Source organism: Python bivittatus, unplaced genomic scaffold (assembly GCF_059951505.1).
Source record: "Python bivittatus isolate LINGU-HERP-01145 unplaced genomic scaffold, Pbiv_v1 ctg000590_np1212, whole genome shotgun sequence".
Lineage (NCBI taxonomy): Eukaryota > Metazoa > Chordata > Lepidosauria > Squamata > Pythonidae > Python > Python bivittatus.
The window spans coordinates 15,935,274-16,079,452 of record NW_028277086.1 but is presented as its reverse complement, the minus strand read 5'-3'; the positions used below and the strand labels follow the sequence as shown (position 1 = coordinate 16,079,452).

The 144,179-nt window shown below is 38.1% G+C and overlaps 1 pseudogene; it reads left to right on the top strand.

Moving 5' to 3' along the window:
• Window positions 1–50,342: 50,342 nt before the first annotated feature.
• On the top strand, window positions 50,343–113,809 carry LOC148214750 (uncharacterized; annotated as a pseudogene).
• The last annotated feature ends 30,370 nt before the right edge of the window (window positions 113,810–144,179 follow it).

The window sequence follows — 144,179 nt, the reverse complement described above, 5'->3', positions numbered from 1 at the left end:
CAGCCATTCAAATAAACTTCTGCCAGAACTAAGACTGACACTCTTTCAAGAAGCTACAAACAAACAGAGCAGGCAAACTACATTTGGTTTACCTCCACTTGCAGTCAGTAGAGGGAGCATTTTCTTTGAAAAGGGTCTGGTCAGGATGCGGAGGGTGACGGTGTGTGATTCACAGGTTGCAATAACATTGACCACACATGATAGGTAAAAAAAGAAAATGCATTTTTCAAAAAGAAGACAAAAGAGGGCACTGCTTTACATAAAAATTGCCTGAAGTGCACATCAGTTTATAATTAATGATTATATAAATATAATACAGAATAAAGAAAACTATGACCATATAGGGGATGGGAATTTGACTATTGATATACATAGTTGGGAATAATGTTATAGGTTGAAATCCCATGCATATGGGAGAAGCCACAATGACTTCAGTATGACACCATAGTTACCATGATGTCATTGTACAAGCAACATACAAGATGCACGATACAGAGTGATGCAAGTATGTAATTCATGTCATTTGCACAATTACCTCATTATGCTCATGACATTACTTGCAGATGACCATGGTTGGAATTCATGGTAACCCATATTGTGGTAGCCATCATTTGTTTTAGCATTGTATGTCTTGGGTTGGGTTGGGTTGGGTTGGGTTTTTTTTTGGAGAAGTCACAGCTGGCATAAAGACATCTGACTCTATATGCCTCAGTGGAGTTATGTGTTTGGATTTTTGGAATTTTTTGTAACAGTTCCCTCCTTGTTTGGAAAACAGAGAAATCCCACTACATTTTCCTAGAACAATATTTAATGTAGAGAGAAGTTTTTGGAGGGATAGTGGAATGGACTAATTAACTGGCATGTAGTCTGATGCACTAGTTTATTATTTATTTGTTATTAGAGTTACATTTTTCTACCCATTGTTAGATTTAAATTTTTCTACCCATTTGATAAGCCAGCTCACTACAATAGCAATTAAAATTTTAAAAAAGTAAAAAGAGTGACATTAATGCAATTAAAATCCATTTTTAAAAAAAGCATTAAAATGAATGGTAAAGAATATGATTTGATAACTAGAAATTGGATAAGCCAGCAATTTTTATATACCTCTGAATTCAGCCTGATGGGAACGTCCATATTTAGTTTGGCCTGTAGTTTGTGCAGCAAACTATCTTGTCAAACCAAGTGACTATTTTTGTAGAACAGAAACCATGTTCATGCATGCATGAAGCCTAAATGCTTTGCATGAAGTCTTGACATATTCAACCTCTCAGATCAATGTACTTTCAAGTGACTGATGGTGATATTCTTTCACCTAAGATTTAATGGCTTCTCTTGTTCATGTCTTCTAGTAAACAATAATTCATTCATACATGGACGTAAGGATGGATAATGTATATAAAATCATGTGCTGGCAATTATTTCAGTGATATGAGAAAACTGTTCATTCAGTTAACATAAACATATGTTATGGAAACCTGCATTTGGTATGTCAAAAGAAATCTAACAGGGGAAGGAATCAGATTTACATATCTAATTACATACCTATATAAAAATGCTTGTCTATCTGATCTAATCATGAAAAGTCACTAATCATGATGCTAATAAATGGCTACACAACTGAACAAATGATAAATAAGCTGAACTATAATATTTTGGTGACATTGCCTGGCATTGCAACTGAATTTTCATTTCACATTCTGAGATTCTGCCTTGGATGGTCATACTCTAACACTCCAAGCCTTTTGTGTGTGTGTGTGTGTGTGTGTGTGAGAGAGAGAGAGAGAGAGAGAGAGAGATCACCTGACTTCCAATTGATTTCTTTTGTGTGTGTTTTCTAAACAATGTTTAGAAAATGAACTATTTCAGCAATCAATACTGGCATAATATACCAACCATAGAACATCTTGCAATTCTTTTCTCTAAGTATAAATATAATATATAATAAATATAATATTTGATGAATATTTAATATTCTTCTTCTGTTGAAATTCCCATTGTTGGAAGTTGTAATTCCATTTCAACCTGAGATATTTCTATTAAATTTCACTAAACCGTATCTTCTTCAAAATTCACTGAACCAGCACTGTACATGATAAAAGCTGCAAGAATTGTATACACTTTTTATTGGAAAAGGTTTTTGATTCCTTCTTTAGAAGAATGGCTGATCTAATTGTGGGGGTATGCTTCAATGTCAAGAATACCTTCCTATATAAAACGTAAAACTGATGCAGAATTAATTCTGATTGGAAATCATTCTTGGATTATAATGTTATATACAGTTTTCTTCCACATTAGAGATTTGTTTTTCTTTTCCATAAAATCATATTTCTACTTGATCTGTAATTATCAGTATTAAAGGCCTGTTGTGTCCTTTCCTAGATGGGGGGATCTTCAGACAGTCACTCATGCCCCAGTCACCTTGCAGGTTGATTATGGCAATGAATTCTACATGGGGCTGCCCTTGAAGACCACCCAGAAGCTTCAGCTGGTCCAGAATGAGGCAGTGTGAGCAGTAATGGGCATGCCTCAGTATGCCAATGTAATACCTTTGTTTTATGAGTTGCACTGGTTACAACTGGTTGCTGGTTTGCTTATGGGTGTGATTCAAGGTGCTGCTTGTTACCCATAAACCCTACATGACATAGGGCCTGGTTAATTGAGGGACCATCTGTCTCCTAAAATATCTACTGGGCTGATTCTATCCTGCAGATTTGGTGCGCTCTGAGTTCTTTTGATTAAACAATGTCACCTATTGGGACCCCAGAAGTATGCCTTCTCTGTAGCCACACCTGCCCCCTGGAACAAGGTTTCCCCTGAGATCCAGATGGCCCCAACTCTGTTGCGGTTTAGAAGAGTTGTGAAGACCTGACTCTTCACGCAGGCCTTTGGTAAGGAACAGTGAGATCCCTCTCTTCATTGCATTTGCCATCTTTTACTGATTTGATTTTAACTTCTTGTTCTTTGGTGGGCAGCATACAAGTTTAACAACTCCCTCCTCCTCCTCCTCCTCCTCCTCCTCCTCCTTCTGTATTGCTTATCATTAATAGTTTTGTTAGTGATTTCTACTGTATTAACCAAGTATGTTCAATTTAAAGTTCAATACAGATAACTATCTGGATCTTATCTTTTGTTTTCTTCTCATGGAAGAAAAACTCCAGCTGCTGATGTGACTTTTCCTTCCTTGTGGTTTTGTGTTCTCTGGAACTTTTAGAAGGTAAAGGACCACACCTATACTGCAGGGAGAAATGCTGAAGGGACGGGGTGTGGGTGTTGATGGAACAAAGAAAGTTGGAGCACTAAAGAAGAAGCCAGTTGTGCATGGAGGAGGTGAAACTAAAAACATTTTGGTGGCATGAGCAATGAGATTCTGAAATTACCATAGCTGAGTAAGGAGTAACAGAGCCTTAAGCCTCATAAGCCTTCCAAAGATGCACACCAGCTACAACCAGCCAGCAACAAGTAATTGTTTTCTCTCTCCTAAAAACTGATAAGGACTGAGAGGCAGAGAAGCAACTGGTAAAAGGGAGCAATTACCAGGCTACTTCAACTTATAGCAGGACCTACGAAACTGAAGGGTGTAGGATAATATAGGATTAAGAGTAAGATAAAAGGACGTTACATCCTGGGTAAAAGGAAGAGAATTCCCCCTCCTTAAAGGGGAGGGATAGGGAAAGAACTGTAGTAATACTGTTATTGCTAGGAACAATGGGCAGTTAAGAACAGAGGGAGAAAGGGAAACTTAATTTTTACACATTGTCCTCATTTACTGACTGCCTTGTACAGTGACCATTCGCAAAGGTGATGAAAAAGTAACTGCAACCAATCCTCGCATTTATGACCTTTGGCCAGTATCTCTTTCTCAGCCCAAACTGAGGAAGGTGGAAAGGTGTGGATAAAAGGAGGATATATTTTCTAGGCTAGTTTGTATGAAAAGTACTAATCTAATCAATAAAATGAGGGAGACAGGAAAGTGTAATGGATGGCATAGAAAAGATTATTGGAATCAAGGCCAGAACTTGTATTCAAAGTGATCAATTCATTTGATTCTCATAATTTCAATTGTGGCATATCAATTATTACACCTAAATTCTGGCTCTGTTTAATCATATAGTTTTGAAAGACACTGGGAGACACTGAGCTAATGTTGGACTAGAATATGTGTCTCCCAGTGCCAGTCCAATATCATGACCAGTACACCACACGGGCTCTCACTCTTCCTTACCTTGAGTAGGTAGGTGCTGGAAGATTTTATGAGAAAGGGTCTGTGAAAGTGGTGAAACACACAGAAATGAACTAAACAAATTCACCTGATTTTCAACAGTGTGGCTTCCCTTTTCAGAAACCAATACTCTGTGGTTTGTATTGCAGAATGATGAGAAATGCATGACTACAAGCAAAACCCAACAGCATCATCTTCTATGTTACCAAAAAATAAAAAAAAAAAAGTAAATTTCCAAAATATAATTTAAAGACGTTTGAAAGAAAATGAAAATTATGTTGAAAATATGCTGTAGTGCAAGAAAAATTCATGGAACAGAAGACAAATAAAAGCATTGTATTGATACTGGCAGAATATTCAGATTTGGTACTTTCAGTGAGTGCTGTGGAGTGATTTAGATTTGATGAGGAACAGCTCTGAAGGAGTTCCCATATTTACTGAAGGTAAATATGGGAACATAAACACAAAACCTATCTTCAACTCTTTAAAATAGCCATTAAAATATATATTGTACAGAGCAGTTGTGAGATCCTGGAAAAAAAAATGTGGCTACTTTAATGAGCTACAGGTAAGTTTGGGGTTCCAAAGCCCTTCTTGGGAATCAGATCTGAAGCATTGCAGAACCTTATTTGGAACCCCGTGCCTAGCACTTTCCTCACCACTGAATCTTTATAGCCATTCAGGAGACTGATGTCTAGCCATGCGTATACTTTGACATGTCTCTTTCCCAAACCGGCTACTAATTTAAAGCATTTGTGCAAACTGCCCAAGATGTTTTGCCTCTAAGAATGAGTCCAAAAGTCTAGTTACCAATAAATGCATGATTCATATCCATGCTGCAGAATCACTGAATGTCTTCATTTGCTGGTGCACCAAAATGAAAAATTAGGCTTTACGTTCCAAGACGGTAAACATTTGCTGCAAACTGATTATATTTTTTTATGGAACAGCTTAAGAAATTCCACAAAGCTGCAAATTCAGGCACTGTATTAACATTCATTACCATTAAAAATATCATTACTCCTGTCCTTGCTTTATGGTAATTCTCAAATGCAGGCTGTCACATTACAGGTAAACACTTAAGTGTTTATTACAGTATGATTAATTGGGCAACACAAGACACAGGCCAAGAGAAAATAGCCAGGGATCCAAGAAATGTGGTCCCTGAAAGTATTTTTCTTAACACTTTTCTTTTAACACTTCCCCCATGTCCTCCTTTATCATCACCATGGAACTACTCCTATACAATTATATATTAAGGGGAGATACTTTTATGTTGGGATCTTGGCGTCCACAGAGCTAGCTTTTCTTCTTGTAAGATGTTTCATTATCAGCCTAGGTAACATCATCAGTGCAGGAAGAATGGAGCTTGCTGGCTGTTTATACATAGCTTGCTCTGCCAGTCTTGGTTGGGATATGGTTTCTTCCTTGCTGGTACCTTGATTAGGGTCTTGTTTCTTCCTTGATCGTTCATCTGGTGCTGCTTCCGGCTTCTCTGGGTGTTGGCTGTTAAGGAAGATGTGCTCTGGACTCTTTGCTTCTGTCCTTGACTTTTGGTTGTTGCTGATCTTGTTTTAATGGTGTGTGGGTGGGTTTCTTCTCTATGAGCCTGATTTGTCTGAATGCCAATACCTTTACCTATCTATTTTTATTTATTAGATTTACCCCCACCACCTCAATCAAGCAAACTGTGGATATAGTGTATTGTTCTTTTAATGTAGAAATGAGTTATCCATATGATAGGGATTCTCATTGATTTCTCTAATCTCTATAAGCAAATGACTCAGGGATGAGCTTTTAAAAGGCATTATTTCACCACGGTTATCCTTTCTGTGTTTAGCAGAGCCTGGTCTCTTTTGTTTAAGCTAGGAAACCAAGCAGAACAGGCCTGGTTAGTTCCTGGGAGGGAGACCTCCAGAGAATACAAGGGTTGTGATCTGTACTGGAAAAGTATTGTGGATACAACATGGATGTATCCACAAACTCATTTTCATCCTTTCTGAAAGGAAGCCAGCCAGGCTGCATCAGTGAGCTGGGGGCTGTAGGGCACATATGGCATTATCTAACCATAAGACCATTCCCTTCCAGTGACAGGGTGCAAAGTGAAGAGAAACTCTTTTATACAGGGACACTGTGTGTATGATAATTTGATGGGGATAGTATGGGGACCATGCTTTCAGGGAACCTGGGCAAATAAAGCATTTATGCTAGAATATCAGGTGTTACTCCAATTTCCCTTGTTTTGCCTTAGGATCTGGCATCTGCTTGCTTCTTCCATGGTTAAGACATGCCTCCTGTTCAAACAAGGCCACAAAGATCAATAACAAATGTCCTATATAACAAGAAGAATCTGGTAAAATGCATATTTACTCACCAAATATCCAAGACAATCTTGTTTAAAATCCCTTTAGAAAAAAAAGTTAGACTTCCTGCCTCCCCAGGCCTCTAAATAAATATACACTTTTTTTTTTTCTTTTTTGACAAATAATGTTTGGATCGCCACATTTCTGGGAGCATACAATAAACATTGCAGGATTTCCCCCTCCCCTCATATGCTCAATGTCATAGTTTGCTAAATCTTTCCCTGACTGCTGATGTGACTTCAGTGAGAAATCTCATTATGTGAATGTCACAGTAACTTACTGGACCTTTTTATAACACTGATGACTGATGGTGAAACATGTACCCATTGCCCAGCTATAGCTATAAATTCTTCTAATATCCCCCTACACACACCTCTAAATTTAATGGAGAATAGTGACATAAAGTAAGCGGGTGTGTGCTTCTGTAGACGTTTCCTTACAGTCCTTCAAAATGTAGACTCCGCTCTCTCTGTGGCCTTTTGAGATTTTTTTCCAGCCTTGATACATGTTATACTTTGGACCATGGACCTCTTTTGCTTCATAATTGAAGGAGTCTTCTTGCCTAATGATTTCTGTTGAGAGATTGAAATTAAAGTTTTCCTGCATGAGTTGCAGGGACCATCCTCAGAAGAGAATCATTCTGAGGAGTCTAGTACAGTGGTACCTTGGGATACGAATGCCTCTACTAACGAACTTTTCGGGTTACGACCAGCTCCGCCCGCAAAAATTTACCTCGATGTGCGAACTCTGCCTCGGGGTACGGTCATTTTTCCACCCTGACACGTGGTCCGCGGCCATTTTTCCGCCCCTGACACGTGGTCCGCGGCCATTTTCCAACTGCGCCGCGCCGCGCCTGGCTGTTTTCCCACCACGGCGCACCGTGCCCGGCCATTTTCCCGCCCCTGACGTGTGGTCTGCGGACGCCAGAACAGATTAATGGTAATTACATTGAACCTTATGGGAAAATTTGCTTCGGGGTGCAACCAAATTCGGAGGGCGGAACGGATTAACCGGACTTACATTGAACCCTATGGGGAAATTTGCGTCGGGTTACAACCAACTCGGGTTACACCCAGAGTCACAAAACGGATTAAGTTCGTATCCCGAGGTACCACTGTATTTCAGGTACACAGGAACTATACTTCAGTAACTAGGTCTGTCAGATCTTCAGAATTCCAGACTACCATTAGGTGGCAGTAACTTTGTTTGTGCATGTATGTGTAAGAAGCTGCAATGCTCAGTTCCCAACGAAAGCAACTCCCACTGAAACCAATGCAGATTCAAATAAAAGTTCATCTGTTGAGAAGTAGTGTACAGTTCTACAGCATTGTTGAAACTAAAAGCCTGCATGCACCAAACTGAATTTTAACCCCTTTCACCTCCCCCCCCTCCATCTCAAAATCCTTCTTGTGCATGTCATCGGGTCTCTCCTGGTCTCACGCTGGTACGGCCTTGGGCATTCCTGAGAAACAGATAACAGTCCATCTGTGCCTAAAGGTTCATCTTCTAACTCCTCTCCCCCCCCCCCCCCGCTTTCTTGTAATGGCAGAAACAAAGTAAGCAAACTAGCAAGATGGTTAATTGATTGCGAGGCTTCTGACAGTATGTCTCTGTGTACATACATATACATACTCATATATACACACACCTAGTTGTACCATTACCATTGTATTATGTTTATTTCTGATTGTTATATTCTACCATTAAAAACAAAAGCAAAAAACCAAAATTAGATGGCAGCAAAGAGCTACAGGAAATTATAGTTGCTGCCATCTAGTGGTCATTCAGATTTTTGTAGCCCAGGTGCAGGATTCCCTGTTCCTCTGTCTGATGTTGAGCAGTCAGATCTAGAATTAGAGGCAAATCCTCTCAGCTTTCAAGAATACAGGAGATAATGGGTAGAGAGCCAGAAGATGTATGCTGGAGGAATGGATGCCTACTGCAACAGATTTATAGTAAGAGTTTAATCTTTGGAATATCACAGCCCAGCAAAAACAAGGCTTTGAAACTTCAGCTATAGCTGGATAGGGTGACCAAGGGACAAGCATTTCAGTCTGCTCAGAAGTCTGATCCCTTGCTGGGAAAAATTTGGCAATAGCTGATCTCAGTTGCAGAGAAATTCTTGCTGCTTATATGATTCCTTGATCTCTGGTCTACATTGGATCACTGACTGTGTCTTACCTTCTGAAAACCTGATGTCAGACTGAAGGAACTCTGAATGCTGTGATTGCCCAACTCCCTGCAACATTGATGAAGGACTATGGTCTGATTTACAATTTTATAAGCTGGTTTGGTAGTAACTGAACTGATTTATGGATGCTTTGCTTAACTCTGCATTAGTCTTCATTAGGCTATGAAAATAGAGACAGCAACCTTCTAGAATTCCTTCTAGAATTAACTACATTGCTTAATTCAGTTTTTTCTTCCACCAATGAAAAACATTGTTATCTCTGGTGAGTACTCACTTGCAAACAATTTGTACTTTTTTCTGTTGTTGTTTTTTTTAACAATGAGGATCAAATAATAATGTATTTGTGATTTTGTACTGAATGTCATAACACTTTATTGGATTTCAAAAGAAACCTTAAGTAATAAGAAATTAATATTAGCATGGGATCGATAGGCTATTTTTCCTCTGTGTCATTTTTTCCCCCTTTCCATCTGTAATCACATTAGCATGCATTTGTAAAATAGAAAAAAGTCTTTAAATATGTATATAAATACATTTGGGACTTTTTTGTACAATAAGTACAAATTTATTATCTTTGAAAAGATATCTTTATATCTGCCCTTAAATGTGATTTGGAAACTGCATTCCAAAATATAGAGAAGTGAGAATTGTGATATTTTATTACATGATGATTTGCCTATTAGTCTGAAAGGGCCACATCAGGTTAATTCATACTGGACATTGAAATGATTGAATTCCTGAAACATCTCCTAGTGATGAATGAGTGAGTCCATAAAATAATTGAAGAAGTGCTGATAGGACAGCCATGCTTTTAATAACCCCTGCTCTGCACTATATATGTAATCTATATTTTAGTGGAAATTTATTCCAGAAATTATGCATTTTCTAAAAAAAGAAGTGTAGATACAGTACAATGCATATTAACTCAACAATAGGGGCCTGCACTCAGTGACATATCCAGGTAAGTATGTTTAGAACTGTATCCTTAGTTATTACAAGTAAACATAAACTTCATTAACTAAAATTTATTGGATATCAACATTTATCAGGAACCTTACTTTGAGGACATTTATAAAATTATTTCATTGGCCATTGTACTCCACTTGAGGATAAAGCAGATTCAACCTCTGCTTTTCTAAGATGGCTGGAAGGTCCTTTCAAGAAAGGAAACTCAAACTGACCTGTCAGGACATGAAGTAACCCAGTCAGGTATCTCCAAAATGATACCTATAGTACTTACTTAGTTAAGGTGAGTTATAGAAAAATCAGCCTAAGTCCCAATACTGTACGATTTCTACCCCAATCATCCTTACAGAGCGAGTTGTTTACTAGATGGTTGGCTGTTAGCCAACTGATTCCTCCCATTAGATACAGCTACTGTCATAAGAATCCAGAGTCCAATTTTAATGCCTCATATAACTTGTGAATGGTAGTTATAAATCGTGTTCCTATGACCTTTTTAATATTCTGACAGTTGACTTGACAACTTTCTTCAGTCTTTCCAATTCAGAACATCAGTTTTAAAGAAGACTGGCAAAATGTAATAGTTGCAGACCATCTAAATAAAAATATTGAAACCTAAGAGATTGATTGATTCTTTCTGGCCTGATTCCCTGAATAGCCATGTGAACACCAATCAGAAATAAAAGATCTCACAAAGGAATTTACTTGGCCAGCTTGTCACTGGTCCTATTAGTCCCCATTTTAGTTCTGAGAATATTAATTATTCAATAAAGCATGTAATAAATAAGTAAATTGAAAGCTTTGCATAATAAAATTATAAATATCAACAATCAAAAACAACCACATAGTAAAAAATGAATTGATTTACAATCACCAAAGCCAGTTGAAGATACAGCCTTATCCCCTAGCAAACATTGTGAATAAATACATTAAATTAAATTAAATTAAATTAAATTAAATTAAATTAAATTAAATTAAAAATACACAATAAATTTTAGATGTTGACATGTTACTTGTGGTCAGGTACTTTCACTAAACCCTGGACTAAAATAAATATATATATATTTTATAGGAACACGATTTATAACTACCATTCACAAGTTATATGAGGCATTAAAATTAAAACTTTTCTTAAATATATTAAAACACACTGTCAAAAAATATTAGGGAACTAATTCCACAGCCAAGGGAACATATCCTGAAATATTTAATGTGACAAAATGCTTACCCATGAAGAAACTGGGGATGAGGGAAGAAGGCACAGCCAACATTTCCTCTGAGAATGCAAGAATCATCCAAGGAGAAGACAGGTGTGATGGGATGTTGTACCCCAGGACTCTAAAAATAAAAACAAAATGCTTCAAGTGATCCTTGGGGGGTCTTGTGGTCCACAGAGGTATGGGAAAAGTGGATAGGACAGGACAGTGTGAACAACACTGCTGTGGTCCCAGATGAAGAAAGAACAGATCAAAGTGGTAAGACCTGCCAATAAACTACTGCAGTACACCAAGTGTGAACCAATCAGAGCCTACACTAGGAGCTTCGCTGCATTTATTCTCAGGAAGCAGTAGATCTGGCAAATATTCATAAAATGGAAATTATACGCTTTAGCCATTGCTGCTACAGATGGCTGCAAAAACAGCTTGTTATTCACTAGATGATAATTGGGGGCTCCCACTTAGGCTTCTTGTTACTAGGGTAAATATGGCATTTCATTTAGACTTAAATTTTGCTTATATCATTGGTAAGGAGATTGCTTGAAGACACTTTGGTTGCTTCTCAATAAAATGGTTTTGTGTTCAAAACTGTGACCAAAAGCTCCTGAAGCATCTATTACAAGGTGCACAATCTGAAGATCCATGAGTGAGCCCTCCTCAGAGCCTTTGATTCAGCTTCTAAAGCACTTCAAAATGATGCCACTAAATTCTAAGTTTCAATGTGATAAAAGTGGATAATTTGTAAAACCCTTGGAGAGAAAAAAAATTATAACTGTATCTTAAAGATAAAATCCCTCTCAAATTGAATTCCACTCTACAGGCCAGCCTGGGAAGTCAAAAACATACTGGTAGAAGGCAGTGGTAAAGCATTTCTGTATCATCCTGAAACATCTTGCTCTTACTGTGGTCTGAAGAAGATCGTGACAAGCCACTTCCCTATTATTGTAAAGTACACCACATGGATATGCCAATGTAGTCATTAGAAATCAGACTTGAGCTTTTAGCTTTTCCTGCTACAGGATATCAATAACATTCTAAAGCATTCTAGATCTACGGAAGTTTTCAAATATTTTTTTCAGATGTGTTCCTACATAAGTGTTTTGTACTTGGAACGTAAGTAAGGTCTTGCCATTATTACTGGATCTTCTAGAGGAGGGCCAGTTTAAATGTACTCTTGGCTTCTGTTGTGGCGATCAAGTCTCCTGACAGATACAAACTATAATCCCCAGTCTTCTGTAGGAGTTTCAACTGACCAGCAGCTCTTCTGTCTTCTCTGCATTAAATCTACAATTTTGTTGTTGCCTCAACTTACCGCCCCCCCCCCCACATTCCCTTATCAAAATGTATAAATTGACCAGGTTCCATGGATTTACTTTTTTAAAGAAAAATACACTATACTCAATGTTTCCTAGCAATAAATGTTCCAATCATGCTTAAAACTGAAGAAGCTATGTTTACAAAGTGAATTTCACCTTTATGAGGCACTTCTGTTGGAGATAGGAGGTAAACAGTCAGTGCACATCTGAACATGATGGATGAAAGCAAAAATAAACCATAATGTTCACATTTAAGATTCAACTAAGTCATATTTTTTTCTACTTAAGGATATTCATCTCATTTACATCTATCATAGAAGACATATTAAAAAGAGTTGACAAAGATGATATATGCCTTCTTCATATCATTCTACTTATTCCACTATGATTCTATTAAAAACTCTTTAAGTAGCACAACAAAACTGTAAGGATCATAAAAATGGAGTCCAGAAAAAATTCCCCCTGCAGCTTGATCAAAGTAGCTCTTTGGGTTTTCTGAGCCCCGTTGAGATAATAATTGCAACAGACCCTCTGCTGTGTGATGTAGAAAGAACAGTTCTCTACTGCACAATGGTGAAGAAATTAAGGTATACTTGGATGCCAGAGACCCCTGTTCAAAATCTGAATCCAACTACCATATGGGTTCTTTGATTATCAAGCATGCAAAGCTGATAAATGGTGGAAACTTAAAATTCCAAAAGTGAACAGTTAAATCTTTAAAGTGTGCCATCTAAAATATCTGGGAGAAAAGAAATGTCTGTCTTGCTCCCAAAAGCTAATAACAGTGACATCAGATAAGACTCCTTGGGTGCCATACCCAGAAAGCACTTTATGTTCTACTTTTTTACTAACTTCACTGCTGATATTGTAGATTCAGAGCACTGGTAAATGTTCTACATGTATATTTTTATTTATTTATATTTTATTTATATTTCAAATTTGGTCACTGCCCATCTCACTAGGAAGTGAGATATAAAATACCTTTTGTAACTGAAGTGTTTGAAATGAACTGTAATTGAAATAAGTTAAGGGAATACATTTATTAGGGCTCGCAGATTTTCAGTGTTTTTGGTTTCATCAAGCCTTTGGTTGAAACAACTCTTGAAAACAAAGTTTTGAAGCAACGTGATGTCTTCCTTGTCTCTGTAAAAACAAAGCAGCAACTTTGCTCTGCAACAGCGGCATCTGCAAATGCATACAGATGTGTGCAGAACCTTGAGGGAGGGAGTGTTCCCAGCCACCTTTAAAGAAGCGCTGGTGCATCCCCTCCTCAAGAAACCATCACTGGATCCCACCATACTGGGCAACTTTCATCCAGTCTACCACCTCCTGTTTTTAGGGAAGGTGGTTGAAAAGGTGGTGGTGTTGCAGCTCCAGAGGATCCTGGAGGGAATGGATTATCTGGACCTTTTCAGTCAGGTTTCAGGCCCGGATTTGGGATGGAAATGGCATTGGTCACACTCATGGATGATCTCTGGTGGAATTGGGATGGGGTAGTACATCCATCCTTCCTCTTCTTGGCGTCTCAGCAGTTTTCAATACCACTGACCATGGTATCCTTTTGGGTCGACTTGGGGAGTTGGGAGCGGGTGGCACAGTTTTGTACTGGTTCTCTTCCTTCCTCCAAGGTCAATCCCAAATTGTGTTGATTGGGAGTGAGAGGTCCAGCCCGCAGCCCCTCCATTGTGGGGTGCTGCAGGGTTCAGTACTGTCTCTGCTCCTTTTTATTGTCTACATGAAACCACTGGGTGAGATCATCCATCACCATGAGATGAGGTAGCATCAATATGCAGATGATACCCAGTTATACATCTCCATCCTGGGTGAGGTAAGTGATGCCATGATCACCCTTTTGCAGTGCCTGGAGGCTGTGGGGGTCTGGATGGGGTGCAACAGGCTTCAGCTGAACCCTGGTAAGATAGAGTGGCTGTGGATTGGAGGCCCCTCTGTATCCAGGAATTTGCCATCTTTGGTTCTGGACAGGGTTGCACTGCCCCAGACAGACCCAGTGTGTAATCTGGGGGTCCTCCTAGACTCACAACTCTTGCTTGAGGAGCAGGTGGTAGTCATGGCCAGGACGGCCTTTGTCCACATTCGTGTGGTGTGCCAGTTATGCCCCTTCCTGGATTAGGAGGCTCTATGGTCAGTCACTCATGCCCTGGTCATCTCTCAGTTAGACTACTGCAACACTCTCTACATGGGGCTACCCTTGAAGAGTATCTGGAAGCTACAGCTGGTTCAAAATGCAGCCGTGTGGGCAATCTTGGGTGCCCCAAGGATGGCACATATAACACCTTTGGTGCAGGAGTTGCACTGGGTACCAGTTTGCTTCCAGGTCCAATTCAAAATGTTGATTATCACCTTTAAAGCCCTACATGGCATGGGGCCAGGTTACCTGAAGGACCATCTCACCCCCATCACATCAACCCATCCCACTCAGTCAGGCAGAGAGGGCATGTTGTGGAGCCCATCAGTGAGAGAATGTCAGCTAGCAGGGCCTAGGAGGAGAGGCTTCTCTGCCATTGCCCCCAGCCTTTGGAATATTCTTCCCGCATAGGTGTGGTAGGCCCCTACCCTCCCAGTTTTCCAGAAAGGACTTAAGACCTGGCTCTGTCAGCTTGCATGGGATGACAAGAGTTGTAATCAATCCTGGGGGTGACTGGCACCCTGATGACAATCCCTGAGCTGTTTGTCAATTTTATCATTCCTTGGAATTTATTACTTATTTAAAATTGTTTTATATTGTATTTTAATTGATTTTATCTCTTCTGTAAACTGCCCAGAGTATCTTTTTAATGAGATGGGTGATGATAAATTTGATATACAAACAAACAATAAAATAAGCCTACTTTTGAAAAGTACAGTGGCTTATCAAAATGGATCATCCATGCCTCAGTTCTTTGGGGAGATAACACAGTGTACTCTGTCAGGTGCTTTTCTACTGTATATCAAGGTGGAGCAATGCACTCTTTCAGGCAACCTACACACCCACAGTCTTTATAGTTATTGTATTTCAGCTGATCCATATGTGAATAACTTTGAGTACAACTTTTTAATTGGAAATTGCATGTGATCAATACATCAACTATGGCTATACCTCCTGAACCTGTGATAAGTCTCAATAAACTCAATGGAGCTCACTTCTGAATAGACATCTATAAAAGTGCACTTTAAGACACCACAAGGAGACAAATGATTATCCTTCAACATTAAACCTAAAGAGTTATAGTAAACCAGAGGAATTTTTCAAGAATTTCACATATCCCTAAGTTAGTTGTGATCATATTAAACACAATCCCATCACGTGGATTGCTTCATTCATTCATTCATTCATTCATTCATTCATTCATTCATTCATTCTGAAGGTCATCAAGCTATATTAAAATCTTGACATGGAAAGCAACACAGACATCAAGTCTACTGAGGCAGGTCTGGAATCTTAATCAACTGCTTAACTTAATCAGTTTTCCATTTCCAATCTATTTGTCTGCTGCTCTGTCATAGCAGTACAGAACTCTCCTCAATGGAGAGGATGTTTTCCTTGCTGTAATTATTGTGTTTTATCTCTCAAGTCAAGAGCTTCACAATAAATAACAATTATGCCACCAAAGAGGAAAAGAAGAAAAGAAAACTTGTTCAGTGAAAGAGAAAATACTCCAGCAAAAGTCAAGGTTAATGGAGAAACCTAGGTGTCTGGAAGTCCGCATTTCAGAATCTAATAAGGAAACTCTCTTCTATGAGAAATATCTAGTGGTCAAACTAGATCTTTTCTTAAATAAATGGCTGGTAGCTAAATGCTTGGGTTCACACAACATCCTAAATCAAGGTACAATGAGACTGGGTGGTGTTGTGGAAATCAGCCATTTCCTTAGCATGGTGTGTGAGTTCAGCCATCATATTAAACCATAAGATATGCTATTTTTGTTTGGGCATAACATGTTATATGGCCCCAAAAAAATGTATTTGGTTAACCTGGGTGTTTTACCTGAGTCCATCCTTTAAAAAAACATAAGCACGGAGGAACAGTTTTGAGCAAGACCATAGCACACATCAACATTGCATAAAATTGCTATCCCAGAGAGTTCAGCAAGAATAGCAATGAATGAAATAAAGCCAACAACGAATTAATAACTTTTTTCCCACAGAAATATGAAAGGCAAGAAAGCACACAGATGCAGTGCAAAATATATGACATTTCAAGTAACAGCATTGTTAGATGAATATAAAGCACAAATACTGAAAGCTTAAACTAATAAACCATAAGCAATTATCTGTGATGGTGTCAGCAAAGAGCAACACAACAGTTCTGTTGGGATGTGTGTACACATTATTTTTTCTTTTCTAGGATTTCAGTGTAACCAGAGAGAGAGGGAGAGAGAGAGAAATGAATAATAAGAAATGTTTCTGAATTAGGTAGAGAGTTTTAAATTATCTTCTTTGACACATTCCACAAAGGTTAATTCCTTTATTTTCCCCATCTATCTACAAGCAAATTACCTTAAATGTTTCGATTTGCAATACGGCTTGCACCTAGCAACAGGCTGAAGGAAAAAATGGTTAGATGTGATCCATTTCTCGGAAGTTAAGTGGATAAAACAATTTGTACTTGTTTGAACTACAATATTCATATTCTAAATCGATTTCTAATAAAGAAGCACAATAAAAAGGTCATAATTTTTGCTATGGTAATCCATGTGTGTGTTTAGCTGTTGATCTTTACTCACAAATCATTGTTCTACCTAGGGCTGAAAGACAGAAATTTTCTTTGTATGCTTCATTTGATATACCATCATATGTACTCCACCAGCAAATTAAAGCACAATTCTCTTTTTCCCCCATGATAGATATTCTATTTACGTTATTTAAAATGTTTGTAGCCCACCCATTATCCAGGGGAAGGTCTAATTTGGCTCTAAATACTGGGAGTCCTGTACCAGAAATATTGACTCGATGGGTGTTAACATGATATGTGAGAGCCAATTTGGTGGAGTAATTAAAGGCTTTGGTCTAGAAACTAGGAGAACATGACTTCTGGTCTGGCCTTAGGTACAAAGCCAGCTGGGTGACTTTGGGCCAGTCAGTCTCTCTTAGCTCTAGGGAGAAGACAATGTGAAAACAATTCCAAAAATGTTGTCAAGAAAACTGCAGGGGTCTTATCCAGGCTGTTGCTAGAAGTCAAGATTGACTTGAGGGCTAAAATAAGCAAAGCAAAACACCATGATACATAAAGAAGAGAAGAAAAAGGTCTCAGGTCAAGCTCAACTTCTGATGACTGCATGGACACATGTATGTAGCTTTGTGTATTGTCGAAGGCTTTCATGGCCGGCATACAATGGCTGGTGTGCATCTTCTGGGCTGTGTGGCCATGTTCTGGAAGTTTTGTTTCCTAACATTTCGCCAGCACCTGTGACCGGCATCTTCAGAGTGCAGGAGCACAGACAGGAGCAGTTCTCTCTGTGCCCAGGGTGATCCTGGGAGAGAACTGCTCCTGTCTGTGCCCCTGCACTCTGAAGATGCCGGTCACAGGTGCTGGCGAAACGTTAGGAAACAAAACTTCAAGAACACGGCCACACAGCCCGGAAGACTCACACCAGCCATCGTATGTAGCTTTCTTGGCAGGAATACATAAGTTATTTGCCTCTGATTTGTTCTAGTCTATTTGGAATTTCCTGGTGATTACCCTCCCCAGTATTAACTAGGTCAAACCCTGCTTAATTTTGGGGGGAACCCAACAAGGTCAATAAAGTTTTGCCACTGACTGTAACATATTAATCCTAGGAAAGGTGCCTACCCAATGAGAGAATATCAAACTTTCATTAACTGTGATCTGACTGGCATCTTCTAAGAGCTTCTAAACTACATTAAGGTTTAGTGTGTTGTACAGACTGTGTCAGTGAGTTTATCAGCTCTGGAAGGAAACAAAGATCACCCTCTATTGCCACATGCACTATTATCTCATCAGAAAAAGAGTTATAGGAATTCTTGCACATTATGGAATTAAAAAATGTCAACAAGATAAGAGTCTGTATGGGACAGGAATGGTTCTCATTGTATAAAGCTGGTATTACTTAGTCAGTTAGCAAGGCAGTAAGGAATGATGAGGCTGAGAATTTTATTTTCTCTCATACTGACATTGATAAGCTCTCTTTGTTGTCCTGTTAATTATATTTGTGGATTTTGGTAAGTTCTTGCCAACTTTAATCTCAGTGGAATTAAACATTAAAGACTGGATCAGGGAATTTTGTACCCTCCCATGTAACTTTTAGAAATGAGAAATATAAAAGAAAGAAATCAACCACAAGTGGAAACTTCAATTCATCACTAGAAACATGGTGAATACAGTGGAAAGCAAGCTAAGACTTTTAAAAATTCAAATATTCTAATACATCTATGTGGTCACTGAGAGTCAACATTGACCTGATGGCATATAATCATCAGCCAGAGTCTCTGAAAATAGGGATTTCTGATTTCATTTTAAAACATTTATAAGGAATCAGCATTTGTAAATGTTGATCAGTTCATATAAAAAAATGAACTGAATGAAATTCTCACTCATCCCTATAAGGCAGGAATACTATTTACCAACAGCCATCAGTATATATCTATATCTATATCTATATCTATATCTATATCTATATCTATATCTATATCTATATCTATATCTATATCTATATCTATATGTTTGCTCTAAGTCCATGATGAACAACTTACAAGCACATTTTCAGTTTATATACACACACACACACACTCTGAATGGTGCAGAACAGATGAACCCATGACATGGTGACATGCCTTATAGGGGTTTATCGCATGGTTTCTTCTCATTTCATTATTATTGCCTTTAATGAAAATAGATGCTGCCATAAATTTAGCACCAAATTTCAGAATCCCAATATCTTTTGGTTTACATAATATGTGCATAAAGTCACACATGTAGCTTAAAGTCCTTCCGGTGAGGAAAAATCCAAAGCAAACCCAGCTCAGCCTGGGAGGTATGCATGTAACTTCATATTTTCAGCAATGCTTGATAATCTCTATTGCTACTTTTCATCCAGCAATGCTCTTTTGATTATCTCTCCTCTCCCACCCACCCCCATCCCTACTGGGTGCTGTCTTCTTTTGATTTGTTTGAAATTGACTCCAATCTGCAGAAATGAGAATGGCCCATTTTTCTTACTGTGTAGGAGACAACTATAAATGACCTATAGTTCCATCTTTTCCAAATATCACAAATGACAACTCCTGGGGAGATAACTATTGCAATAGATTTTCACATTGAGTCTCCTTAAGGATAGATATAATTTCCTCGTACAGTGTGTACAGTGTGATAACCTATTTGTAACAATCCTTTTAGAGTGGGACCATTTCAGTAAGAGAACACAACGATAGACATGTATTTATTTCAGGAGTCCATTCATGGGAACAGCTTTTCCTCTTCTTTCAAAAAACAGTAGCATTTAAATTTAGGGGTGCAGTAATGAATTATTCTGCATTTGAGAAATGTGCAATTAAAAGAACTCATGGAACTTTCCTGACATCCAAATATTACCTCTGTGTGATGATGGAAGCATCAGATTCTTTCTAATCCTCGACTTGGTGTGAATTCAGTCATAAGTTCTGAAAAGACGCAAAGAGGATTGCACTGGATATCTATCTGTAATATTTAAAGCTGCTTTCCTGAACTTTGTACTATCCAGATATAATAGATTTCAATTCCCACAATTCCTCAGCAAGGTCAACGGCTGGAAATTCTGCAAACTGAAGTGCAACTAATATGGAAAGCCTGAGAATGGGAATTTATTTATTTATTCATTTGTTTGAAGATATCCCATGGAGCAGTGGCCTTGATTATAGAATCAGATACTCTTTATGGGTTCTGTCTGCTAATATATAAGCCAGTCTGATATAATTGCTTCTATTTGGGTTTTATTGTTTAAAATGGACCTTCTTTAAGTGCTCTGAAGTTTTGTACAGGAAGGATGGCATTATATTTGAGCAAATGAGTAAACAATTCAATCATCAGTATCTAAGAAGTCTATCACACATGTCTTAGCTACATCTGAATTATATGGTTGTGCGGTTGTGGTTTTTTAAAAAAAATAATTTTGTCTTTCAATTACTCTTGACTCTTGGTGACTGCCTGGACAAGTCCCTGCAGTTTTCTTGGCATTATTTTCAAAAGTGGTTTCTCTTTGCCTTCTTCATTGGGCCAACTGGCCCAAAGTCCTACAGCTGGCTTCATGCTTAAGGCAGGACTATGGTCTCCCAGTTTCTAGCCTGGTGCCTTTAAAAGAAAAGGAGAGGAGAGAGAGGAGAGGAGAGGTCAGCTGTGGTATGATATCAGGTTAATTTGAAAAGTTACAGGTTTGGAAAATGGTTTTCCTGGGATCCTGGAAGCTGGTTTTGCTAGAATCTACACATCTTGTTTTCTAGTTATTGTGCATTTGTATGTTGTTATCAAATCATAATTTTAAATATGATGGCAGAGAAAAAGTGTTAAATGTATCACTGGAGAGTAATCATCATGATTATATTTCATTTTAATTATAAGTAATCCCCAGTTTAAGAACAAGTTCTGTTCCCAAGGTCTGTCCTTAAATTGAATTTGTATGTAAGCTGGAACAGTATTATTGTATAAGACTGTGTAAGTAGTATTGTATAATTAACTTGAACCATTGTTTATTTAACTCGAATCATTGTGTATTTAACTTACATGTTGCTACAATAGGCTCTGTTCTTAACTATGGGCCATCTGTAAACTGGGTGTTCTTAACTCAGGGACTACCTGTAGATATAAATTAAATTTAGTTTTTGCCTCTTATGTTGTAGCCCTGCCAACTACTGTATTTTTAGGAATGCAGTCCATGGATTGCTCCTTTTATTCCAAGACTAGTCCTTTACCTGACTAACGTTGTGCATTTCTCTGTTTTATGGAATAGGAGAGGCCTACTTTTCATGAAGATATAAGTAATTACACACTAAATTAGAGAATCTGCATGGCTAAATTTTAGTTAGTTGCTTTATTACAGTCAGTGATCAGACTGACTAATTTTAAAGTATACCTGCATAATCATTTCTCCAGCATATTTGTGAATTAAATCTACATTTATATACTTATCCTGATTGCCTATTGGTTAAACTTGAATGTCCCAGGCTTTTTTCAGTTTTTAAATGGAATAAAGCTACATCTTTGGTGTGTGGGCAACCCTATATGATCTTTAGGTATTCAGAATAGTTTACATTGCCTATTTCTGCTATGATTGCGAAGGTTTGCTTTGACAAAGTCTTGAGCAAGGCAGCCTCTCAAAACTGATTTCCAAAGCAATGTGGCTTCAGTGCTTCTGAGGGTAAAGTAGTTGAGTTTCTTCTTCATTTTGCTTCTTTTCTGAAACCTCCTCTGGCTGCTCCAATAGCTAAAAGAGGAACCATGATCTATAATAGTGTTTCTGAACTTCAGCAACTTTAAGAGGTGTGGAGTTGAACTCCCAGAAATCCCCAGCCAGCATATGCTGGCTGGGGAATTCTGGGAGTTGAAGTCCACACCTCTTAAAGTTGCTGAGGTTCAGAAACACTGGTCTAAATAACTGCAGAAGATTCTTCCAGCTATTGGAGATGCAAGAGAGAGCCACAAGATAAATGCCAAGTGTTTTGCTGAGGAGAATTATGTGTGGGCCTCACAAAGTGAAATGCCTCACTGAGATGAAGCCAAGTTACCTCAAATTTTTATTTATTTTAAGGGAATCACCTAAAATGTGATTCCCTTAAAGATTCTTATTTGTTAGTGAAAATTTCCTACTAATAGTCCCTAGGCCTTCACAGAGAGCTGCTGCTAGTACTCCCCTTCTTGATGCCACAATGACATAATGATATAGTAAAGGGATTTGGGTTCATGGACAGTGAGATCATTGACACCATACAGAGCACCATATCAGTTCTCTGATACATCTAGCATCAGGCACGATGCTGGTAGTACTTGGTTGGTTTCTATGATTTTTCATTGCCCTCTCCATTCTTAAAGACAGTTGAGTGATACAGACACACACACACAACACAGGGCCCTTACATACTTGTGCCAGACATCAGGTCACAAGTAATTAAGGGTGGGATTTGCATCATGGCATCACCATGTACGTGTCCTCATTTTGATGTAATCTCGGCTCACTGTACACAATTTCAGTTCCTAAAATTTCATGGGGAGAAGAAATAACTATGAAATGAATGTAGCATGGATCAGCCCAACCTGTACATAGCAACATGTATTTTGCTGTTATCTTTCCCATATCTATCCAGGCTACACCTTTCATCTTTCTTTAGTCACCATGACTGCAAATTAAGCGCTGATGGCTGTGACAGCTTTTAAGCTTTTATTATAGCAAATTCACAATTTAATCTGGCAGTCATGCCCAGCTTGTCCATTATGACAATGGAGGAAAATGATGAGTTTCTTTGTCTATCTAATCATTATAGGAATATTAACAGCCAGACACTGAGGGCATCAACAATATAAATCTAATGCTATTGTTCTATAAAGAGGAAACAATCACATGAAAATATGTTTTTTTTCCCCATTATAAACCTTCTAGAATTTTATTTTCCATTGCTGGTTATTCCTCTCTGAGCAGTTCCAATCTGAGGTTTTGGTTTGCTATTTCTAACCACTTTTTGGCCACAAGGATTAATAGTTGAGATCATTTGCAAATCAGGATACAAAGATAAGATAAGATAATAAAAGCCAGATGTGGTATGATATCCAGTTAATCTGAAAAGTTACAGGTGGAAAATGATTTTCCTGGGATCCTGGAGGCTGGTTTTGCCAGAATCTATACATCTTGCTTTCTGGAGATTGTGCATTCAAATGTTGTTACCAAATCATAATTTTAAATACGATGGCGGAGAAATATTATTAAATGTATCACCAGAGAGTAATCATCTTGTTTATATTTCATGTTAATTACATGTTAATTAAATTTAGTTTTTGCCTCTTTTGTTGTATTCCTGCCAAGTATTTTTAGGAATGTAATCCATGGATTGCTCCTTTTATACCATATAAATATAATCTCTTCAAGATGAACTCAACTTTTGATGATTACATGGACATGTCAATTCAGTTTTCTTGGAAACAGTTCAAAAGTGGTTTACAAATGTCTTCTTCCATGATGTTTATTTCCAGCCTAATGATACAGCCATGATATGCTTGGCAGTTACCCATCCAAGTACTGAACAGATCCAACCCTACTTAGATTCCCAGGCAGATGTTGCCTTGGTGTTGCTATCTAATGAGACTGTTTTATACACATTATTAATTGTACAAATCTCTGTATTTGTGTGTATCTTTGTATATCTCTGTACACAAACTAAAACTTTTGGAAGAAAATCTAATAAATAATCAGTTTGTATATACGTTTAATCTTTCACAGAATAAATAAATTGTGCCAAAATATTATATATCTGATGAAGGAGAATGTTATCTGTGAAAACGTATGCAAGAATACATTTTTGGTCTTTCATGATGATGCAAAACTCTTTGTAAAATGGATTATCAACATTTTACCTTGCTGCTTGAGCTTTAAGACAGTTTTCCTAATAATTTGCTTATAAACAAACTGCAAAAAGAGAAGCATTATAATCCCCTTGGATTGGTCTGCTAAATTTCACACTGTTTGTGCTAGAAGTTGAAGAGGAACATGTGGTTTTGCAGAGCATGGGCACGGTACTGCCAAACAAATTATTAGTGCTGTCAGTTTCTTTAGAATGGTGAAGAAATTGGAAAAGGAAACAGAAGACTCAAACTGGTACTCTGATTCTTTCCTTTTATTTTTCAAATTGATTTAACTCATGATTAATTTGTAGAGTTTCATCAGCCCTGGTCTGGATTTATAGTGAAATGACATAGTTCAGATGTGTGCAAACAGTTTAACAAGACAGAAGTAGAATGGAACAATATAGACTAATTCTTCCTTAGTTATGAGAAAAATCAGTTTCAAAAGCAATTTCATTATTGCAGCCTGCTCAGAATAGAAGTCACAGTAGTTCCTTGGCAAGACGACAGTGTGACTCTTGGGAGATTGGGTCATAGGCAGCTTACAGAGCTGGAAAAATCAAGTATGGGAAACATTCATTTTGCAAAATATCAGCCTGAGTGACATCCAGCAGGCAAAAGAACCAAAACGTGTATCCATAGCCAGCCACAACTGCCTGGGCTGCTTGTGGCCTGTTTACACCCTTTGGCTCACATTTATAAAGTAGGCAAACATCCTCACATTAAGGGTTTACAGAATTAATGCATCCATGTTTATCCTTCTGGATGATTTACTAAGAAAATGGAAGCCACCACCAACATAGATGGAACACTGTGTTGTCGGTGGGAATCTGGGATGATGGGTGGAGACGTTGTGGTGCCTGCATAAAGGAATTCTGTAGGGTTAAGGAGGGGAGGGATCTTTTTTGTGGGGGGAACCTTAATTGGGTGGCTAATTGTACAGTGGGGCTGTATAATCAAATCCATTGGAGTTTGAACCATACAACCTTGGGCAACCATCTCTTGAATTTTTCTGCCCTGTTTAGAAGAAGCAAAAGAAGGGTTCCTCTCACCAGGTTTCTTCAAAATCTGGATCTGTGGCCATAGGATGTTTTTTTTTTTTTAATTATTATTCTGTTCCAGAATTGTCAATACTGGTGTGCATGTGTGTTTTGTTTCTGTTAAAAGTGACAGGCAGCCAAAAGCCTGTGGTTGATATCTCTGGTATAGTTTTTAGGAATCAAGGGTTCTTACTTTACATACTGTACTTAGAAATCTGGACTTTTTGTTTGCTTTCTACAAGTTCCAAATATCAGTTCCTCCAGTTTCTCCAACCATTAATCTCAGGCACCTTAAACTCTTCTACTTCTCCAGCAATAGATTCAACTGAGATCACCCAATACCCTGACCTGGTCCTGACATGCATAGGATACTATACTTCTTCCAATCCAGTAATCTCTATAGGTACAGGGCAATAAATCCCTTTATCCTTGAACATTCATGCTGAATGTTTTATTCAACATTGTTGAATATGTATTATTCAAATTAAATGGTAATAAAGTTACTAAGCACCTTATGTAATTAATAGATGAAACATATGAACAGAGACTCACGTGAATCTTACCAAAGAGCCTTTCAGGGCTGCAAACTATGTGGTGCTAAGTTATCATTTGTAATAACTAGTTCCATCACTAGATGCAAAATACTATTTTCTTTAGGACTTTATTCCACACTGGTTTCTCTCTACCCCTACAATTTGTTTACCTCTATCACTGCTCAGTATTTGCCATTCCTCTCCCACCTCCACTGTACATTATGCTTTCCCATTTTTCCTCCTGATTGTGTTATTTCCCCTGGAATTGCTTTGCCACTTGGGGTTGTAAATGAAAGAAAAATCTTCCTCCCAAGCCATTGGTTCAGAAACATTTAAGGCTGTATTTTCAGTATTGATATATGAAATGTTAGCAGAGTGAACAGATGAAAAAGCGATTTCCTAGAGTAGTGTTGTCCAAACTTGGCCACTTTAAGATGAGTGGACTTCAACTCCCAGAATTGCCCAGCCAACCCATGCTGGCTGGGGAATTCTGGGAGTTGAAGTCCACTCATCTTAAAGTGGCCAAGTTTGGACAACACTGTCCTAGAGGATTGGAACCCTTGTAAAGGATTGTTCTCTATACAATAGCAACTTGCATAGGCTTCTGCTATTTTTTACTGTTATTATTAAAACATGAAGAACTCTATAGCAATTTTAACACTTAACAAGATTAACATTCCTCTCAATTATATATTCTCCTATAAAAACAATATTGCTGAGTATACATTGTTCTCTTCCTTAATGACTAAGGTGGCCATATGTCCTAATTCAAAAAGGACAGTCCTCTGTTGAAAAGGCTGTCCTCATAATCTGTGAGCCACCCAGTCTGAATCCCTAGTTAAAGATAAAGAAGCAAAGTAGGGAGATTAGAAACTCTGGAGTTGTCCTTCAGTAGTAAGCACTTGGACCATAGGCTTCAACATTATGGCAAGATGTATTATATTTATTTCAAAATTATACTGGTTATTTCCAAATGTGTATCTATCCTTCTAAATTCGTCTCGGCCAATGCAAAGATTTAAGATGCAGCCCTCTGATTTCTTTAGCATTTTTATTTTATGGTGCTGAATAAAGAGCTACAGTGACAACTGTAGGAAGACGAGAAGAAGTAGTATCCAAAAAGTACAGCACTTGACCACGTACAACCAGTTTATGCAAGTCTAAAAAGGCACCTTTTTAGCCCAAGAAATCATTGTGAGGTTTAATGAACCAAGTTTCCTTCAGAAAAAAAGAAAGCTTTCTTCAGGAAATGAAACTACAGCCCAAATAAAAAGAAAAAAAGGGACACAAACTTCCCTGAAAGAAGTTTATGAAAGAGCTCCAGAAATGGAGCAACATCTATAAATTGAAGGGAAAAAATAATTTCATTTTGTGGAAACTGACCAGCTTCTTCTTTAGCTAAACTTGCACATGAGCAGTTCGTGATCTGTTTCACAGTCAGCACCTGGCTGTGTCTAATGCTCTTCCACCTCCTGCTATTAATAATATAGTCCATTTGATTTCTATATATTCCATCCGGTGATGTTCATATATAGAGATGTCATTTTGTTTGTTTGAAGACAGTGTTAGCTATGAAGAAATCATAGTGGCAGAAATTGATTAGTCAGTCTCCTCCTTCATTTTGTTTTCCCAAGCCATACAGTTCAAATACATTTTCCTCTCTCATGTTTCCAGCTTTGGGATTCTAATCTTCAACCACAAGCAAACATCTTGCCTGTTTTGTTGATTTCAAATTGTACATGATCATAAAACTCATTAACCCCCTGTGCTTCATCAGTTGTTGGAACATAAACTCAGGTAATCATCATCTTAAAGGGTTGTCCAGAAAGGCTAATAGATATTATTCAGTCATTGATTGCATTTTATTCAAATACTTTCCTTGTTATTTCCTTCCTGCCTATGAAAGCCATGCTGTTCCTTCCTTCTTTTTCATGTTCTGAGTAGTAAATAGTGAGATCTTCAGACTGAAAGTGTCCAATCTCAGTCCATCTCAATTTGCTGATGCCTAAGATGTCAACGTATAGTCAATTCATTTTATCTCTCACTGTGTTGAGCTTCCCTGTGTTCATACTTCTTATATTCTGTGATTCCACTGTAATTCTGTCTTTACAGCTTCAGATTTTCTTTTTCTGAATGACAATATCAGCAACTAGATGTCCCAAAGGCTTTAATCTAGCCGTATAACAAACACCGTTAACACTCCAAAAGATCCTCAACTCTTCCATATTAGCATGCTGAATGCTATCCAACCTGAGGGGCCAATCATCCAGTAATACATCATCAATCATTTTATGTTTTCTATCCATGTGGTTTTCTTGGTAAAATACACCATTGCCTTCTCCTGTGCAGTATGAATTAAGCCTTTGCCATTGTAACTAAAGTGATCATATGTCTCCAGAATCTTTCTATATCGCTGCAGTCCAGTGTAGGTTCCTCTTGCTTTAGATAGGCAGCTCGGGTAATTTTTGGGTGATCCTGCTAGGATTAGATAGTCTTTGTAGATTATGTGTTTTGGCCAGAGTATGAAGAAAAAAAATGGAAGAAGGGAATGTTAATAATTTTTATATTGTTGTCAAGAGGACCACATACTGTAGATGTATCCATGAAGTTGCTGGAAACTGAATCTGACCCAAAGAAACTTTATTTTACCCACAGGACTGTATTTTTTAAAAAAAAATTCTTTGTACCACCTTTACTACCTAAACATGCCACTAATGCTTTGACAATATGGAGGTAAGATTCTCCTACCTCAAAATCTTAATTGCACGGAGTAAATAGCTACTTAATAAGGCTTCAATGTTTGCTTAAAATCCAAACAGAATACTGAATTAAAGGATCTTGGTTTATCCTGAGAGCCTGGTATTTTCCTAGAACTGATTAGCTAATTTATTGTTTTCTAAAACAAAATGATTTTCTGCAGCCTTAAAACTGCTATGAACATATGAACTTGTGACCTCAATTTATGTATGTATCCAGATGTGGGGAGGAAGGGGTGCAGTTAATGCATGGATAGCCACGTTCTGGGTTTTTCATCCAAAGGAGGAATTTTAAATAGTCCCTTTGCATCGTGGATTGTGGACTGTCAAGCATTTGATAATCCTGTTTCTGCATTCAGCAAAGCAAGGGGAAAAATGGGTGTGTGTGTGTGGGGGGGGGGGATAATCAAGCCCCTAGGGTACCATCATGCATTGCTAGTGGTTTCCTTTAAACCACAGACTGCACACATCCAATAAATATACATTCTTACAATCCTTACTATTTCTTTATTTCTTTAGCATAGATGGCAAGAACAGTCAAATTTTGACACATTTCTGCTTCATAGTTGAACCAGTAGGTAATGCAGAGGGACTTGCAAACTTTAAACACTTGACTGTAATATGTAGCATTAATTTAGCCCTGGCTCCCCAAATAGAAAATCAACCTGACTTTTGGATTCTACAGAACAAAGGTCATGATAACTTGTCTTAACCATTTCTTCTTTAGTTATCCTTCTGTGGTTTCCCCCAGTTCCAATGTGTACTAAATTGAGATTCAGCAACTGATTGGTGATTCTGTTTGAGACAGATATTCTCAGCTGCAATTCACACAAAATTCATTTAACCTTGGACAAAACAGTTAAGATCTTTCTATGGTTCACAGCAGCTCTGCAATTTTTTTTCTGATGCCCTGTTCACAATGAACAAGGGCATAATCTGAAGGCACAGGATATAATAAATGTTTTGAAGTTTTATGTGCTAAAGTCTAATTAAAGACTAGCTAGGAAACTATTTGGTAAGTGTATTTCCTTGAACTCCATAGAAATAAAGACCTGAATAAGTGAGTCCACTCAGAGCAGCTAAGAACATAATGCAGAAGGCTAAACTAGTAGAGATTTCTAAGATGGTAGGTGGAAAATTTGGTTAGGAACTAACCTCATTATATAATCGAATCTAGATTAAGACTTCATCAGAAGATCTAAAAGACCTTAGTAATCCCAGGAAAAGATGTATTTGCTTTATAGAATTGCAGACAAGTACTATGTTTGCACCCCCATATTCTGATATTCATATTAAATCTAATATTTAAATTTATCCTATTTAATGTTATGTCCTGGTCTTTTCCAGTTTGGGGTGTACAACTTCCAGCATGCTATCCAAAAGCCAACTGTGACCCTCACTCTTCCAAAAATTCCACTTCCCTGATTTAGGATTTTTCAAACTGATAACCAAAACTTTTTAGGCCTGTAAGCTAATTAGGACCTGGCTCTTGTACTTTCAACAGCAGTCAGCAGATTCTCAAGAGATTTCCCCAGCTTTTAATTATCTCATTTGGAATATGAATTTGCCAAGCACAAATTGTGGCACAAATTGCCTTTCATTTCCTAATAAATTCTTCTCCAATTGGGAATGTGAACCAAGAGTTTGCACATGTTCAGCTAGGAAAAAGGGGGGGAAAGGGGGGAGAAGGGGGGAGAGGGGTACCTTGTTACTTTTTGCCTATTCAATAAAGAGATGTTTTGTTTCTTACTGGGACCACAGCCTAGAACCATCTGCAACTTCACCTTTTGAAAAGCTTCTTTTAACTGATAGTTTCTCAATTACAAGGAGCCAAATTTTGAAGTCAAACATTATCCACATGATGTGGCTGAGTAGCAAAGGGGCGACAATAAATGTACTTGCCAGAGATACAAATGCATAACCATCCAGTGAGAAATAACACAGATTTGCTTAAATGAAGTGATCTGAGCCATGGAAATGGTCCAGTTCACTTTGCTGAAACATAGAGGTCACCCACTTTGCCTCCGTGTGATCTGGAATTGCTTTGGCCAGTGATGCAGGAGAAGGCTTCTCCTACAGCATTAGTCAAAGTTTTTCCAGGCTGGGCAATGTCAGGATTGCCCACAGCCTTTGTCTAGGCCACCCAGCCTGGAATACTTTCCATGCATGCTGAGGGACTCCAGGCTGGCACATCAAGAAACCTGGGCAGTCTCCAAATGATCAGTCTATGATCTTATCACAGTCTCATAAACTGAGTCAGTACAGATAGAAACTACCAGGGGCAATTAAATCCAAGAGCACATTTTGGATTCTCTCATAATATAGTAATTGAGGAAGATGTTGTGGAAAATGAGCAATTTGAAAATGAACCATTGCTTCTAGCAGAATGAGGATGTCAGTTCTGCTGCCCTCATTTTCTGAGAATACAGTAAGAGAAGATGCTTTTGAAAGCGGTAAATAGGTAGGGTGAACAAATCATAACAGCGAGTGGTTGAAACAGAGGCAGGAGAGAGGAAGCCTCTGTTGTAATTTCAAAGGGGCCTGGGATGAGTACACCAGCCCTGCCCTCCTTTTATTGGCTTCCATGGTTTTCCTTGTGGAAACCCATGGAAAGCAATAAAATCTATCAACCTATCCGCACAACTCTATCAAGCTATCCACACATTGCAATTAGGATGAAAGAAGCAGCCCAGTGGTTCAAGGATTTTTCTTTTTCTTTTTCTCCACTATAATTTACATAGAATAATCTGGGCTAAACAAATCCATCTACAGCACAAGCAGTAGCCCATATATACGTAACTGGGAATAAAAGCCATTGAAGTCAATTGGACCTAAATCAATAAACATGCATAAGCTTATGCTTGCTGAGTTGAGATTTCTAGTCTCTTCCTCCCAGCATGTGGGAACGTAGTTTATAAAACAGAATGTATGGATATGCAGATGGGGGATCATCAATTTCATAAATGTGATGCCTAATTTTACTGGCAATGAATTTTTATTCATTCATTCAATGATATTTTTGGGGTGTGGTTTTGCTCCTTCTGTAATGTGACCTCTGTTCAGTGCATGTGTGTGTTTCTACATGTGTCTGAGGCTGTACACATCTGCATATATTTACAGTGTCTAGGTACATATATACACAAGGATGTCATATACTTTTTTGTTGGGGAGGGAACTTGGAACTTGGAACTATCTTATTCCAAGATAAGTTTTATTAAGTGTTGGCAACCCTAGTTAGGTAGGGAAGCTGGGCAGTGTACAACATTTTTGTGCATGTTACAATTTTTCTTTAGTCTCCCCCCCCCCCTCCCTGTTTTAGGAGTGTGGGAAGGTGTTTCTCTTAAATTCAGAATCATCTTCCTAACCACTTCCTGTGGTAGAAAACAGAATAAACAATGTTATGAAATTGCACACAGTACAATCTATTTGAAATGGGCAGAGAAGTAGGCCTTGATCTGATGCTGGAAAAATTGCAATATTGGTTCTACTTAAACTAACTTCTTTATGGCATATTCTTTATATAATCTGAAGGGGAAAAAAAGATTTTTATGGCATTCTTGACTATTTAGCTTCTCTCAGAGATGCGAAGTGATATGGCAGATGCAGACATAATGATAAAACTAGTGAGCTTAACTTAAGGAACTATAGATAGAATGTTAGAAAAGATTCTCTCCATCATAAGTATTAATTCTTGTAATACATTTGGGGAACTAAGTTTATTTATTTATTTAAAGGAAACAAAAATGCCACTAAAGCAAAATAAAACAATTAAAAAACAATCAGAATTAAATTACTATTAAGTTATTTTTATATATAATTTTATTAATTTTTAAAGGAAGATAAAAGCTAATACAAACTAATATAAGGTAAGAAGAAGAAAAGAAAAAGAAAGAAATCAAAGAGAAAGCTAAAAGTGTAAGAAAGAAAAAAAAGTAAAAGAAAAATAGAAAAGAAAGAAAAGAAGTAGCTTCTGATCTTCTTTATAGCAATTATGAGAACAATTATAAATTTACCTCTTACTCTATGGTTACAATATAACTCTCTTCTTTCTATAATCTATCCTGTCTAATCATCAAAACCATAAAGTATAAGTTCATTTTTTTTCTGTTTTACACAAAAAGTCTATAAGGGTTCCAGTCAGCAATAAACATTGCTTTTCTCTGATCAAAGAAGTCAGCCATCTCAGCAAGTTCTTCACCAACCATTTCTCCACTGTGGGTAATGCTGAATCTTTCCATCTTTGTGCATACAATAATATCCCTGCAGTTATCATATACAAAAACAAAGTTCCATGACTTTTTTCCAACTCTTTGTCCATCAATCCCAAAAGAAAAACCTCTGGTCTCAATTGTAATTAATCTAAAATTCTCTGAATCAGTGTGTGTATTTGAATCCAAAATTTTCCAGCTTTTTTACATGTTCCCCAAACATGGTAAAATGTCCCTTCTTGTTGTTCACATTTCCAACATATATTTGAGGTGCCTTTATACATTCTAGACAATTTATCTGGTGACATATACCAACGGTACATCACTTTATAAAAATTCTCTATAAGATTATAACATAGAGTACATTTCAATTCTTTCAGCCACATATTTTCCCATTGCTCCATCTGTATATTATAGCCAAAAATTTTAGCCCACATTAACATACTCTCTTTCCCATATTCTTCCTCTGTTTCAAATTTCAATAAAAGTTTATACATTTTAGCAATTACCTGTTCATCATTTGTACACAATTTTATTTCAAATCTTGAAATGAAGACTTGTAAGTCTTGCAATGTTCAAAACCATAAACTCTTTTTTCTACTTTAAATCTTTCTAATAACTGTAGGTAAGAGAACCATTGACAACTATATCTCTCTGCCACCAGTTCTTTTGATTTAGTTTTACATTCCCCTTGACAAAATTCTGGTATCTCACAATAAGTTAGCCAATTTGTATTTGCCTGTTATTTCTCATCTATAATTTTCAACTTGTTGGTCTTTGACAACAGAGTTTGGGAGCTGTTTTTCAGATTTCCAACAACGCCTCTAATGTAACATTATTTTAGGACAAGGCTGGGTATCCTATGGCTGATGGATCAAATTCAACTCTGATCCGGTTTAAACTGTGCATTCAGATAACATTCAGAGTCTAGTTAATTTGGATTAGAACTGGGGTTTATGTACAGCACTGTATAGAATCCAAATACAGAATAAAATCAATATAGACATCTTGAATGTTTTGCATGCAAATCTGATAGCATGTTTGCATCACTTGCTTATTTTGGATTAAGCTGCTCCTTTCTCTTTCATTTCTTACTCTTTGCTTATTATGTTATCTTTGGTTTTTTTTTTTTTTTAAAGAAAGTATATTTGTTCTTCCTAGGCTTTTTTCTTCTTCTCTTTCTTTTCTTGATGTCTCTAGTGCATTTGCTTTTTTGCTTCTCACTTTTTAATAAAATAGGATTTTGTCTCTGTTGCTTCACATTTACATCCAACTGCTGAAATGAAATTCTTTAGTTATGAAGGAGGACAAAGAAGCATTTGGCCAAAGCACAGAGGGATGAGTTGTGGCCATTATCCTAGTCTTTAGATAATTCTTACACTACAAAAGAGAGCAAAATGTAAGATTCAACAATAGTATGGAAGCAAAGAAAGAGGTGAAAAGTTCATTTGGGAAGTTACTGTGTTATCTTTTGTGGATGCTACAGTCGTATTGAAAATATTTCTGCTTTGGATTTTTTTTTTCTATTTATAGTTTCTCATTTAATTTATAAATGTTAGCATAAGGAAAGCATGATTTATGACTTCACATTTTTCATCTGTTCCCTGCTTCTATTATAGATAATTCAGCAGTTTTGACTTCAGTCTGCCACTTTTCCAATAGAGGAATACTTGTTCATCAAAAACATAAGGCTAATCTTTTATCTTCTCTCACCACTTAGCAACACACAGACAATATACAGTGGAATATGCTATTGTCAAAACCGCAAGGTGATCCATTATATTGCCAAGAACATCAGAATTTGGCAGTGTGTACAAATCTGTACAATTCCTCTTACTTTGCATACTTTTATTCTGTTTAAATTAGTGATAGAAACTAAACAATTCAAAGAATTCAAGCTCCCACCCACTCATCTCCCTTCCATCCACTAGATAACTTATTCTTGTACCCCCTCTATGTGACCCTTTGCCTCTTCAGGGTTGTGCAAAATGTCTTCATTGTCACCATGAGTACAAAAGTGCATGTAGGCATAAATGAACTTAACGAATTGCACTAAAAACTACATTCTGTATCATATAACAGTGTAGCATACTCATTGTTCTAACTGTTTTAGAGAAATAAATATAACTCCACTCTGAAGTTTGCAGTTAAAATCCATCCACTTCCTTTGTTCCTTGTTTTGCAGCTCTGGTTCCACTTTTGGACTCAGATCCAGGAGGAATCTATCCTTAATTCTCATCCAACCATCTCAGTTCTGATCTTATCATTAACCAAAGTGATGTAACTACCTCAGGCACCAGATTCTGGGTGATAAAGCTTCATCTATGCAGCCTGCTAAACTTCCCTGATGTCTTCAGATGTGATGGAGACACTGTCCCAAAGTCAGTAATGATGAATGCTGGAACTGCCAGTTAAGTTGGCTAATGTATAAGGAATAGTATGGGAAGCACTATCCTGTAATTTGTCTCAGACATTAAAATGTTTTGGATTGTCCTTGAAGCAACTTACAACCTTCTTTGACTCATCACTTATGGTTAATCATCACAGGTCAGTTCAGTGAATCAAGTGTGAGTCATCACAGTGACAATGGAACCAAGTACTCAGAAAGGTGATGGTTCTCCTGGAAGTAGAGCCATCTAGAAAGCCATCTGCTGGGATGCTTGAATTTGGACCCTTGCACTGAGGAGAGGGTGGACTCAATGGCCTCTTCCAATTTGAAGATTTAATGATCAGGAGGCAATTAACAAAGAGATATAGGATGATCCATATGTGAAGCAAGTCTTTGCTGTCAACTAGCCCTAGGTGATACTACAGGGATTAAATCTTCATGCATCTCCCAGCTAAATATCCAACACTTCTGGTACTGCTAAAATGACTCAACAACAATATCTCTTTTCAGCTATTAAAGCATTAGTCATTTTTATTGGCTGTATGTTAATGCCCTTAATGTTGAAAAATGTCCTCCCCCAGCCTTCATCTCTCTCTCTCTCTCTCTCTCTTTTGTACTGCATATCAACCTCCCACTCATTCCCAGTGAGATAGCTTTGGTTCATAAATGATTGTCTTTCAATTCTCTAATAGGAGGGAAAGTTCAAATTAGAACTTGAAACATTAATAATTCATCCACTGATCTCCATCTAATATTTAAGGGATCAGTAGCATAAACAAGTTTAAGTGAAATATCTGTATAAGATCTTAATTGTCTTATAATGGAAATAACTTTTCCTCTAAACCAGAGAGAAACCTTGCGGCTACTGAATTTCAATAAGAACTGGGCAAGGGGTGTATATAAATGCCCTGTCTTTCATTTGAGAACCACTTCTCCAGCAGTTTGCAGCCTCTTTAGCTTTCTATGCTTCCATTAAATCCCAAGGAATTACAGAATTCCTTCCCTTTGACTTTTTCCAGGTGGGAAGTACAAGAAGTCAGGGAGACTTTAGAGTGATTTTAAAAAAAAAATGTGTCCCCAAAAAACATATTACCAGCAGCCACCCTTCCAAAATAAAGTAAGTTTAGAAAAATGACTAGGGGAATTTCAAGGGGAAAAAAAAAACAAAACCCTTCCATCACCCTGAGAAGGATGTTGAACACAGAAACCTCTTTCACAGAGGAAAAAAATGGCAAGACAAGATTTCAGCACGACATTAAGTTGAAAACAACTCCTCCATTCTCTTAAGAATATATGCTTCTGGAGTATGACATTTACTTCATTTGATGCTTCACTCAATCCTTCTTTGAAGGGAAGGACCCTTTACACCCTTTTAATATGTTCATCCAGCATTAAGACAAATGGATCCATGATCCAGGTTACTAAGACCTAAAGTAAGAGTCCGCACCCCATAGTCTGAATGAGCAAATATGATCAAAACACAGAGGCAAACATCTACCTATGGTTAGAATTCCAGATATTGGACTTTGGATACGTTGGATCAGAGAACCCGGGTAATGACCATGGCACTTTTTCCTGCATTAGAATAGCCTATTTACATAGCAAAATAAATAATAAACCCAGAAATTGCTAATAAGTTTAGAATGTTTGCTGACAAATTCTGGGCATCATCTTCACTTCCCAAAAAATGATTAATTTTATCAGACTGAAACTGGCAGAACTGAATATGCCAAACACCTCTTTCAAAGTAAATACTCTTATATATCTATCTGGAGTTCACTGCAAGATTTGCATTTTATACAACTTTAAGACTACAATTCATGTTTTATTTATTTGTTTGTTTGTTTGTTTGTTTAAATTTATTGGCTACCCATCTCAAATGGACTCCTGTTAGGAATCACATGTATGAGAATTATAATAAAAGTGGACAAGTGACCAAATATAATAGAATTATAGATTATAAAGGATGTATTTTCACATTGGCCTTCATACAAGGTGCACAGCTATTCATATCTGTAAGCACGTAAACTTTATGTCTTAGACACACATACATAAAATACTCTATTCACTTTAACTTATATTCAGAACCCTTCTTCTATCTTCCTAAGCAAGTTTATATTCAATGAAATAAGTGTTTTGCAGAATGAAGGAAAATGCAGAGATCCTTTCAAAGGATTCCATGTGATTCCAAGAATAGTTTACTCACAGGAAAAAAAAATCTATATAATAGCACATAGACATATATTATTTAGTAGAGAGCCACTTGATCTTTTTGGTAATCATTATCCTATCTATGAATACACTCAGCCACCATCATATGAAACATTTCACCCTTTTCATTGAGGCACCTATTTAAAACAGGGGTGAAAAATGTGACCTGGGCGGTCAGATGTAGTTAGCATTTGTGTGTGTGTGTGTTTAAGAAGAATGAGACCTTTAATGGAGAATATTCCATAAAATGGGGACACACAAGTCTTACCCAGCTGACGATATGGAGGAGGCACTTACAGTGGAACCTCGGGTTACGAACACTTCTGTTAACAAACTTTTCGGGTTACGACCAGCTCCAGCCGCAAAATTTTGCTTCGGTTTGCAAACTCCGACTCGGGGTACGAACAGGATACGCGGCCATTTTCCCTCCCATGACATGGACCGGGGCCATTTTCTGCCCCTGACACGTGGTCCGCGGCCATTTTCTGCCCCTGACACGTGGTCCGTGGCCATTTTTCTCCCCCGACATGTGGTCGTAGGGAGGGGGACTCTCCCTCCAAGCAATAGCCGCTTCCCTGTCCTCCATGCCAGAATGGATTAACGGTAATTACATTGAACCTTATGGGGAAATTTGCTTCGGGTTACGACCAATTCGGGCTGCGACCAGAGTCATGGAACGAATTAAGTTCGTAACCCGAGGTACCACTGTACTGTTTTAATCATTTCCTACTGTTGCTGCAGTTTTTTTAAAGTTTTGTGTAGTTTTTTTAAAGTTTTGTGTCACTGGAGGAGGAGGGCCAAATTTGTTGGCCTTTGGAAAGGCCAAAACACAAGCCACAACTGCATTAATCCTGCATCTGTTTTGCTTGCATTTTAAAGAAAATGAGTAGGGGGGCATCCAGTTTTAACATTATGACTCTGGGTACTCTGGAAGACCCCAAAAAAGCCCAGTTTTCTAGAACATCATATTGTGGGAAGTAGATTTATGAGTGGATAAAGAAGCTTTCAGTACATGTGGCATCTTTACTTCTCCAAAATACAGTTCCAGAGTAAGAGAGAAAGCAGGCAAGCTTGCAATTCAGGGCATAGATTTTGAAGAGTATACAGACATAATACTTGCTCTGGGCCTGAGTTATCTGCACCTGGACCCAGGGGCTGACTGTAGGAGTAAATGCAAACTTTTTCCCTGACTGTTGCTCTGCACTGCTGAAAATGATAAAGTGTTACCCTAGTGTGCATTCATAAATTTATCTTGATAACTGCCTTGTTCCTTGTCCTTGACCTCTATTTTTAATAAACATGTTGTTATTTTAAATAAGAAAGAATTGAATAGAAGCTGGCATGCTTAAAAAACAACATGAAACATCATCTTTATTTGCAACAATGTCTTAATCCCTCGCTCAACCACTCCACAATAGTTATCCTAAAGGCATTCTTAGAAAATGTAAATGGACACCTACAATCCATTGTTTTGTTCAAGAATAGGCTCTGTGATCTTTCTAGGAAAAAAAGTGTGTTTGTTGGAGAGTAGTGAGAGAGGCAATGAAAGGGAGGGAAGAACCCCAATACTGTAATCGTTTGACAGATGGGCATTTTATAATCATCAGACATTTTGTGAAAGTGAATCCCCTGATAGCAGTCATTTTGTGCTTCCAACATTCTCTCAAAATTCCAAGTTTGAATGTGACAAAGATTGTTTCTGGTGGAATTTGCAAAGATCAAATTTCCTAAGATCCCTAATACAAACTACAGTGGTACCTTGGGTCACGAACTTAATTCGTTCTGCGACTCTGGTCGCGACCTGAATTGGTCGCGTCCCGAATCAAATTTTCCCATAAGGTTCAATGTAAATACGGTTAATCCATTCTGACCCCTATGAATTTGGTCGCCAACCGATTTTGGTCGTGACCTGAATCAAATTTTCCCATAAGGTTCAACATAAATACAGTTAATCCATTCTGAACCATATGTATTTTTTTTTAAAACCACAAAAATATGACCCAAAGTACAGTACAGTACAGTATGAAGAGAGAGAACACTAACCTTGCTTGGGGCGTGGAGGACAGGAAGGCAGATGGGGAGGCGGTTATTGTTTGGAGGGAGAGTCCCCCTCCCTACAGGAAGCCACAACCATGTGTGTCAGCAGGGAAAATGGCCACGGATCCTGTTTGTCACCCGATGCGGAGTTTGCGAACGGAAGCAAAATTTTGCGAACAGTGCTGTTCGTGACCCGAATTGGTCGTGAACAGAAGCATTCGTGATCCAAGGTACCACTGTAACTGATTAAAAGAACAGCAAGGTATTCAGATTATGTTACGAAAGCATTCCGTTGTTGTTTTTTTCACAGTTGCCACTCTATTTTTCAAAATGCAGAAAGCCAGGTTTAAGTAAGGCATGGCATTAATGCTAGTTACCAATACCTGTAGGAATAGCACCTAAACGTACGTTAATCCTGTGCCTCTACGAGCTGCAAAAATATGGTTCTGTCGGTTGTATTTCATTCTATACAGCAAGGATTGCATTTTTAACAGCTTAGGTGAATTACTGGGTATTATGTTAATGCACAGATGTTTATACAAAGGTATGTTTTCAAAGCTATAATAAGATGATATGGATAATCAAATAATCCAGCAAATGTTGGGGATATGGCTTTTTTCATTTGCTGTATTCATTTTTATGCTTCTGTCTGCATTTATTCTGCTTAATTGGTTTTTGTATTATTTTATGTTCATTTGTTATTTGTATTAAATGCATATGGGCTGTGCAATGCTTTGGACCATGCAGGAAAAGGAACACCACACCCACCTGAAACTCTTTAAAGCAGCTGCATCTTTTCCTGGGATCATGTGACTGCCCAGACATTGCAGCTGTTGTGTGATCCCAAATGAAGAGACAGTAATTTTTAAGAGTTGCAGGCAGGCACTATTTTTACATCCCCATATGCTACATAGCCCTTTTTTTTGGAATCAGATCTGAAGCACTGCATAGCCCTAATATTTATGCATTTCTAAGGATACTTTTATATTTAGTACCATGCAGAATTTCTATCATCTAGTTAAGACAAATATATTTAATATTCTCAGTTAATGCATATATTTAAAAAGCATTGCTATGCTAAAAAGGACTATGAAAAAGAAACTTCAGTTATACAAACTGCAAGACTGTTTCACACCCTGACATTTAACTAGTAAAAAGAAAAGACTTGTTCAAAGTAAGATGAACTTCTAGTTCTTTATGGTCACTTTATGGTCCTAAGAACAATATGGAGGGGATACTGACTTCTTGATTTAGTTGGTAGGACGTTGGTATTTGCTGGATGCCACAAAAGAAAATATCTTAGGCTTAAATGCTCCTAAGGTTTTTTTGCCCTGCCTTATGCAATGTATACCCAGATAGAAAAAGGGTCAGTGCTAGAGACACATTTTGCAGCATTTTGTGGTTCAATATCTGAAGGGAGAAAAAACTTGGAGAGTTTTTCTCAATCAATGTAAATCAGGATTTGGCAAAGTGTATATATTGGACTGTAACTGCTGTAATCCTTGATCTTTGCTCATACTGCCTGGGGCTGATTGGAGTTATAACTCAAATTATTGTGGGAGTGGGCACAAAGTTGTCTACTAAAGTGTAGATGATAGTCATTTCCATTTTATCATCCTGGGTAAGGTTAATGGGTAATGAACTTTAGAAGCCAAGTCAGCTGAAAAAAAATGATGCATCGTTGAATACAAGCATTTATCAAAGAAAGGGGTATCAATAGAAGAGAATATATGTAGCTCAGGGTTGAACCGTGGAGTCCTTGGGGTTCTCTGAGCTTGGTTGTTTCCTTGCAGATGTTTCATTACCTGGTTAGGTAACATCTTCAGCTGAAGATGTAACCTAGCCAGGTAATGAAATATCTGCAAGAAAACAACCAAGCTCAGAGAACCCCAAGGAATCCACAGGAAGGGGTATGTTGAAAGGATAATGTATCAACTTTTATCTCTTTACAACACCCTAAATACAATGTTTTACACCAAGGGGAAAATACCACAGAAACAAAGCCTGTCTGCAAAGAATTATTTGATTTTATCTGCTTTTTAAGCCAAATCTTAAGCACACACACATCCAAATAACATGTGAGTGAGAGAAAGCTAACTGGGGCTGAATCATTGCCGCAAATCAAATCTCTCTTCATTCTGGAGTACATAATGAAGCAATGTTTATTTCAATCAGAACAAAATAACATTTCTACTTGAAATAATATAATAAAGCAATGTCCATTTCAGTTAAAATAAGGTATCTGAAACACAACAGTCCTTTTAAAGTAACAATGGCTATCCAAACCCTGGACCACAGTCTCCAGTACCCCATAACCCACAATTTTTGTTTGTATATGTGCGCTGGTCCCCCATGTCCCACCCACTCTCCAATATTTGCCAGTCAGGGTGCAAAAGCAAGTTGCCTTTCCCAACATCTAGAGTGCAATATTTGTTGTTCTTCAGTCATTAAGTTGTGTCCGACTCTTTGTGACCCCATGAACCATATCACACGAGGCCTTCCTGTCCTTCACTGCCTCCCTGAGTTTGCTCAATTTCATGCTTATTGCTTCAGTGATGCTATCTAACCATCTCATCCTCTGCCGTCCTCTTCTCCTTTTGCCTTCCATTTTTCCCAGCATCAGGATCTTTTCCAAAGAGTCCTCTCTTCGCATTAGGTGGCCAAAGTATCTGAGCTTAAGCTTCAGTATCAATCCTTCCAATGAGCAGTCATGGTTGATTTCCTTTCAGATTGACTGGTTTGACCTTCTAGGACTCCAAGGGACTCCTAAGAGTCTTCTCCAGCACCACAATTCAAAGGTGTTAATTCTTTGGTGCTCAGCCTTCCTTATAGTCCAGCTCTCATAGCCATACATTGCTATTGGAAAAACCATAGCTTTGATTATGCGGATCTTTGTTGGCAAGGTGATGTCTCTGCTTTTTAATATACTGTCTAGGTTTGCCATAGGTTTCCTCCCAAGGAGCAAGCGTCTTTTAATTTCATGGCTGCAGTCTCCGTCTGTGGTGATCTTGGAGCCCAAATAAATAAAGTCTGTTACTGCTTCCATTTCCACTCCTTCTATTTGCCAGGAACTGATGGGTCCAGATGCCATGATCTTAGTTTTTTTAATGCTGAGTTTCAAGCCAGATTTCGCACTCTCCTCTTTCACCCTCATCAAGAGACTCTTTAGTTCTTCTTCACTTTCTGCCATTAGGGTGGTATCATCTGCATATCTAAGGTTGTTGATATTTCTCCCTGAAAGCTTAATTCTGGCTTGTGATTCTTCCAGTCTGGCATTTCTCATGATGTATTTTGCATATAAGTTAAATAAGCAGGGTGACAGTATACAGCCTTGTCGTACTCCTTTCCCTTTTTTGAACCAATCAGTTGTTCCATGACTGGTTCTAACTGTTGTTTCTTGGCCCACATACAGATTTCTCAGGAGACAGCTAAGTTGGTCTGGTACCCTCATCTCTTTAAGAATTTTCTGAAGTTTGTTGTGATCCACACAATGAAAGGCTTTTGCATAGTCAATGAAGCAGAAGTAGATGTTTTTCGGGAACTCTTGTGCTTTCTCCATGACCCAGCGAATGTTGGCAATTTGATCTCTAGTTCCTCTGCCTCTTTGAAACCCAGCTTGTACTTCCAGTAGTTCTCGGTTCACATACTGCTGAAGCCTAGCTTGTAGGATTTTGAGCATAACCTTGGTAGCATGTGAAATGAGCGCAATTGTGCAGTAGTTTGAGCATTCTTTGGGATTGCCATTCTTTGGAATTGGAACATAAACTGACCTTTTCCAATCCCATGGCCACTGTTGAGTTTTCCAAATTTGTTGACATATTGAGTACAGCACTCTAACAGTATCATCTTTTAGTATTTTAAATAGCTCAGCTCAAATACTGTCATCTCCGCTAGCTTTTTGTTAGTAATGCTTCCTAAGGCCCACTTGACTTCGCTCTCTAGGATGTCCGGCTCAAGGTCAGTGACCACACCAGCATGGACATCAGGGACATTAAGATCTTTCTTATATAGTACTTCTGTGTATTCTTGCCACCCCTTCTTAATCTCTTCTGCTTCTGTTAGGTCCCTGCCTTTTTTGTCCTTTATCATGCCCATCTTTGCACAAAACCATATCTTGAAGAAATCTCTAGTCTTCCCCATTCTATTGTTTTCCTCTATTTCTTTGCATTGTTCATTTAAGAAGGCCTTCTTATCTCTCCTTGCTATTCTCTGAAAATCTGCATTCAGTTGGTTATATCTTTCCCTTTCACCTTTGCTTTTTGCATTCCTTCTTTCCACTCCTATTTGTAAAGCCTCATCAGACAGTCATTTTGCTTTCTTGCATTTCTTTTTCTTTGGGATGATTTTAGTTGCTGCCTCCTGTACAATGTTACGGACCTCCATCCATAGTTCTTCAGGCACTCTGTCTACCAGATCTAATCCCCTAAATCTATTCATCACCTTCACTGCGTACTCACAAGGAATATGATTTAAGTCATACCTGAATGGTCTAGTGGTTTTCCCTACGTTCTTCAATTTAAGCCTAAATTTTGCAATAAGAAGCTCATGATCTGAGCCACAGTCAGCTCCCGGTCTTGTTTTTACTAACTGTATAGAGCTTCTCCATCTTTGGATGCAAAGCACATAATCAATCTGGTTTCGGTATTGACCATCTGGTGATGTCCATGTCTAGAGTAATCTCTTGTGTTGTCGGAAAAGAGTGTTTGCTATGACCAGCTTGTTCTCTTGACAAAACTCTATTAGCCTTTGCCCTGCCTCATTTTGTACTCCAAGGCCAAACTTGCCTGTTATTCCGATTATTTCTTGACTTCCTACTTTAGCATTCTAATCCCCTGTGATGAAAAGTACCTCTTTTTTTGGTGTTAGTTCTAGAAGGTGTTGTAGGTCTTCATAGAACCGGTCAACTTCAGCTTCTTCGCTATCAGTGGTTGAGGCATAGACTTGGATTACTGTGATGTTGAATGGTTTGCCTTGGATTCGCACTGAGATCATTCTGTCGTTTTTGAGGTTGTACCCCATTACTGCCTTTCCCACTCTCTTATGAGGGCTACTCCGTTTCTTCTAAGGGTTTCATGACCACAGTAGTAAATATAATGGTCACCTGAATTAAATTCACCCATTCCCATCCATTTTAATTTGCCGGTTCCCAAGATGTCAATGCTGAATCTTGTCATCTCATGTTTGACCACATCCAGCTTGCTTTGATTCATAGATTTTACATTCCAGGTTCCTATGCAATACTGTTCTTTACAGCATCAGACCTTCTTTTCACTTTGAGATACATCCATGACTGTGAGTCCTTTCGGCTTTGGCTCAACCGCTTCACTCTTTCTGGAGCTACTTGGAATTGCCCTCCGCTCTTCCCCAGTAGCATATTGGCCACCTTCGAACCTGAGGGGCTCATTTTCTGGCATCATATCTTTTAGTCTTTTGACATTGTCCATGGGTTTTCTTGACAAGGATACTGGAGTGGGTTGCCATTTCCTTCTCCAGTGGATCACGTTTTGTCAGAACTCTTCTCCATCTTGGGTGGCCCTGCATGGCATAGCTCATGGCTTCATTGAGTTACGCAAGCCCCTTCACCATGACATGGCTGTGATCCATGAAGGGGACTGTGCAATATACAGCCCTGTTTTTTGTGCCCACCATGATGCCATCATAATGGCTATGATTAATAATCTTCCCCTGGTATGAGTTGGGGTGAGGAATCATGTCATACTGGGCTACTGTCACATACCAGAAGTCGTATACACACCACTTGTTGATAAACATTACATTAATGGATTTAATATGCTAATGAAATGCTGATGTCAGAATCAGTTAAAGAATGGAATGTCATTTCATTTTTAGATACAGTTGCATATAAAAAGGTACTAGCTGAGGTAGTTAGACTATCAGAGAAATTTCAGATGAGGGAACTTGAAAGAAAAAAGCAGAGAGGCAAAAGTTATCGGGGGGGAAAATATTGAAATTACTACTGCTAAGAGGAGTGAGGGGGGAAAGAAAAAAACCCAGCTATTTCATTTGAAGGTACCACTACAGCAAGCTGGTTCAGGGTCCACCTAAGGGATATAGTTAGGGTTAGGGTTAGGGAGATCTAACCCTAACCCTAACCCTGTTGGGTAGGCAATAATCAGAAGGGAACAACTATTAGTCTACCCAGCTATTCCTTTGAACAAACTAATCTGTTCTATCAAAAATCTATGTGGAACCAAACTCAGTCAGTTTATGAATCTAGACAGGGAGGAAAAGAGGTTAGAAGGGGAAGGATTTAGTTAAAATTTTAATAAAGCATCAGGGAGGGACATCTGGCCTTTATTTTATTTAGTTGTTCCAGCCTGTTCACTCTTCTTCCTCCCATTTTCTATAACTCCTGCATAGTGTTTGCAGCTATATCTATGGAAGCATGTACAAATAATATCAGAATTTTACTTATTTCTGTCCTTAGTTGTTTTTTTTTAAATAAAGTGATATACTGATCCTTTAATTGCGTCTCTGTGCCATCTGACTCTTATAGCACACTGTTTATGATTTTTTTAAAGTTTGCTTTGCTTTATTTTCCTGAATAATAGTATTGATTTTAAGGATAAAGAAGGAATTCTTCTTGAACAGAAGTTGGAAAAGTGATTGAGTGATTATGTGTGATCAAGTTGTTTTTACTCCTAATGACCAGATAGATAGATATTCTCCATGACGATCTATCCCTAACCTGTTCTTTCAAGTCTCCCAATGGTGCACTCACCACTGGTGTAACTAAGTTTGTCCATCATGCTGCTGGTCACCTCCTTCTTCTCTTTCCTTTCACCTTTCCCAGCATTGCAGCCTTTTCCAGAGAGCTGGGTCTTCACATAATGTGTTCGAAGTAGGATAAGTTGAGCCTGGTCATTTCTGCCTCAGGTGAGAACTCTGGGTTGATTTGTTCAATAAGCAATCAGTTTGTTTCTTAGCTGTCTATGGTATTCTCAGAAGTCTTTTCAACAGCAAAGGATAAAGCAGGAATTCTTCTTGAATAGAAGTTGGGAGAGCTATACTATACCACACTGGCTTACTAGCATTAGGAGCTTTCTGATTTCTGTGATAACATCTGCAAGATCATGAATCTTTCAGATAGATTTCTCACTTTAGCACTTACCACAATATTATGTTATATTAGAATAATGGATTGCTTTGTTGTTGTTCTTGAGCTGAATAACAATAGGTTATTTATTTATTTGTTTGTTTATTTCGAATTGTATAGCCACCCATTTCAAACCAGTGACTCTGGGCGGCGAACATTCATAAAAAACAATCAAAACAGTTAAAACACAATACAAAAAAAAAAATTAAACTTGAGAGTATCTTACCACCATTACATTGGCTTTGGATCTGAGCTAGCCTACTCATGGCAAGAATGGCTAGGAAGAGCGCTGCACCATAGAAATCCTGCTGCTGCTCCTAGGGTCCTGCAGACAGTGATTGGGGGTTTCTATCTGCCTGTTTTTCTGTTGGCTTTGTGTGGAGCTAGTTCTATGAAGGACTTGCTGGCTTGGAGTGGTCAGATGCCTCTGGTGAGACCATCAGGGTTTCACTCTGTTCATCCAGTTGTGGTTTTGCAGTTGTGGTTTTATATGTTGTTGTTGCTTATGGAGTTGCTGTTTGTCCTACCAGAGTGCATTATTCAGTGTATGACTATGTATGCTGGTGTTTCCTGGGGGGGTGGGGGGGAGATAGAAAAGACTGTATAATGAAGTGATCTGAGGCAGGTTAGAATTGGGAATATGAGGAAAACTCAGGTTAGCTGCTTTTGTGTGTGGGGAGGGGGGTCACTTTTCTATGTCTCAAGACTGGACCTGCCAGCCAGGCTGCCTTTTTATAATTCTGCTATTACCTGTCATGTGGTTCCATTATAATATAGGGCCATCTTGATGTGTTATTACTAATATGGGTAGATGGTTTCGATTGTGGACTTGATACCATCCAACTTTGCCTCACTGGGTACTTGGTCTCATATGAGTCTAGACTGGAGCAATGGGGGTGGGGTGATGCTGCTGTCATCTAAAGAGATCCATTCTTCCAATAAATAAATAAATAAATGTTGGAGGTGAATTTCCAATGATAGTGATTCTTCAGCACCTCATGACCTACTGTCCACAGAACTGATTTGTAGATAGAAAGTTAAGGGTTTACTCTGTCTTTCTTCTTTGCCTGTCATCCTGCCCATTCTCTATCTAAGAGACTGCTAATTGTAGGTGACTATCTTCTATCTTTTTCACCAGCACGCATGCATACAGCACATGGTCTTTAATTTGCTTCTCTAATCATTCCTTAGGTCAGATTTCTGTTCTTTGGAAAGCTTGCATGCACACACAGAACAGGAAATCCTTCTATTCCAACATCATGAGGCCTCGGTCTACCAGCATCCTTCAGAGTGATGAAAGCAGCATTGCAGCATCACAATACAATCCTTGCCTCCCCCCCCCCCCCCCATCTGTATCACACTATTGAATGCATGCACCAAAGGGGCAGAATTTCTGTCATGACACCATAAAACATTCTGGTTGAAAACTTTTTTCAATGTTCTGATGAAAGCATTGAAAGCCTCCAGACACCACTGGCTTGGTCTCAGGCCAGAAAGATAGGACAAGGATGTTCAGTTTCTTGAAAGCTATTTTTAATCATCCTCCCAAAGATTATAAGGCAAAATAAGATCTGATATTATCTCTATTGAAATTATGTGATTTCGAAAGCATACTTTCCAGTTTTGAATATCCTTCAAACCCACTTTTAAACTTTAGTCACTCACCATGCCAAAGACATTACTTTTAACAGTGCAGTTAAAGTTGAACATGGCAGATAAGGACAATTGCAAAAAATGCAACTAAAGGTGAGTATGGCAGGGAAGGGCTAAGAGAAAAAAAGCCTCTGTGGTGCCCCCCATCCTGTGGGGCCCTAAGTGTGTGCTTATTTTGCTTCATAATTAATCCACCCCTGGGCTGGTTCATGTATTGTAATACCATAGAATTGGAACAGGGCATTTAGGCCACTGAGTTTAATCCTCTATTCAGGGCTAACATCTAAATTAAAGTATCCTCTATAGATGATTTTACCTCAATTTGAACACATTCAGTGAATAGGAGCATATTCCCTTTGGATATTTAGTTCTACTGTCAAACTGCTTTAATTGATAAGAAGTTTTTTTTTTCCTAATTTTCAATCAAAATCTGCCTTCCTGCAGCTTAAATCCATTATTCAGTCTTTTGCGCTCTAGAATGATAATGAATGGATCTTGACCTTCTGCATGACATCCTTTCCGGTAACACAGAACAGTGCTATCTTATCCTCCCTCCGTCTTCTCAACACTAAACGTTTTCAGGACTTCATTTTTAATCCCTTTATCATTGCTGTCCCTTTTCTGAACCTGTTCCAATTTGTCTGACCCCTTCTTGAAATATAATACCCAGGACCGGACACTGTTGTTAAAGTGGATTTTACAAAAGCCGAATAAAGTTGAAATATACTTCTGATGATTTGGAAATTATACTTCTGCTGATGCAGCCCAAAATGGGGTATGCGTGTGTCTGTCTTTTTTGCAGTCACATAACACTGCTGACTCATATTCAGTTTGCAAGTTGCCTACTGTTGCAAGATATTAATTGAAGTACTACTATCACTAAGCCAAGTACTCTATGCCATACACCTGGGTATACCATACAATTTTCTTTCAGTTCTCTAAGTCAAGATCTTTTCATCTGTCTCTGTTAAATGTCATCCTATTATTTTCAGATTATTTCTCTAATCTGTTGGTATCATTTTTAATTATATTTCTTTCTTCTAGCTATTAACTTTCCCTAGCTCTGTGCCCAATATTTAGTCAAATTTGACGGGCATTGCCCTTACCATTTCATCCAAATCATTAATAAATATGTGAAGGGTATAGGACCCATGACTGAACTTTGCCCATCTTGACTATTCAGATCTGGAAGAGGGAGACTGATGAGGTAGAACTAAAGTGTAATTCTAATCCTACCTCCATGGTCTGCTTTAAAGAGTCTTTTTATGGGATTTCAGTTTGGTCCTGTGGTTGCTAAATAATGGAGTCTTGCAAGGGTCTACTCTGTTAATCTTATTGTTCAAGAACTCAATGAAGCTGCTGATTGAGGTTATCAGAAAATTTGCAGCTAGTGTTGAGTAAAACAATATGTGGATTGGTGACACATAGGTCTGAATTTGAGTGGTCTCCAACTCTAAACCTGATTTTATTTTCCTTGGAGAAGCAAGCTCATAATTTTGATGTACTCCTGAGTTTCTCTGTGCCTCACCTTAGGTGCAGATGACATTAATATTCTGAAGTACAATTGGCTCTAAAACCTCATGGATGGGTATCACCAGACCACAATAGTGTGTGTTCTGGGACCATCTTGTTTAGATTAATGTAACACTTTCTACATGCATCTTCCATTGAAGACAACTCAGCTAGTGCACACTGCAGGTCTGATGGTGTTATCTGGAGCATCCTTCAAAGACTACATAGCACCAATCCTAAAACAATTTCACTGCTTGCCTAAATATTATTTTCAGACTTCATTTTTTTATGATAGATTTACCACTATGAATCTGATAGTGGTAGTTTCTGATCATTGGGAATGCCCTTTCCTTAAAAGCCAAATTGGGACTAGTATTTTCTGCCTTTCAACATTACTTCAGTTTTTCTTTTTTAACTCTTGCATTTGGGATCTGACATTGACAGCCTGACAATGTTTGTTGTCCCTTAAATTGTACTTTCTTGGATTATTATTATACAGTTTATTATTATGTATTTAAAATTAAATTATTATTTATTACACTTGGCTTTATTGCTTTCTCTTGCTTTCTATGGACTCTACCCAGGAGGAAGTTTCTCTGTTCTACTGTACGGTAGAGTAAGTGGAGTGACATAATTATGGATGATATCAGTGGTACCACCATCATTATTCCACTGTTATACTGAGAAGGGTCTTTTTAGCTGCAGCTTTATATGCTGCCTAAAGGAACACTTTGGTACACTTTGATCCTAATAACTGAGGCAACTGTAAGAAAAGCTTCCTGTATTTATTAATATAACTGAAAATAACAAAACCCTTCAAAGCATGGGGCATTATGGCTGTATTTATGCTGGAGATGAATCATCAGTCAGAAATATTGCATTAGCTCCTGTTGGCATGCATCATCTCCAACAGTAATAATTTAGGACCCCACAGGTCAAAAACAGAGAGCCTGTAAGTGGTGAGCTAAATCCTCCTCCTCTTCCTCCTCCTCTTCCTCCTCCTCCTCCTCCTCCTCCTCCTCCTCCTCCTCCTCCTCAGCATCAAGCAGAAGATTTGGGGGAGGGGGGGTAGATTAATGGATTCTTCCTTTTCCAGATTTACTTTCAAGAACCAGTCACGTACTGAATTAAATACACCAGAATATCCAAATAGCTTCTGGGTGATATATTTTGCATTGGAAAATAGGAAAGAGGAGTATCGATCATGGTAAGTTATCTTTTAAATTTAAATGCTTGCAGAAAAGAATTTGTTGTGTAACATTTTAAAGAAGCAAAACAAAATGCCAAGGAGGAACTTTGTTGTCACTTTTCATCTGCCCTAACAAATAGATGTTCAAAGAAAATCTCTTTGGCAATTCCAAAAATTATTCTGCATGTATTTCACTGAATTTTTAATTGCTTGTTAGAAGTTGGTCCATTTATGTTCTCCCTTTCTCACAATAATCTCTTCATCAGCCTTACATTTCCTTTTTTCTTAATATATGAATTAATCATAAATTAATTCAACCAAATACCCTGAATTAGGAGCATGCAACTTCTGTTGGTCTGGAGACTGCACTGAGCTTTGTGCAGGATATCGAGAGTCATACTTCAGTGGATGAGGCTAGCATCCTAATTGGACCCAATTTTGAACTTCATAAGGGGTGTAATGAATGCCTTAAGCCCATGCATCATTCCACTCACACATTTGGCATCTTAAAATCATGACAAACGCAAAACACCGAATTTTCTTTGGAGGATTTTTGAACATGTCCGCTCCAGGATGCTCTAAAGATATCAAAGGGATACTGATGGGCAATCTGTGGCCTGAGAAGTGCATTTATACACTTTGTGCTACTATGTGTATCACTTGGACAGTGTGGAGGAAGGATCAAATATTTCGGTATGTCTCCACCTAATAAAATAACTGAAAATAGAAGCAAAACATTAAATTAGGAACCTTTCCTCCCTACTTTACTTTTTAATGGAAGAGCCAAGAGATTAAAAAAAAAGTTAAGCATTCAATGTGCAGTAAATCATTAAAATTATTTGACACAGCAACAAATGATTATTGAGATGCTGCTAAGTTATGTGCCCCAGCTCTCAGCAACTTTCAACATTTTCTTGTTCCCCATTTTAATTCTGAATATAATTTCAAAGAGTCTATCAAATCTTCCTCTGCCATCTTCTAACTTTGAAAAGCATCCTTGCAGCGAAATCTGATGCAATGTGTTGCTCTTCTCCCCTTTCTTTCTGTTTCAAGACATTTTAATAACAATAAAAAGAAAAATGGATAATGATATACAGATATATATTCCTCTTTTCCAGTAAGTAAGTTAAAATAAGGGATATTTTTCTTTTTGACAATGATTGACAATGAAAAATAAAATTAAGGCATGGTGAGGCAAAACTATAACTTTTGGCCATCTCTACTAGATATTTTTCCAGTCAGATTTGGAACAAAAATTGAAGCCTATTGCAATTCATTTTGTCCTTCCAGCTGAAAATAGAAAAGAAGGAAGGAAGATGCTGTGACTGACACTAAAAGCTGATAACCAACCCAATTGTCACCCAAAATGACACATAACTCCTACAAACTATAAAGGACTTTGTTTCCCACCTCCTTTTTTAAAAAAATTTGGAAGCAATATGTTTTAAATTTGTGGGAAGATTAATGTTTGGGGGGGAAATATACTTACAAGAGTGAAATGCAATTTCTGATGCTTCATAACCTTTGTTAAGTCTACATGCTTTCTTGTCATGCGTGGATGTTAATCAAAGGAGAACATTTCTTGGGATTCCTAGAAAAAATCTACTTCTTATTATTACTGCCTCTGTTTTCCATAGGTGCCCAGTAAGTGTATTGGGAGCAAACCTTCCAGAATTTCCAGTCAAGCATATCTTCTATGAGTTGTTGTCATCATAAAACACTGGAGAAAACTATTCTCATATTCCCTTTCAAATGTACTGTATGCTTATTTTATTTTGTTTTGTTTTGGCTCTGAGGCACTTCATAGCTGGTATTCCATCCTGCAAAGAATGGGTAAAACAGATAGAAAGATGGGTGGATGAATGGGTTGCAGATAGACAGACAAATGCTAAAAGAAAGAGAGAGAGATGAAGGACACTAGTGATTGTTCCAGTCTTTACAAGGGATCTGTATACAGTATATTTCTGTTTCTGGCTGGTATTTCAATGCCATAGCAATAAGAATATTGACCATGTTCCCATGACATGCTTAAACAAATTGTATGTCAAGGGAACACCTAAATGGAGTGTATATGTGGGGAGGGGACATTTAAACCCAGTCAACTGTGGGTCGGGGGGCAATTCTAACCCCAAATCATATATAGTCTTGCTTTGGGTCAAAGCACCCTCTCTTGACCACCTTGGTCACTGGGGAACTCTAGAATCCAGTGAAGTGGGGCAGCATTTCAGCCCTATCTACTTAGTCCCTCAAGAAAAAGATCTGGAATTACAGAATTGTTGGAAAATCTAGGAATGTCTAGTTCTTCTTTCCAGGTTCTAACAGGCACTGAACATTACACTGATTGGCTGAAGAGAACAAGCACTCTGCTGTCACCCCGGTTTGGAGACACTCCTCCTGTTAGCACCTTAAAGACGAAAGCAAAAACATCAGCAGAGCTTTTGTGCCTACCAATGTAAATTGCTTTTTACACAAAGCAATTTGAAAGTGTTGTTTATATGTTCAGAGGTTAGATAATATGGCAGGCCTGCACTGGATGTCCAGGATGTTCCCTGGGTTACTTTTGTGTCTCACTGCATTCTTCATCTCTGAGGTTGCCCTGTGGCACCTTTGAGCTTGTGGCTAAGAAGAAGGATGGCCTTTCTGGTTGGTTCTCTTCCTCTTTCATGGCTTGGTGTCCCTTGCAAGGAGTCAGTGTTGGTCCTCTCATTTTGAGAGGACCAGCCTGACATTTGGGTAATGGCAAAAGGGAAGGAGACTTTTTAGACACTTCTGTGCATCTTCTCTTCTGCCCCATGCTGGGAGAGATGGATGGTGAAGAGAGGATTTTGGGCAAGGACTGTCATAGTGGATGAGTCAGGGGCTCTTGGGAGAGTTTAGATTTTCTTGAACAGAAGGCTGCAGCAAGGGCAGGTAACCTAAGTGACTGGGAGTTGCCCTTTTTATGAATGAATTATGAATTTTGCTAGGCAGTGGCAGTTTCCTTTCCTTATTTCCCGTCTTTCATTTCTTGGCTAACAGAAAAGGACATGATGATATTAGGCCACAATACTTTTCTGATGTAAGATCTCAAGGCCTTCCTTTTTTAAATCTTAATTTTGGTTTATCTATTCCATTCTGTGACAGTTGACCTTTTAAATTTCATTTTAAACATCTGTATGCACATTTTTCCCAATATGCTTATTTTTTGAAGACATGGTTTGATTTCAGAACTACATTTGAAGACTGAATCTTCTGGAGGATATGTGACTCATGGGGTTGGAAGTGTGAATTTAAGTAAATTGAAATTCATTTAAAAGGCAGATTAAACAAGCAAATCCCACTGACCCCAGTGTTCCTTACTTCTGAATAAATACAAGAAGCTTGACCCGTTAATATTTCTAATTTAATATTTTGCAGTGGCAAATAAATACTGAAGACTTGCTAAATTGGTGGTGCACTACACCTAAGTCAACAGCTCTTCAAATAAGATTCCAAAGAAGCTTGATGAAATTTCTTGTATGGCTAACATTCATAAAAATAATTCCCTTTCTTAAAAAAAGGAGAAAAAGACTTCAGTCATGCATATTTCTGCCCAAACCAATTTAACTGGATAGAACAAATATTAGTGAGAATGATAGTTTGAGTTATCTCAAAATGAACCTTTTGGATTAATCACAGCTGAGCTGATTGGCACACATACATTTACTCTTCTGCTTCAACTGGACATAGTCGGTCACCCTCCTGTTTTGTCAGGAGGAAATAATGTTGCTGTTCTGCAGACTAAACTGGAGGTGACACCTCTTTCTCAAAGGGTTAACTGGGCAACTTGGAAGAGAAGAATCAGCTCCATGGAGAAAATTGGATTCTCCTAGGCTACCAGGGCAAGTTCACCACAGGAGTTTGTGGCCAGAAGAGATGCTATTTATAAAAGTAAATTTCTTTAGCTGTTATGTTGAGGGCAGGAGGTGAAAGAGGAACCAATAGAAGTACAGTCTCTGCACTAACAGACAGATCTATATTAACAAGCCAACCACTACCATCAGTCTGACCCAAGGCACTGAAAATACATATGGAAAAAATTAAATAAATAAAAAGAAGACTTGACAGCATTGTTTATTACCCCAGGGAAAAACAAACACGAAATCAAATATCACATGAAAGGAACATATTTCTCCTCAGCAAAAAAGTGCAGAAGAAGGTGAGTAAAATGTATTGAGCTGTAAAATGGGAGTTACTTGGCTTACCGTTTCTGCACTGGCTTTTTTCTTTTTTCTTACAAAAACTATATTATTCTATATTTCTATAATCTGTATTCTATAATATAATGGCAGTTCTCCAGAATTTGCTCTTAATATCTTAAGGCAGGACCTAGAGAAAGGGAAGCCTCTTTTACTATGATTAAAATTAAAAGCCTCTTTTACTATGATTACTATGATTAGGGAAGCCTCTTTTACCATGATTCTTTCATATATACTTTTAAACAAAAAGTTGTAAAATATTCCTTTGGAGAAACTTGTTCAGGTCTTGGAACAGTCTTTTTGTGGCAAGATGAGAGGACCTGATGGACCCAGGCATAACAAAATGGTTTCAAGGTTAACGGATTTTTTGTTTTTGTTTTTCCTTCTTGCTAGCATCAGGCAAACTGTCATAGACATCAAGAAACTTTCTTCATAATTAAGACATGTCTGTTTTTTGATGAAATTATATAAAAGAGCAGAAGTTTTAGGCAAAGGAGGAGATTCTTGGAGATTGCTGGTATGGAATATGTGTTGTGTTTGTTTGTTTATTAAATTTGTATACCGTCCATCTCCCCCAATGGGTGATTCTGGGTGGCTCACAATTAAAACAAAACCCAGAAACAATTAAAAATAAATACCATATTAATTAATTAAACTTAATTAATGAATTAAAAAGTCAAGCTATAAAGCAAACCCTATACATAAAAAACTAAAAACATTCAAGATGACTGGGGAGTAAAATCGATTACCCCACAAGCCACTTCCACTGGTGTGAGCCCCATGCAGCCCTCAAGCCATCTGGCATAGTCAAGATTTCATGCTCTTCCTGAAGGCCATGGGAGTGGGGGCACACCACACCTTGTGGAACCACCGTTCCACAGAGTGGGGGTCATGGCAGAAAAGGCCCTCTTCCTAGAGCCCACCAGTCAAAATTCCTTGACTGGTAGAGTCTGCAACATGCCCTTTCTGCTAGACCGAGTGGGACAGGCTGATATGACAGGGGCAAGACAGCTCCTCAGATAACCTGGTCTTGTGCCATGAAGGGCTTTAAAGGTTATAACCAACACCTTGAATTGAACCCAGAAGCAAACTGGCAACCAATGCAGCTCACGTAACAGTGGTGTTATATGGGCCTCCTGGGGACATTCAGAACTGTCCACGCCACTGCATTCTGTGCCGGCTGTAGCTTCCCGATACTCTTCAAGGGTACCCCATGTAGAGTGCATTGTAGTAATCCAACCAGGAGGTGACCAAGGCATGAGTGACCGTGCAGAGGGCCTCCTGATTGAGGAAGGGGCGTAACTGCTGCACAACAAGAAGTTGTACAAAGGCTCTCCTAGCCACAACTGCCACCTGCTCTTTGAACAGGAGTTGTGAGTTCAGGAGGACCCCCAGATTATGCACCATGTCTGTCTGGGGTAGTGCAACCCCATCAAGAGCCAAAGATGATAAACTCCCAGATCTTGAGGCTTCCCGTACCCACAGCTACTTTGTCTTACCAGGGTTCAGTTGAAGCCTGTTGTCCCCCATCCAGGCCCCTACAGCCTGCAGGCACTGTGAAAGGGTAGCCACAACATCACTTGGGTCACCCAGGATGGAGATATATAATTGAGTATCATCAGTATACTGATGATGCCTCATCCCATGGTGCCGGATGATCTCACCCAACGGTTTCATGTAGATGTTAAATAGGAGCGGCGAGAGCACCAAACCCTGAGGCACCCCACAAAGTAGGAGCTGTGGGTTGGACCTCTCGCTCCCTATCAACACTGACTGGGTTCGGCCTTGGAGAAAGGAGCTGAACCAGCACAGAACTGTGCCATCCAGCCCCAACTCCTGCAGCTGACCCAAAAGGATACCATGATCGATGGTATCGAAAGCCGTGTTAATCAGGAGTCACTTCTAGTGAGATGAGTGGTTATATAAAATAGATAGATAGATAGATAGATAGATAGATAGATAGATAGATAGATAGATAGATAGATAGATAGATAGATGGATGGATGGATGGATGGATGGATGGATGGATGGATGGATGGATGGATGGGCGGGCGGGCGGGCGGGCGGGCAGGCAGGCAGGCAGGCAGGCAGGCAGAACATGCTGTATAAAACTAGGCACAGCTGGAAGAGGAATCTGCAGCTGAGGACACAGCAGAATCAAGGCAATTCTGGAAGAGAGATCTGCAGAGCAGTCAGGCCAATGGAAAAGACTGCAGCACTTCAAAAGGAAACACCAGATGTCACTGAGGACAGTTTAATAAAGGTGTTGGAATTCAAAGAAGCTCAGAAAAGAGTTGTTCTTCCTTCCTTCCATTCTGTTCTCTATGCTTAAGCAAGCCTGAGAAGGGAAGTACTAAAGCTGTCTAATGGAATGGGCATATCAAAGTTGTGATAAGGAACACCTGTGCAAATCCAGGAGGGAGGGAGGCAGGACCTAAAAAAACCTTCCATGTAAAAATGGCTATATAGAAATGTCTATATAGTTTGTTAAGCTATGTCATCAATAGCAAGGGGTAAAATATCCCTTGTACTCTTGATATGAAATGTATCTCTGTTTCAGGTTGACCAAGAGGTGCCATGAAATTCTCTTCCAATGTCTGGTAACTATGGAGGTATGGATGGGGGTGAACAGGCTTTGGCTCAACCCAAGCAAGACTGAGTTGTGGATTTTAGGACTTCCAAGACCTGGGGGAATGGGTATTGGTTCTGGATAGATACGCATTCCCCCAGACAGAACTGGTGCACAATTTGGGTGTCTTTTGGACTCATGATTTCTGCTTGAAGAATAGCTAGTAGTCATGGCCAAGATAGCCTTTGCACAACTCCATTTTGTACCAATTCCTGGATCAGGAGGCCTTAATCACGATCACTCATGCCTTGGTCATCACCCACTTGAACTACTGCAAGACAATTTTCATGGGACTGTCCCTAAAAACAATTTGGAAATTACAATTGTTCCAGATATATTGGCATGGGCAGTTATGAGCTCATCACGTTTGCTCATGTAACCTCACTACTTTGCAACTTCTGAGTGCAATTCAAAATGTGCCCTACACAGCACACAGCCAGGTAATTTGTTGGAATACCTACCTCCAATTACATATACACTCATCTCAGAAGATCCAACAAACTGGGCATCCTTTAGGTTCTTTCTATGAAATAGCATCATCTAATGGGTTCCAAGAGACATGTCTTCTCTGCAACAGTGCCTGCTCTTTGAAATAGCATTCCCCTGAGATTCAGATGGCCTAACATATTATGTCCATTCAATCTATAGGACTGCCTGACAAAGGCATTCTGGAGGATCAAAAAAAGTGAAGATGGTAGCTACAACTGCATGATTGGAGCCTCACAACTCAAGTAAAAAGGAGCAGGGCTTTGATCACTGCCATTCTGAATGTTTTGACACCTTCCCACAGATCCTCCTGGGGCCTGAGTGAGGATTCCTATTTGGAAAAGCTACCAAAAATGAGGGGACGCGGTGGCGCAGCGGCTTAATGATGCTGAAAGTTGCTGACCAGAAATGGTCGACGCTTCAGCGGTTCGAGTCCAGCCTTCGCGTTAACAGGGTGAGCTCCTGTTTCCTCCCCAGTTCCTGTCAACCCAACAGTTCGAAAACTTACGTGAGTAGATAAATGGGGACTCTCACTCCGGTGGGAGGAAAAATGCTGGTGGCGCCTTGCAAAAAAGGAGTTGGGAGCAGTTGCCGGTAAGCGCGAAAAACCGCACCGCCCGAAAAGGGCGCGAAGCAACGGAAACCCCGCCTCCTGCGCTTGCCAGCTGGGCTCTGCCCTAGGAAGGAGGCTCTGGCAAACCACTTCCGAAAAACAGTTGCCTTGAAAACTGCAAGGACTCGTCCAAGCAGTCACTGCAGGGTCAGCAATGACTGAGCGCAGATAAAAAAAAAAAAAAACCAAAAATGATCATGATAAACTACCATCTGAACCTAATGTTAAAAATATCGTCAGTCCAGATATTTGAACTTCCTACTCACTTAAGAGCTTTTGTTTCATACCTCCAAGCCCAAAGAATGCAAAATTCTGCAGAGTGATGTAAATACAGTATCATTCTAGTCCAAGGAGAAGTTTCATAACTGTACAGTCCATAAAAATAGTTGGAGCTAAAAAATACAAAGCAGTAAAATCACACTTATGTTTTCAAGTAAAATGAAAAAGTCAGTTTAATTTAGGTAATTATTTATATAACTGCTTAAGTTTCAAAGGATGTGCAAAGGAGGAAATATTGCCTAAAAGAACATTAGTTTCCTGCAGAACAGTAATAATATGTGTTGTATTCCACAAATAGGTAGGTCCACCTCCCTCTCTTTCATATATAGGATGTCTCATACCTTTTTCTTTGTTTCTGCTGCTGTGATGAGTAGGAAGCTATCCTTGAGGAACAGTTCCTTTAAGCTGTTCTGGGTATGTCGAAGCAACTCACAACCATCTTCCTAAATTAGATGACAAGAACTAGAGATGTTGCAAGTAGTTGGGTCCACTTCATTATTCATACACACAAATACTTTTTTCTTTGCTGCTATTGTTGCAATGAAAAAAAACCCTGCTTCTTGACAAACAAGGTGCTTCAAGGTGCTCCAGGCATGTTGTAGCAATTCACTAGTTTCTCTTTAAATGAGATGGAAAGAACATGAGATATTGAAAACTCAAATGCAGGATAAAACAAAGCAGACAGATTCTTCACCCTTAACTACAAGCAAGCTGCTTTTTTCCAACTCTTTCCTATGGGAAATGAACATGGAGAAACTTGAAGTGGCAGCTGCCAATGAAGGCAGCTCAACTCTGAATTTACTGAAGGACAGATTGTAGGGGAGGGGGAAAGGATGGTATGACTTAGAAAATAGTCCTTAAAGTTTTTGAACTTCCATTCAGAAAATGAAAGGAAGGAAGGAAGGAAGGAAGGAAGGAAGGAAGGAAGGAAGGAAGGAAGGAAGGAAGGAAGGAAGGAAGGAAGGAAGGAGAAAACTAATAAGCTCAGACCAGATCAGGGCCATTCTTCAATATATGGGATTCTCAGCAAGGATTCAGGATCCCACACTCTCTAGAAGTCACCACTGGTCTGAATCTAAACATAAGTGTATGTGTCTGTGTGTTCCCAATGTCCAAGGTAGGGGTAAAGCTTGGGAATCAGGAAGAAGACACTTCATAACAAGGTAAGAGAAATGGAGCACCACTGTATTGGGCTCAGCTTTACAATAGCAAACCCTGCTGTACTATATAAACAAGAACCACTGAGAAGAATATGATTGGAAGGGAAGATTAGAAGCCCACTAGTTGGTTCTGTAGAAGATGCACACATTTAAAGTTAATGGGACCAGAGGGGATAAGATTCCTCTCTGGCTTTCTCTAACCAAACATTCCTTGCCACTCTCTAACTGGTCATGAAAAATAAAAGATGAAGAAATAGCATCAGAATCCCTCTGTATCTGATGCTCCATGCCCCCCCCCCCGAGCACTTTTTCCATTCTTGTCCCTACTTCATACCAACAGATCTCTGTAAGTCTTTAGCCTCTGGAAATGTCCATTCCTCCCCTTCCCACACACACCTAAAAAAGCTCATGTCCAAGTAAAATGACACCTGTTCTTTGCAGTTATTGACCATCAGATGGATGCTGTCATAAAGTAGCAGTGCCTCATCCAGGATGCTCTCTGTCACCCCAGCTTTGTCCCTCCTCCCCCCCCAAGCAGGTGGGCATATGTTCAAACAAAACATTAGCTGCAGCAACTCATTTTTTAAATATATTCTTTTTAAAATGCTTGTGTGATTGATTTCCAGTTTTTAAACAAAAGCTCAGCTGTAGTAGGTAGCCAGGGGGGATCAAGAAAGGTGACAATGGATATACTGATATACATCAACACCATACTAGCTTGCTCTGTTACAGCCCAACATGGAATATTAATCAATAAAGAGAAAAAATATTTGAATACTATGTGTTCTTTCACTCTTTCTACGGCAGAAAAATTACATTGGGTGATGAAAAACTTCTATTTGATTTTTATTTAAATCTTACCTCTGAATGAATGCCCAAATTCTCCAGAACATCTTCATGATTGTGCCCTTGCTTCTATATCCTCCCACAATAGTACGTTGCCATAGAAACAATTGATACCAAAAACTATCAAGTGTTTGTTAAATACATACTAGATGTGTTCGTGCATTAACTTTCTGTACAGAGAGATTTCTACTGGACAGGCATGGAGGATAGGTTTGGAGAGAGATTACACATACTGTAGCAGACAATGACAAATGTGAAAATAAAATTATCTTAAGTTTAATGGCAGGAAACAGAAAACATCTTTTGTTTTCCGAGGTGAATGAAAATGCATGGGTGTCTTTCCCAGGGCTATTTAGCTTGCAAATGAACTCTGTCATTTATTTATGCACGCAGATTTGATATGCATTTCACCAACTGCAGGGGAAGATGTTACCGCTGATCAAAAGCATTGCCTGGGAAACCAACAGCTGTGATGGAGTCTTCTATCTGCAAGCACATTTCTACAGATAAGATTTAAAAAATGTATGCTTTAGGTCCGTAAAATTCATTTTTATTAGTTTGCTTCTTCATGTATCAGAACCATTTGGATATGTGCTGATCCTTCTCTACACATTAAATTTAGCAGCTCTTTTAACCACGGAATAAAAATGGGAAGATTGTGTTTTAAGGAAGTGGGTGGTAATAAACCTAGAAAGAAGAACTTATTCAGCATGTAGAATTTCTTTTCTTTTCCTTTTAAGTTGTACACCTCTGCAGAAGTTTTATAAAATTCTATTACAAGGCTATCAAATGTAATCAGCCGGTTGATTTTCAGCCAGAAAGACCTGTGCACCTAATGTCTTAAACTTGTCATAGTAATATGAAATAGACTCTGGCTGTTTCCATATCAGAAATCTTATTTTGATCACATAAATAAGTAAAGCCAAAGACAGCCTCAAGCCAGCTTTTCTTTCTTCCATCTTACATGCAATCACCTTCCTTTTCACTTCAATACACACATGCTCTCTCTCTCCTTCTTTTTCTACTACATCTTTTGCAGTACAACTACATTAAACATCCACATTAGAAGGATTACAATTTTTATTCTTTTGACTGTTCTTTTTGTATAAGTTTGGGAGAGGATTCTTTGGAGTATGATTTAGGGACAGGTACAGAAAGCAGATACATGTCCCTCACTAGCAATTCCTTAACAATAGGGAAATCATGATGCTATACTGTATTGTATATTGGATTTTTTTTTTTTAATGTTAAGGATTCAAGAATTCATTCAGTGGAATAATCTCAAAAATAGCCCTATCAGCCCCAACAATCTATAGGCTTTTCAAACTGTCTGCAGAAATTCAACCTGCACACACAGGGTTAAAAGCATGATGAATGCGAGGATGCGCACAGTCTCTGCATCCAAGGTGTCCAAGTATTATTGCTAAGATGTGCCACAGGGAGAGCTGAAATACACTTGTTTAAATTGATTTGCACGTATCAGTGAAACTGAAAACCTGTCCATCAGGGCCCCCAGCTGCAGGGAATTTTGTATGCATGTTCAGCTGACTATGCAGCCCCACAGAGACATTATTGCTCGATGCATGAACTCTTTATAGAAGCCAAACTTGTAAGTGTATCCTCCTACTCACTCTACTTTCAAATCTTTTGGTATCCACAGGCATAATGCCTCCAGGGGCATCTACTGACCGACCTACTGAATAAATAAAAATACATTCAAACTACTTTCCTTGACAATCAATCTTCAGTAGGCAAGCATCTGCCAAGACTGTGGGCAGTTATCAGAGAGCCAGACTGCCCAGGACTGAAGCCAGGCTTATAAATAAGTGCTGACCTGAGCACATTGTAATCAAAATGTGGAAAACCTTCTAGAGCTGTGGTCTTTTGCAGAAAAACAAAACAAAACCAAAGTCTTGTGGCACTTTCACATCAAACAGAATTATTGTGTAAGCTTTGGTGGACCCCACACCACTCCGCTGGCCTGTGCCCAACAGAAGCTGATACAATCATATTGCAGGGTGGAGGAAGATGGCCATCAGTGGGCAGGTTTCCTTTCTGTTACACATCTTACTAGCACGCTGATGTTCCCTGGCTTCCCATACTTCTTAGACCCAGATCAGCCCCAAAACAGAGTTCCCTTATGTTGTCTTCCATTTTTAAAAGGTTTAAAGGCATCATGGGAAGCCAAACAGCAGGGGCTGAAAAAGTCAAGATCGTAAGGGCAGCTTTATAATAGAAGCCCCACTCCTTTTTTACCAATGGGCTTTTACCAATGGGGTTCCATTGGGTTGCTGAATTTCAGCAGCATAAGCTCAGATTACTGAGAGGCCACAGGTAACTTGCTGGTTGTCCCCAACCAGCTCTTCCTCATTGTTCCACATATATCTTTATGCAGGGGAGCTCCAAGAAAAAAAAGGAAAGCCCCCTTCCTTTGTAGAAACAGAAGGACAGCCTGGGAGCTGATCCATCTTTAATTGTTGCAGAAATTCTTCAGCTCCTTGCCCCAGTGGTATGTGTGGACTGTGCTCTACCAAGCCAGGACTTGAACCAAAGTTTTGGAGCTAAATGGTGGCCATGAAAGAATGAATTCCATAATCATTACAGCAGATTCCTGAAGACAGGACAAATTCAAATGCTAATGTGTAGACATATATAAATAGGTCAGTTTTGTTTTCTCGCCATTTCCTGCTTCTCCATTGTGGAGTTGGAATTGCCCTGTTTCAATATTAATTTACTTTTTTTAAAAAAAATCACTATAAAAATTTGGATGCATTTTTTCTTTGAATATATAGCATGTTTCTTTGCACAATCTCTTTCAAAAATTTGTAAGCAACTTTGTAAAATGGGCAAGCAATTGTCTTGATGCATGTCTATCAGTCATTTTCTCTTACATAGGTGTGCTTGTGCACACTTTCTCCTATGTTCAGATGTGCAATCTTTTCTTTTTTTATTGGAGAACTGCATCACAAAATCAGGACATGTGAATCTTGAAGAATAACTTCATATGGGTTCATGTATGGGTTCATGTATTGGTTCAAAAGTGATAAACTGGAACTGAAAAATTCAAGACCTTTTACTCTCCTTGTTCCATTTTATTATTGTGTCTTTAGAATATTTGAAACTGCATAAACCAAAGAGTATCTGTAATAGTTCCTTACATAAAACTGAATAGGAATAATTTAGGAAGAATAATTTGGAAAGAAAATTGCTTAGCATTCTATTTCACTATTATACCCTGACTTTATTCTCCCAGTGTAAAAAAAAGGAGAGAGAGAGAGAGAGAGAGAGAGAAATTGCAGTAGGACAGGAGAACTGCATCACAAAATCAGGACATGTGAATTTTGAAGAATAACTTTATATGGGTTCATGTATTGGTTCAGAAGTGATAAACTGGAACTGAAAAATTCAAGACCTTTTACTCTCCTTGTTCCATCTTAATATTGTGTCTTTAGAATATTTGAAACTGCATAAACCAAAGAGTATCTGTAATAGTTCCTTACATAAAATTGAATAGGAATAGTTTGGGAAGAAAATTCCTTAGCGTTCTATTTCACCATTATACTCTGACTTTATTCTCCCAGTGTAAAAAAAAGAAGAGAGAGAGAGAGAAAAAAGTTGCAGTAGGACAGGGAATCAAAATTGGTTAGCTTTAATTGCCCTTTTCTAGTCCCAGTGGATTAAATTTAAAATGAGACATTTTTGAATTAAAGTTCTTTTATAAAAAAAACCTGTATTCTGTCAAAAAGTAATACATGATAAAATTAAATATACATCAAACAAATCTCAAATACTATTGCTAATTTAGGAGAGGAACCATTACTTAACAACAGAAAATTGCTACTTTCTGGGGATAACCATTACTTAGAAATATCTAATTACCTGTTGCAGTGTTTTGAAAAGATGGTTAAGGAAATTTCCATGGCTATCTATTACATTTTCTCATTATCTGAATGTCATTCACTGTTTTGTAAGACTCATTTTCTTTTATGTTCATTCCCTTATGTATGAATCTTGCCAATGAATTATACATAATGGAACAGTAGACCTAGTCTACTAAGTTCAACTTGGGGACAAGAGATAGTACAGAAATTATGGTCCACTGCTTCCTTAACTCTATAGTTTTATGTGCCAAGTGGTTATTCTGGGTCAACTAAGCAAAATGCTTGCACTGCTTCTTAAATTACCATCACCCAAATCCTTTTTATGTCATCTTTTGTCCACTATCAATCAGAACAAATTCATCTTAGCCCCCCTGATAAAGGTTTGTGTGTGCGTGCGTGTGTGTTTGTGTTTGTGTGTATGTTTGTGTATGCACCTTTCAATGTTGACTCCTGGCAACTGCTGGACTAGTCCCTGCAGTTTTCTTGGCAAAATTTCAAAAATGATTTGTCATTGCCTCCTTCCTAGGGCTGAGAGAGAGTGACTGGCCCAAATTACCCAGCTGGTTTTGTGCCTAAAGCGGGACTAGAATTCATGGTCTCTCTGGTTCTAGCCTGGTGCCTTGACCACTACATCAGCCTGGGTCTCAGATAAAGTATTAAGAGTACTCAAAAAAAAAGAAAAAGCAACTTCTTTCTTGGAGGACCCATCAATTCCTAATTTCCTATCACCTTCTTTTAGAATACAATGTGATGCACCCAGAGGTCATTTAAAGTTATTATCAAATTGTAATCTCTAATGTGAAAGAAAAGGAAAAGTGTTTGGAGAATTGATTAATCATTACAGTTAATTAATAGGAATGGAATAAGAGGAGAGGAGAGGAGAGGAGAGGAGAGGAGAGGAGAGGAGAGGAGAGGAGAGGAGAGGAGAGGAGAGGAGAGGAGAGGAGAGATCAAATGTAGCTTTTGACCAGTCCAGATACATCTTACTAGCCTCCAACATATTACTGTGAAGCAGAAGTATGTTACCCCAAAACCTACAGCTTGCCCATCCTCTAGATAATGTGAACTAGCTAGAAGGCCATCATGTCTTTACAGAAACACCAGATTATAGTTCATTTTCACTGAGATGGTAAAGCTGTGTCAAAGTTGTAGAACCTGTCTACAAGTGAGAACTCTTATATTTACTCCTTTGCCAGGGATACCATGTTTAGGAAAGAGTAGACCTATTCTCCATCTTTTTCAACTACTTTGAAAGTTGGATTTTTTAATATGATACCTTTAGTGAAACCTTCAAATATTTTTATGTATTTATTTATTTATTTATTTATCATATTTGTATAGCTGCCCATCTCACAAGAGAGTGACTTGTCACTATTATGTTTCAGATAAATCTTTACTGCATTGCATTTTAAAATTATTTTAACACTTTTTATGTTTCTATAAATGTGATGCCGCCCAGAACCATTCAGCAAATTGGGTGGCCTATAAATCTAATAAATATATATTTTTAATTAATGGTAATTTATATGCAAAAGGGGTTATACTGCAGATCTGAACTGCATGTTCATTTGCTTATTCGATTTTTATACTTCCTACAAAAGTAACAAGGTTAAGAAATTGGGATAAAGCACTCTTTAAACTGGGGCAGCGGGGGATTTAAACATCTATATCCATTTTGGCAAATACCATTTTAAACTATTATTCCATCTTTTCTCTCTATTTAATTTGTTCTTGTATTATTCCAGCCAATCAGGAATGAAATCCATGACAACATATTGGTATGGTATCTATCCTTTATTTGGCATATGTTCAGATATTACTAAGTAGAAATATTAGTCATGTGCGTTCAGGGTTGAGTCTTCTGCTGCTCACATGGGAGCCCCTATCTGTAGAGTTATTTTATGTCCTTCTCAAGCCTGAAAGTACAGCCAGAAAAAGAAAGTCTCCTTCCTTTTTATTTCTACTGGTTTTTATTCAATTCAATGAAAGAATGAATGGTCTGCACAGTTCCTTTTTTTTTTTTTGCTCAGTCTGCAATAGGTCTCTGCAGACTGTGACCCCTATGGTTGCAAAGAGATAAGGAGGTTCAAAATCTTCTTACAAGTCAGACTTGGACTGGGCAACTTCTACCTTATTGCCAATGGTTCCCTCATAGATAGTGAGTCTTTCTGAACTGTGTCCTGACTCTCCTCCTCTGAAAATTAGTCGAGTGATCTTATTACTTTGGGATTTTTTTTTCTTGTAACCCTTAAAAACAGCTTAAAGAGGCTCTTTGACATTAAGAGTCAGTTGGAGTCAAGTAGCATCAACATTCAATTAAGAATAGTAATAGTAAAAACACTAACCCTTAGTGCCACTTTTGTAGTTCTTCCCTCAACTCAAATGACTGGTGATTCAACTATTGATGGCTGCATGGCACATCCATGTAGTTTTCTTGGCAACAACTGTAGTTTTACACTAAATATTGTTTAATTTAGGGCCTACACCTGATAACTCTTGGTGTCTCCCATCACCAGCTTTTTGAGATCAGCCAAGGTCTGTTGGGTTCTTGCGTAAAAATTAGGGCCTTTATCACATGGAATGTGTGAGAAGGAAATGCCTCCAAAAACAAAGATTGGAAGAGGATACCTAGGAAGTACATATTTGTAAAATATTTATTTATTTATTTATTTATTTATTTATTTATTTATTTATATTTCAAATTTGTCACCACCTATCTCACTGCAGAGCGACTCTGGGTGGTTTACAGTAAAAGAATAAATATTAATTAAAATAGAATAAATAGTAATTAAAAACACATTACAAAAGGTTCCTATATGAATAATAAATAGCATCCAAGAAGCTGATGTTAACTAAGAGTAGACTCAGGAAGCATCTTCAGGGGGAGTGTCTTCAAGATGCCAGCCACCCCCAGGGTTGGTTGTATCCCCTCTCTCCCCACACGAGTTGGCAGAGCCAAGTCTTCACCTCTTTCCAAAAGGCTGGGAGCATGGGGGCTCACCTCACCTCTGGGGGAAGAGTATTCCACAGGGTGGGGACAATGGCAGAGAAGGCTCTCCTCCTGGTCCCCGCCAGCCAGCTTTTCTTCATAGATGGGGTCCGCAACATATCTTCTCTGCCTGACTGGGTGGGACAGATCAACGTAATGGGGATGAGACGGTCCCTCAGGTAACCTGATCCCATGCCATATAGGACTTTAAAGGTCCTATATGGACCTTTAGTCCATATAGTTCTGGAATGGATCCAGAAGCAAACTGGCACCCAATGCAGCTCCCAAAAATATGCCAAGGAACAGAAATAACATAATTTTCAGGGACAAATGTAACTTACATTCTCTGGCTATCACAAAAGTACAAATACATTTGCAATTTTAGGTAGTAATGAATTATTTATTTGACATACACACATTTTTAGATTTGGTTGAACATGTATTCTTATAAACACCATCAATAAACTACAGAATATTATCCCACAATAGTTAGTACAATGCTTGGTAATTTTACTTATATGTATATTTTTAAATGCTCTGGGGAAAGTTAAGGCTTCTTCCTATTTAAGGGAAAAAAGTGATTTTTCTTTTAAAAATAACTTAGCAATATAACAATCCATCTACAATTCTTACAGAGAATAGTCATATTGTGACACTCCATCTCCTATTAAGATATGCTTAAAAGTACCTAGGAAAGAACAAGAATTATAAACCAATATTCCAATGAAGTGGTTTTATGCCGTGAAAAAAGTTGTCTCCTTTCACGATTGGTACAAAGATTATGGGTTTTGAGTTCAGTGGGAATCGAATGAATCTTGGAACTTACTCTGAAAATCAAAATGAAGTGAAAATAAAAAGCCTAGAGTGTCTCAGTAGTGCTGCTTATAAGCAGTATATTAAAAAAAAAATCTAGAAAATATATAAATGGCTTAGTAAAAATATTCTTCAAGAAAGTACCAAAATTAAATGAAAAAGAGTTACCCAAGATAAATCATTTAGCTAATTGCCACACCCACAATGAAAAATAAATGGCTATTAATAGCAGGCATTTTCTCATGCCTGAAAGCAATAAAATACCAATTCTGTATCTAAAACTGCTTTAATTGGACTTTTAAACCCAAGTGCTAAAAGATAGTGAGATTATCACTAAAGGTCAAAGGTCTTCATCCCCCTTTATCTACATCTACTGTCATAAAATTCACTGCATATTATAAGTTGGTGAACTATTGCAGGAAAATAATATGCCCGCAGGGACTGAGGTGTAAGTGTCAGAAATCTGAGGTACCAATCCCACTTCTTGAATGTGTATCTCATGTCTTTAAGCTATTAGGGAGTAAGTGTTCATTCAGCAAAACCTTTTTCTTAGCAAATTCTACAAATAAGCTGGAATGAAAATGATCTTCTATAAATTTTAAACATTTTCCACTATCCACCTTGATCCTTCTTGCTAAACATGAGGTTTCTGCATCTAATAACCAAAGTAATTAAATCCTAATATTTGATATTTGACATGGATATCTGATATCAAGACTGGTCATTTCATAGTGTTGGACATACATGATATGCAACAATAGTTAATATATAGCACTGTTTGATAACCACATGATATCATTGTTAATATGTCACAACATTAAGCAGATAGCAAGATATTTGTCAGCTGTCAACTTCTGACATTTAATATCTCAGACTGGGTATTCAAAATTAGCACAGCCTATAACTATTTTCAGTTGTATAATTGTTAAAGAGTGGATTACATCTTTATTAGGATTGTGTAGAGTTCTAAAGGAGTGTTTCATTGATGAAGCTTCAAGTAAAACAACCCTTCAAAGCAAAATGACCCCATATTTCTTATTAGTACAGTTATTTTACTTTTGTTTTATTTGATTTATTTCATTATTTCACAGAAGAAATGGCTTTTGAGCATGCAGACCCATTTAAAGTACTATGTCTAGTTCTAAGCTCTACAGTTCAAGAAGGACGGTGACAAATTACAGCGAGTTCATAGGATGGTTACTCAGATGGTGAAAGGTCTGGAAATCAATCCCCATAGAAACAGTTAAAGGATCTAGGTATGTTTAGTTTAATGAAAAGATGATTCAGGGGAATATGATGGAGCTCTTCAAAATGTGAAGGGCTATCACATGGACAAAGGTCTGGATTTAGTCTCTGTTGTTCCAGAGAGCAGGACCAGAATCAATAGGTTAAAACTACAAGGAACTTCCTGATTGATCCAGCTGTCACCCAGTGAAACAGGCCACCCCATGATGTGGTGAGTTCTTCTTCAGTAGAGATCTTCAGAAAGAGGCTGTTAGAGATGCTCTAGTGGCTCTTGCACTGAGGAAGGGGATGAACTAGATGAAATCTGTGGCTACTTCCAACTGCATGATTCTGTGCTATGCAGAAGTTACTTCCTTGAAGGTGAGGCCAACATTCAGGGCAAACTGGTCTTGCCTAGTGCCACATACGGCCTCTTATTCCTTTTTCATAGTTCCTTACTGTTTCACATGATTATCCTGGATGTGTGGTACATGTATGTACCTATCTCCCTTGTGAATTATTGTTGCACAAACATATCATTCCCAGAGGGTGACCTTACTAATGAGCCATGCCAATAATCCTTCCAGTATGAAAAAAATCAAGTGGACATTTTTAGTAAGAACATAATTTTTTAAAAAAACTAGTTGAAAGTGTCTTTTCTGAAGTTTAAATTAGACCCTTTCTGTATTGGTTCAGCACAATGTTTGTATAAGTTTTTGCTGTCCTTTCCTCACCCTTCCTTGCTGTTGTTGTCTTAAAAAAAAGGACAGGTAGAACATTTCAAAAAATTATTTCTTTAGCAGAAAGTTTCCAGAGATATTGTTCTCTAAGGGGCCTACCGTTTCAGCTATTTTCATCCCATTTCCTGAAATAGAAAAAAGCTTCAGGAGTTTTGCTATTTTCCATTATAGCCTCTGGTTGAATCTTTAATCAAACTGAATCTCAAATCAATTTGAACTGGATCTTTCTGTCTTCAAGTCTCAAATCAAAATTTGGAATGGAATGATGCATCTTCAGATCTCAAATTCAGATTAGGTGTAGGTTGGTTTGGGCTCGCCTAATACTATGTAATACTATCATTTTAAATGAATTGTCCTGAAATCCCTAACATACACTAGAATGTGTCTATTACATCATTCAAACAGAAATGGAATTATTTTACCTTGACACTCTTCCATAACAGCACCAGCTCAATTTGAATACAAAAGTTGCTATCTGAATTGTGAAGAGTTTTTATAACACTAGAAAGATACTTCTGATAGGGTTGCACATACCTCTACCCCAGAGTGGAGACAAGGAGAGACCCTGGCAGCTTTTGCTAGTGAGGGAATTGCAAAGTGGACCTGCTGGGGGAAGACTGAGTCTTGGAGAAATGAAAGGAGCAAAAGCTGATTGGAAATCTAACCCAGAAGGAGGGGTTGAGCAGCCAGAAAGAGAGTGAGAGAAAAGTACCGTATTTTTCCATCAATAAGACGCCCCCATGTACAAGACGACCCCCACTTTTCCAACGCAAAATTAAGAAACCAATATTTTAAAGATAGTGCAGAACACATTTTTATTTAGTAATTAGTTAACATTTACCTGATACACTTGGTGGGAGGAGGTCCAAACCGTCTCTCTGCAGCTCTATTTCCAGGCTCTTTTGCATAACTGATTACATTCAAGCATGAGTGAAACTGCTGATAGCTTGTCTCTGCAAACAGACTTCCTCCAATTGGTTTGTTCAGCATCAGCTGACATCAGTTACATCAGGCTCGTGATTGGAGGAAGTCTGTTTGGGAGACAAGCTATTTCACTCGTGATTGGAGGCTAGCAACAGGAGGAAGCCTCTCTGCAGAAACAAAGTATGGGCAGTTTTGTATGGGCAGTTTTGCAACCATGCAAATTATTCCTTGAATAAGACGCCCTTCAATTTTTAGCGTAAGGGTTTTAGAAAAAAGTATCGTCTTATAGTCGGAAAAATACGGTAACTATTTTAGATTCTATACAGAGACTGTGGGCATTTTGCAAGGGGAAAGGGGAGATCTCTTGTTTAACAACTTACTGTCCTGTTAAGGACAGTGATCAGACTGTTGTCTGACAGCAAGGAAGAACTGCTAGCTCTGAGCAAACCACTTAGGATATAGGGAAGTTTAGGGTATAGCTTAGTGTTGCTTAGTTACATATATAGGTAAAATCCATTAAAAAATTCATAGCTAGAGGTTTAATATTTTTCTGACTGAGTGTCCCAAGACTTGAGGGAGGTGGGGGTGGGACTGGCCCTTAGATCCCACCTTCCCTTTTCTGATAGAAGTTTTGGCAGCAGACTTTTTAAAATATGAAATCTGTTGGAGCTGAAAAGGATCCTGCTTGGGAGACCTTTGGGAGAATTGTTTCTTCCAGCTCAGTTCCAGCTTCTGTGTTATGGCAGAGGCTCCGTATACACTGCGGTGGTTTGATTCGATATTTCCCAAATACAATATCATACCACCACATTCCCCCATTCCTTTCCCCCCTCCAAGAAAACTCTTGGAATGAATTAGACACCCCCCCTTTTTTTTCTGTTCTAAATAATGCTGTAATGAGAATATATTTTGTAATAGATTCAATCCATTCTCATTCAATTTCAGAAAATGGGTTGATTCAGTCATCAAATTAAGAATTCTGCAGAAAAACAACGAAATAGCTGTGAAGTGGTCAAAAGGTGAGTGAGGAGTATGAATGACTTCCCATTCTTTCATTATACAGCATACTTAGCCTTCTTGACTTCCCACGCTTCAGTCTAATCACAAGGACCCTGAGAATTTAGTTAAAAATAAATAAACCAGATTTCAACTCAGTTTTTGTTTGATATCAAAGCTTTCAAAGCTGTATAGTGTCCCTCAAGGCACATTATGTATGAAGAACATGGTCAGCCCTATCACCCTTCCTTATATAGAGAGTTCCCAGTTCCCACAACACAAATGACCCAGTCATCTCCTCTCCCAGTCAACTGATTTCCCTTTGTCATTTGGGAGCACCTGATTTTAGAGTACTCAGCCACTCATTTGGTAGCTATATCTTCATTCCCCCAGCCATTGCAAAGGAGACTCAAAACCTGCACTTCCTTGGTTGTTTTTATTCCACTTAGTTTTCATTATTTTATTTTGCTCCAGGGAGGATTTTTGAGCACCACCGTGGACAAATTTGAGGATACTGTTGATATTCTTGACTTGTTTCTTCTTCTTTTTAGCTCCTTGGCCCAGGCAGCTCTCTTCTCTTCTCTTCTCTTCTCTTCTCTTCTCTTCTCTTCTCTTCTCTTCTCTTCTCTTCTCTTCTCTTCTCTTCTCTTCTCTTCTCTTCTCTTCTCTCCTCTCCTCTCCTCTCCTCTCCTCTCCTCTCCTCTCCTCTCCTCTCCTCTCCTCTCCTCTCCTCTCCTCTCCTCTCCTCTCCTCTCCTCTCTCTCTATGTGTGAACGATACAAGATGGAAAAATTGAAATCCTCCCAGAGATGAACTGCCTACAGAATCCCTATTTTCCTGACATATCTCTAGGAGTTTATTTAAATCATGAACATTAGGGGACAGTTAACCCACCTGAAAGCAATTCACATGACAGGGGAAATTAATGGATTTTCACTCTTGGAGTTCAATGAAAACATGCTCCTCTCATAACACATATACACGATTGACTTAGGCACATGATATAAACAGTAACAAGATCTGAAGATATATTTTTTTCGCCCCAAAACAGGCAATTGAAATCAAAGTTTTGAGGCAAAACCCATTGAAAAGCTAATTATAGGATCAAATTGCTGTTGCTGCTACTACAGCATTTTAACCAAGTTTCTTAAGGCAATGAAGAAAAGACACAGCAAAAAGGAAAGAAAAAAAAATTCATTGCTGCCACAGATGTTGACCACATGGATTGAAAAGAAACTGAAAGAGCAAGTGCAAAAAAATTGCTTACAATTTTCAAAGCTTTCAAACCTCTTAACAGCATTTTTTCCTTAAATGATTTTTTTTTTCACATCCTAAATAGACTCTGGATTTGGAGGCAGCCTTGTTTTGAAGAATTTTCTCCTATTAATGCATCAGTGAAAACTTCTTAGAAAATTTTATAGACATCTCCATCTGCTTGTTTGTTTCTCTTCCCCTCCTCCCCCCCCCCCCCATTCCTTGATGATTTATTTGTTGGTTGCTATTTTGGCAAGTTCTGCACACAAAATATGATGAGAAACCCAACCACAGGGCTGGAAGCAGATGGGCAGGGCAATCCTACCACATGTTGTAGAGAGCTCCAACATCGGAGCTTCCAACAATTTCAAAACCCTGCTGGCAATGGATTAGCATAGCAGAAGGGAGTGGGGAGTGGCATTGCCACTTTTCCTTCTTCCCTTGCTGGATTTTATTTTTTCTTTAGCTGATTTTCTCCAGTTGAAACCAAGGGGAGGGAATTTACTCATACAACATGCAGATTGGCCCAACCAAGATACGCAGAGTTGACATAGATAACATGCTGATATAAAGGAAATGTAGGACACATAGATACCTTTGGACTGAGTGAATCCATAACCTTTTCCGACATTCTGTGCTTCCATCACCAGCTTTCATGTTGTTGGGCCTCTCCAATGTCTGACTGCCATTGTCAGTTGAATCCACAATATCTGAGAGGGCATCAATTTCTCCCTTCCAGTTGGAGCGCTTTTTACCACCTTTTGGTAGATAGGCTTCAAAATATCATATGATTTTTGGGACGCTCTTCCAAGGATCATAGAACTGAAGTTAATCTTGGTTAGATGCTACTGTTGTATATTGCCTCAGTGCAAATCCAAAATCCAGAGCTGAGGATGTGTCTCTAACTTTTCCTGTATCCAATTCAAATCCTTCATGAAATGAAAAATCCTCCATAATAGATGGGAAACTGAACACTACTAGCCAAAAAGAGGGACAGAATACTTTTTTTTCCTGAGTTCTGAAATACTTCAGTGAGGGGTGGTGGGGACAGTATTGGATTGAATGACTGATAGTTTGTCCTTAAATCAGAATGACCTTTCCATTCTATCACCTGCTCCAATCAGGATCTTGTGAAGGTGGGCATGGAGCAGCTCCTCCACTCCTCATAGACAACCACAATAGGGATAGAGAACTTCAGACAGTCTAATCTTTTATTATCTTATTTTCCATATTGATTGATTGATTATGTCACATGAAGTCATTGTTGACTCTTAGCAGCCACATAAATAGCGTTTTTTCCCATGACAATCTGTCCCTAACCTGGTTTTTCAGGTCTTCCAATGGTGCACTCATCTCCACAGTGACCAAGTCCATCTACCTTACTGCCGGTCACCCTCTTCCTCTCTTTCCTTTGACCTTTTCCAGTATTAAAACCTTCCCCAGAAAGCTAAGACTTCACATAATGTGTCCAAAGATAATTTGATATATATGTGTTCAGCCTTGTTTCTTTCCTAAGTATAGAGTAATTCAGCCTTTTTTGCAAAGCCAACTTTCACTCAGAAAATATGGAAAGCAGCAAAAACAGAAAGGCAAGGTAAAATGAAGCAAGAAAACTGAAATTTAACTTTTTCATACTTCAGGTGAAAAACCACATTCCCCCAAGCATGGTATGAAAGAAAGAAAGAAAGAAAGAAAGAAAGAAAGAAAGAAAGAAAGAAAGAAAGAAAGAAAGAAAGAAAGAAAGAAAGAAAGAAAGAAAGAAAGAAGGAAGGAAGGAAGGAAGGAAGGAAGGAAGGAAGGAAGGAAGGAAAGAAAGAAAGAAAGAAAGAAAGAAAGAAAGAAAGAAAGAAAGAAAGAAAGAAAGAAAGAAAGAAAGAAAGAAAGTTGAAATGCTGACAAAGATAAATGCAGAAATCAATATTTGTGATTTCTTTCCCTAGGCAATTTCATTCATTTTTTTTTAATAATGTTCCTTTTAAGTTATGTTAATTACTAATCCTAAACCATTTAGCTGAAAAATGATAGGAAGTGTCAGTAACATGAAATTTATTTTTGTACATTTCAATTTTATCCCTTACATCTTCAGATCTTTGTCTTCTTTTTCAAGTGAGCAAATATGGGGCTTAACTGAAGGGAAGCAACATGATCCCTATAGACAATCTTGTGCTGTCAGTCATAGCTTTTGGTTCTGTACACCTCCTGACTCTATAAAATGATTTTTCTCCTTCCTTCCTTCCTTCCTTCCTTCCTTCCTTCCTTCCTTCCTTCCTTCCTTCCTTCCTTCCTTCCTTCCTTCCTTCCTTCCTTCCTTCCTTCCTTCCTTGTAATAAGAAAGATACCAAACTCTAATATTATATTAACCCCACAGAGATCCCTCTGGGATGATAAAGAGCCAGGAAGCTAGTTCACCTATTGATGAGTAGTTATTTTGTGACTGGCCATGTCCTGTGTGGCAGCTATTTTGTGGCTAAGCAAATCTCTAATCTCCATGGCAATCATTTTATGAGTGTGCCTACTATTGGTCTCAAAATTCTAGATCTGCCTCAAGCCTAAAAGTTTGTCTAGGGTTGCTTTATATCTATGATGAACAGTCTGTTTGCCACATACCTGACTATGAAACTTACTAATGCAAATAAATTAAACTGTATATGATTTCTTGTTCAGTACCGCAGTGAAGTTATGTGATCTCTGATGCAATCAGTGTCCCTTTGCAAACCATAAGGATTTTAGGGGAAGATCAGCAGGTGTGATACCTTACCCCAAATGAGTATTACTGGTACAGAAGTGGCCTTGTGGAATTGCCCTAAGTCATGTTTCAATTCACTCCTTGATGTATTTGAAACCAGTTTGTTCATTGACTTGTAACTTCTGCATGTGAAAAGAAGAAAGGTGTGATAATGCCATCATTTCCTGTCCATTCCCATCATTGTTTATGTTGAAGTTAGAGTGTTCTTGCATTTCTTGCACTATGAGTTACCCAAAGAGAGTATATGAATGCCATGCCTTTCACTGTACATTCATCTTGCCAATGCTTTCCACCATGGGCATCTGTGTGGGCCAAATAGGGCAAGTAATAAAGCATGTGTCATGATCTTGTGATGCAGACTCCACCACTTACCTACTTGTGTGCAAAAGTTGCAACACAAATATAGAAGTTTGGATCTTGGGTTGTGACATCACAATGTACAGTTCCTTTTGGTGTTATTATAGCCAGTTCCACTTCTGCTTTTCATGCTCCCATTAATTCCCAAGAAAATACATTGAAAAAAAAATCCCATTGGAATTTTTCAGTAATGGTGCTACTAGTGTCACTACGGGCATCCTGGCTTTGAGAAGTTGCTGGATTTATTTCTTCTCCTTCTGAGAGATCATTCCTCCAGTATATTTTTCACAAATATCATAGATAATTCCCAAAGGCTATTCAGGCCCAACTGGATATGCATATTTGGAGAAGCAGGTACATTTAGAAATGTGCCCTAGAAAAATTGTACAATTTCAGATATATTTAAATGTGAAATCTTGCCTTAAATATAGGTTTGTGGGTGTATGTATGAGATGGTGAAATTGACTCATTATCGACTATTCAGCTGGCCCAGTATAAACCCATCTACATGACATGCGACATATATGACTACTACAGAAATTTTATTTCTTTTACATTGGCTTTTTTGTTTCAGTTTGTTTGTTTTTATAACATTTAAGTCTTTTATAAGATCCAACCTTAAGATTTAGTACCATTACTTATTTCACCAGCCAATTAATTGGACTCCTTGTATTTTATCTGGCAGTAATTGAAAGATGACTACTGCATACTAAATTCTGAGAGCAGAGAAAAATTAATTTCTGAAGTGGTTTCAATGAATTTCTGTTTCTTGTTGAAACAAAAAAAAAAGGTATTACTACACTGTTTGATTTCTTAGAAAATGTATATCTTACAACTAACTGCTTTTATTTGTTTCTTATGGAGAACATAGATGTACATGTTTTCTTTTTCAAACCCCAGAAGAATGTGAATCTGTGTTAGTGGATTTGGGGGTGGCAGTTACAATATGTTGGCACAGTTATGGCTAATGGGCCAACTGCAAATTTCTAGAGCAAGATGGACTTAGCAGCACTTATTCATGCCTTGGTTTCAGCCCATCTTGACTACTGCAGCCACAAAGGTGCTGGAAAAGAGATTCAATCCTGTGATGGGTCCATAGATCAGAACTGTGCAGGCAATGCTTTTGATTTTCCCTGTAACACTCTGTGGAAACAGAAGCTGGACTTTGAAGAAGCAGGATAGAAAGAGTATTCATGCTTTTGAACTTTGGTGTTGAGAAGACTTCTGAGAATACCACAAATAGCCAAGAAAATGAGCAAATGGATCATCAAACAGATCAACCCAGAGTTCTCATTCAAAGTATAAATAAAAAGTCTCAAATTATCATACTTTGGACACATTATATGAAAACCTAAGTCTCTGGAAAAGTCTATAATGTTGGGAAAGTGGAAGAAAAAAGAAGAGAGTGGCCAGCACTGAGGTGCATGGACTTAATTGCAACAGTGATGGGTGCATTGTTGGAAACCTGAAGGACCAGGTTGGGGACACATCATCCCTGAGAAAATCTATCTATGTGGCTACTAAGGGTCACATCAATCAATAAAATTATGGTGATTTTGACCTACCTAATTTTATTCAGCCCCCCCCCCCCACACACACACACACAGACAGGGTGATCTAAACAAAAAGAATTCAACCTAGGATCATGGAAGATGTATTCATTTCTATACCCTATTCTCAGCTCCATAAAATAAATACTTTCATTTTTATTAGGCTTTTGCAATACAGCTTCCACAGAAATTTTAAAATTCATGATGCAAAGCTGGCCAGCTGTAATTTTCAACAGAATTGCCTGTAAAATCATTTGTTCTTCTCTAGATAGGCACTTCCCTTTTTCTCTAAGTTTCCTGATGCGTGAAACTTGGATGCTAACATCCCAGAATGATTGATACCATAATGCATGTTGAACAGTCATACTAAACTGTACACTTAGGTATTCCTAAGAATATATCTTCTTAAGAGCATCTCAACTGTTATTCCCATTAAAACAATACTGAATTCTCCAAGGAGTGTTAAAAATAAAAAGAGAGAGTATAATCTGTGGAGTCCTTGGGGATTTCTGAGCTTGGTTGTTTTCTTGCAAACATATCGTTACCCAGCTAGGTAACATCTTCAGTGTTAGAATGGAGTGGGGTTTGCTCTGTTTATATACAGTAGCTTGCCCTGCCAGTTTTGGTGGGGGCATGGATTTTTTTCTCCCCTCCTTGGTTGTTCCTTGATAACGGTATTGTTTACTGCTTGATTGTTTGTCTGTGTTAATCTCTGGTTATCTGGGTGATGACTGCTGGCAAGGAGATGTTCTGGTCTTTTTGTTTCCTTTTTATTGTCTCTTTTGAATAATGTGTAGATGTTGCTTATCTCTATGCGCTTGTTGATGGCTAACTTGTCTGAATACCAAGCTTCCAGGAATCCCATCACATTTTTGGATTTAGCTTGGTCTAAGATGCTGATGTTTCCCAGTTGAAACTATGGTTAAGTCTGTCCATGTGTTGTGAGATTGAGTTTTCATTGTGTCTTCTGACTGCTAGTTGGTGTTCATGGATGTGCTCTGCCAGCCTTCTGCCTGTCTATCCTACATAGTGGTTGTTACAGTCCTTACACTGTATGTTGTAGATGACTCCTGTTTTTTCTTCTTGGGCTACTGGGTCTTTTGGTTTAGTTAAGATGTTTTGGAGGGCTTTAGTTGGTTTGTGTGCTACAGTGATACCATGCAGTTGTAATAATCTGTTGGTTGTTTCTGAGACATTTCTGATGTATGGCAGTGTTATCCTTTTCATAGCTTGTGTTGGTTGTGTTGTAGTAGGTTGAGTGGTCAGGCATTTTTTGATAAGGTTGTGTGGATATCCATTTTGTTGAAAGATGTTGTATAGGTGGTCTGTTTCCTTTTTCTGCTGTTCTCAGTTCCTGCAGTGTATTTGCACTTTTTTGAATAATGTTCTTACACAGCTCGTCTTGTGGGAGGTTGGGTTGTTACTTTGGTAATGGAGTACTTGGTTGGTGTGGGTTGTTTTCAATAGACTTGTGTTTCTAATTTGTTCTCATTTCCTCTTCTAATGTGGATATCCAGGAAGGGTTGCATGTTGTTGTTTTCTTCCTCTCTGGTGAATTTTATTCCTTTGAAGATGTTGTTGATGGTTTCATGTGTCTTCTCTAGTTGTTCCTTTTTTATTATAACAAAGGTGTCATCTACATACCAGATCCATACTTTAGGTTGTATGTGAGGAAGTGCTATAGCTTCTAAGCATTGCATTACAATCTCTGCTATGAGTCCTGACAATGGTGATCCCATGGATATGCCTCTGATTTGTTGGTATATTTGTCCATCAAACCAAAAATAGGTAGTGAGGCAGAGGTTGATGAGGTCCATGATTCTGGGTATTTTGATCTGGGTGTATTTGATTAGGTTGGGTGTGTTGTGTAGTACTGCTGACATGGATTCTTTCGCTAGTTCTGGGGTTATGGGTGTAGATAGTGCTTTGACATCAAATGAGACCATCATTTCATCTTCATCTATGTGTACATCTTTGGTAGTTCCTTGATACCCTAATCAAGGAACTACCAATGAGGGGGAAAAAAACCCCACCCCCACCAACATTGGCAGGGCAAGCTACTGTATATAAACAGAGACCAAACTTCACTCGCTTCCAGCACTGAAGAGGTTACCTAGCCGGGTAACAAAACGTTTGCAAGCAAACAACCAAGCTCAGAGAACCCGAAGGACTCCACAGTTCAACCCTGAGCTACGTGTATTCTCTTCTAGAGTATAATCTAGCCCAAATTAAACATTGAAATGCCCCATCAAAGTTTAAATACTGTATATACATATATAATTTTTATTAAAGAAGTTTTTCCAAAGAGTAAAAAAAAAAAAAATACAAATTTTAAGTTCAAGAGAAAAGGAGGAAAATAATAGAAAAGTTAAAAAGAAACAAAAAAGAGATAGAAAAGAAGGAAAAAGGGGGAAAAAAGAAAGAATAATAATAACAAAGAAGTGGTTTCTGATCTTCGTAGCAGCAATTATAAGTACATTTATATTTTACCCTTTCTCTCTACGTAAGATTGCATCAAGGTTTCCTTCTTTCTATAATCTACCCTTTCTAATAATCAAATCCATGAATCATCGGTTAATTTTTTTACTTTTTTCAGCAAAAATCCATAAAGGGTTTCCAGTCACTAATAACATGTAGTAATTGATCTTTCTCTAAGCAGACAAGTTAATTTTTCTATCACTGCTATTCCCGTCATCTTCACAAAGCATTCCTCCATTGTGGGTATTTCAGAAACTTTCCATTTTTTCACATACAGTTGTTTTGCAGCAGTGATCATATATAAAAATAATCTTCCATGGCTTTTTTCTAGTTGTCTGTCCATTAATCTCAACAACAACAAAAGTCTGGTTTTAGCTGAGTCCTAGTCTTTAATATTCTTTGTATCAGTATATGTGTTTGAACCCAAAATTTTCTGGCTTTTTAACAAGTCCACCAAACATGATAAAATGACCCTTCACACTGTCCACATTTCCAACATAAATTTGAGGTACCTTTATAGATTCTAGATAGTCTAGAGGTTGAGTCATGGCAACTGGACTTCTTTTCTTTTTGGTTAGAGACGTTTCACTACTTGTCCAAGCAGCTTCTTCAGTCTAAAAAAGTTGATTAGGGGGACCCCATAAAAGTCTTCCAGGGTGGCTGTGTTTCTTACTAGCATGATGTTAATAAGAAACACAGCCACCTTGGAAGACTTTTATGGGGTCCCCCTAATCAACTTTTTTAGACTGAAGAAGCTGCTTGGACAAGTAGTGAAACGTCTCTAACCAAAAAGAAAAGAAGTCCAGTTGCCATGACTCAACCTCCAGACAATTCCACCTGGATGACTGAGAATCTTCATCAACATACATTCTAGATAATTTTTCTGGAGTCATATGCCAACAGTAATCATTTTGAAAAAATTCTCTTTTAGGTTGTAACAATGTGAATTTCATTCCTTTCAACAACATGTTTTGCCACTGTTCCAACAATATGTTATGTCCAAAATTCATAGCCCATTTTAGCATACACCCTTTCACTTGTTTGTCCTCCATTTCAAATTTCAGCAAGAGTTTATACATTTGGCAATTACGTGTTCATCATCTGTACATAATTCAACTTCAAATTCTGTCTTTTGTTGCCTAATTCCAAATATCCTGTTATCTACCTTGATCTTTCTCTTAGCTGTGCATATGAAAACCATTGAAAACTAAATCCCTCTGCAGCCAATTGCTCTTTTGATTTCATCTTATATGCACCATGTTCTTGTTCTAACAACTCTCAGTAGGTTAACAATTTATCTTTACCTGCTGTTTCTTTCCTATAAAATACTTCTTGTGCTGAGACCAATAAAAGCATTTTCGGGCACAGTCTGGGTTTAAATCTATTCCATATTCCCAATACGGCACTTCTGACATAGTGATTTTTAAAATCTACATTAACCTTACCTTTACTGTATCATAGAACCCCATCAAATTATTTTGAACAAACATATGCTTTACTCTCTGTCAGTGAGGTGAATTTGCCTGAAAAGTACTTTATTTTAGCTGGATCTTGCCTTATGTATTTTAAATTCCCATGAGATAAACTTGATTTGACACTAAACTTGATTTGACTACATTTTTTTTGACTATCATTTGCCAATGTTCTAAAACATCATTTGGGGGTAACTGAAACTAAAGTCAGTGGGTAATTAAACTACTTTTGAGTAGACATGTATGAGATTGAATTTGAGATACATACAAAACAATTATCTCTTGAACACAGTGATTGAAAAAAGTATATACTTTTGAGTCAGTTTTATCATTTACGAATCACATTATCATTTTGCTCCTAGTAGAAAGTTGGTAGCACCAATTCTGATGGAGTCCTTTACCTGGGCAGCTTTTAGTTTCTTTTACTTGCTCAACCTTGCCATTCCACTTTTAAAGTGTCTCCAACAAATCAGATGAAGTCAGCGACTGTAAAAGAAAGGACTTTCTGGTCATGACATCTCATTTCCAAAACCCTTTCTTACTTATATAGATCTTTTAAATAACATTTATCTGTTTCAAATTGTTTCCCTTTCACTCATGACATGATTCTGTGGTATAAAAAGTATATCTCTATACATGAATTTAAATACATATTTTAAAGTATTTTCTGCTGTGACTGGACTATTGACTGAGGCCAGCTATAGAGAGTGTGAATTCTAGTCTAATCGCAGCTTCATGGGTTTACTAGTTTACTTAGCAGAAATAGAAATATTCATTATGATGTATAAAGCTCTAGCTCATTCAGAACCAGACTGTTTGAAAGCCTCTTTGCTCTTTGACAACCTTGCTCATGACTTTAATGTCTTTGAAGGAAGGACTTTTCCTGGTTCTATTATTACGGAATAGAAGATGGGTGAGGATAGAAGATGGGAACAGAAGAAGCAATGTTATTGCATTATTGCAGGACTCTAAAACTTCCTGCCAAGAGAACTAAAATTAGGCCATTCTTAGTGATTATTTCACTTGCATAGAGAGACATTTTGATTCAGGCTTTTAGTATGCCAGTTTGGATATTTAATTGGGTTTTACCTGATTGGTGCAGTCTTTATTTTTAGCCTTTCTTTGTATGTTTTGAATTTTGTTTTAATAGTATTTTAAATTACATTTCAAAACTGTCCAGACAAAGCATTTTAGTAAGTCTGTTCCATAGCCAAAATGGTATTACTAAATAATATATATATATATATTTTCCCTAATTTTCTTTTCCTTTCTTCCTTTCTTCCTTTCTTCCTTTCTTCCTTCCTTTCTTTCTTTCTTTCTTTCTTTCTTTCTTTCTTTCTTTCTTTCTTTCTTTCTTTCTTTCTTTCTTTCTTCCTTCCTTCCTTCCTTCCTTCCTTCCTTCCTTCCTTCCTTCCTTCCTTCCTTCCTTTCTCTTTCTTTCTTTCTTTCTTTCTTTCTTTCTTTCTTTCTTTCTTTCTTTCTTTCTTTCTTTCTTTCTTTCTTTTTTTTCATCTTATTTGATGTGGACCTTCAGGGAGAGAAAAAGAGGAGAAACTTTAATAAGAGTGTTCCCTATGGGCAGAAGGATAGGATAATAAATCAGAATAATATTATTTTTTTATTTGTAAAAAGGCAGGCAATAAATTCAGTAAGGCAAACAAAGAAATAAATAATCTTGCGGTGTCAGAAGCCACCCCAATACATGGAAAATATTCACTGAATTGTTGATGCAAAGTGTTGAAGTAATACAAGCACCAGCTGGGACCAGCTATATTATTATAGCTGGTATAATTATTATTCAAGCACTTTCAGTATGACTACGTAGACCCACAGGCAAAAACTTCAAAAGGAATTCAGTTGAAGAATTCTTAAGCCATAACAAAGGCTGCCCACTTGTAGTTATAGCTGATAGCTTCTGTCAAACAGCAAGGTCAGTCTAACACCATGCTTTGTCGCTGTGAAATAGGTTGTCTGCCACCTATTGTATAACGCACTAGGACTCTGGAGACTTAAAGTAGATTCCACATTATTCATGCTCTCTTCTGAAGTCATATAATCACACTAAGATTTTTATTTGCTATGATTCTTCTCTTCCTCACTGCACCAAAGTAGGCTAAATAGGTCAGATAGCCATCAAATCCCACTGACTCTAAAGATTTGGATGTGCAGATTGTAGGATTTGGTGGAGCTTCTGTGACTACTGGCATGTCCATGTTGCTTTCTTGTCAACAGTACAGAAGCTTTTGATACCAAGAAATTGACTTTTTCCTCAAGATATTCTTCTCAACTTCTCAGTCTAGCCTAGATGCCATTATTTCCTGGAGATTTCCCATCCAAGTGCTAGCCAAAGCTAACTGTTTTTAGTTTTTTGAGATCAACTGATGCCAGGTGAGTCCTACTATTTAGCAGCACATTAAAAAAAATACCCTATTTAAGTCCCCCTCCCCATGCTTTATTTGTTCCAGGAATCCAATATAATTTTAGAACCAAAAGGTAGATGTTAAAGGAGTAAACTAAACAAGCAAGCAATATTCTAAACTTATTCTTTCAGGTCTGCACAAACCAAAGTTTTAAAATGAATTACTGTTTGTTTGTTTCCTGAAGAACTAAAATAACTCATTAGAAGTTATAACATTTAGGTCATGATGCAGATATATCATGAGATAATATATGGGCTTGATCATCAACATTTATCAGCAAGGTGAATAAACAAACTGTATCAAGAAGTTTTTAATACATTTATCAACAATATTACAAATAAGGCCCACAATTATGTATATCTTAAATTGGATTACAATGCCCAACCATACAATAGTTTCTCTACAGACATACGTAGAATCAACCTGCATGATTCTTCAGTGTGTATGTAATCGATCATCTGAACTTTCTTGGACCCAAGACATAGAAAAAGATAATGCTCAAACCCATAAGGCATAGACAGACTACAAATTAGATCAATTACAGCAACTAACAGGGGAAAAAAACTTATAAAACAAGTCAACAATAACTATATTACATCTGTTCTGTGCATCATTCCATGAGTTTCTTTAATCATCTACAGTTCCCTTTATCTGAAAAAGTAGATGGAAATCATTAGAAGCTTAAGCCTAGAAAACACATATACACACTCCAAGAGTCTTGTATCCCACCCCACCCCCCACCCCAGCCACCCTTTGTTGGTTGATTGTGAATGCAAAGAAAACAAAATGACTAGGTTTTGCTGAAAGCAATAAGATCTCTCACTGGGTTGAAGTACAAGCTTTCATTTCATGAAATATTGACCCTCTTTTCTCAGATTACATCAGAAAATATCCTAGGGTGTCTTTTTAATTATTTTTTTAAAAAAACACCATCCCTATTTTCACTGTATTTTTTTTCTGAATTTAGTTCATTGCAAACTGATCAGAAAATTATACCACAACTCTATAATGCTTATCACTAATCTATAACTGGCAAACACACCATCTTGATCCTGTTCATGAGCTGCTGATTGATATTCAATAAGCAGCTAATGCATGTCCTGGTTTTCAGAGCAAAGCACAAGCATTCCTATATATGGGGGGAAAATGTTTACAGTGAAACACTTTAATTTCTTAGTTACAACAACAATGTAATTATGCATCTGTATCTGTGGAGAGTAGGTGTCAAAATAGTCAAGATGGAAGAAGCAAAGGGGGTGGGGCTTGGATTGCTTGCTGTTTCCACATATTGCCTGTTCTGATCTCTCCCACGGTAACTGCCAGTTTCATACATAAATGTAGAGAACTTCCTATACATTTCAGTAAATTGAATTTGGTATAGGAGCAGACAGCATTATCAGATTCATTTTTCCATGGAGGAACTTAAAAAAAAGGTTTAAAGATGACTGATTGATTGATAGATAATGTGTCATCAAGTCATTTCTGACTCCTAGCGACCACACAGATTTTCTCCATGATGATCCATCCCTAACCTGTTCTTTCATGTCTCCCAATGGTGCACTCATCGTATTTGTAACTGAGTCCATCTATCTTGCCACTGGTCAACCTCTTCTTCTCTTTCCTTCCACCTTTCCTAAAATTAGAGCCTTTTCCAGAAAGCTGGGTCTTCACAGCTTGAAGTAGGATAATTTGAGCCTGGTTATCAGTAGCTTGAGTGAGAAATCTGGGTTAATTTGTACAATGATCAGTTGGTTTCTTTTCTTGGCTGTCCATGGTATTCTCAGAAGTCTTCAACACCAAAATTCAAAGGCATCAATACTCTTCCTATCCTGCTTCTTAAAGTCCAACTTTCACTTCCATAGAGTGTCACAGGGAATAACATGACTTGCATGATTCTGATCTTTGTAGGTTTAAACACATCACAGCATTTGAATATCTTTTCCATTATAATCAACTTTTCTTTAAAAAATCTTAGTTATTGTAATGAGGGTGAAAGAGGAGAGTGCAAAAGCTGGCTTGAAACTCAACATTAAAAAAACTAAGATCATGGCATCTGGACCCATCAATTCCTGGCAAATAGAAGGGGTAGAAATGGAAGCAGTAACAGACTTCATTTATTTGGGCTCCAAGATCACCGCAGACGGAGACTGCAGCCATGAAATTAAAAGACGCTTGCTCCTTGGGAGGAAAGCTATGGCAAGCCTAGATAGCATATTAAAAAGCAGAGACGTCACCTTGCCGACAAAGATCCGCATAGTCAAAGCTATGGTTTTTCCAGTAGTAATGTATGGCTGTGAGAGCTGGACCATAAAAAAGGCCGAGCGCCAAAGAATTGATGCCTTTGAACTGTGGTGCTGGAGAAGAACCTTGAGAGTCCCCTGGACTGCTAGGAGGTCAAACCAGTCAATCTTAAAGGAAATCAACCCTGATTGCTCATTGGAAGGATCGATAATGAAGCTCAAGCTCAGATATTTTGGTCACCTAATGCGAAGAGAGATCTCTTTGGAGAAGACCCTGATGCTGGGAAAGATTGAAGGCAAAAGGAGAAGAGGACGGCAGAGGATGAGATGGTTAGATAGCATCACTGAAGCAATGAGCATGAAACTGAGCAAACTCAGGGAGGCAGTGAAGGACAGGAAGGCCTGGCGCAATATGGTTCATGGGGTCACGAAGAGTCGGACACGACTTAACGACTAAACAACAACAACAATACAAACTAAATAGTAATATAACTATATAAATTATATCTAATTCTAAATTATATAGAGAAAAACGTTTCAAGAAGAAAAATTATCAAGCATATTTCAGAATTATAATGTGCTTACTAATCAACAAATTAAACCTAGAACATATAAAATAATATTGTCCAGTTTTGCCTGTTAATGTAAAATTAAGGACTTGTAAATTAATGATATGTAATGACTAAAAATTAATGATATGTAAGTCAGTTTAACTGGTTGGCATCAATACAATATTTTCCATTGTGCAAAGTACTACATAATCACTGAAAGTTTTTGAGGACTACTATTTAAACCAGGGACTGGCGATGCAATGCCATTAGCAAGACTGGACATATGATCTGAGTCCCAGATGGCATCTCGCAATTAGATAAAATAAAATGTTCCATACTACCCTTGTGATACATAATTTATGACAAAATAATACAGTTCTAGCATGTTTTATTAATTCATTACATTCTGAGCCACCAATTAACAACAGCTCTCTGGGAGATTTGAAGTCAGCTTTTCTATCATAGACTCATTTGAAAAGGGTGAATTATTTCTTTACATTTTAATCTGGTGTGTCACTTGTGCTCTTGCCTGGATCAGGAAGCCATTCAAATAATCACTCATGTCCTAAACACCTCATGGCTTGACTATTGTAATGCACTCTACGTGGGTCTGCCCTTGAAGACCACTTTAGCATGAAGCAATTTGGGCAGTTACAGGCATACCTTGGAAATGCTTATGTGACACCTCTGCTCCATGATCTGTACTGGTTATCAGTTTGCTTCCAGGTAGAATTTGAGGTACTGGCTATAACCTAAAAGGCACTACAGGTTATATAGCCTAGTTATTTGAGGGAGTGCCTATTTCCAGTGGTGGCTGCCTGGCTCAGAATAGGTGCACTCCAGGTTTCTTTGATTCAGCAGTGTCATCTATCAGGACCCAGGGAGTGTGCCTTCTTTGTCCCAGTGCCTGCCTGAAATGAGGTTTCCTATGAGATCTGGGTGGCTCCCAGCCTGTTGGCATTCCAAAAGACCTGGCTGTTTTCCCAGGATTTGGGCTAGGGTGTCTGAAGCCTCCTTCACTGGATGTTAGATGTGGGTGGGATGTATTGGGGTGACTTCCAGGTTCACTATTTTGCTTTTCTTTCTTTTTCTTTTGTTTTAGTTAGTTTGTTGTTTCCTATTATATTGTCTTTTATATTCTCTGGTGCATTATGAGCTGGCCAGAATAATTTGGAATTGTGTAGCATTAAATCTAATCATCTTTTTTTAAAGGAAGCTCAGAGCCCAAAACTTGCTTTGTAATACAAGAAGTAGCAGTCTGTTAGTGGGAGAAAGGCAGAATCAGCACCACAAGAGTTCTCAGTAACATTCCATGCTTCAGTGGCCCAAGAATTCCACAAACCACATGACAAACCTAGGTCTGAATTCAAGCCAAGGAGCAAAAGCAACAAGAATACAACTGGAGTTACAGAATTGGTTCCAATAGAAGGCAACTGCTTGGAAGCTACACTTGTATAGCTCCAGGCGTTGGCATGGCTTGATTAAGTGCATTGCTGTCTTCTCAAGAAGATACACAATTGTCTTTGCTCAGTCCTTCACAGTGGCTGGTATGTTCTTGAGTTAGGCATCATGCCAGAATGGCTGTTCATTTCCTAATGGGCTCATTTGTCTCTTGAAGCTGCTGCAGATACCTGATTGTCTGCTGGCTCTGTAGGCTGGTGTCTGTCTGGTTTGCCTCTTCAGCTCCTGACTCAGAAGATCCACAGTAGATCATCACAAGCTGTGGCTTCTAACCCTGTGGATTCCAGAGCCGCAGATATTCTGGGAATGATGAGAGTAAAGGTTGGCTGGAGAAGGCAGCTCTAGAAATAATTCCAGGAAGTGTTAATTTTGTTATTGAACAGCTAAAATCTTTCACTATTCTACAACATCTTTGTTCATGCTGCTGCACAGCACACTAGCTCCAGATCCTTATGATCGTGCTAAATTATCAGAAGACAGAAGTCTCAACCTGCAATAGCAAGACAGTTTTTTGTTGGCAAATCTATACAGAGTGTGAACCAGTGAGTTAATAGGATCAGTTGACAATTCTTTTTTGTTATTTAAGGAATTCCAATAGTACTATTTGCCAAAATGTGCAGAATCTTCAGTTAAAGACAGATTTGCTATCTAAATTTCAGCCAGAAACCCAAGTACTTCAGAACCTCTTCTAGCACTACAGCATTTATTATATTCTTTACAAGATAAAGAATGTTTATAAACGATTCTCAAATACTCTCATGTAGATGTTCAAGAGTAGAAAGAGGCATAAAAAAAAATTGCAATGTTTGTTTCATGACCGTTTTGGTGAACATATGTCATATTTCCTATACATGAAAAAATTATTATGTATTCGATAAAAATATTATTTCCTGTCTGTTAGATTCTTATGTGATTTTTTAGGAAAAAATGGTCTGATTGAACCTAATTGTCAGAGATGTGGTGCTCAAAATACAACATCAGTTCATATGATTTAGCCATGTGCTATATTAGTTTCCAAACTTAACCTATTAATCTTGCTCAGTATGATTCGTTGTTTTTTGCAGATTGTTCTAGTCTTTGAATTATATACCTATAGTTTGGAAACTAACAGGGGGATAATCAAAATAGCTTTTCCACACTTTTATGATTGCAAAAAGTACTGCTTCAGGACTGAAAGATTCTCCAACAGTTACACAGTCATCTTTCAATATGAGCAATTTTTTAACAGATGGAAGTCCCATTTGTTTAGAAATTTGGATTGCATGTGCTATTTCACATGCTGCATTTCCCTTTCTGTTCTTTTTTTTCTTTTTAATTATGTGCCATCCAACCAGTATCAACTGTTTCTGACCATATAGATAGAATTTCTCCAGGACTATTTATTTTATTAACATTTGTAATGATGATCTCTCTCCAACCTGATCCTTGTAAGTGTAGACGTTCTCCCAACAGTGCACCCATCACTGTTCTGGTCAAGTCCATCCACCATCCTGCTTTTCTCTTTCCTTCCACCTTTTCCAGCATTATGGACTTCTCAAGGGAGCTGGTCTTCTCATAATGTGTCCAAAATATGATAATATGAGCCTGGTCATTTGTATCTCAAGGGAAAACTCTGGATTGGTTTGTTTTATGATAGATGTGTTTCTTTTCCTGGCTGTCCATGATATTCTTAAGAATTTCCTTGAACACCAAAGTTCACATCATCAATACCCTTATCATCCTGCTTCTTTAAAATCCAATTTCACTTTCATAGAGGGTCACAGGGAAAATCACTGCCTTCACAATTCTAATCTTTGTAGGTGTAGAACATCACAACATCTGAATATCTTTTCCAAGATCTTGTTTTCCTTGTTGTCAAGAAAAGTGACTGAATGTTAACAATTTAATTGTAAAATAACAGGAATATACAAGTATGCTCACACTCAAGAATACTTTTGTTTACTACCTAAGAGATGCATGTTTCCTCCCTCCCTCCCTCCCTCCCTCCCTCCCTCCCTCCCTCCCTTCCCTTCCCTTCCCTTCCCTTCCCTTCCCTTCCCTTCCCTTCCCTTCCCTTCCCTTCCCTCCCCTCCCCTCCCCTCCCCTTCCCTTCCCTTCCCTCCCCTCCCCTCCCCTTCCCTCCTTCCATTTTATTAATATTCAGTTCTGTACTTTAACCAAAACCAATGGAAACATTTTTCTCCTATAAAGCTGACAATGTGAACCTCCATTATATGTAAAAATAGAAATGTTGAAGACAATGAGTTCAAGATTTTTTATTGTAAAGTGCTACTAGGTAGAACCATTCTGAGATTCAATCCAATAAGCATTAAAAGAAGCTTTGAAGCTTGGCGAAAGAGAGATATTAATTCCATTCAGGTAGTCTCCGTAACAATGAGAAAGAAATTAAGCATTTCCTTGCAGCCTTTTTGTCTCACTTAACCCCATTACTGTCAACAGCTGAGATGCAATGCTATTCATTCAAGTTGTTGTTGTAATTATGCAAAAAAAAAAAACCAGCAACCCACTGCTGTAGAATTTTCTCTGTCTCTGGCTTTTATTTTGACTGCACTATACCAATGCTCTAATTTCCTCTTAATCTTTGGGATTATATGAATTTTTAAAATCTGTACAGTTTAGAAGCAGGAAATATGAGCATTTTCTTCCAGTTTGCTGTTTTTAGTTCTTTAGACCAGTTCTAAGAACCACCTAAGGAATTTCAGTTGCGATTACACAACACTGAAAATGAGTCCTACGATTGTGAAGTCATTCCCTATGCATCAGAATAGCTCTGTAGCTGCTTTTACACCATGAAATAGTTCGCTCTCACTCTTCCTTTCTCACAGACTTACCCATGTGCATGCATACAGACCCACACAGTCATACACACACACACACACACACACACACAGAGAGAGAGAGAGAGAGAGAGAGAGAGAGAGAGAGAGAGAGAGCAGGCATTTGAACTGTAGCTATGCTTCTTTTTGCCCCCAATTTTATTTTGGATTTTTTTATTTTATTTTATTTTAATAAAGCTGAAATCTTATGCCTACAAATCTGGGAGAAAATCCCACTGAATTTAATGAACCTTACTTTTTTGTTTGCTTGAATAGAATGATGGTCTGTCAAGGGAGGGCATTACTTTGAATGCACTCAGTAGGTGGCAGTAGCTATGATTTTGTCTGGGGTTTAGAGCTAAATACAATAATTCATGACCACATTCAAAGAAATCAGATTCCTGTAGTATTTCTAACAGCAAATCTGCAATTTTGATAGGCACCACTGCTTTATTTATGTCCATGTTCACTGCTGAAAATGGGCAAATCAGATCAAAATTGGCAAAATACCACGCTATAGAAATCTGTAGGTAGTTGTACACATACAGTCCATCATATTTTCTTTCTTTCTTTGCAATGTTTTTATCAGTGCACATATAAGCAATGATAAAATACAACACAAAAAGAACTTTAATGCAGTTATCCATACAATTTCATTATAGCAGTGATAGGTATACTGGTGGGAGATCTGAAGGGAGTGGCTGGAAACAGATCACCTTGGATAAGGTCTATCGATCTGGTTGCTACTAGACACCAAAATGTTGGGCAACTGTACAAAATTCACACATAATGACTACCAATGCAGCTACAACAACTCAGAGATTTCATATGTGTTGGGTCTACTTTCAGACAACAGTAGATAATTTGATACTAAAAAAAAAAAAAAAACACAGGATTTATACTAGCATCTCTCCTACCTAAAGGTAACATTGTCTGATTTTGTAACTGCTTTCTCATATTGTTCTAATAAGGTACTCTTATTAGTATTCTTTCTTTCTTTCTTTCTTTCTTTCTTTCTTTCTTTCTTTCTTTCTTTCTTTCTTTCTTTCTTTCTTTCTTTCTTTCTTTCCTCTCTCTCTATATTAAAATCAGTGGCCTAGTAAATTGCACTGTGCAGGAAACTCTAATAGTGCAGTAAATAATGTAATCTTATTTTAGCTGGTGACTTTATTATCCTGAATATAAGGTATTGCTCCATTTATCATTTTCAAATAGTCATACTTTGATGGTACAATATATGGAGACAAGTCATTTACCCCCTCCCCAAAAAAGCCCTTAATGTACTAAGACTGCATTCTTATAATGCACTTAACCTGGTTACTGAATTAATCTATTATACATCATTCACAAAGAAGCCAAATAGAGTTTTCAGAACACAGTATACTGGAAATGAAAAATCAAGATTAAAGCTAAAAAAGATTAACATGTTGTACAAAATGCAGCCATTGATTAGCAGTAGTTCAGCATTTCAGAGAGGAAAAATCAACCCTAGCTGGAGAGAGGGGGGGGGGGGGAAATAGAATTAAACTTGTAAGTTTTTGCATGAAAAGTGTATGGCCTACAGCTTAGCTATACTTTTTCCTTGTTCTAACAGTTTTATTTGACCAAAAGCTGTCTCAGGTTAAACAAGATCCCTTACCCTTAAGTATATCACTTACAACTGAGAATATAGGTTGTATAGGGAAGTTAAGTGAACTGTTAAATTGTCTACATGTGGACTATATTGTGCGATTGAGGAGAAGGTCCATGTAAACCTCATGAAGGTGAACAAACAGATTACAAGTTACAAGGAAAGCAAAAGTGTTATTAAAACTTGTGAAGACTAGAATCCTGCAAACTTCAAAGAAATTCAGTGTGAAAACTTTTTTCTCCACACTGAGAAAGGAACGTCTGTTTCTAACAATGTTGACTGTGGTATTGCTATTGACTACCATGGATCTTGGAACACATCCAAGAACAAAATCTTTGCTTTAGGCTGTTCTTAGCTGTTTTTTTCACTTTTATTCCCTGATGCTGGACATTCTATGCTCCCCATTTCTATCTGACACCATCCAAAGAAACTAAATTTCAACTGTCTCATACTTGTCAAAATCTGCCAACTTGGGCTCCATAGATGACTATGCTGCTAGTATGGTAACATTAATTTGGCAATGGACAAATCTGTTACTTTTTTTTCCTGTCTTAAATTTATCTCATTTCTTCATTAATTTAATCCCTTTTTGTGTTCTTTTATCCTATGATACCTGCTTCTTTTTCTCATTTTTTGCCAGCAATTTATTTCTTCTCAGTTTTCTACATTATATGCAGGAATGTATGCATTTTCCCCTTAATATACATAGATTGCTATCCATCTGAATCTAAATTTCAGAAGGTAATTGCATTTTACTTGGTTCACTGGGCATGCATGAGGTAGCCTGGATTCCCCTTGACAAACACCTTTGCATCATGGAGGTAACCTGATACTTTATTGTAACTAAGGGGCAACTTGCTTTGACTTGATGAGGTGCTTTGCAAATCAGAGGAGATTTCTGTGCAGGTTTTACGTGCAGAAAGCTCTTCTAACCATTGCTAGTACCAGTCAAGACTTTAGTAGACAGGTGAAACAAAGCAAGGATGCCATGCTGCTTTATAAAGCATCTTCAAGAGAGTATTTTTGCTGAAGGATTTGTTGAAACAAAACACTCCTTTGAAGATCTGCATTAAAATGCTGTAATGTAGTAAGGTCTCCTTACCGTTATGTATCTTTGGACATATTATGTAAAGTCCTAGTTTTCTGGAGAAGATTCTAATACTGGAAAAGGTCAAAGGAAAGAGAAGAAGAGGATGACCAACAGCAAGGTGAATGGACTTGGTCACTGTGGAGATGAGTGCACCACTGGAAGACCTGAAAAACCAGGTTAGGTACAGATCATCATGGGAAAAAAAATCTATCTTTGTGGCTGCTAAATGACTTCATGTCACATAATCAATCAATATGGACAAATGACCATCCTGGATTACTGTACAATCATCTCCCCACTGGCTTGTTGCCTCCTTAGTTTCTCATGTATCCATACATTCCTAAAAGGAAATATAAGCCAGGACTGGGTTTTTCTTCAGTTCTGCTGCCACCACTGATGAGATGGTTTGATCAACGGTTGATGAGTTTTTCCTTTCCTGCAGAATTTTGGAGAAATTATCCACCCAATTTCTCTGCCTGGAGATTTGGTGGAGAATTTTGAAAGACTGTTAGGACTCCACAGTAATATATTATGCTTGAATGCAGCTTTCATCATTTTGACAAAAACTTCAGATTCTGCTGATGCCTTTGACTACTTAGTAATATATGACTGCCCAGATAATATCTCTATTTGAAATCAATGAACTTAAATATGCTTTACTTTATCTCAATCATGCCTCCATGCTCCATCGGATCAAGTTCTATCTATTTTCAATGGCTATTTAAATCACAGATTTAGAATACGTTTTAGGCCCTTTCAAGCATCAGTTAAACAACCGCACTCACTATGTGAATGTTTCAGTTAAGCCTTACTTGCACCCAAGTTTCTCAAATGGCACTGACTTTTCTGGAGGAGGAACATCTACACATGTACATTTATAGGTGCACTGGCATCCATGTGAGTCAGAAATCTGTACTATTAGGACTTCTCTGATGGGAAAACCAAAACAGCTTCTCTTGTAGATATACTTGGTGAAACATTGGCAGATGTGAAGTGCAGTCATTTTTATTACATGAATGGCAAATTGTAAAAATCTGGAATGCTCCCATTTGTACAAAGAGTGAACAGGGCTTGTGAAGGTATCAGATCTGTTTCTGGACTCACTGGGGATGAAGAGAAATGAGGAGGCCCTTGTTTTAATTTTAGGGTGACTAAGAGTGAATTAGTATAAAAATTAAGAGTCTTTCAAGTGTGCAGTCGTCATCAGCTATATCTTTCCCTGTTGTTTAACACTGACTAGCATACAGTGAGAATGTTTTGGCAGCATAGGTTTCCCACTGGTTACTCTTCACCCAATTAGAACTGTCCACAGAAATCTTTATGCATGAGTGAAGCAGTAAAGCAGCATAAAACAGCAGGGGCTGGAGAGAAACATAAACTTTATGCTCCTTTTATTACTCTAGTTTGGAGGCTTCAGAATAACATGTGGGAGGTTTCTTCCCACTCCTTTTCTTTATGAGTTGAGTTATCATTAATGGTTCCAATACGGTGTCTTAGGAACTAGAATCTCCTCCTTTATTTATACAGAAAGAAAGTTAAAACCACTAGGAGTTTAGTTTCACTTTAATTGACATTGATTGTATAGGGCCTCACTGAATATATCCATGTTTGAAAAATCAGGTCCAAACCATTGCTTTGAATCAAAAAGGCCAAATTCTGGACAACGACTAGGTTATTAGCATAGCACAATAATGCTAGTTTGCTATTGTAAAGTGAGTAGAGTATACTGGTTGGGGTGCTGGGTTATGAATGCAGAGACTCAGTTTTTGATTTTTACTCAGTGATGAAACATGCTGAGAACTCTTGGAGTAATCACTGTATCTTAACCTAAGGGTTATTCTGTGGATAAATCAGAAGCCATGTAGTTCACTGCTGAAGGTGGGAGGTTCTCTTGTAGATGTCATAGAAGAACATTTGCAGAAGTGAAGTGGACCATTTTTATTACACAAATTACATAAATCTGTAATACTCCAATTTGTATAATGCCTGAACTCACTGGAGGAAAAGAGAGAGAAGGCTCTTGTTTTAATTTGAGAGAGACTAAGAGGAAAGCAGTGTAAAATTAAGAATCTTTCAACTGTGCAGTCGTTACCAGCGATATCTTTCCCTGTTGTTAAACACTGACTGATTTGAAGTGCTGAATTAATCTGGCACATGAAATTGAAAGCAAGGAAGCACTGCTAAAAACATTTCTACTTGGCCCCAAAGTGACCAACATTGCCTGCTTCATTCCCTGCCACATTGACCAAACAGCAAATGTATAAAAATAGATGACAGCAATTTTGAATAAACTGCCTAGGCTTCCAGCAGCATGTATGCTAGGTGTTTGCAAACTTGGTTTGCTGGCTTCCAGAAGGTGGAGGTGGAAATCAAGCACACCTTGACCTGAAAACTGGGGAGGGGGTCATTTTGGAGAGAAGCAATATGTTGAAATTATGTTTTATTTTAGCTTCTATTCTGAACTCTCCATCAATGTGTTTTTAAATTTGGGATTGGAGAAATTTAGAGTTCAGAAGACAGTACTGGGTGTCCCCTTCTCCTTCTCCTTCTCCTTCTCCTTCTCCTTCTCCTTCTCCTTCTCCTTCTCCTTCTCCTTCTCCTTCTCCTTCTCCTTCTCCTTCTCCTTCTCCTTCTCCTTCTCCTCTTTCTTCTTCCTCTTCCTTTATATTTCAGTAAGGTGACACTTATAAGGAAGAGTAAAAGAGTTTTCTAATGGCATTTCCTGTAACTTAATTTATTGTTTCTATTCTTGTTCCATCATCTTAAATGTCACTTTTCTTTCTTCTTTCAAACAATATTTAGTGATATTTGAAAAAGTCAGTCTCTGCTGCTTTTAATCAATCTCTTTGGGTGATGATGCAACCAGTCAAATGCTGTCAAATAGTGCTATTAAAAGGCTTGGTATGAAATTGGAACATGGGCTGTTTTACACCATGTTGTCCTTCTGGTCTTTGTATCATAGCCATTCCTTTTCCATGGAATGACCGGAGTATTGTGTATGGGTGAGAGAGGCAGAGTAAGTGTGTATATGTGTTATTCCAGAAACATTCTGGGAATAGTGCCAAAATATGAAAGCAACAAAAGATTGCTTTGCTTGTGGGTCTTCCCCCCCCCCCCCACTTGTGTATGAACAGCAGAGTTTCCATCTCAGATTAAAAGGTAATTTGTCACCTTGCATGCAGGATGATAAATGATAGCACTGGTATTCAGATTCAATAAATGGCCTTAGGGTTGACAATTATGTCACTTTGGCTTACATTCACAGCAAGTTCTGACTTGAATAACACATGTTACTATGTTTGGTCATTTTAGTTTGGCCACTGTCAGGAAAATGAATGAACCAAAGAAATATGAAGTAATGCTTTAGGTGGAATTCCGTTATTATTTCTACATTCTTTTTCCCCACTATCTGAACAGGCTAAGAGACCATATAAGAAGAGGATGGAACTTTTTCTTCTCCAAATTGTAACAGCAGAACCACTAGACTACAGTTATTACCCCTTCTCTTCTCCATCATGTTTCTGCATATCATGATTCCTTTGTCCTTACTCTTTACTATTCTCCTTGGTTCTTCACTGAGAGAGAGAGAGAGAGAGAGAGAAGCAACAACCAGGCTGGGAAGGGTGGCAGACACAGCATGCTTTTCCTTTCTTATACCTTTCAATAATTGAAGAGAAACTGATTTAATAAGTTCAGCTATTTTAAAAAAGTAAATGAAACTGTGTGCAATATTTGAGTGATTTTCTGACAAGGACGTGTGTTGTGTACTTTAGAAGCAATGAAAAATTAAGAGTTGAACCAATAGAAGGTTATCTACTCTTGCTCAACTATAAGCATTAAGTAAAATGTTGGAATATATGACCAATATTTATCTATATCCATCCAGATTTAGAAAAGTATTGGCACACAGGACTAGTTATGTTAGTGCTTTATGTCAGTCTTCAGATAGAGAATGATAGGTATTTCTTCCTGATCTGTCAGGTCAACCTCTTCTGGTAAGTCAGTATCAGTGACCAAATTACTGTTTGTATGGGTTGTCAGTATTTGTAGGATGGTGAACAAGAGGAATGTGAAGCAAAGCCAGATGGTATCCTGTCAATGCAAAGAGACACATTTGGGAGAGAGGATAATCCCACCTTCAAGTGCATAGAACCTGTGCCCCCACTCTAGAACTGTATTTCTAAAACAAACAAACCTAATCATTATTTGATTAAAATCTTTATGTGTGTGTGTGTATGTATGTACTGTGTGTGTGTATATGTATGTATATGTATGTGTGTGTTTGTGTGTATCTTATTGTTTAAAAGATATATATATATATATATATATATATATATATATATATATATATATAAAGATTTTAAACAATAAGATAAAAACTAACACAAACTAATATAAAGGAAGAAAAAAGGAAAAAGAAATAAATAACGAAAAAGCAAAAAGTGCAAGAAAAGAAAAAAGTTGGGGAAAAATAGAACAAAAAAGAAAAAAAGAAGATATAAAGAAGTAGCTTCCGATATTCTTCACAGCAATTATAAGTACAAATATATTTTAACCTCTCTCTCTAACATCGCATCATATTACTCTTCTTTCTAAAATCTATCCTGTCTAATCATCAAAACCATAAATCACGAGTTCATTTTTTTTTCATTTTTACGTATAAAGTCCATAAGAGGTTTCCGGTCACCAATAAATGTAGATAGTGTCAAACAGAAGTCAGTTTGTCCATTTCAGCAAAATTTGTCAAGTTCACCAACCCTTCCTCCATAGTGGGTAGTGTCCAATCTTTCCATCTCTCATATTACTCTTATCTTCTTGTTTTGTAAAATCCACCAATTATTACTGTCCTTAAAAATAAATGATCAGCATTCCCATGAAGGTCCGGTCTGTTAGTCTAATTAGTTTTACTATTTTCAAAGACACTTTTGCAGGAAAAAAAATATTTTTCTTTTTTAAAATCACTGTCCCCTTGTCTGTGTGAAACTTTCTTATATTATAGTCTTGTTCACCTTTCTCCTTTTAAATTAAAATCCTTTAAGATAGCGAGTTTTTTTTTCTTCTGGATGTGCAATCAACCATAATAATAAGCCTAATGTGTGTTTATTCCCTTTCTTGGTGTACTTACTGTTATTTTAAGTATACTAGTTGCTGTTTGTGTTTGGCTGACTAAAGCAGGGATTGGTGGCAATAATTACTGGTCCTATCTGACTACCTGAGCTTTCCCCATCTGTGCATTGTGCTGAGCTGGGGTTCAGTTTCATGATTGTTCTCTGCATGATGCTGATATAGTACCTCCGGTGCAAAAGGAGGAGGAGGAGGAGGAAGAGGAGGAGGAGGAGGAGGAGGAGGAGGATATAATCTAAGTATTCCTTAATGAAGCCTGCAGTTGCAGAAATAAGTCAGTATTTTCCAGTACTTCTTGGATTTTATGTGATTTATTTATAAAGCAAAATGGAAATTCTACTATTTGAAATCAATGCATGGATTCTTCCATCTGCTCTTAAAGGAACATACTGATACAGATACACAAACATTTTGTACCTCTCTTTTCCACATGTTTCCACCACCTGAGATATCTCCTTTGTTTTGCTAAAAGCATTGTCAAACATGTCTCCCTATAGCATCATTAGCATGAATGACTCTATACAAAATAGACAAATGTCAGCACAGTCATCCTCTCTGTTACTAGTTCAGATTTCAAAAATGGAGGAAACTATAAAGGATATATGGGAAATCTATAAACTTGGGTCACTCTCTAAGGCCCAAAGAGCCCTACAGGTAGGCAGAGAATAATTGCAAGTAATAGAAGATAACAGCTAATTGCAGTAGCAAAACTCCCATCAATCACCTACAGATTCACTGCGACATCAGGATGAAATGGAGTAACTGTTAATCTTCCAAATCACAATTGCTAGAGAAAAAAGGCTGTTCCCTGCCCTAGCAATCCAGTACAAAATTTCTGGGAGGAAAAGGAAGTTTAAGCTTTGCATTCTGCCTTTCCATTTCTGAAGAGTTTCCTTCTCTGCAAAGGAGACTTCCATTTTTCCAACCTTAATCCCAGGATGCTTGAGAATTTCTTTTAAATTTCTCCAAATTATCTCCAATTGGCAATTGAATGGAAGTGTGGGAATCCAGGGAGACTGCAGACTGATGGAGAGAGGATTACACAATGAAACCCAGAACATTTACATGAAGCCCTCAGCCATCCTTTGGCAAAATCAATGTATGAATACCCTTCACCAATGAGAATTTCACCAACATTCTTTTTCCTTTGAAAGAATTTGTAAAGCAATTTGCTTTATCAGTTAGAATGAGGAGAAGTAAGAAGAATAAAATAAAGAATATGCTTTTCTTCATGCAGGGGCATCCACAAAGAGAATTTTTTTAAAAAATCATGATGATGGCTGTGCTTACGTGATCAAAGTGGGGGGGGGGCACTTTACAATGAAACCTATGTAAGAAAGGGATGAAGGGATGAAGTTTTGATTGTATGGTTTTGATTTTGATATTTTTTACCCCCTGCCCCCCTTGCAAATGCAGCCATCTGCATGGTACCAGTGAAGATCACTGGATAGGGAGTGGCTTTCAGAAACAGGGAAATTTTCTTTTTTAAATCAGATCCCTGGGTGAGGTTAAATCTTTTCTCTTCCTGCTCATTTATTTATTTATTCCATTGGTATGGCCACCCATCTCAACATGTGACTCTGGGCAGTGAACAAGTTTATACATCAAATAAAAACAATTACAATCATGCAAAAATTAAAATACGTAGCAGCCAAGAATAAATCATATACTATAATCACTAATATAAGCAAGAATTGGTTCCTTGCACACCCTAAGCCCAGGCAGAAAGCCAGGTCTTTAAGGACTTACAAAAATCCAGCAGGGTCCAGGCCACCCTGATCTCCGGAGGGATGCTCCCTAGGGCAGTCACTACGGCAGAAAAGGCACATCTTCTAGGCCCTGCCAACTGGCATACCTTAGCTGACAGGACCCAAAGCATGTTCATCCTGCCTAGCCCTGGAATGGTATGGGTAGAAAACACGCCCTCAAGTAACCCGGTCCCAAGCCATCCTCATCTCATCCTGTATACACCGTTGTGTATGTGCAGTGTCTATATTAAGAGTATATGTGAAAGTTGCCCTTCTTTCACTCTCAAATAACTACCATCCAAACCTATTTATGTTGTCTTCTGTAAGGATGCTACAGGAGAAGTTGCTCTCACAAAAGGACCTAAGCAAATGAGGGGAAAAGGAGATGACAGTTGAGATAGGTACAAGAAAATATTTGTTCATAAGTAGGATGCTTTTTACACAGCAATGAGGACTACCCACTTAATACAAAGAGTTATGGAAAGCGCAAAGTTTGAGGAGAAATTTGAAGGAAATTATATTCTGGTTTCTGAATGATTAAAGCTAAAAGGCATTATGTGGAGCCCTTCTATATCTCCAATAAGTGGGGCTCTTAAGCATCTGTTTGTGGATTCCTATCTTCACATGCCCTAAAAAGTAGGGCAAACAAGAGCTGGTCAGACAGGACTGTTGAGCTGTTGTCTTTTTTTTTTTAACTGGTTCACTAGATGACCAGCAAAATGGTGGCCCTTTATTTTAAAAAAAAAAAAATCAGGTGATATTTTTTTACATCATCTGCAAAAAAAACTGTAAAAACACATCAGGTGACATATTTTTACAGTTTGTATGTGTAATTGTTTTTATGTATTTATTTTTTAATTGTCGTACGCTGCTCAGAGTCACCTTGTATGAGATGGGCGGCTATATAAGTATGATAAATAAACAAACAAACAAACAAACAAATAAATGTTAAGAAGGGCTATACAAGTTTCCCCTCCTAGCTCAAGTGACAAGAGGAATAGTGAAACTGTAGCATTTTCTGTTTTGTTTTGTTTTGGTTTTATTAGTCCACCAGTGGACATACTGAATGTAGCAAGATCAAGGGATACGAGAGATGCATACAAAAGGTCTGTCAATGAAAACCACATGACCTGAAAGACTAGCCTATGAAAAGAAAGTGATCGGGGAGCAGGGGAAAAGCAAGTGAGGGGGGTGGAACCCACCAACCAGGGTGATGGTAACTGGGGTTCAGACAGAATACCTGGCTAGCCTCGTTTCCAAGGCTCAAGAATGGTTTAAAATCTGGATAGCAATATTTTAAGCCAACTTCAAACAAACATCTTAAGGCTGCCACACAGAAGAGCTTTAAGAAAGGAATAGAAATTGGGTGATCACTTACTCTGAGTCTGTTTACAGATCAGGCAACTGAAAAGCAAGAATCAAGAGCCGAAGACAAAGATAACCTCTACCACCATAACTTAGCAAAAAGGAATGGAAGAGATTTTGCAGCAACATATAAGCTGTTTGCATAAGGAAACTGCACAGATCATTTTACCTAATGGAGGTTAATACTAATTAAAACCAATTCTCGGTTTTTAAAATGTAACTTAGAAACAATTTTCAGAATGATGGAAGTAGTATATACTATGAAAAGAGGAAAAAGGTAAAAGGAGGAAATATAGTGGCAAGGAAGCAGTGGGACCCAGAGGTCTACGTTGTCTCCTAAATCAGTAGCCCCATCTGAGAAGTCTTTAGACCAGCCGAGCATCCTTCTGATTCAGGTCAATATTACCATTAGGGATGTGCTGCTGCTGCTGCTTAATGAAATGGTGCTGAATGAAATGAAGTAACTGAATGAAGTCATCTCTACTGACCTGAACTGGGGCACTATTTTCCTTCCTGAGGGCTCTTCAAAAGGGCATTTGCTTCAAACCTCTACTGAAGTGAAAGACCCCTTCAAAGATCTCCATGGCCCTAATGTCTATCATCCAAGCCTTCCAGAAAGGTATCCTGTTTACCATTAATTCTTTCCAATCATCTGAAAGAGGTTTTGGAAGAACTAGCATTCTTGTGATGCTTTTACTCCTCTTCTGTGGAGCAGGAAAGAAAATGAAGGTTTCTTTTGTTGCATCTCTTCTGCCTCCTCCCCTTATGTTCAGACCAATAGGGAATATATTTAGAAGGTAGAAAAAGAAGTTTAGGGTATGAGAGACAGCAGCAGTGAAAGGCAGGTCGATGAGATCAAACTTTTTTCGCTGGTATAAATCCAAATTCAAATAGTAAGATCAAATAATAAACAGCTATTTCACCACCTCACCTGTCACCAACTGGCTGGAGAGTTCACTGGACTAAATTCCTCTGCAAAATCAATTTGTGAGAGGAATATATCCATTCATGAGAGAATGTGTACATATGAATTATTGTGTGATAAAAGTGCCCCCTGCAACCATTTCAAATGAAGACATAGGAAGTTGTTTGGGGTGTGATTTTATTTTGCTTTCACTCTTTTAAACTGATGTGTTTCTGGATTAGAGCTTTAGGCTGTCTGATTACTATTATGGTTTGTGAAAGTTGAATTATTATTGATATTGTTTTGGAGATACGCCCATGAATTCTGCTTGAAGGGTAGGGTATAATTCTGCTTAATTCGGCTTAATTCTTAATATGGTAATTCTGCTTAAAGGGTAGATACTGCATGGAAATAAACAGTCATTTTTAAAGTGATATGACAAATCAGTCAAAAGAATGTTGGGCGGGGGGTAGTCAATAGTTGTCTGAAGGTTGTGTCTATAGTCCTGTAAAGGGTTAAATCAGAAGTACAGGACTACTTCCTGGTGCAATGAAATCACACAAAAACAGGAAAAAAATCCTTCTAAGCAACATCCATTTCATACCTGCTTAGAGACCTCTGTCACACAATTCTTCACGGATTTACTGCCCTTTGGCAGAGACTCTTGTTTTACTCATTGATCCCTTCCATAGTCATTGTATACACTGAAATGTTTCTTCAGCTGAGCAGGTACAAAGTCATCCAAGTCAACTAGGAGTGGAAGAGCTCTTCATAATGCCTCATTGGAGGTTAAAAAATCTTTAAAATGTCACTTCCTGCAAAAGATGAAGCTGAGGAGAGGTATTAATGTCTATTGCTATTTTTAAAAAAAGAAAAAATCTCATGCATGTTTAATGTGTCTCTGTGTTGGGTTGCTTCCCATTTTGTGAAGAGATGTGGGAGTGAGGAACTGGCAGTTGTATGGGGGGAAAAAGTCACTAAGACAGCAGATGCTGATCAAACCCAGGTTACAAATAAGCAAAACAAAATAAAAATGAGTTAATGAATTAAGCAATGAACTCTGAAGCCTCTCAGAGGCTCTACAATCTCTATTGTGTCCTCTAAACTAAAGAAATGGGACCCAGGAGTGCATTAGAAGCCAAACCTTGTAGCCAATTTAAGATGGGAAGGAAAAAAGATCAACACAGTAATAAAATAAAGGTTTGCCAGCCTTCATTGCTAACTAGCACTAGCAGAAAATCTTTAGAGGTTTATAACATTAAAGCTTATGGTAAAACAGTGATAAATATAACTCACCAAAGAAAAAAGGATTTTTAAAGATGGAGAGACATATGGAAAATGAAACAATGGTGGTACTACTTGCAGGAAAAAAGACAACAGATATTATAGTAATGTGATTGAGAAAGGTTTGATCCTAGATATTCTTTTTACTAATTTACCATACTAGGAGTAAAGGGGTTTGACATCACTGAAATGTAACCTAAGTAAAGAGATCATAGACACATTCTAGCAGTAAAATAAATGCGTTGATGAGTTAGCAATAGGATTCAAGATTGATTTGCAGGATAAATTATAAATTTGACTTTAAACGTAGGGTTTGTTTAGCTGTCCAAAGCAGGAATCTCCAAAGTATCAGTTGTGGGGATTTCTAAACCTCAGGTTCATGATGATGGGCAGAGCAAGATGGCTATATTAATAGGCTGTCCGATGAACTAGTTCCCTGTGGACATGAAATCTTTAACAAAGAAGTTCAGAATGAGTTTTACAACTGATTGAGATATGACCAATTGGAAAAACTTCACCCAAGTTGTCAGGAGAGGTCAGTGGCATAAAGGTTTTCCATTCTGTGCTTCTTGAGGAGCTTTTGCTGATAATGTCAGGAGTTTAAGTGATACAGTGACTGGAATGTGAGATTCAGTTTCAGGGATCATTGCTTAAGTATAAAGAACATTACATAGTCTTGGGCAAATCATGATCTCACACTGTCACTAAGCTGACAGATTGTTGCGTAGCTAAAATGGTGGGGAACAACATGTGCAACCTTGAGATATTTGCCACAGCAACAATATATAACTGAAATAAATGAATGAAGGCTGAACTAAGGACTGATCTGCCACTGATAGCCCACCACTGTGTTATAAAGCAAGCATGTCCTTTGATAAATAGTTTATCAAATGATCCTGGATTATTTGTATAACAGATTTCTGAGAGATGTAGATGCCTTGGAGTTCCTAGAAATGTATTCATATCAAAGTTGCCCATTTTATGAGATAATCTAAGTGGGGGTGGGCATATCACTAGATTGCCTTTTAGATATTGTTTGGTTCCTGCCAAATTAAACTGGAATGTAACTACCTGCACTGCATTCAAAGAACAGAAGATTTATTTTTAAAAAATGGGCAAAGATCCTTATCTGAAATATTTCTTGGAATGAAGTGTCATAATGAACAAGATAGCAATAAGAAAAGTTTAAAGTTCTAACTGAAGTTTTGTGTTTTCAGAAAGTTTTGGAAATCACACTGTGGCTATTCTTCTTGGGTTATTCTTGTTGTGGTTTGACACATAATGGAAAGTAGTGGGCACAGTACCAGGTGTTCTTTCTTTCTCAAACTGGTTCATAAGAAAGTTAAATTTTGGATCAAGTGGCCTTCTGGAGTGACTATTATTCCAGCCTTTTTACTATACAGTAAGTCCCAAGTAAATGATAACAATTTTGGCAGCTCTACATTATAGCATACAGGGACTGGGTGAGAGTGATTAAGAAACAGCAAGAATTTTTAAATGCCTAGGTTTAAATGCATTGGGAAGGTCATCTTCAGAATGTTAAGAAATTCCATCACTAACCATCAAATCCTGAAGTTTTAGGACAGCAACCTTCACAGGACTCTTCATTGCATTATTGTCTGCACACCCTGATAAAGGTATCTGTATAATACTTATATTAGCACACACATGTTGATTGCAACTTTTCTTTCTATTTTGTACTGCTTGAATAAAGCATGTGGGGCTACCTATGTCATATGAACAGAGTTACAGTTGCAAAATAGGATATTCTATTTAGATCCTTATAGAAGCCCATTTTATGCCCCACTCCATCTGCTGTTGGGAGATTCTAAGGAGTAGAAGGCCAAACAAACAAAACACTGCTGTTGTTTCGACTGAATTTGTTCCGTTTGTAAATAAACATTGCTTGATATAATCTATTCTGTACAATAGACTCATCATCATCTTCATCATCTCCCATCTTAATTTTTAATTAAGGATTAATTTAATTTAAGGAACAGTTTGGAAAAAAATGCTTTGTGGTGGCTTATTCTCAACCTTTTGTAATTCAGTCCTATGCTTGTTAGTCTCTATAAAATTATTTTCTGCAGCTTTAGACACTTGTATCATCGATTTATTCATCTAGGCAAAAATCAATGTATTCCTTTGATTTAAGACAAACAAGCTTGACAGGTAGAGTGTGTCTTTTTACGCCAGAGGCATTCATGCAAACTCAGCACCTTATCTGGATAATTCCTTCCTGATATCTCCTTTTCTTCTTATTTTCTTCCCTCTCCTCAGTCACCAATACTTTTCAGAATCTCCTCTTTTTCCTTCTGTCTTCAGCTTCTTCAGAACTTTCTCAGAATTCTCTTTCTCTGCTTTTTCAGATCCTAATACTGGTCTCCAGCAATCGACAGGATTACAGATATCTCGTAGGCATGATACTACACTGAATTACATATACTGTATATGCTTTTGATTTCTCTGGCCCAGTAATCAAAATAAATTTAAGCAGTAAAAAGGACAGTGCTACAACTAAGGTTTGATATGGTCCTTAAGTTGGACTTGCAGCCACATCTGATCCTGGAACAGATCCCAAAATAAGGGATACATTATAAGATTTCGAATTACAAGACTAGTCTTCATCAACTGTACAGAGTATCCCCTGTAGCAGTTCTCATTCTACTTGTTTTGCATATCATGTCTTTATATTTATTTATTTATTTTTTATTATCATCATCATCATCTTCTTAGGTTTTTATCCCCTGGGGATTGCTGACTTGAAGATGTTATAATGACAGAAAGTACCTCTGAATGAGCAAATTGCACTGATTGGAAAGCAGCTTCATGTCTCTTTGATCCCACAATATTGGCAAGAGGTGAGCCTTTTACTCTTATAATACTATTCAGATTAGTTGAAACTGCACCAAATCTAATATGTAAATACTGTAATGAACTGTGATTGCATAGAGCTTGTGGAGAGTTCATGTTCCCATTTCCCATGTTTCACCCTATTTCCCACCTCCTATTTGATAAGATAGCTATGTTTTCACTAATTTCCTGAAGGCCAGGAGAGTAGAGGCCTTCCTGTGAATGTCAAGAAAGGAGCAGAGCAATGGTTGCTTATGTGGCCCCTGAAGATGAGAGTCTCTGATTGAAGGAATATGTTAAGAGGCCTCTCTGCCAGATTTTACTGGACAGACAGATGTTATAGAAGAAGATGGTTCTGTAGATACCCAGTGTAGCTTTTGGAGTAGCGGCTTATGTGGATTCCATGAGATGCATGCTTAGGTTCTCAAGCCACTGCATTTTGGACCAGGTATAGCTTCTTCTAAAGGCTCTTCAGATGTAGTCCCACTGCAACAGGCCAATTAAGAGGTGATTATGGCATGAGTGATAGTAAATAGCATCTCCCATTCCTGCAAATGCCAAAACTGGCACACAAGGCAGACTCTGCAAAAATGTTCTTGGCCACAGTTGTGGTCTGCTTCTTGAGTCCAGAAGAACCCCCAAATTTTAAACCAGCTCTGTTGGGGAATGCTTTTCCATCTAGAACTAACAATGTAATCTTATTTGGAACTAGTAGGCCTTCCAACCAAAGCCACTCCAACTTGCTGAAATTGAGTCTTAACTTGTTCCTCCCCATCCAGACCCAGATAGCTTCCAGGTATTTGGACAGTACTCTGACAGCATCGCTTATCATCAGCCTTGTGAGGTAATACAGACAAGAAGCACACCCAGAAGTACTAGCTCTAACTTTATTGTAAGGTTACATTAATAGAATTTTGCAAGTCTGAAAGTACATCTCTCTTCTTTACAGCCCAAGAAACTAAGGAGGGTCCCTTCTGAGATGTTTGTCACACCTTCATTGCTTCTGTAGGCTAAACTGTCTCTGACCCTTGTCTAGCCTGTAGCTCTTCCTCTTGTCTCCCAAGGTCATTTGCACATACCATTACATCTATTCAGCTAGGGGTCAAGATAGAAAATTGGTCATAATCAGCATAATTTCATATTATGCCTATGCATCTTACCATTAACAGTTTAGTGTAAATGTTAAATAGGAACAGGGAGAATACCTAGCCCTGTAGCATCCCCCAGTTAAGAAGCCCAGGGCTCAATCTCATCTTGCCTATCACCATCAATTAAAACCATACCTCCAGCAAGAAGACAGTGCCCTCCTCTTAATCTTTGGAGATGGCTCAGAAGGTGTCAGCCCTTCTAGGAAACCAAAGTCATGTAGACCAATACTACCTTTATTATAAAGTTATAGTAACAGATTCTTGCAAGTCTGAATGCTCCTCCCCTCTCCCTCCCTTTATTTTTAACTAGGGAGGGGGCTTGTGTGAAACGTTTGTGTGTGTTACCTGCCCCTGACTCAGATGTCTTTCATTTGACTATTGCCTTGGCATTTCCTCCTGCACTTCAAGGCCATTCCCTCTTTCCTCTACCAAAGGATAGTATGATCAATTTTGTTGAAAGCCATTGAGAGATCAACCAGGACCAGGAAGATCGCACTATCCCTATCCATGTTCCACCAGAAATAATTTGTAAGTGCTGTTCCATGCTAAATGTCTCCATGTTAAACCCAGACCTGACACCAGACTGAAACAGGCCCAGATAATCCTTTCTTCCAGGGTTCATTGTAGGTGCAATCCAACCACTTTTTCCTACCACTTTCATCAAAAAGGGGAAGTTGGAGACAGATTGATAATTGCCAATATACCTGGGTCAAGTGATGGTTTCTTGAGGATTAGGGAAACCACTGCTTTCTTCAGTGAAGGTGGTAATAGCCTCTCTCTCAGGGAGACATCCACCACCAGCTCAATCCTGCTACCATCCTGGAGGCTTCCACCAGCCAGGAAGGGCAGGGACCCAGACTGCAAGTGGCTGAGCTGATGCTGCAGGGAACAGAATCCATTTCCTTGGGTTTCACAGGGTCAGACTCATCCCAGATAACTTTGCAACTTCATTCATCTTTTCTAGACTTGCTCAGCTAGCAAATTCTAAAAAACAAACAAACAAACATGAAGATTCCCAGAGAAACAAAAGGGGAATTCTGATTTTTACAGTAAGTGTTGCCAAGGGATTTAATGAGCTACATTTGTGTTTAACCAATAGAAGGCGTTTTCTGTATTGAGCAAATCAGAATAAATTGAGTTTTTAGTTGTGAGCACATATTGGAATAGTAGCCAATAAATGCAAAAAAAAAAAAAAAAAAAAAAATCCATTGTTGAATTCATTTGTTGAGTCTCCTAGCAGACATTTTGCAGCAAATCTCTAATATCTGATGCAAGCAATATTCTTCAAGGAAAAAAAAAATCTTGTGCAAATTTAAGCAGTAATGTTGGGTCACTTGAAAGACACATTTAGTCCAGTTTTCTCTGATAAACTACTTGAAATAATAAAAGGGCATTCATCCCTTTACAATATGACAATGTTGAGCTGGCATTATATATTTTGATTCATTAGCTTTATATCTCTTATATTCCTGCTGATATTTTTTTTTTTTCTTCCTCAGCTTTGGCTTCTGTTCTTGGCAATTTCCATGGTTTGTTCTGACAACCAGTTTGCTTTCTTCTGTTTCTTCCTCTTTGGCAGTCTCTCTTCACATCCATCCTTTATAACTTATTTGAGTTCATTCCACAGTTCCTCTGGTTCTCTATCAATTCAGCTCAGGACTTCAAAGCAAGTCCTGATATTCTCCTTAAAAATGGTGGATGTGTGCTTAACATCATATTGTGGAAACCTGTTGCCTTTTATCTTCTTTAGCTTCTGGGAACTTGTACAGGAGCAATTTGTGATCTGTTCAACTGTCAGCACCTGGCCAAGTCTTTGATGCCATAATTGAACTCCTCTACCTTCTTTTAGCAATAATAAAATCAATTTGATTTCTGTGTGCTTTAGTTGTTTAAAAAAAGTGTTACTAATGATGAAGCAGGATAGAAGGAATACACTTAGGTATTTAAAGAGAGTAAAGACCAATGTATATTAAAAGTTACATTGAACCCCAAATTCCTCTGACTGAACTACAGTCCACCTTTTTTCCATATTTTCATCACAACTAGTATGTCAATAATTGTTCAACAAAGGTTCTTTCAGAACAGATGTTTTCATATCAGTTCAGAGCAGATTTGAGGTACTCAAACCAATTTTTGTGTGATGTATATGTGCACCTACACAAAACTTTGTCCATTTAATGGATGTCTTATTTTGTCCTCTATGACAAATCCTCTAGAATTTGTCAGCAAACTGAGCTGGTCTGGCATTTCAACTCAGTCATTCAAGCGTAACTAAACAAAACTGACTTAGCTGCATTCTCTTGCTCACAACTGTTGTAAAGTAGAAGTGCATAATGAGGTACCAGACAAAGAGGCGTGAGTGTGGCTATTCACAATGAAGCCTGTCTGTAAAAATTGCTCACTATGGTGCTTTTCATGTTGCATCACAGTTAAACATTGGAAAAATTATGCACACGGTTAGAAGTGTCCTTTAGAAAAGTATTTGAAGTAGCAAACTTCAGTTGTTTAAGACTTTATTACAGTGCTTGTGGGACTCACTGGGGCTGAATAATGAAGCTGAAGTTCTTTTCTAACTTTCATCTACATGACAATTGCAAAGAGAAATCAGGATGGAATATCTCTATGCGACACCTCACTAGTCACATTGAATTCTCCAGATTGGCATCCCTCAGTGAGCACTTAGCTCTTAAAAGTGCTATAAAGAACTCTGATAACCTTAGCTACTCCTGGAGTTCTTCCATATTAGTGAAGGAGGAAAGTGCAATTTCCCTATTTCAAGATGTCAAAAGCTTTCTTGAAGTTATCTAAAGTCACAAAGAAATAATCATCTGTTCTTTTGATGACTTGTGTAATTAAGAGAGGGTGCAGAACTGATACTCCAAGGATGAATGAATAATTCTTTGCAATGATTAAACTAATAATAATGTATATAGTCTTATGCTTTCATGTGGGTAGACTGTAAGCAAACAGCATCAGCAGGTGTTATACTAAGATATGTTAGCAGATGGGTGATTAATTCAATACAAATTTGAAGATGAAATATAAGTGTAGGGTGCTGAGGCACTTTGGAATTATGGAGTAATTGGAATAAGTTTCTCTGTGAAAACTTTTACAGCTTTGATAGTTTTAAAGTTATATTAGCATTTTTCCTCCTCCCCACCCTTCCCATATAGACATCCTTCCAGGACTTAGATTTTTTTGATGTGCATAATTGTATAGGGTGGAATCATTTGGATTAAAGATGAGATTTTAATTACTTGAGATCTCAGCAATTGTGCCTCGGGGTATTTCTTTGTTTTGCTTGACGTGTTGGCTTTGTGCTTCTTGCTGAACTTCCAATTGTACTTTTTCCCACAGAGCATCCATGACTGGAGCATGACAATGCCTAAAGAACACCTAAGATGTTTTAAGTGTCTTTGCCTAAATGATGCAAAATGCAGATGATACAAATACACTTCCCAGCGAGATATGTGTGCTTCAGCCTTCTGCTGGGTGCAGATATGGTGATAAACATCAGACTAAATCTTTATCAGTACAGACATTTCCTTGTCTATAAATAAAGCTAAAGTGGGCAAGGGACATGTTCATGTAAGTCTAATTCTGCAGTATACTTATGCATCCAACTTCCTTTACAATCTACCCATATTCAATTCTTCAAACTGTACTTTTGGCTGAAAGGACTAAGAGATCCCCCATACTTAAGAAGCCTACTTATCAGAACTTTTCATCAAGGAAGATTCTAAGGCACATTTAGCAGTATGGGTTTACACAACTTTTTGAAGAACTTCACAAATATGCAAATATCTAAGTGACACTAGGTTCATGGAGACCTTGAGCACCAGGGTCACAAATGTGTTCAGATCCCTCTTCACTCTGATTTACTTAAATGCACGTGATCATCTGCACTGTAAGAATGTGTGGAACAAGGCACCCCTCAACTGTACACACTTACTCTCAGGGATCTCTTTCACAACTTCCTTCCTTCTAGATTTCCATATAAAATGTGAAGAGCTCAATCTAACTTAGATTGACTAAGGTACACATGTAGTAATTATCTGATACGTATTAAGTCAAGATCTCAAATCCTGATGATTGCATGGACCAGCCCAACTTCTTTCTAGTAATTTTCTAGTTTTTTCTACTTCAAGATGGCGCCACGAATGGCAGCCTCGGTGAAATGCTCTTTGGTGGGTTTGGTGTTTTTCTTTGTATTCTGCAGTTCACTGAAGATTACATATTCTAGGAATGAACTTTTAAATGTTAGACAGTTTTCTGCTTATACAATTCCTCCTGTTTTTCGTGGCTGTGGGAATGCTATTGTGGACTTTCTGATTGTGGGGGTGGCGGCTTCCCTCGGCTTCGTCGGCGGTTTCGTCAGCAGCAGCTTGGGAGCTAAGCGAAGACATATGAGATACCGACGAAGGGGAAAGAGAGCTGGAATCTTGGTAAGACTTAGAAAGCAACGAACCAGAACTCCTCTTCCTTCAATATATTTAACAAACATACGTTCACTAGTCAACAAAATGGATGAACTATTCATTTTAACTCGGAATAATTCTGACTTCTCAAATGCTGCAGCCCTTTGTTTCACTGAAACGTGGCTTAATCACTTAATGGAGGATAGATCCTTACAACTTTCAGGCTTTCATCTCTATGGGGGAGATCGAGTTACAGAGTCATCGGGCAAACAAAAGGGAGGTGGAATCTGCTTCTATGTTAATACCCGTTGGTGTAAAGACGTTAAAATCCTACATAAATCTTGAAGTATGTATTTAGAGACTTTAGTTATTAACTGCAAGCCATATTATGCTCCATAGGAATTTTCTTCATTCATCTTGGTTGGAGTTTATATACCTCCTGCTTCTCCAAATACCGCAATACAGACTTTAACAGACCAGATAGTTGGTACAGAACAGAAATATCCAGACTCTTTACTTATTGTTTTAGGAGACTTTAACAGCACTAATCTTATTTATGAGTTGCCCAGATATATACAACATGTTAGTTGTCCTACCAGGGGCAAGAATATATTGGTTCATTGCTACACCACATTAAAAGGAGCCTAACGTTCTATATCACATGCAGCAATTGGATTATCTGATTATTGCATGATTCATCTCATTCCCACCTACAGGCAGAGACTTAAAACTGCAAAGCCTGTGATCAAACCAGTGAAGATATGGTCTGATAATGCTAAGTTAAATCTACAGGCCTGCTTAGAGTGCACAGACTGGAATATTTTTGAAGCTGCCTCTGGAGATCTGGATGAGTACACTGATGCTGTGACATCATACTTTAGCTTTTGTGAGGGCATATGTGTGCCCACCAGAAACATACGTATATATAATAACAACAAGCCGTGGTTCACAGCAAAGCTTAAACAGCTGCGTTGTGACAAGGAGGAGGCCCATAGGAATGGGGACAGGATTATGTATAATCGGACTAGAAATGTACTCACGAGAGAGATTAAGGCGGCAAAAAGAAACTACTCAGAAAAGCTGAAAAATCAGTTTTCAGCAAATGATCCTGTGATTGTGTGGAAAAGCCTGAAGAACATCATCGGCTATAACAACCCACCTCTCCTGATTGAAGAGAGTCATCAATTGGCAGATGATCTCAACAGGTTTTATTGCAGGTTTGAGAATGAACAACTGTTATCTGCTGCTGCCAATTGTATCTCAGATACATCATCAGCATTAAACTTCTTTATACCTGTCCCCCATCCCCTGGGTCCCTTACATCTGGTGATCCTAGAAAAAGAAGTGTGAGGTCTGTTTCAAAAGCAAAAGATTGGAAAAGCTCCAGCTCCAGATGGTGTGACCACCTCGTGTCTGAAAGCTTGTGTGGAACAACTGGCCCTCGTTTTCACATATATTTTTAATAAGTCTCTGGAGATGGGCTGTGTCCCTTCTTATTTTAAGAGCTCTACAATCATCCCAGTTCCTAAGAAATCCTCCATTAGTGAGCTGAATGACTACAGACCTGTTGCACTGACATCTGTGGTCATGAAGACCTTTGAGAGGCTCATGTTGGCTCACTTGAAAGCCATCATGGATCCCCTATTAGACCCACTGCAGCTTGCTTATCGTGGAAACAGGTCAGTGGATGATGCTGTTAATATGGCCTTGTACTATATTCTGCAACACCTTGAATTTCCGGGGTCTTACGCACGAGTTCTTTTTGTGGAGTTCAGCTCAGCATTTAATACTATTATACCAGAAATTCTTTACAACAAACTGATCCAGCTTACTGTCCCTGACCGTACCTGTAGGTGGATAATCAGTTTTCTAACAGGTAGGAAACAACACGTGAGGTTAGGCAAAACTACATCCAGTGCCTGGTTAGTCAGTACAGGTGCCCCTCAGGGATGTGTGCTTTCCCCGTTGCTTTTCTCCCTTTATACCAATGACTGCATTTCAAAAGACTCTTCTGTTAAAATCTTGAAATATGCGGATGATACAACTGTCATTGGTCTAATTTGAAATGGAAACGAGTCAGCATATAGACGGGAGATTCAACAACTGGTCTTGTGGTGCGGTCATAACAACTTGGAATTGAATACACTTAAAACCATGGAGATGATTGTGGACTTTAGGAAGAATCCTACTAATACTCCTCCCCTTACCATACTTGTCAGCCCAGTATCAGTGGTAGAGTCCTTCAAGTTCCTGGGTTCTATACTTTCCCAAGACCTGAAATGGATGCTTAACATTAGAGCCATCATTCAAAAGGCACAGCAAAGGATGTTCTTCCTGCGGCAACTTAGGAAGTTTAAATTATCCCAGGAGCTCTTGGTACAGTTTTACAGGGAAATCACTGAGTCTGTTATCTGTTCCTCTATAACTGTCTGGTTTCATTCTGCAACCAAACAGGACCGACTCAGACTCCAACGGATAGTTAAGTCTGCAGAAAGGATCATTGCAACCCGCCTGCCTTCTATAGAAGAACTATATACTGTGAGGGTCAAAAGGAGGGCAGAGAGGATATCTGCAGACTCTTCCCATCCTGATATAAACTGTTTCAACTTCTTCCTTCCTTCAGGACGGCACTACAGAGCGCCATATGTTAAAACATCTAGATATCGGGATAGTTTTTTCCCTTGTGCCATTGCTCTGTTAAACACTACATGACTCAATATGTGCTGGACAGTGGCCTCTCCCTTTGAAAAAGTTATTTTACTGTGTAGTATTATTGTTTATTATTTTTCTGTTGCTATCCAAACGCACTGTTGATCTTGCTGTTCGTCACTGAAGACAAATTCCTTGTATATATTTTATACTTGGTCATTAAAGTGTTTTGTATTGTATTGTATTGTAATATCTTGTAACTTCTCCAAGACCTATCCATCTACCTTACTTGTTCTCTCCCCCCACCCCACTTCCTCTGCCACTCACCTTCGCTAATGATTGTCATTTCTTCTAGGACTATCAATCTTTTTTCAGATTTGATTTTGTTTCATCTATCTTTGTGTGTGTATGTGTATGTATGTATGTGTGTGTGTGTGTGCACACACACATCACCTTTCAGAGCATCCCCTGAAGCAGTCTTGTCTTCCAGCTACTTTAAAATAAAATACTTTAAATTAATTAAATTAAATTACTTAAAATACTTTAAAATAAAGGGTAGGAAAGTTTGAGAGGTGACCAAATGGGTCTCCCTGTTGCTGAGGAAACTAAGTTATTGCTCCCTAATTTACCACACTGTGCTGCATTTCATTGTGTTCCCTCATAGTGCAGAAAGACCAGGAACATTGGCCTGGTTGCCTTGGAAACAGAATGATAGTTCAGTTCTCTCTTTCCCTTTTCCATTTTAAGTCCTATTTAGGCATTATGAATCCATGCAAACTCATAACATGAGCTCTGTGGATAAATTCCTTACCATCCTCCACCAGAAAAATATATCCATGATATTCTAATGCATACCTGAATCTGGTAAGACTCAAATGGCCTCAAAAGTATGTATTGGATAAATGTTTTGTCTGAGTTTCCTTTAAAAAAACAAAAACAATTTCTTAAGGCCAGAACTCTTCCTTAAGGGTCAGGGTAATATCACTACAGAACAGATCCCACAGGAGATGTTTCCACATCATAACCTGAACAAAAATGGCAAGATTTGTCAGAGAGCTTATAAATTCTTGAAACATTCTGGCTTTTCCATTTTCCATGGCTTGAAAAACTTGACTAAAATGGCCACTTGCTAGATGTTTGTGAGAAAGCAACTAGGTTTCCCTGATTGCTTATATGTGTTGTATATCAGTGATCAAATTACTGATCATTGATTCCTCAACAGAACAACAAAGAAGACGATTTTTGAGCAAATTTGCTCAGCTTTTTGGAGGATTTTTTATTGCTTGTATTGTATTTCAATACATTTTTCTTCACTGATTTTATTTTTTATTAGATTTTTTAAAAGAATGGTTGTATTCAGCCTTCCCAGGTAGCTGAGGCTGCTGTAATTTAAAAAGAATATCTTAAGAAACGAATGCAAAATCAGTAATTAATCCATACCATCTTAATAAGAAATCAAAATCTTGATCTAATTTTGGGTCCATTTTTTTTTCTGAGAAAAATTGTACAAAAAAGAGGATATTGTAGAGCTCAAAAAGTGTATTAAAACACATCAACATGCATAAAAAGGGCTGGAACAATTCCTTATAATGAAAGGACCCGCTGGGAATTAGGATGTGCTAATTACTCTGAATGAATTTGAACTATAGATTCAATTCAGAAAATCAAGTCACTTTGCTTCAATGCTTCAAATTCCATTTACAGATCAGATTATTAATTATCTCCAAATTAATGTATAATCATCTTTCAAATTGTCAAATTAATTTGTCAGCATCCGATTATATCTGAATTACAGATCTAATTTAGAAAATCAGTTTAATTCAGAGTTCCAATTACATTGCCTTTACAACAAATCTCTGAATCAAACCTTTACAAAACTCTTCTCTTTTTCTCATAAGTAAGAAAGTAGTGAGCAAAGGAGGACAAAATAGAATGTTACAATATCATATACAGCATAGATAAAATATTCTGAGAATCCTGAACTATTCATTGAACTTTTATGGTAGGAGATTCAGGACATATAAAAAGTTCCTCATTCAGCAGATGGTTAAATTCTGGAATTTACTACCATAAGACAGCAATCTAGAAACTTTGAAAAGAAACTGGATAATTTCAAGCTGGATAAGGCTATCAGTTTTTAAGGTTTGAGGGTTTGGGGTTTTTAAGTCCAGGGGGTCCACCCACAATGATAACATTATGTGGCTCACAATGATGCTATTTTTCTACTGTTGTACAGCCCTTGACCAGATAAATTGTAGTAAATGAGGCTTGTGGGTGGTGAAAATACAAGAAGGAAGTTCAGAGTTATCTGGCACATGCCTAAGGAGAGAAAAGGTAGCTACGTTCAGTTATGGTAAAGCTGAGATGATAATAATTTTCTTGGGACATTGCCAATGGCTTCATTAATCAAGGACTTGCTAGAGCTCTCGTGCATTGGTAACCCTTCATATAATAGAATTATCTGTGCCCTGTGGCATCATTCAGTATGGTACTAAGAGCAACTGCAGCATTCCTCACACCCTCTCACATCTTCCAAAACTTATTTTTCTCTTCTTACCCTGTCAGATGAAGCTGGCTATATTTCCCCTCCCTGTTTCTTTGTCTGTTCCCACTTAATTATGTGCATGGGTTTTTTTTTCCTTTTAGTCATCCTAAGGGGAGAAAAAACCTGTACAAAATGCTTTAAAAGAATCTTGAGGAACTTATAGTATGTATTTTTCAGATGCACTCTACTCATTATGATGAAAGAATACCAGAGTTTCTTTTTTCCCACCTAGCTAATCTTAAGTAATCTTGAAAGATATTTGATTCTTACTTGGAAAGGGGACTACTGGAAATCTCAGAGGTTTAAGCTAGACGGGGGAGTTAAACCAAGAGGGAAAGAAGGAAAAAAAAAAAATAAGTGTCAAACTACTTCCATATTGTGGCCTCAAAAAACAATATGGACCAATTCATGGAGTTACCAAGAGTTGAGTTTAGTTCAAAGGAAATGTTAGTTTTACTATAGTTCAGGGTGATTATAATCCTGAATATTTGACCTAAAACTAAGAGAGTTCTGAGTCAACAAAACTGTGCATGTCAGGTGGATGGAGTTTAAAAATATTTCTTAAATCTGTTTTTTCCCCCCCCAATTTTAAAGGAAGCTGTATTTTTTTAATAGACATGATTGTTGGAAACACAGCACACTGATGACATTACCTAGTCTGCAATGAAGCATCAGAATGCGCCAAGAACCCACAACTCAACCCTGAGCTATATTTATTCTCCACTAAATAAACCCTATATTGTTATAATTTTAAAAAAAAACTAGGTAAGATGAATCAGTGGTCTATATGTGATGGTGGACTAGGAAGGCTAAATGTTATTTAAAAAATCTTGCCCTAACATTTATAATGTATATCAAAAAGCTTCAGACAGAAGCTGTCCCTCATTTATCATCACTGAGGAAATTCCTCTTGCTGAATAATTGTTCCCTAAAGTTTTTTGAAAAAAGGAAAGAAAAAGATCCAGAATCTTCCATTGGGACCTTGATAAGAGCTTTAAATATGCAAGCTTTTTGTATTGTAAATGTGCAGTAAATAGAATTACAGCAAAGCAATTAATTGTGCCGTATTTTATAAGTGATCACATGTATTAAGGAAATGCTGTTTTTTAACATAAAGAGATGTCGGCCTTACTTGTATACTGTGCTATTTAACACAATCAGTTTTAAATAGATGACAACAGTCATTGTATAACAGGAAAAACATTTGCAATTTTCTAGGGCTGATAGACTTTTAAAAAATTAAATTCGTAGAAGGAGCAACAGCTGCAAGGTAGGTGCAGTGGTGAAAAAGGAACTAAAAATCACTTTCTTACCTTATCTAAAACTCCTAGAGCAGTGTTGTCCAAACTTGGCCACTTTAAGATGAGTGGACTTCAACTCCCAGAATTCCCCAGCCAGCCATGCTGGCTGGGGAATTCTGGGAGTTGAAGTCCACTCATCTTAAAGTGGCCAAGTTTGGACAACACTGTCCTAGAGTCATGTGGATGGCTGAAGGCAGAGCAGCTATTTCCAACCAGGAAGTTTGTAGATGGACTGCAACTTCTTGAATTCCTAGCTGGCATGCTTGAGAATTTTGGAAGGCACAGTACAGCACATACAGAGGATTTTAGGTTGATGAAGGTTGTGTTGGACTAATAAAATATTTTATGATCATCTCACTTTGCAAAGAAATATATTCTTAGGCATGCTGGCTGGGGAATTCTTGGAGTTGTAGTCCATCCATCTTAAAGTTGCCAAGTTTGAAAAACACTGCTCTAGATCTCTGTGTAGGTGTCTGCACAGCTTGTCCATATAGTTTTATACTGTACTGTATAATATTTAGGAAGGAAAGCACTGAAGGGGTAGTGCAACCATCCTGGTTCTTCTTGATCTCTTGGCAGCTTTTGATGCTATCAACTATCAACCAGAATCATCCTATGTTTCTTGACTACCTACAGGGATAAGGATGGTGAGAAAGAGTATTCTGTGGTTTTTCTCCTTTCTCTGTCACTGAGTGTAGCCAGTGTTGAATTTTAAAGAGGGAGATATGAAGATTTGTTTGCTTATAACTGCCGTAAAGAAGATCAGGAGTCACTTCTTTATATATTTTTCTTTTCTTCTTTCTATTTATACTTTTTGTTTTTGTTCTTATACTTTTCTCACTTTCTCACTTCAATTTTTTTCCTTTTTTTGTTAATTTCACTTTATCTTATATTACTTTGTATTTATCTTTTATATCTCAGAAAATTTTTAATAAAAATAAAAATCATTATTTTAAAAAAAGAATCTAATGGGTGTTGATAGGCAGTGATAGAGTCCATTCGTTTGAACTGCTGAGATACTAAACATTATTCCCATTATTCTGAATACGTTATTTTGCAAATAAGGCAAGAGCAGATTAGAATTAGAATTAACTAAATATTATTTTTATTTAAGCACTATAAATATCTTTATTGAACAGGGCAAGTTACAAAGAACATCAATAGATTTTGAAAGCATTGCCTAGCTCTTAACTGCCCCCATAACTACAAGGTCAAATACTTCCATTTTCTCAGTCAGTAATTTCAACAGCATGTCACTTCCTTGCCTTTGGCAGCTGATATTATTTTTTCAGTACCATCCTGAACATTTTCACCATGTGAACAAAATGCCAAACCAAGTAACCCTTAATACAACTTTCCCATGGTCATCTTACTTTGTCCTGAGGATAGCATGTTTTATTTCCCACATATTTGCACATTCCAAGGATTTGCTTGGGGGGAGGAAAAGGATATAATACATTTTTAACATGGTTGCTGTAACTGATGGCAAAAAGAGAAAAAGTGGGTTAATGATAGAGACAGGGTATAAGTTAAAACTTGTTAAATTTTTAGACTCATTTGGTGACAAAATACATTCAATCCTTTTTTGCATGCTGGAATGAAGTGTTTGAGTTTTGTAATAATGATGACAACCATGCCATCTTGTCATGCAGAATCAGTCAAAGAATGCTCCTGGGATTTATCTATATGTTGTAATAACATTCCTTGATCAAATGTTACCTACTTGAAGGAACAATAAGTCACCAGGAAAATATTCACTGATTTTGTCCATAAATTGTCATTTCTTTGTCCACAACAGGGTGATGAAAGTTGGATCTAGAAATAACCAAGCCAATGATGGAGGGGGGAAAAAGGAAAATATATACAGTTCAATTGTTTCTACTTTCAGATATTTGTCTCTGCAAATGGTTCTGCCTTGTCCTCTGGTGAATTTATAAAATGCCCTTATAAAAATTATGTTTGTGGGATTTTTTTCCCCCTTAACATCTCTATTTACGTACTGCATTTCTATCCTGTTTATCTCCTTGACAGAAAATAGCACAAAGAAGGTTCTTAATTCAGAGCTGTGCAGCTTGTCAAGGTGGTTGCCCTGAGCTTTTTTGTATCATTAGCCATATCATGTACACCAGTGTTCCTCAACCTTGGCAGCCTGAAGTCCACACATCTTCAAGCTGCCAAGGTTGATGAGCACTGATGTACACATTATCCTGAAGTATTTTTAAAGTGGCCCATGATTCTTCCACTTTGTCTTCATTGTCACTGGATCCCAAACATACTAAGCTTGGGCTTGGAGATTGTGGGGAGCACTTCCAAGCAATCAGTGCTTGGCCTGGTCTAGCCAATCAGTGATCTCTGAGAACACTGACCAATCAGCACATGCTCTCTCTGCTTCAAATGTGCCCCATGACTCTCCAGGGCTCCATGAAACAAAAAGAGAACCGAGTACATTCAATTCATCCTAGTAGTAGACTACACAAGTCCTTACAAAGGATGTTATTCTGGTGAATCAGATGCAATCCAGTGCTTTGCATCCTACCCCAGATTGGTGAATAAAACAGACCTGGATGGTAGCAACAGCAGTTTGATGGCCAGCCTCAACCAGTGAGAAAGCAAATGCTCACAAATGCACAACAGACCTGATGGAATGAAAGTTTCATCTGTAATTGAAGTGGAGGAGGAAGAAAAAAAAATCTGATTTTTCAAAGATGGAAAAGAAGCAACGTTTTTAGAAATCTGAAATGGATTGGTAGTGGTTTGCTGACCATGCTATGCAATAGCCAAGTGTATATACAATAGCAGTATGTTAAGATTTTTCTGAAGTTGATTAATATCAGAAGCTAGGCAGAGTCACCCCTGGTTAATACTTGATGGGAAACCACCAGGAAATTCCAAATTAGCCAGACAAGAAAGTTGAAAAAACAACCTAGAAGATCTCAATTTTCATAACGATCAAGAAAACTGGATGGATATGGTCACCAGGCTTATAAAGTCCTATCAGACCATACCCTCTTCAAAACTTTTGTTAAATCTGTGCAAAGGTGCAGCTTAACTATAGCAGACTTAAAATGTGTGTCTGCAATGAATACATATTGACACAAAATACTATTGTCCTGTATCCTATCTATCACCCCATAAATGTGCACGTTTCTCCTATGCACCAATCTAGTTTTGCTTCATTTGCATGCAGTAAGTACTACATTATGTTCTACTATTCTTTGTAACCACTGGAACTAACTCCAACACCTTTCTTTTGAAGGCATTGCTTTTATCACTGTCATCAAATACAAAACCTGCAGTTTCCATCTAGGATTCTCAGGCTAGAATCTTTCACCTTATTCTTGTCAGATTCAGCTGGCACGGCATAGATAACACCGCTGCTCAGATTCACCTAGTCAGTTTCACTGCCCCGGGCGCTAGCAATGGAAAGGGGAAGTTCAAACCGCGAACTAATTGCCGACAGGTGGAGGCGCTTAACTCCAACCGCAAGCGGATACATTGTATCGCCGCCGGCTTCCCTCGAGTGCTACAGACAAAGGGAACTGCAGTGTCTCGAAAGCGCAGAGATCAGTGCGCAATCAAGAACGCCCAGCTTTACACGCAACAGGAAAACCCAACAAAGACAACAACCACACAAACAATAGACAGCAATCAACAGGACAAAAGAACCGGACTGAATCTGCCATTTGGGCAAGGGGGGATTACTGCGGGTAATCGGTAACAAGGCAATGGGGTAAAGCATGGGAATGGGGAACCTATAAAACACCATGTAAGCTATGCCAAGCCAACCCTGGCTTTGTCTGTACCTACCTACGTTACACTCTAGTAAACTTCTTTGCTGAACTTGCGTGTCACGAGAGTTTCTTTGGAGCTGAATGGGGTAAACCTTTCAATTCTTAGGCTCGATTGAAATAACAACAGAAAAAAAGCAAATTTCTGTAATCATGCCTTCCACTACTGTATGATGCTAGCAAGCAAGTCCAATAAAGTACTTGCAGAGACATAAATGTCAAATTAATAAGATTTTTATAGAATTAGGAAAAAAATGTAATGGTTCACTATTCACTGTGAATCTCCAGACCTACAGTACATAAAGTACCACAAGGTTTTGTTTTTATTTTTTGCAAAATCATTGGTACATGTTGAAAAGTAAAATCCCTTAAAAAGGCTGTTGCTTACATGACATCTTTTATTTACCTTATCTATCTGACTTATTAAACTGAATCAGATTTGCTTCAAGACTTGCTCATTTGTAATTCTAACAGCAACCCAAATCTTTGACACTGGGTTATGGTTCCAGCCTGTTCCTTCCTTTAAATGCTAAATATTAAGCTTTTGCAAACAGTCATTGATTTTCTACATTATTTCATGGGTTGAAGACTAAAAACAAAACAGGAGTTAGGTCCAAAGCTGTTCATTTTACACCCAGCATAAATACAAATTATCTAGAATCAAATTCTTCTTGGTGTAGAATTTAGGGAAACATTCTAGAGTCTTATGTTTCTGCCATCCTAATCAGTCTTCAAGTGCAGTGAATAATTTCCTAAACAAAGGAAATGATTCTGATATTGTGATATAGCTTATAGCTGCTGCACATTTTTACATTTGTCACTTGACAGGTTTTGCAATAAAATATAATTTTGGTAAACTAAATCTACCTTGTTCTAATCATTGTTATGGCTCTTCTGTGTATTTAGAACAAATGTGAACTGCTTGGATTATTCCATTTAAGGTGTGTGTGTGAGAGAGAGAGAGAGAGAGAGAAAGCATAATTCATATACATGAGATTAATAAGAAAAGGTGTGTTTCTCGAAGTCTTGATAAATCAAGAAATGCATTACATGAACCCCACCCCATTAAAGATTTTCTCAGAATTCATAGCTCCCATTTCTTGGTCTGTGCAAGAAAGATGAATCATCTTTACCAAGTGGACCATTCTAAATTAGTTACATTATCTTCTTTATCAGTGTGGCTGGCTGGGGATTTCTGGGAGTTGAAGTCCACATGTCTTCAGGTTGTCAAGATTGAGAAACACTGCTCTAGGTTGTATCTCTCTTCACAATGGTTGACTTTTAATATATCATTTAAGCTCCCCACCTGCATGTGTTTTATAGAATTTAGCAGGCAGCCAGTTCCTACAGCAAATGCCTCCTGTTATTTGTTTCCCCTGAAATCTCAGTTGGGGCTCATTAGCAACCTTATCATTCTTTGCAATGTGTCCTACTTATCTTTAGGAAGGAGGACAGCATTTATGGCTCCCCCACCAAGTCTGCAATATGCTTCATAAGGAAGTATTACTTATTCAGAAGAATGCAAACATTCACTGTGTTTTTTTTTTTTTAAATGAATCCCATCATATCGTGGATGAAGAATGCTAATAATGTTCAATGTGATGTAAGTTAGATCAGCTTGCATTCATAGACCTGGCTGCTGTGGTGGTTCCTGCTCCGAAAGTGAAATTTCAGAGGCAAGGACTAAATAAGCTGCATAATTAGAAAGTAAAGGAGGAGAAGAAGGAGTCATCATGGAATATATTACAGCCTTTTCCAGAGGAAAGACACAGCTGCTTTACGGTGTTTCTGACAGGTGCAATGCTATGCACACTCTGAATCTCATTTCTCCCTTTGAATCTCAGATTCTGCACAGTCATACTGGTGAGTAAATGGATCGGAGACCACAGAAAATCCCAGGGATGTAGGCGAGATTAAAGCACACACACACAACCCAAAATCTCAGAAGAAGACAATGACAAACCATTTCCATATTGTTATCAAGAAAACTACATAGGTGTGTTTCTATTTTAAACATTCCCAAAGTCTCTTAATCAAATTAGGTTTGCTTCTAAGATACTCTGTTCCAGTCTAGAAGATGGGCTATTTGCACATAGATAGATTTACACTCAGCCATCTTATATAGGTGTGAAATGAGATTTGGAAAGTACATTTTGGGAATGTATTTTGGTCACCAATTCAACACCAGAGTATTTCTTTTCTCCAATTGTTTAACAGCCAATCTAACACCAACTTGTGATTGCTGTAATTTCTGGTTACCTTGAAATGCCGAACAGGAAAGTACAAAAACTAAAGGATAAGTAAATATTAATGTACGTATACCACTCAATGTTCTTCCCCAGGTTACTGCAAGTTCTGGAACAAGAAAAATATCCTCCCCCACCCACCTCACAACTCCATGTGAAAAATAAATAAAATGCCAATATCCCTACCTCCCAGTCCTATTTCTAGAACATCTTGTGTGTGTCTATCTGGTCATTTCCACCCAAAATATGAGGAACTGCTGTAAAGAAGAAGTTGCAAAGATAACAAAATGTTATATTAGCTAGCAATTTTGCAACCTGGCGATTTTTCTTGGAGCTGTAACCATAACTGGATGTTGCTTCAGTGCTTGGTGTGGAGGATCCAAACATGGATGATACTGTGGATACAAGGAAACATGGAGTTATTTCTTGCACAGTGCAATGGCCCAACCTGAAAGGACTCTAATTCCTGTCTGTCCAACACACACCTGCATATACATCCCCTTCAAGGAATTATGGTTCCCAACAGTCCTTGGGTGAATGAGAGTAATGGTTAGATGCATATAAAACATCTACTCAGAAATTCATTCCATTGTGTACAATGGGATTTAGTCTAACTAATTATATATAGGTTCATAATATATATTTAAATGTAGATACCCATTCATGGGGTAATTGAATTTTAAGAATCAGGCAAGAATAGTGTGTTTTTAAAAAATGAACCGATAGCCCCAAGAACAGCATGTCATCACTATAGGCACCACACCTGATTTACAGAATCCCTGTCTTTGCATTTACTAGATAGTATAGATTGCAGAAATATATTAGACTAAATTGATGTATATTATTTATCTCTTTCCATTTTTTTAATCACGTAGAAGAGTTATTTTGCAGATATCAAAATTAAAGTCTGAGACATTGCTACTGTTGAAATGTGCTGAGGATAAGTGATTTTTTTTTTCTTCACTTTCAAGGCACAAAAAAAGCCATTACATGAAATGGAGGAAATGATACTTGTCACGCTGATGTTCCCTTTACCAAACCTCTGCTACAATACTCCTTCTCACTGTGGGATGCTGTATTTCTATGTAATTTTACAGCATTGGCCTCTGAAAAGAAATCTTGGCTATTTCTCTGCTTGCATTTGATTTCACTGCTTTTTTTTTCAAAGAAAGAATCTTGAAAACATGTTAGCACATCCCCACCCAACTTCTGAAATCTTTTTTTTCCTTTTTTGAAGTGTTGTTGTTGTTGATTGCAATAGATGCTCTGAATTTCATGGGCTGTTTTTTTCTCCCCTTTTTCCAAGGAAACATTTCCTTTCCTGCTAACTTCAAAGTAAGAACCATGGGAACTGTCTACAAATGTAGTTGGGCTGGTGGTGGTAATGTTTCTATCAATGGAACTGGGACCATTAGAGGCTGTTCAGAGAATGCCTGGCTTACTTGCCCTTTGAACAAGCACTAGGCTAGGGAAGAAATGAATCCAGTCTCCCATTAAGAACACAGCCTAGATGTACAGGTGTTTTCCACACAGCACAGGTCTTTTAAGGGTCTTTTCATCAAAGAAATTCCATTAAAAAGCAAGAGTAAAGAAAACCTTGTCTTTTGCTCAGCTAAAGGTTGCACTGAGTAGAAATCCCGCTCTTCATCTCAAGCCTAGAGCTAAAAGGTATGATTACACAGTGGACTTTTGAATTGTATTTCATTATGGATATCATTAGCAACGAAATAGTGTGGCTTTACTAAGGCCACACTATTTACTTGAAAATCTGCTTCCGGGAAACAGATTGGATTCATCAGAGATGTCTATGCATGGAGCCTTGATTTCAGGGTGGTGGCTGCCATCTTGACTTTTTTAACCCTGCCCCAGAGATGTGTCTGAATTAATCCAACCCCTATGCAAGAGATTTCCTAAGACAGGTGCCCCCCCCCCCATACTTCCAAACAGCAACTTTTGAAAACAGAACATTTGGAGAAAGGCTAGCAAAGAGAGGGGGGCATGTTTATCTTTTGGCTGACTCAATTTTGGGGTGGTCTGAATTATTTTCATTACTTAAAACAGGGATTAGGTGCTTTTTTTCTTCCATGGGACGTACTTTCTTCATCCTTCAAGGGCTGCTGGGGCTGCACTGATAAGAGCAGAGACCCTGGAATTATTTTACACTTTTTCCCCCCAATTTAGGGATTAAAGAGTGAGTGGGAAAAAGCAGTCCAAAGCAGTAGCAATCATTGGGGATGTAGTATTTTAAATACCCAACCAAATAAATAGCTACCCTCAAGGGCTAATGAAGGACTGTGTGTACAGTACCCTGCAGTTTTTTAAAAAAGAGAGGAAGTCTAATATATACCATATAAAGATATTTTCTTAGGTTTTGTCCTCACATCACACTAATTATGGCACAAAGATGTCCAGCTAAATATTTTCGAGGGACATGTCCACCTGACGTCACCTCTGTCTCAGCCATAGCCCTGGTGTTCTCCCTCTTCCCTTCACACAGACTTTACATATGATCAATCTACACTGTTGCATGGCTGTGATGGTGATGATGCAATAATGGCACAGGAGCAGTTCAGCTTTTATTGGCTGATTTTGGTACTCTGCTTTATGGCCATTTTGATGATAGACTTCTTTACCCATTTAAGGCCTCACCTGCACTTCACAAAGCACATGAAGCAGGATGGAGCTTTGTTGATGTATCTGCAAAGTCACTCTTACTCTAGTCCAGGGTTCCTCAACCTTGGCAACTTTAAGACAGGTGGACTTCAATTCCCAGAATTCCCCAGCCAGCCTTAAAGTTTTAAGTTGCCAAGGTTGAGGAACCCAGCTCTACTCCACATACTCCTCCATTCCACCAGCCTGTCAGCCAGGATATTTTTGCGGACAGGAATATCACTCTTCTGGAAAACTGGTATTCTTATGTTTCGTAAAACATAATGAAGCAAAGAAAACCCACTGGGCTTTTCCAGGTCCAACGAAACCGCTGCTGCCAATTCAAGTTTCTCTGACTCTATACACTTCAACCCTGCCCTGCCACATGATGGCTTCTGCCTGGCTGATACAACTGGGCAGAATGGGCATGCTTCAAGTCCTATCCAATAAACAGTGCCACCTGATGAAACCTAGATGCATGCCTTGTCATAGCATCAGTTCTTTGGACCCCCATTCCCCCAAGAAATGGTTGTCCTCCACCCTGGTCATGTTTAAAAGAGCCTTGGAAACCTGGCTGTTTTCCCAGACCTTGTGTCTAAGTGGGTGGTGGGTTCTGTATGTTTAATTCTTTTTTAATGGTTGTCTTTCTTCTGGTGTTTAAGGTTTGTTTGTTTTAACTGTATTTTATGACTGTTTTTATTGTAGGCTGCCCAAAGGTGTTGCAGAGTTCGTGGTCTTACACATTTATAAATACATAAATGCAATTTGGTTTCTTTCTCTACCATCATCTGACCCTACATAGGAAGGGAAAGCAAGTGGGTGAGAAATCCATTCATTGTTGTCCTGAAACTATCCCACATTAAGTCTGTAACAGAATTTTTCCATCTTTAATTTCGAAGAAGTAATGATGGTGGTGGTTTAATGAAAAGCTTAACACCGAATGTCCCTGGCATTTTATAAACCCTATTCATGCATAAATGTCATCCTCACCTGTTTCTTTTATTTCAGTCTCTAGCTTACCTCCTTCCCATTTTAAACAGGAGCTGAGAGGGTGAGAAAATTCTTAGTTAGTTGGCTAGCCTTCTGGAAAATAAATATATGCAAATTTATTTCATGCAACCATGAAAGCTGGAAGAAAATTTGATTACAGTGAATGGGGAAATGAAATCAAAAGGAAAAATGCAGCAAGAGGCAAATAAAATCCCAAATTAGAGAAGAGGTAAATGAATGCCATTATTAACTATGCAAACTTTTTTATAGATTTCTCCTTGGGATGTAAGGGTACACCTATTTTTGTATGATAACTATGACACAAAGAACATAGGAAAAATATTCACCTTTCTATTTACCACCTCCAAATAAATATGTGACTCTCACTAAAGTCTAAAGCAATCTTCTGTCAGAGTGCTTAATTCCTGCACCGCTGATTGAAATACATCCTAAGTAATTGATCGATTGTTCTAATACATAGTAATACACACATACAAACACACTCACACAGGCATCTTTGAAGCAGAAGTTAGTTGCTCCATGATCCAAGAGACAAGATGAAGTATCACCCTGATTGCACAGAGGTATAAAGCTTTGCTTTGAATTCTTTCAGGAAGATTTTTTTTTTTTTAACTACATCAGTTGTAAGGTATACAGATGAGCCAAGGATACAATTCTTGATCTGAAGATCAGCAAGGTTTGATTCAATAAATATTCAATAAACCTTGTAATGGGAAGGCCAGATTTTTCTTTCATTTTCTGCCCTTTGAATTCTCTGTCTATTATTGTTGGTGACAGAGTCAGCCAGATGTTTAGACTGGATTTGGCATTTTTATCCACCTGTTGAACCCTTCCCTGGGATAGGCAGATGTTGTTGTTTGATGGTGTTAAAGGTATCATCGCAGGATATAAGCTATTCCAAGTAAAGCTGCCTTTTGCAATTGACTGATGGTGATTTTGTCAGTGCTGATGGTGTTCAAGTGGTGCTCCAGATGTCTTGGGATTGCACCCCAGGCACCTATTACTATTGGTGCTATCTTTGCTTTTTTTTGCCACAGTTGTTCTATTTCTATTTGCAGGTCTTTGTAGTTTGTGATTTTCTCCAGTTCTTTCTCTTCTATTCTGCTGTCTCCAGGTATTGCAATGTCCACTATCCAGACTTTTTTGTCTTTCTTATCAACAGTTGTTAAATTTGGGATGTTGTGTGGCAGATGCTTGTCTGTTTGAATTCTAAAGTCCCAGAGCACTTTAGCTTCTTCATTTTCTATTCCTTCATCTGTTTTGTGGTCCCACCAGTTCTTGCTTGCAGGCAAATGGCATTTCTTGCAGGTATTCCAATGCCCCATTGTTAATTCTTTGTCATGCCATTGTTTGTAGTCAGTCTGTGTGACCTTCTTGCAGCAGCTAACTAGGTGGTCCACTGTTTCTTCAGCTTCTTTGCAGAGGTGACATTTGCTGTCTGTTGCTGTCTTCTCAGTTCTGGCTTTGTATGCATTTGTTCTTAAGGCCTGGTCTTGTGCAGATAGAATTAGCTCCTCTGTCTCTTTCTTCAACTTTCCTGATCCTAGCCATTACCAGGTCTTGTTGGTCTCTGTTTTGCCTGCTGATATGTGTGTGTGTGTGTGTGTACTGGCCATGTAATACTTTGCCTTGCCATGTCTCTCTTCCATTCTTCATTTGGTCTTTCTTGTAGGCCAGTTTGGTCTCTTCAGTATCAGTAAGCCTTCATGGTGTACTAGCTTCAGTGCATCTTCTTCACTGTCCTTCAGATAGTGTTCTCCCAAATGTGTACTCTGTCCCGGTACAATGGGGGAATACAAGTCTAACAAATAAATAATCAGCTTTTTCAGAAGACAATGAATCATGGCCTTCCAGACTGACTTAAAAAAAAAAAAACTTAATTCAAACATACACATATGGAAAGAAAATATTTTGATCTTTTTCCTCTTTTTCCATAATTATTATTTGCATTTTATGTATATACTTAGGGATATATTTAATCAATTTTGCTTTCTGATTTTTTGTATTTATAGTAAATTAAATAATAGAAAAAATGAAGTAACATGTAGCCTATTTTAAACTGTCAACTACAATTACATTTTACAGCCACATGGAAGTTGAACTGTAAATATGGCTTTTAAAATCAATAGAAGATATGAAATAATACCGGTACACTATTCTCTTCCATTTTTGCATTTGGAATTACAGTTAACTAGTTTAAAATGGATGTTATTTAAAGCTTCTCCTTTTTATTCTGTTTTTCTTCTTTGTATTAAAGATTGTGCTAGTTTTCCTGAGAATAATTTTTAAATTTTGCTTAACTGATTTGTTGCTGGAAAATTAGTAAACTGGGTGTGACGATATGTATTTTGGAAACTACAGAACTGGTTAGAAGGAGAGAAATTAAATTCAAGTGAGCAAGCCAATTACCATGAAGGAAATCCATCATTGATTACTGTTTTATTCTTGAATACCTGATTGGAAAATATACTTCCATATACTTGTAAAGGTAATTTATGCACTCTTTGTAGGAGTCACCAATTTTAAAGCTGAGTTTGGCTCAGTCTCCAGAAGTCAACTTTAGGAAGGAGTCTGAGAATTCACAATTGATAAGTACTTGTTGTACTTTGTCAAAAGCCTTTATAGGAACACCTTCCTTGGTATTAAATACAGTCTTCATGGGCAACTTACAGCTCCTCTTTCTAGAAGATGGAAACAAGAAATCCTTTGGACTCCACAACTCTTCGGTTTTTATATTAAATCATCATTAGACACCCTAAAAGGACAGAATTTTCCACTTGTCTAAACTGCTGACAAACACCCATCAGTCTTGTTTTTGTTGTTGTTGTTCAGTCGTTAAGTCGTGTCCAACTCTTCGTGACCCCATGAACCATATTGCGCCAGGCCTTCCTGTCCTTCACTGCCTCCCTGAGTTAGCTCAGTTTCATGCTCATTGCTTCAGTGATGCTATCTAACCATCTCATCCTCTGCCGTCCTCTTCTCCTTTTGCCTTCAATCTTTCCCAGCATCAGGGTCTTTTCCAATGAGTCCTCTCTTTGTATTAGGTGACCATAGTATCTGAGCTTGAGCTTCATTATCAAAGTCTTGCTTTAGGGTGGCAATTTGCCATTTGTTTTAGGGCAGTAATTGGTTTGAGGAGCATCATGATGTGTTCCTGCGCAATGGAGCACTGATGAAATGGAGCTGAACAATCACAAATTAAAAGTACTCATTTCTCCAAAGAGACCAAAAAACACTGTTGGTCTCTAAATGGAGTTGGTATTAGGCATACCCAAACTTTCAACTAATTGGGAGTTCTTATATACTTCTGAAGCCCCAAAAGTTTGTTTGTCTAAGCTTATTTATAAGGCCATCTGGGTTAGTGCACAAGAACAGGAACAGGAAAGGAAAACAAGCCAATCAACAAAAGATTATGGCTAACTCTGGGAGGAAATCCCAGATTCTCCCAACATAGTCACATCCTCAAGGAGATACCCACCTGACCCTCCTAGCTTAAAGCCTGGGAAAAGAACCAGGTCTTGAAGGACCAGTGGAGGGTTAATGCAATACTGCATGTCTTTCTAAATTAATGGTTCATGGAATATAATTCCATGAAGCCTAACTACCACAAGTGGTCATATCCAAATTTTTACAATCTATTTACCTACCAACCGTGGTTTTTGTATGTAAATGGTATCTAGAGTAGTAATCTAGATTACTGAGAGTTAAGGAAAGCATTTGGGCTGCCATGTTTCATTTTGGGTGAAAATGAAATCTAGCTCCTTTCAGACTTGGTCCTTTAGCACTGACTGATTCCTACTAATTTCCATGGTGCCAACATCCATTGGTTAAACTCTCTTCACATGGCTTTTCTCCAGGATCACTCTTGGCTTTAGGACTTGATATGCTAAAGTGAGCATTAAAGTGAGACCTAATGATATGGAACATCAAATCGATCTGTCTTCTTTCCAGGCTATTACAGTCTGGATAGAATAAATTGCTCACTTAAACCAACTAAATATCTTTAAAACTTAACAACTTCCACACATAGAAGAATAATGCTTTCCCACCACCGTGCTAATTCAGTAAAATTTCCACATACTGGGAAGTTCTGCCCTTATATTTCCTGAGCAGCTGAATCAAAAGACCACATACTCAACCTTAATTAGAGATATTTGACATTCTCTAATTTGTCCTCTCTTTCATCTTATTCTGATTACTTTGAAACTTCACTTGCTTTCTTTTCACTTTTCATCCCAGATGCCAATACGTATAAAAGCAGCTAAATTTTCTGCAGTCATTTGCAAAGTTAAAGTAGAGAAATATATTATACTTAAGCTCAGATTCAAGCTCCAGACATGTTAATGTCCTGGCCAGATTTTCTTTTACACTTTTATAAGATTTTAGTTCTGTATGTTATGTGTATTTATGTTATTATACTTGTGGACATTCTCAGTGAAGTTCTCCTATTCTGGAACAACTTGCCCCCAAAGCAGTGGTAACCCCTTCTCATGGCCTTCTGGAAGTTCATAAAAATATGGATGTTCCAGGACTTTGAAACCTTATTGGTGGGATGATTTCAGTGCTAAATTAGTAATTGTTAATTATGATACAGTTTTATGTACTTTTAAATTATTTCATTTTTATTCATTATTTGCATTGGCTTATTGTTATTGTTCCTTCGGTACTACCTAGAGTCTTTTAAGATATATATATATATATATATATATATATATATATATATATATATATATGTGTGTGTGTGTGTGTGTGTAAATTGTGTTGTTAAGAATAATACTATCATTGTTGATATTGCTATTATTATTATTATTATTATTATTATTATTATTATTCTTTCGCATCAGTTTTTGACTCCTGCTGATTGCCTGGACTAGTCCCTGCAGTTTTCTTGGCCAGGTTTTTCAGAAGTGGTTTGCCATTGCCTTCTTCTTTCTAGGGCTGAGAGAGAGTGACTGGCCCAAGGTCACCCAGTTGGCTCCTAAGGCAGTACTAGAATTCACAGTCTCCCAGTTTCTAGCCTGGTGCCTTAACTAGCTATCATCATCATCATCGTCATCATTGTCATCATCATCATCATCATCATCGTCATCATCATCATCATCTATTGAATAAACCAAAAACTTGCAATCACTTCTAACTGAGGTTCTGTCTTGGCCCTACCCACTTCATTGTTCTGTCTTATCTTCCTCTTTAGAGTATAGGACTCCTATCATGTTACTGAGAGACCACACGCACCCTCTTTCTTAAGTTATCCTAAAGCCTGGGGAATTCTGGGAGTTGAAGTCCACTCATCTTAAAGTGGCCAAGTTTGGACAACACTGTCCTAAAGTGAACTTTAATACATAGGGGAAGATTCTGTTTCTCTCAGAATTTCACAGGAAGTTTACAGAATTCCAGCAAGATTAACAACATTATATTTATTTTGTTTTGCACTTTTCTCCTACTCTCGGGATGGCCATCTGCAGCGTTGGTGAGCCAGAGCGTGAAGCTGAAAACTTACGCCAAGTCTCATAACTACTTCATATAAAACTTAGCACAGCTGGCAGAGAAAGCTTTAACCAACTCTTCTGCTGACTCTCTCTGGCTCTGACAGCTGCACAGAAGATGATGATGGAAGCTGGCAGCCAAAAATGTTCAGAGTGCCAATTAAAAGAAAAAAAAAAGAAAGAAAATCCCGACATGATCCCTAAATTAAGAAGCAAGATTTAGAGCATTACTAAATCTATGCATGTTGCTAAATCTATCTGAAATTTTGAAGGCTTGATAGACTTGATATTACCTATTTGCCAGTATCACACTTGATAAAAAAGAGCAGATATAAATCTCTTCGTTGTTTTTATGTGATGGATATTTTAATAAGAATGTGGCCATTCTAAATGCATGGTTAACAAAATACACAGTAATAAGGTAGGAATTTTTTTATGCAGAGACACCACTGGGCATTATGAGCCAATATGCCAGCTTTTTATTTATATTTCATTCTTCACCTAGATCCCTCAGTGGCTTTCAGATGACTAGCAAGAAACAACCCAAGCCTTCAGACCTCTCATTTAAACAACATAAGATAGAAGGAGAAAGAACCAATTAATATTCACCCTTGTATACTTTCTTATTGTCTCCACTGGAGATTCATACTGGCCTATTTCTCCATCCGTTTAGAAATCTGCCAAGCAAAAAGCTGGGTGAAAATTCATTTGTATATAATTACTCATTCTTTCTCGTAAACATAATTTGTTATATTTTTTGCAGGGGGGAGGGTATACCTTTCTTTTAATATAACATTTTTGTGCATAATTTTCATAAACATATATTTGTGTGCAAGCGTTCTTCAATACATGAATTTCAAAGTGTATTTTTAGGTACATGTTGTATGCTGAAAGATGTAAATTTCAGTGTGCAATTCCACACATTGAATCAGGATATGAGAATTCAGTGGCATCTGCAGAAAACTATTACAATACCTGTAAGATGCCAGCTGGGTGACTTTGGGCCAGTCACTCTTTCTCAGCCCTAGGAAGAGGGCAATGGCAAGGCACTTCTGAAAATACTTATTCAGGCAGTGACCGGGGGTCAAGATTGATTTAAAGGCACTCTGCCCCCCTCCATTAAAAAAATCAGAAAAAGAACTCTGTTTCCTTTGCTGCTGCCATTGGCTGTAACAGCAGGAAGAAGGGGGGGGGAGTTGGAGTATATTCATGTGTGTATGTCAACATACTATGGACTTTCAGGAAGCTTTATCTGATTTATCAGGAAGATTCACCTGCTCTTATTTCCCTATACAAAGCATACATTTCTTCTTTGGGTATTTTTGCCCACAGTAATCTCATTAATTCCCTGGAGAAGGCTCTAATGCTAAGGTTGTAATGCTGGGAAAGGTGGAAGGAAAGAGAAGAGGAGGGTGACCAGCAGCAAGCTGGATGGACTCAATTACAGTGGCAATAGGAAGGGAAGGGAAGGGAAGGGAAGGGAAGGGAAGGGAAGGGAAGGGAAGGGAAGGGAAGGGAAGGGAAGGGAAGGGAAGGGAAAGTCACATTTGGTAGCTCTCATTCGTCCTTCTCCTAATTGCCCCAGCAAAAAGCCAACTCTCCCACCAGAGTTCTCTGAGCCAAGCCACCCACTGTGTGAGTAGTGGTCCTGACAAGTCTGGGGATGAGATATTCTCATCAAATTGGTCTGAATGCTTTTAACCCAAAATCCCTCAATTTCTGGTCCTTGAAATCCTTGAGCATAAAATGCTTCCTTGGTTCTTCCCAGCTATGGGTTCAGCATAACATGCTCTGACAGCTGCAACTATCCAAGGAAAAATGGTGTCATCCTTGATGTTTCTGTATGGAGACAATTGTCAATGTCTCCAATCATTTAAAGAACTCCACGGTACTAAGCTATTTGGTGTCAGCTAATTCAGTGAATTCAGATTACAGGTAGTCCTCACTTAACAATAGTTCAACGATGGTTCAAAGTTATGATGGCCTCAGAAAGGGTGTTTTACTGGCCACGAAAAACATTGCACTGCCCCCTGCCCCTGTGGTCATGTGGCCACATTTTGGACACTTGGCAACCAGCTTGCATTTAGAATTGGTTGCCAAGTGCCCCACGATCATGTGATCACCATTTGCAATCTTCTCTGCTGGCTTCCTCAGGTTACCCCTCTCTGCCTCTCAGCAGTATGCAGGAACAGAGCTCAAATCCTGAAGATCTGAGCTCCATCCTCCAGCCCCACAAAGGATTTCCCTTCCATCCACAGAGGAGAGGGCAAATCCTTTGGCAGGCTTTAGAAATGTTTGAGAGTAAAAGGGCTGCCTGCCAGGAGGATTTCATCTCCGCACGGAACTGAGATCCTTCAGCAGGCCACTCTTTCACTCCATCCGCTTAATGGCCCAGGAGGTTGGTTAATGACCGCAACTGGGAGTGCCTGGATTGCAGTCGTTGAGTGAAGCAGTCAAGTGGGTATCTCTCTTAATGACCACGTCACTCAACAATTAAGATTCTGGTCCCAGTTGTGGTAGTTAGGCGAGGACTACCTGTATGGGAAATCTTTGACGATCCTTTTCAGGTTATTAATAGTGTCATTGGTTTTCTTATGGATCAAGAGGTACTTTTCCCCAGCTCTTCTTCAGAAGTTTCTTCACATTCCTCCCATTCCTCCAAATTAAAAGCAGTGACGATCTTGTCCCACTTAGATGTGACACATTCAGGGCTACCCACAACACTGTTCACACAAGCAATACTAACAGTTGCCTCCACTTTTTAACTTTCCTTTTTTTCCTACTTCATTTTCACCAGTTACTCCATTGTGACAGACAGCTTTTTTCCTTTCTCCTGATCCCCATGATGCTGGGCAGCAATCAGTGTTTCTTGCAGCAGACTGGTCTGCCATCTGGCTGCGATTAACTCGTCTTGCAAATCTCTTATCTTCCCCAGAGCTGCCTAAGGCACTCGGCTACATTCCTGAGAGCCTTGAGAGGCACCCAACTCATTTTGCAGAAAGTTGCCGGTCCTCCTGTGAATTTTGCCAACTCACCACAAATTGATACACTTCACAATGATCTTCAAACAATGGATCACTTACTTTAGGCTGGTAATGCCCTCTATTGTAATGCTCAGTTATAGCTTGGCAAAGCATGGAACTTTTTTTTTTTTTTCATAGCTAAAGGTGTTCATCCTAGCAATGCTCCTTATCAATTAGGTATTTATTTGCTCTCTCCCAGAATCTTGCCCAGACCTTTTGCCTTGCTGCCTGATTTATGTGGAGGTTTGCCTATCCACTTTTACCATAACCATTACTTCCTCCTTAATTAGTCTGAGTGCCTAATCTTGGATCCTTCTGACTATGCCAGTTCTCTACAGCAGTGTTTCTCAACCTTGAGGACTTTCAGATGGGGGGACTTCAATTCCCAGAATGCTGGCTGGGCAGTTCTGGGCGTTGAGGTCTACCCATCTGGAAGTCTCCAAGGTTAAGAAACACTGCTCCATAGTTAAGAGTCAGAAAGAACTATTATTATTATTATTATTATTATTATTATTATTATTATTATTATTATTATTATTTCTTCTTCTTCTTCTTCTTCTTCTTCTTCTTCTTCTTCTTCTTCTTCTTCTTCTTCTTCTTCTTCTTCTTCTTCTTCTTCTTCTTCTTCTTCTTCTTCTTTCATCCAGAGACACAGATTAATTGAAACAAATGCAGGGCCTCAACTTTTATTGCTCCCTTTCTAAACGTATAGCTCCTGTCATTCACATATCCACACATGCACACATGGCTTCTGAACTCAAAGTCTAGCTGGCCAACTAAGCTTTGAGTTTCACAAGAACTGAGCCAGAATGCCTATGTAGAATTCTCGTTCTATATAATGGCTCTCATGCATTTTTATACTTTCCAGAAAGTCTTGTCCAGTCCAACACTGGCACTTTTCTCACACTCTTTTTCACCAAAGGGCCATGGTGAACTAGTTCACATGAAAACTATCAATTTGTATCTTCTTTAAATTCTTCATCTGGATTCTTTTTCACATCCTATTTATACTGAAATCTTCCAGGACAAGTCCTTCTGTTTGGAGTGGGTCTGTATTCCTCCATCTTTCATGCACGCTTATTCACATTTTTTGTGTCTTTGTGTGTGTGCCTTTGAGTCAGTATTGATTCCTGGCAACTGACTGGAGAAGCCCGTGCAGTTTACTTGGCAGCATTTTTAGAAGTGGTCTGCCCTTGCCTTCTTCCTAGGGCTGAGCCAGAGTGACTGGCCCAAAGTCACCCAACTGGCTTTGTGCCTAAGGTTGGACCAGAAGACACAGTCTCCCAGTTTCTAGCCTGGTGCCTTAATCACTACACCAAACTGGCTTTCTATTCACACAAATGCATAGCATAAAATTACATCTCATTATATCGTGGCTTTATTTAATGATTAGCATGATATGCCAGTGATGGTAAAGCAACCCTAATATACTAATACATGCTTCATTATTTAATGTGGTTATATATGGTTAACATATTCTGATTCTAACACCTACAAATATAGATATCAGTATAATTTCCTCATGAAAGTCACTGCATTTCAATATATTTCTGCATGACAAGTTTTTCTCTCCAGTACTGCAAGATTCTTTACAAAACCAATTTTCTAATTTTGCCAGCTTTTTTCCCCTACTCTGGTTAATCATCTTCAGAGTCAGGCATCTAATTTATTTTACTGGCCTTTCTTGGCCTCACTACCCCAGTTCCTCTTTTGCCTCCTGAGGTAACAAAGCTAGTTGTCCTAGTTTTGACAGGATGCTACCAAAGTATACCAGCTTGCCTTGAATTAGAAGGCTGTTTTCAGAACAAACAGAGGAAGATACAGAAATGGTTTCTTTCTTTCTTTCTTTCTTTCTTTCTTTCTTTCTTTCTTTCTTTCTTTCTTTCTTTCTTCCTTCCTTCCTTCCTTCCTTCCTTCCTTCCTTCCTTCCTTCCTTCCTTCCTTCCTTCCTCCCTCCCTCCCTCCCTCCCTCCCTCCCTTCCTTCCTTCCTTCCTTCCTTCCTTCCTTCCTTCCTTCCTTCCTTCCTTCCTCTTTCTTTCTTTCTTTCTTTCTTTCTTTCTTTCTTTCTTTCTTTCTTTCTTTCTTTCTTTCTCTCTCACTCCCTCTCTCACTCTATTTCTCTCTCTCTCTCTCTATTTCTCTCTCTCTCTCTCTCTCTCTCTCTCTCTCTCTTTCTTTCTGTATTTTTAGGCTCAGCATAATTAATACAATCCAAGAATGGATATTTCAAACTTTCATAGAACACTATGGCAAAAATTCTCTCTCTCCCTTTCTCTCTCTCTCTTTCTCTCTCTCTCATCTATTATCTATCTATCTATCTATCTATCTATCTATCTATCTATCTATCTATCTATCTATCTATCTCAGAATCAAGTTCTGGGCTTTCAATAGTAGTGGAAAAAAGACATACAGAAAAAAAAATAGTCTAGTGGAATTGTGGCAAAGATACGAAAGTTTCCATTTCAGGAATCCAAGTAATTATGTTTATTTATTTAAGATATTTTTTTGTGTGTATGGATCTGTGTACTAAAGAAAAAGAATCTAATCTTACTTTCACTGTTATTCATTCCATTATGATAGCTCCACATACTATATCGTTTTAATTTTTTTTAATACCATATAAAATATAAACCATAAAAATCAACAAATGTATTTTGAATTATGGCCAGGTACCAATTGGGAGCTAATGAAGATGGTTTAACAATTGTGTTACATATAGGGATTTGGGGATCAATGAAATCTAGTCCACAACAGTACTGGATACATTCACTTATTTTATTTTCTTTCACATTTGCTGTGATTATTTAATTATAGTCATTTATCATTAATACAATCTGTGTCTGTACATATATTTTTCTGACATGCTTATTTTATATTCATCCTATGTATTACATGCCCTAATATATGTTTTTTAAAAAAACACTAGTTGTAATATAAACTTTTCTGAATACAGTTGTCTGTAAAAAATATTTTTATTCTTTTTCTAAACATAGCTTCCCTAAATACAGTCATGTATATGCCTTTACAAAAATGATTTCTGATATGAGGACAACCAGTTCAAGCAGAGTTTGTGCATCATTAAGATCTATGTTTTTGTGGAGTCTGTGCCAGTGGCTTGATTGAAGTTTCTTGAAATGGTCATTTGAAACACCATACCCAACATGTTTCCCACTCTTGATTTATATCTTCCCTGAGATTTATAGAGCTTATAGCTGAAGACATCTTACATGGGGATCCATGTTGGATCCACACCCAGAGAAACAGGTTGAGTGGAGAGAAAGTAACTGGATGCATTTTGAACCAGCTGAAATTTCTGGACACACTTTAAAGGCCATCCTATGTGGAACATGTAGTAATCCAAAAATGATGTAATTAACTACAGTGAGATTGAGCTGGGGGAAAGCATGCTTAACCAAAAGCACTCTCAAACTTTAATGTGTGATTTTAAGTGGAAAACTATTCATCTAGCAAATGCTGGATCATTTGCTTCTGAATTAACTGTTCTATGGATCAGGAAACCCCTTGATTGTCAGTAGAGCAATGCAATTTATTAGCCCCCATTGCCATGTCCTGGTTCAGAATGTTTCCACCTTCCTTCATCATCGTAATAGTAAGGATGGGAATAAATTCTTCATATCTGAGCCCAATAGTGATTATGAGTGAATTTAAAAGGCCTTTGTCTTCATACCCCCTGGACACAGTTCACCTTCATCCTCATAATGAGGAATTTCACCAACAGCCATTTAGCATCATTCTGGTCAGCATTTCACACTGTCCAGGCCCTTTATGGTCCAAAAATTCCAGACCGGGTGTGCTAGCACTGCTGCACTAGCTGGTGCTTTATAAAGAAAAAAGAAAAAAAAGTAAATATGCCAGGTTTAGGAATTGTAATTTGCTTCTTGATAGCTAGAGGTTTTTAAGTGATGGCACTGGAAAGGAAATAAGCCACAATAAGTGGCTAGACTGATATTTTTAAGCCTGTTCTCCAAAGCTTGTGGGGGGGGGGGGCGGGTCATAGATAACAAGAGGAGTAAGAAACCTTGGGAATGCAATCTTCCATTTCCACTACGGAAGCATTCCCAATTCCCCCAATTGACTGAAAACACACCAGCAAAATTTAGTGGCAAATGGCATGATGACAAATGTTTTTATTGTTATTTCTGACTAATTGATATAAAACAACAAAGCATAAGGTAGACAATAGAGTGATAACAGATACTCTGACGTTAACTCGCTAAGTTTGCTAAATTTCACAGTCTATAAAGCAACATTTTACAATGTTTAGGGAAATTTTATTCCTGTTAGAGAATAAGATAATTCACATAAAATACATCTGAATGCTGTGAAAATGCTGTTATTCAAACAATTCTCTGGCAAAAGTAGATATCCCTCTAAAACTGACAGTATAAAACAAATGGGCTTTGGTTTCAATGATTCCAGTACCATAGCTGTCCACATATGGAATTTTCTTAAATTGCTCCTCCATGGCTGCTGTGGGAACATGCTGAAGCAGGATAACATCCTTCTGAATTTTGGAATTGTAATTTAATATAAATATTGGGCTGGTCTTAGGTAAAATGAACTTGTGGGTTGTCAGTCTCAGATTTAAGAGCTTTGCTGGCTGGGAATCTGTACTGAAATTGTAGAAGCTTTGGAATTCTGATCTTTCTCCTCAAATTGGCAGAACTTATACTCCATTATAGATGCCTTCCTGAATATGGAGCCCCGTTACCAGCTCTGATTGTGATTTTCTTTATGGATTGTTTTTATGACCATTTGCTAATCATGATGACCTTTCTTTGAGTTATGGATTATATCCTGCTATCTTGCAATTTAGGTATACAGTCACCTACATTTTTGTGATGATTAAGGAGGCGAATCTGGAAGATGCAGGCTATGTCCATCTCTAGCCTGATCATGGACCTCACTGCATGACTTTGGGCTATTTATAACCACTCATTCTAATCTATGTCAAAGAGTTGTTGCTGTGGAGAAAAACTGGAGAATGGTTGTTATTTTTGCAATCTTAAGCTCCTAAAAGAAAAATAAGGCTTAAACTAATGATGCATAGGAGTTCTGTTTGTTTACTTGTTTCAAAAAAAGTTGAGAATTAAAGTTCAGCAGAAACGAAAATAAACACTTCCTGATTCTTTATCATACAGTACTTATAGCATAGGAATCATTTATGTGAACAGTGTAAGACAAGGTTTAACATAATCTACAACAGCGGTCCCCAACCTTTTTGGCACCAGAGACCAGTTTCGTGGAAGACAATTTTTCCACGGACCGGGAGGGGGGGGGATGGTTTCGGGATGATTCAAGCACATTACATGATAGGGTTTTGATATGAGTCTGCAAGCAATTGATTTATTATGGTGTCTGTGCAGTCAAACCTCTCTGCTAATGATAATCTGTATTTGCAGCCACTCCCCAGTGCTAGCATCACCGCCTTAGCTCCACCTCAGATCATCAGGCATTAGATTCTCATAAGGAGCACACAACCTAGATCCCTCACATGCGCAGTTCACAGTAGGGTTTGCGCTCCTATGGGAATATAATGCTGCTGCTGATCTGACAGGAAGCGGAGCTCAGGCGGTAATGCGAGCGATGGGCAGCGGCTGTAAATACAGATGAAGCTTCACTTGCTTGCCTGCCGCTCACCTCCTGCTGTGTGGCCCAGTTCTTAACAGGCCACGGACCGGTACTGGTCCGCAGCCCGGGGATTGGGGACCCCTGATCTACAAGATTGCTGGAGTTCCTTCTTATGAAGTTTCTGAACACATTAATCCTCAAACAGTACCGCACAACCACCTAGGATGTTCCACATTTGTAATGCCAGTCCATCTCTGTCAAATTCAATAACTCAGCATAAAAATTGATTTAATATAAAACAGTGTCTGACCTCCAGTGTTTTTCATTGTCTCAAATCAAGACAACACTAGCCTCCCATGCCCAAAGCTATCAAGTTAGGATCAGTTGCTAAATCATTAAAATCCTTTTAGTCTTTTCCTCTGCAAGACCAAATTTTGTTCATCGCCCTCTTTTCAAATATCTCTGGTGTCTTTTTAATAAGTATGATAACACAGCTTATAAATCAAGCTAGCCTAAAGCCTGTATTTTTGAGAGGGCCTTGTGGGAGACCAATTCAAAGGCACAGCATGCAGAATATCTTTGATTTGATGGCAGATGGCTTAAAAAAATACCTGAGCTACTTAGAACTCATGTTTATCCTTAGGGAGGATGTGCAGAAAGGGAAAAAAATCTGGTTTAAATAATGCAAGCTACTTAGTGAATGACTTTGGGATTTGGAACGTGTTCA